Source organism: Martes martes, assembly GCF_963455335.1.
Source record: "Martes martes genome assembly, chromosome: 7".
Taxonomy (NCBI): domain Eukaryota; kingdom Metazoa; phylum Chordata; class Mammalia; order Carnivora; family Mustelidae; genus Martes; species Martes martes.
Genome location: NC_137894.1, coordinates 134691819 through 134832771, shown reverse-complemented (window position 1 = coordinate 134832771; position 140953 = coordinate 134691819). Strand labels below are relative to the sequence as shown.

At 50.8% G+C, this 140953-nt stretch overlaps 3 protein-coding genes across 6 annotated transcripts; 1 reads left to right on the top strand and 2 right to left on the bottom strand.

The window, feature by feature from the left end:
- Nucleotides 1-35778: 35778 nt before the first annotated feature.
- LOC308345837 (interferon alpha-inducible protein 27-like protein 2) lies at nt 35779-42894 on the bottom strand. Of its 3 annotated transcripts, none has more exons than XM_080808366.1 (5): nt 42774-42894; nt 38770-38862; nt 37110-37139; nt 36473-36634; nt 35779-36002 (listed from the first exon to the last, which is right to left on the bottom strand). In XM_080808366.1, the coding sequence occupies exons 2-5, from the start codon at nt 38798-38800 to the stop codon at nt 35926-35928; spliced, it is 300 nt and encodes a 99-aa protein (XP_080664492.1). In that variant the 5' UTR covers nt 38801-38862; nt 42774-42894; the 3' UTR covers nt 35779-35925. The 3 variants fall into 3 exon arrangements, with proteins under 3 accessions (XP_080664492.1, XP_080664491.1, XP_080664493.1); XM_080808365.1 differs by having other exon boundaries at nt 42746-42889; XM_080808367.1 differs by having other exon boundaries at nt 42594-42782.
- Nucleotides 42895-52970: 10076 nt separating this feature from the next.
- Nucleotides 52971-76243, top strand: DDX24 (DEAD-box helicase 24). Its single transcript, XM_080808273.1, has 9 exons — nt 52971-53064; nt 54257-54973; nt 64934-65446; nt 66489-66642; nt 66913-67428; nt 70009-70084; nt 72369-72557; nt 73882-74011; nt 75696-76243. The coding sequence occupies exons 2-9, from the start codon at nt 54262-54264 to the stop codon at nt 75971-75973; spliced, it is 2568 nt and encodes an 855-aa protein (XP_080664399.1). The 5' UTR covers nt 52971-53064; nt 54257-54261; the 3' UTR covers nt 75974-76243.
- A 1735-nt stretch (nt 76244-77978) lies between these two features.
- On the bottom strand, nt 77979-97695 carry OTUB2 (OTU deubiquitinase, ubiquitin aldehyde binding 2). Of its 2 annotated transcripts, XM_080808272.1 has the most exons (6): nt 97479-97695; nt 88410-88505; nt 86906-87024; nt 83113-83197; nt 82355-82549; nt 77979-81358 (listed from the first exon to the last, which is right to left on the bottom strand). In XM_080808272.1, exons 1-6 carry the CDS (start codon nt 97479-97481, stop codon nt 81152-81154), a joined length of 705 nt encoding a protein of 234 aa, XP_080664398.1. In that variant the 5' UTR covers nt 97482-97695; the 3' UTR covers nt 77979-81151. The 2 variants fall into 2 exon arrangements, with proteins under 2 accessions (XP_080664398.1, XP_080664397.1); XM_080808271.1 differs by lacking the exons at nt 88410-88505; nt 97479-97695 and having other exon boundaries at nt 78418-81358; nt 86906-88142.
- Nucleotides 97696-140953: the final 43258 nt, after the last annotated feature.

The window sequence follows — 140953 nt, the reverse complement described above, 5'->3', positions numbered from 1 at the left end:
TTATGAGAATGGGCGGAGAAGAGGCTACCATGTATAGCATGGAAGCACAGCGCACGATAAAGGGACAATGAGTGGTCGGCTTTTCAGCTTCTCATTCCATCCGAATCTGTAGTGCCTCTACGACCCTCTCCCCTGCCTGGCAGCCCCCTTCCATCGGCTTGTTCACCTCCAGCCAAATCCCACATCCAGGAAACCGATCCAATGTTAGGCAAGGACTGCTCAGGTGAGGACCCAGGCAGAGGGAGGAGAGAGTATGCTCACAGCAGGGGTGCTCACACCCAGTTCCAGCTCATCTGTTGTCATGACGACCTGTAGCTTACCAGCCTCTATGGGGTGCCACGGCTTCCTCCAGCATCTGGGGGCTCTGGCTGTGAACGGTCATTTCAGCAAGGCTCCAGGAGATGGGAGAACCCCGAGCCCACCCCATCCCGACCACCACATTGTCATTTCAGGATAAACTGAGGGCTTCTCCGGGGATGAGGACTTGGCCAAATCTCACTCCAAAGCCTCGGGACCTAACACAATGCCAGGCATACAGTAGGCACTCAACAAATAGTGGTTGAGTGAACAAATAAGTAAATGTGATATGGATCTGATTCTCTTAAAATTCTTTACCAAAAATGAGTTTCATTTAGGAGAGAAGCAAAATCAAAGGAGGACTTCGGGCATCTGCTGTTCGGGGTCTCCCCGCGTATTCCCTTTGGAAAAACTGCACTCCTGCCCCTCTCCGTGCCATCAATATGTAAACACGTAGCAGGTAGAACGCTCCAGCCCCTCAAAGTGTGGCAGTAGCATTGCCCCAACAAATTTGTTCCCAGGGGTGTGAGAATCAGCTGTAATATACAGCACCGTGGTTATTAATAGATCAAATTATATACGCCACGAAAATTCATCTTTCTGTAGCAGGGACTTGCTTCTCCCCAGCCATGAATTTTTCATGTCCATCAATTTCTGTCCTCCTCTCTCTTGAGGCCTCTTCTCTCTAGCGAAGGACAGAATTGATTAAACAAATCTGCTCGGTATTGCAGCTGATTAACAAAACTCATAGAAGAGAAAGAGATTAAAGCTCTTGGCTCAGAAGTTCTTTTTAAAAATCATCTGAGAGACCTGTATGTCTATTCTGTCTGCCATTCATAGACTATTGTGAGCTAATAGAGAATATGTACCTTGGTCTCTCTGCCCTTGACTCCTGGCACAGAGCTCCCAAAAGCCTCGTAAATTCCTAAGTGGTAAGAGCACAAGGAGCCTCTTTGGTCCTATGGAAGAAGCTCTGGGTGGGCTCCTGGAAAGCTCCTGGAGGGGAGCTGGTCCTCAGAAAGACCAAGATATGGTGAGAAGCAAGGGATTTTCGGCCCCACCCCTCCTTCTCCGAGAGGGAAAGATCGAAAAGGAGTTTACAATTGATCATGCCTAAGTAAGAAAACTTCCCTAAGATCCCAACGACGGGGGTTCAGAGAGCTTCCAGCTTGGTGAGCAGGTGGAGGTGTGGGAAGAGCACAGGTGGACGGAGCACGGAAGCTCCACGCCCCTGCCCATGTAGCTTGCTCTCCACATCTCTTCCACCTGCCTGTTCGTCTGCATCCTCCATCCCATGCCTTTACCAGAAACCCGCAAACGGAAGTAAACTATTTCCCTGAGTTCCGTGAATCTCTCTAGCAAATTAATTGAACCCAAAGAGGGGCTTGTGGGAACCTCTGATTTGTAGCTGACCCATCAGAATCACAGCGACATCCTGGACTGAACTTGCCATCTGATGTGAGGGGGCTGTCTCGTGGGCCTGAGCCCTTAACCTGCAGGATCTGGTGCTGCCTCCCGCCGGGTAGGCAGAATTTAACTCAGAATCGAGTTAAATTGTAGGATCCCCCCGCCCCAGCTGGTATCGTGGGGAGTTGCCTGATGGGAGGTGGGAGGGAAGCCCCTTGCCCCCCACCGTTGTAACTGGGTCCTAGACTAATTTCGATAATTGAGGTTTGGTTGATGAGATGCCTGTGCTTAAGATGGCATTCATTCATTCATTCATTCATTCATTCACCAAATGTTTATTGAGTACTTACTATGGGCCAGGCAGGGCCAGCTTCATGGGGCGGCAGCCTGGACAGTCTCCCAGGGAGGGTCCGGCACTCAGAAGGGCCCTCCACTCAAGGCTGGGTGCTCTCCTGTCACCTTCATGAAGTCCTTAACAACTTTATCTTCTTTTTTTAAAATATTTTATTTACTTATTTGACACAGAGAGAGAGCACAAGTAGGCAGAGTGGCAGGCAGAGGGAGAGCGAGAAACAGGCTCCCTGCTGAGTAGAGAGCCCAATTCAGGGCTCGATCCCAGGACTCTGGGATCATGACCTGAGCCGAAGGCAGACGCTTAACGACTGAGCCACCCAGGCACCCCAACAACTTATCTTCGAACTGGTGCTTCATAAACCCAGTCCAAAGGGACCCAGGGCACGCCCATGAGCAGAGCAGATTAGCCCAATATGTGTGTGAAGGCAATGTTTCATGGGTATCTGAGGCTGGGGTTCTGTGCTTGTTGGCCAGCACAATATTTTGTTTTGTTTTGTTATTTGCATTTCAAAGCCATGAAGGGAAGAAGGGCCAGCCAGTGGCTTCACAGCCTCACGGGTCCCCTCTTGGCATATACCTGGCCACCTTACACCTTTGTGACTGGGCTACATTTTTACCTTGGATTCATTCGTTGATTCCTTCAACACAGACTTGAAAGCTATCTAGGGTTCCTGTCCCGTGTGCTCAGCTCTGTTGTATAAAGAAAGCGACTCCTTTATTCAAGCCCAAGATGAAAAACTTGTTTGATGGAACAAGAACATGAATAAAGCGTCACTGTACTTGTCTAGCACCATGTTTGGAGCCAAGAGAAAAAAAGAGGGCACTAGGCAATGAACCCTCTGTCTGTATGAGCTTATGATCTAAGAGGAGAAAGAGGGCTGCCTGGGTGGCTCAGTTGCCTGAGTGTCTGCCTCCGGCTCAGGTCATGATCCCAGGGTCCTGGGATGGAGTCCCTCATCATCAGGCACCCTTGCTCAGCAGGGAGCCTGCTTCTCCCTCTCTCTCTGCCCCTCCCCCCACCCCTGCTCATGCTCTCTCTCTGGCTCACGCTCTCTCACAAATAAATAAACAAAAACTTTAAGAGGAGGAAGAAGATGTGCAAACTGTTAACAAGTACAGGTTCACATAATGACCCTGACAGTGCTTTAAAACCCAAACTGATTGTAATTACACAAGAGCTATTTCTCAGGCAAAACTGGGGAGTGTGGGGTGTGACTTAGATCCATGGGCAAATCAAATCTTTACCTTACTCATTCCTTCCCCTGACAAAGACAGGGAGGAGAGGGAATAAGACCCAAGGGAGGGACTTGCGGTTCTAGAAGATCTTGTCAGTCAATCTCCAGCCATCTAATGTAGTCCTTGAATTCTCTGGGTGGGAGGGGGCAGGAATGAAAGGCCCCCCCCCCCAGCTGAGAGAAAGGGAAGAGTGAGGACAGCCAAAACACAAGGCATGGGAGTAGAAAGACTTTTAAAGACGGTGATGTCCAACATTCAGTGTTGAGTTGTTGGCATTGCTGAGTTGTAAAAGTTCCTTCTCTGCCAATACATTTAAATCAGATCTGCCCCAGTGACCAAGGCATGGTGCCCCACGAGTGGGGCTTCTTCACCATGAAGAATGACATTCATTTTCACATCTCCCCGTGTGCCTGGCACTTGGCAAAAAAATTGATGAGTATTTATTATAAGAGAGAACAAATAGACACGTTTAATGAATGGACACAAATGAGAGCGGGAATAATGTTCCCCCAGCACTCTGGATCTCCCAACCGGGTGCAAGCTGGAGACCCAGAGCGCACAAGGAAGGGCTTCCAGCTGCTGTGGGTTGGATGGGGAGGTGAAGCGAGCTTTGGTTCATTTATACTTGGAGACCCCACTATAAGCAGACGCTGTGGCCCTAAAGACTCAAAGCACCTTAGAAGGAAGCCTGAGTGAAATGGCTCACATTCAAGATGAAATGGATCCAGCTCGGGGCGCCTGGGTGGCTCAGTGGGTTAAGCCGCTGCCTTCGGCTCAGGTCATGATCTCAGGGTCCTGGGATCGAGTCCCGCATCGGGCTCTCTGCTCAGCGGGGAGCCTGCTTCCCTCTCTCCCTCTCTCTCTGCCTGCCTCTCTGTCTACTGTGATCTCTCTCTGTCAAATAAATAAATAAAAAATCTTAAAAAAAAAAAAAAAGAAATGGATCCAGCTGATATCAGATGCTTCTACACAGTTTCTCAGCAAGACTGTCCGAGGATCTCCAACGCTGTGCGCCGTGATCACATTTGCCTTGGCAAACAGAGTGAGGCAGACCGTTGCCACCTGTTTGCAACAATACTCACTAATGCTCATTCCTGACTCATGCTGGCTCACTGTTTCATAAGAGGGGGCAGCTCCGTTTCTCTCTCTGTGTCACCACAATAATTATTGAGAACAATAATTTGAACAATGGCAACTTATAATTCTCCAGTAACATGCAAAAGTACCATTGTTTACAGCAAAACAATCTCCCGAGTTTGGGTAATGGAAACCATTATGTGCGGCTTCAGTGTGCGGGGCAAGTGGGAACCTTGGCTGAGAATGGAACTGGACTCATTCACTCATTCATTCATTTATGCAATCATTCATTCATTCATTCAGCAACCCCAACAGATTACCAACGATGGGGCAGGCAGTGTGGCCCATGGCGTCTGGAATCTGGAGTCTGACTTTATTCCCTCCCACATCTTGGCCTACAGGTAGGGTGTGCCAGAACAATGATCATCTGATGGTCACAGACACCCAGGAACATTCTGGCCACCGTGTTTGAGGAGTCACACTATATATACAGGTCCAAGTTTCAGAAACCTCCTACCTTCCCCACCGACATGGCATGTGGGCTGATCTGGGTCTGAGTCCTAGTCCTGACCGAGGGGTATGAGACTTCTCCTTTCCCAGCCTCTAGTGCAGGAGGTAAAATGGAAATAAACCATGTCCTCGAAGATCGTTCGAGCAACAGAAAGTAGGAGGGATTGATGGATTTAGAAACTAAGGCAGGTCTTCAGAATAGATATTCTCTGCTACTCCAGGAAAATTGTTAAAACTCAAAGCATAGCACTCATTAAATGGTAAACATAAACAGATAAGATTAGATTCTCTTAAAACTAGCTCCAGACCCATGAAACCATTTCAGAAATACTACAGTCTTTCAAACTCTTTGTTAGGTGACTACGTTGCAATGGCTTCGAGAGAAGATATCAACAAACGCACAGAATGTCCATCTACATTCAGCAGTGACCACACAGCTACCGATACACAGGAACCCAGACACAAACAAGACCTACTTAACAGTTTCTAGTTTGTTGCTAAGAAACCCTGACTGCCTGGTATGGGTGTATGACCACTCTGCGTCTTGTGTCAACTCATTACGCCCACGTGATTGGAGTGAACTTCACATTGAAGAATGGAATGTGGCAATGACTTTTCATCACCTACACAGTGAGTCTACTGTTGTCTCAAGACCTGAGAAATCTTTTCCAGAACTAGCGAGAGAACAGAGAGGTCAAGGAAGAATTGAGGTCAGGTGGAGGAAGGACAAAAGATTCTTCACATGCCGATCCACAAAGGCCTACCCACCGGGTGGCAGCAGGTCATTGTTCTTTCCCTTTCCAATACCGGGCTGTCATGTTGGTCAAGCGTGGACACATGTGGCTGGACACCATTATGTCAGGAGAGCAGAAGGTGAGGGGACACATTCCCATAACTGTGGTCATGTCACCCTAAGCCACGCTCCTCTCCTGCTCATAGGAGAATGAAGCATGATGGGTACATGGCTGCATTTCTCCTCCCCCGCAGTGAGAGGGTCAAAGGTGATTGGTGTTTCCTCCTAGTAGCTCTGCCCCACTGTCCAGCCTGCCCCAGGTGACCGAGTTTCCATTAGCCTGTCAACGGCTGCAGTTTCCCAGAATTCCACAATCACCCCGAGCCCCGAAATACACGAGATGGTTTCTTTCTGAGCTTTCTAGAGGATAGTTCTTAAACCACTTCTCTTAGGAAAGCAAATGGGCTTAAGATAACTTAACATCGTTCATTCACTCCCTCCATTGGATTTAAATTCCCTTACCCCATGTCACTGGTCCACCAATTTTTTAAAAATATTGATCCAAGCAATGGCACACAGCACTGGCAAGAGCATGGGAGACAGGGAAGTAGCAAGGGACAATCCAGTATACGGAACAATGTGACCAATATAACACACGGGGTTGTGAGGTCCCAGAAAAGGAACCTATTCCTGTAGGGGATGGGTATGTGTGTGGCAGGGAGGGGGTCCTTGAAGAAGTGATGACAAAGGACTGAGATTGTGGCTTCCCCATCCCAAAGGAGACTTGGCCTCACTGGCCATCCAGCCCCCGCCCAACACAGAACCTCATTCTCAGCGGACATGGAAACACCATGGCCTCGGACCATCACCCACTCAGGCATCTCAGAGGCCCCCTCACCCTCTCAACCCCTGCTTCCACCCCTCTGTAGTCTGCTCATTTCCAGAGCCGTGCAGGAGGCTTGTTTATGCTCCTTTAACTTTGATTTAACAATCTGATTAAAAAAAACAAATGAAGGCCACTTCCAGGCTCTCACCATATCTCGGAAGAGGAGCTCTTCCACTGTGGGTCTAAGCAGAGCCTGGCACCCTGGGCCCATACCCTGGGATGGCATCATACCCTGAAGCTTCTCAGACCAAACCCTCCTTTTCCGCACCTGCTGGGGGTTCAGGTCAGTCAGGGGGCAGAGGCCAGGGTGCCGGCCACCAGCGCCCACCACGTCCATTGTCAAAGCCACAGGGCTCCTCTCACAGCTGTGTGGGCACACACAGCCTTGTAGGTTTTATGGGGAGGGGGGAGTAGATTTCCAGAAGAGCAATATAAGTGTCAGTTAAAATTCATTAAGTCAGAAAAAGGGAAAAACACCTACTTTATGTGTTAGCTATGTTTGGAATGACATATAGCCCTTTTTAAGCTATACCTGGGGCTAGAGGCAAAACACACGATGACTGGGTTTGGGAGTCACCTGCTAGTAACACCCAATTTATAGAGCTACAGGACCTGCACTCCTCAGAGTCCCATCTGCGGGGGTCAGCTGTGTAACCTGGATTTCAATCTTCTTTAAAGATTCACTGCTTCCTGGGCGCCTGGGTGGCTCAGTGGGTTGGCCTCTGCCTTTGGCTCAGGTCATGATCCCAGGGTCCTGGGATCGAGCCCCACATCAGGCTCTCTGCTCAGCAGGGAGCCTGATTCCTCCTCTCTCTGCCTGCCTCTCTGCCTACTTGTAATCTCTGTCTGTCAAATAAAATAAAATCTTCAAAAAAAAAAAATCACTGCTTCCATCCCCTTGCATTTCTGTTAAGAACTTGAGCCAGTGCCGACGGTGGGCTGCTGGAGGCCAGTCCACCATCTTGGCCGCCATAATTTTTACTGAGATCCCCTCCCTCCCTCCCAGCTGAGCCTCCTACTCTCACCAGGACTGTTGTCTCTGCTTGCGCTAGACACCACACCCATCCCTGCATCTGTGCACTTGGGTATGCTGTTCCCTCACCAAGATTGCTTTTCCCTTTGCTCCACTCATAGCAAGTCACCTTGCTCTTCCAAGTTCAATTTATGCCTGCTTTCCTCCTGCAAGCATCTCAGATGGCCTTAAGGCTCCTCCCCTCCTCAGCCTGGGTCCCCCCATTGTGTGTGCACACGGTCTGTTCCAGGCTTCTACTCCATGTGCTTTGTGTCTCTGTTAGGTGTGGAAGACAACATAGAGTAACACGAAGCTTAGAGGGTTTGAAATTGAGCCTTGGCTCTGCCACTATCAGCTGTGTGACCTTGGGCAAGTTACTTCACCTCTCAGGACCTCAGTTTCCTCATCTATTAAAAAAAAGGACAACAAGGTCTACTTTGCAGGATTGTGGCGATTACTTGAGATAATGGGCACTGACGGACCTGATAAACAGGGACCTTAAGGGTGGTGGCCGCCATTGATACGAATGACCTCCAAGGCCTCCCTCTTCAGGCCTTTCCCAAAGGACCCAATTAAAGAGAGTTGGCTGGGGCGCCTGGTTGGTTCCATCGGGGTTGAGGGTAGGACTCTTGGCTTTGGCTCAGGTCATGATCTCGGGGTTGTGACATTGAGTCCCCTGTCCGGCTCTGCCCTGAGTGTGGAGTCTACTTAAGACTCCCTCTCCCTCTGCCTCTGCCCCCCCACCGCTCACCCACACCCTCTCTAAAATAAATAAGTAAATCAAAAAAAAAAAAAAAAAGAGAGAGAGAGAGCGAGAGAGCTTGTTCCCTGCAGCAGAGACAGGAAGGCAGGGCTTCTTCCTCACCCCAATCCTGTCTGAACACGCAAACCCCTCCTCCCCACCCCCCTCCTGCGCACCCAGGAAATGCCACTCCGCATTGTTGGCTCCTCGCACAAATTGTGTATTTTGATCCAGGAGTGGTGTTTGCACACACGCATCGCCACCCCTCCCCCCGCCCCCCCCCACCATCCCCTTCGCGTCTCCCATAAACGCCATAAATGTGTCCTCTTCAAGCAACTCCACGTAGCAGGGACCTGCTCAGGTCCACTTGCCCCCTTGTCGCTTTAATCAAAAGTGGCTTAGAATGCCTCCTTATCCTCACCTGGTTTAGCCTTTACTTGCCCTTTGCTAGGGCAACAAGGATTAAATCAGTTACCCTGTGAAAAACCCTCAGGACAATTCTGTGCGCTGAGGATAGCCCCGCCCCTCACCCTCTCAGCAACTCCCGCCGTGTTCCTAGCTCCAAAATACAGCAGGGTCCCTTTATTAAAGTCTCCTGAAATCACCCAAATTGACTGTTTCTTTTCTTTTTTTTTTTTTTAAGATTTTATTTATTTAGGGACACAGAGAGAGAGACATCGAGAGAGGGAACACAAGCAGGGGGAGTGGGAGAGGGAGAAGCAGGCTTCCCACTGTGCAGGGAGCAGTCTCAATCCCAGGATCCCGGGACCACGACCCGAGCAGAAGGCAGACTCTTAGCCCACTGGGACACCCAGGCGTCCCTCAAATTCACTCTGCTTCTTGCCAGGCTCCTGACTGGGACATCTCCTTTGTAAGTATTAGATATAACTATGCGCGGTTCAGTCGAGTGTCATAGGTCAGTGTCCCTGAGGCTCTGTTAAATTTATTTTTTAAAAGACTATTTTAAATATATATATATATCTATTTTTAAGATCATTATTAGTGTGAACTTGAAAATTCATACTATTTTTTTAAAAATTTTTTAAAAGATTTTATTAGAGAGAGTGCAAATGCACCCACGCACAAGCGGGGGGCGGGGGAGAGGGTCAGAGGGAGAGGGAGAAGCAGACTCCCCGCTGAGCAGGGAGCCCCACGCAGGGCCTGATCCCAGGACCCTGAGATCATGACCTGAGCTGAAGGCAGACGCTTAACTGACTGAGCCACCCAGGAGGCCCCAAGAATTCATACTAACTTTAAATATTTGATCTTGAGGCTCCTGAGACTAGATCAGGGACCCCTGGGATTTGGTTCCTCAAGAATGCCATGTGATGCCCAGATGCAACAGCCCCAGATGAGGGAGGCTGGGGGATGCTGAACAGGCCATTCTAGGAAGGCTGTGGCCTTCATGGCAGGGGCAGAGTCCCACAGGCGGGCCTTCAGGAAAGAGTAGCTTCTGTCCCCTCCTCAGAGCCACAGAGTCCCCCAGAGATCAGAGAGCCACCCTGGTCATTTGCCCTGGGCACCGAGGGAATACCAGCACACACCAAGGGTCACTCCGCACGTAGCTCTGGAAAACAGATCCAGGGGGTGCTGGAGGGAGCCCCCCACTTGGTTTGTTTCAAGAAAACATAAAGAAACGAGACAGTTCTTGAACTTCATGGTTGTTGCTGTGACTATAACCATCACCCCTCTTATTTTGTAGGAGAGGCTGGAGACAAGGGCCATCCAGAACAAAGGTCCTAGTTCCCTGATCCCTCACAGTTAGATGTGAGCAGAGTTTTGAGGTCCTGCCCTTAAGGAAAGGGACACGATCACAGGAGCAGACTGTCCCTGAGTTCTGCTCTGTGCCATCTCGGGGGCCATGCTCCTTCTTTCCCTAGGGTGGTGCCCTCCTCTGCACCATCCGAGTCAGCTCCCCACTTATGTCTGCCTTCCAGGCGTAGTCGGGGGTTCTGGAAGGGGGAGGGAAGGGAGAGGAGGCAGCGAGTTCATTGGAGTGGTGGATCTGTTCTGTATCTTGCTTATGGTGAGGGTTATGCCAACCTATATGAGTGTTAAAAGTCACAGAACTCTACACCAAAAAGGAGAAAAAGTTAATGTTATAGCATAATTTAAGGAATGGAATTGTCTCTATGTATATGTGTGGTGCACACACACACACACACACACACACACACACACACACAGTGTTTAGTGCTGTGCTTGATGCATAGAAAGTGCTACAACAGGGCTCCCAGCCTGTGGTCCACAGATCCTGTGGGTCCGTGAGGAGACAGAACCTGGTGCAAGAAGATAGATCAGCTACTTTGCTCAGCACAAGCCTCAGGGCTGTTGCAGACTTTTCTTTCTCATAGCGACTTTCTCGGTGGCGTGACGGGCGTGTTGGCTTACACTCTGGTACAAGCTCCTTCTGCGGAAGCAGACAGGGGCTCTAAGTAGCATCACTCTAGAACGAGGTTCCGAGCATGTTATTTATATGGAAGCATCGCAACAACGGTCACCCATGGCAGAGACCATGGCCTTGACCTCTGAGTGGCCAGCACCACACACAGGACTGGCTGGCGGACGGGAGATGTCATGTCTGGTTTCTCAGCAAAGAAACAGAGGAAAGGGAGGAATGGCCTGAGCACACAGCTCATCCACTCCTCAGACCAGACCAATGGCGATGGCGTTTACAGAGGGGCAGGCAAATAAATGACACATTGTGATTCGAGGTACGCTGAAATGGCAGCTGAACAGCGGAGGAGAAAGGAGATCAAAGGGGATGACAACCGGTCGAACCAGTGTCTTTCCCTGATGCCAGAGATCTTGCCTTTCTCTAGGTGCACCCTGTGAATGAGCCCTTCTCTCCAAGACCGCGCAGGCTGCTCCCCACTGCCCCCCCCCGCCCCATTTTGAATCCGGAGCCCTTTCTCCTCCTTTAGAAAGTCAGATGAAAGCTGGTCCATGAAAAGGCAAAGAGACGAAGCAAGAGGAGAAACTGGAGGTCATGGTCAGGAAACCAGCACGCTGGCCCCAGCGCTGCCCTCAAGAAGCCAGGTGCCCTCAGGCAGTTGTCCCTGTCTAGGGGCCTCTGTTTCCCCACCTGCACAGTGGCCGGGCTGGGCTCTCTGCCTCTCTGGCCTCCTACCCGACATGCTCAGATTCACTGGACCCGAAATCATCGCTCACAGATTGGACCCTTTTCAACCTTCTTGCCCAGGACCTGCAACTCTGAGAATGTAGGTCCTTTGCCAAAGGCCAGCAAGCTTTGGCCAAAGAGGAAAGTGCAAGGGTCTGTTGACAGGAAATGCAGAAGTTGGATGCCTGGCTTCAACCTCCTCTCCCTTCTCGAGTTCTCTCTCTGCAACCACCCCACCCCCCAGCCCAGCACTGCCTGCCACTCCCCAGCAAGGCAATCCATCATCTCTGCCATCGCTAGACCGTCTGGCAGACTGCAGCAGAATGTATATTATTTCCGTGTATAATTTATACGGCCCACTTCCAAGGCCAAGGACAGCCCACAAAGCACACCCGATCTCGCACAGGGAAACCGGGAGCTCTGCCCTCTGAGATGCGCGCGCGTGCTCTCCACCGACGGCCACTCACCTCTCCTCTGAAAGCTTTCATTTTACTGGGGCACCTCAGTAGGCCAGGAACAATGCAACCTCAGAATAATAGGACAGTCCCCTCAGTTTCAAGGCTGCTCTCAGAGGCAGGGGCGTGGGTGACATCAAACACATCGGTGGTTTAAAGTAGCTACAGAGCCGTGAGCCTGGCAGGCGAGAGCCCATGGCTGCAGGCCATCGCGTCATCCCGTCCTCCTAGTCCAGCAGCGTAAACCAGGCATCGAGTTGCTGATCAGAAAACTGGGTTCCGATTCCTTGACGTTACCCAGGCGGCTCCCAGCACAGTCCTGCCCGCTCCGCGATCCTTAGCCTCTAGCACTAGGGCCTGCCTTGCCGGCCCTTCTGGGTGACGGCCAGGAACAGGAGGAGTCACACATGCAGGAGACCTTTGTAAAACACCGGACTCTGGCTCGGCAAAGTGCGGTCCGAGGACCAGCACCATCCGGAAGCTTGATAGAAACCCACGCCCCTCTCCAGACCTGAATCTGATCTCCTCACGTGGGCAGGAACACCACCCTGCTGCCGTAGGAGAATGTGGAGCGAAGAGGGGAGCACGCGGAGGGCGGGAGGGCGGGGAGAACTTTCCAGGTGCGGTGACAAGAAAGAAAGGAGCCAGGGAGGGATTTGGAGGAGAACTGGAGAAGGAGATAAAAGATGGAGAAGAGCAGGAAAGAGCTGGGTTGCGACCTTCTGCCTGCCCTCTGTCACTTCCACCGTCTTCTCCCCCTGCCGCCAAAGCCTTTTGACGTGAACTCCCTAGGGAGCTGTTGACCAAAGGCAGCTGAGGAGTGGGTAGCCCTCGCTTGACTTGCAGATAACCAAAGGGGACAACCTATACCAACAGAAAGAGATGTTCCAAGGCTCGGGGCTATGAGGGTCTCCCGTTCCTCCACGAGGGTTGGGGGGTGTTCAGCCTGCTTCTAGACCACAGAGCACCCCACGCATGGGTCCTAGAGACCCAAGACGGGCGTCAGCAAATGAATGGGAGAAGCACAAAGCAGGCCCATCCTCCAAGTTGCGAAGAGGACAGATGAGGTCTTGCTGGCTGTCTCTGAGGCATGGCCGGCTCACTTAATGGAGATAGTCTTATGGCACCAGATTTTCTATTAAGCAAGCTTCCTGATATAACTTGAAGGTGAGAGTACTTGACCTATGTTTCAAAATTTTCCAGCAACGCTGGGAAATGGACAGCAATCACACACAACAAACTTCCATTCAAGCAATAACCCAGGGAGAGGCATGATAATCGCCCAAATGTAAGTGCTCCATTTCGTGGGTTTCAAAATATCTCTTTCCAGGGCTGCGGCCAGCATTAAATGAGATAATGTGTGGTCCGCTCTTGGCACAGGCTTCCTGTGAGTCCTTCCCTGGCGGTCTTGCAGAGGAATCAAAAGCTTCGCTCAGGCCCAGAGGCCTCGTCCTTGGCCTCAGCCCTGGCCGCTGCGCGCTAATGGCCCTACTAATGGATGTTTCGGGTCCGTAGGGATGGGGCCCCAGACCTGAATCTTAAAACCCCCACGTCATGCTGGTGGAGGTTTTTCGGTTTTTGTTATTTTTCAGAACGAGCTCTTCTGTCTTTCTCGAGTACCACAGGCAGATCGGCCCCCTATGCTCCCAGCGGCCAACAGCAGTCCCTTGAGGAAATCAAGTTCAAGTCCTTGCAGACACAGTTTTAAATTCTCCTGGGGGCACATTCAAAACCCAGGGAACGTACACGGCAACACACGGGATCGTACTGAGCACTGACCAGGTGTGGATTGAATTACTGGCCCCGATTCTCCCCCCCACCCCCGCCCCGTATCCACACCCTCGCAGTGGCCTCGTTTTGGGCAGGGTAATTCCATACTCCTTGATTTGGGCCTTGACCACGTGACTTGCTTCGGCCACTGGAAGGCACAGAAGCACCAGCAGTCCAGATGCAAGCACGGGTCTCCTGGGGCCTCACGTGTTTCTGCCATTCCCCCTACAAAGAACTTCCTTTGGGGAGCCGCCGCCCCATCAGAATGGACTGCAGAAGGGACACATGTGGACCAGGGCTGCCCCCGCTAACCCAGGGGCCATGAGTGAAAAAGCAAAGCTGCTGCTGTCACCACGTGAAGCAGTCACCCAGTCCAGCCAAGCCTGAATTAACAGAAGTGCCCCAGCCTGCCTACAGAGCCACAAGGAGGGAAAAAAGATTGCTGTTTTAAGCCCCCATGGTCATGGACAGCTTATTCTGCAGCATTCTGGAGGTTACAGCAAACCAATCCAGCATGTGAGAGAATCAAAAAACTGGAATGGGAGGAAAAGAAATAGGGAGGGAGAAATGGAGACCAGGACCAAGAGAAGAGGTGAGAAATCCTTCTACCGTGTTCATTCTTTGCAGCTAAAGATTGGCGTGGCCCGTGGGGTGTGCGCAGCTACAGGTGCCCGTAATGAGAACGTACTCTGGGGTCATGCAGCCCGGTCGGAGCGGCTGCTCATAAAGGTCAGACAGAGCCCAAAAGGAGTGGAGTCTCAGGGATGCAGGAAAGGAGCCACAGAGCTGGGAGCACTCAGGACCTGAACGGCGCGGGAGGGGACAGAAGATCAGGGATCAGAAGCTACACCGTACAGAGACCCCGGCTCAGCTTCGGAAGGCTGGACAGGGCCAAAGCAGAAAGGGAGAGTCAGACCTGAGCCCATCTCCTACGGCAGGAACAAGACAGGTGCCGGCTTTTAGGAGGCAGGACTTTGAGAGAGCAGGAAGAAGTCAAATAAAGAGAGTGGATTAGGGGCGCCTGGGTGGCTCAGTGGGTTAAAGCCTCTGCCTTCAGCTCAAGTCATGATCCCAGGGTCCTGGGATCGAGCCCCGCGTTGGGCTCTCAGCTCAGCGGGGAGCCTGCTTCCCCCTCTCTCTCTGCCTGCCTCTCTGCCTACTTGATCTCTCTCTGTCAAAAAAAAAAAAAAAAAAATCTTAAAAAAAAAAAAGAGAGTGGATTAGCCAGGCTTTTCCAGGGAGACAGAACACACAGGAGACATCTGTAAATAGACACAGGAGGAAATGTATGATAGGAAATGGCTCACATGACTATGGAGACCAGAAGGTCCCCGGATCTACGGTCTACAAGCTGGAGACCCAGGACGTGGTATGATTTAGTCTGATTCCAAAGTCCCGAGACCCAGGACCACCGACGTCCAGGGGCATAAGAAGGTGAAGGTCTCAGCTTTGCTCTATTCAAGCCCTCAGCAGACTGTGTGATGCCACCCACACAGGCGAGAGCCCCCTTCTCTCCTCCTTCTACCAACTTAAAACCCAATCTCTCCCAGAGACGCCTTCACAGACACACCCAGAAAGAGTGCTTTACCAGCTCCCTGGGCATCTCTTAGCCCAGTCAAGTTGATACATAACCTTGAGCATCGCACAGTAACCCCTAGGGGTTGCATTAGGGAACCTTATGGTATTGGGGTATTGGGGGTATTTAACCATGGAATCTGTGACTATAACCTCATTTGGTAAAAACAAAAAACACAAAACCACCTCCCCAGTAGTTGAGTTAAGGATCTCAGTGAGATCATCCTGAACAATCCTGGTGGTCCTAAATGCAACAGTGAGTGTCCTTGTAGAAGACAGAGCAGAGCAAATAAACACGCGGGGAAGATGAACGCGGACAGCAGTGATGCAGCCGCCAGCCGGGAACGCCTGGAGCCCCCAGAAGCTGGAGGAAGAAGGACGGTCCTTCCCTGGAGCCTCTAGAGCGAGCGTGGCCCTGCCAACGCCACAATTTCAGGCCTTTAGCTTCTGGGACTATAAGAAAATAGATTTCTTCTTTTTTCAATTTAAATTCAATCAAACCATATAGTGCATTATTAGTTTCAGAGGTGGAGGTCAGGGGTTCATCAGTTGCTTATAACACGCCACGCTCATTCCGTCATGTGCCCTCCTTCATGCCCATCACCCAATTACCCCTGCTCCCCACTTTCCTCCCCTCCAGCAACCCTCAGTCTGTTTCCTATGGTTAAGAGTCTTTTCCGGTTTATCTCCCTCTCTGCTTTCGTCTTATTTCATTTTGTCCTCCCTTCCCCTATGATCCTCTGTTTTGTTTCTTAAACTCCATCTAGGAGTAAAATCATAAAGAGAGTGACCCTACAGCCCAGCAATTGCACTAGTAGGTATTTACTCAAAGGACACAAACATAGTGATCCGAAGGGGGACCTGCACCCCAATGTTTACAGCAACAATGTCCACAATAGCCAACCTATGGAAAGAATCCCGACGTCCATCCACAGATGAATGGATAAAGAAGATGTGGTGGATATATACAATGGAATACTACGCAGCCATCAGAAAAATGAAATCTTGCCATTTGCAACGACATGGATGGAACTAGATGGAACTATTATGCTGAGTGAAATAAGTCAATCAGAAAACAGATTTCTTTTTAAAGCCGGGCAGTTTGTAGCCACTTGTAAAGGCAGCCCAAAGTAGACGAATCCATTATTCTCCCCTGAATCACACAGCACAAGATTGGCACTGAGGGCACCCTTGGTGCTTGAGTACAGGAAAGACAGCTCATCCCAAGGGGTGGCCTTGTTTCTTGTGTACAACAGAGCACTGGGGGACACCTCCCCCAAGTCATAACTAGTTTCGGGTGCCTGGTTTCAGGTAAGGGTTGACCTGGCAGAAAGGGATTTCAGACTTTTTTGCGGAGGCGTGGTCTTACCGTGCAAGTGCCGGGTATCAGGTAACAAAACTTTGAAAGACTTCTTTGAAGCACGGAGGTGAGTGGCTATCTAGTGAGATTACAGATACTTCAAAAGGAACCATTCTGACATTGTGCAAACGAGGACTCGTGGTCTTGCCATTCGCCTTCCTGTGACAGCATCTTTCATAGAGTGGAAGGGGGGAAATGGGGCTTCAGTGAAGATTGGGGGATTCAGCGTCCCCTTTCATCCAGCATGTATGGTATTTTTGCTCCATAGTTCAGGGAAAGGCTTTTGGTCAAGGCTCCATTCATGCCACTTTGGGGATAGGGTTTGACATGCAGAATATGTATATGAAGAGTTGCTGAGGAAATAAGTGAAGTCCGCTTTGGCACAGGCTTCCCTTCCCATAACTCCGTAATCCCCTTTGGCCACTGAAGGGGGGCCGGGCAGGGGGAGAGGGTCTCTCCTCCCAAGCAAGAGGAGATCACACTTGGTCCATCCTTCAGCTCTGTCTCATGGGAGAAGAAAGATGGAAGCCCCTAAAAAACAAACAAACAAACAAAAAACAAATCAAATGGGCAAAAGCCTAGAGCTATCCCGTGGCCAGGACCCAAATCCAGCCTATTTTGGGGTAAGCCCTCATTCTTCCTACAAATACATACCAATTTGCTGCCAAGGACCCAGACCTGCACCTATCAGGGGCTGTTACCCACCAAGCTTATAGATGATTTTGCATTTCCAGAATCTTGAATCGATCTCCCCAAAATAAACACTAATGTCTGATTATTAACTTAAAAAATGTAGCAGGATCATAACATGTACGGAAAACCCTCTAATTGTCCCCTACCTGACTGAGAGCAAGAGCCAAAGTCCTTCCAAGTGCCCACAAAGCCCCGAGTCACCACCCTGTGACACCCACACAGCCTACCCCCTCAAGCTTCCTCCACCCCTCTGACCTCATCTTCAGCCCTCATTCGCTCCATTAGTCAAAGTCACTTCCTTGGTGTTCTTCTAAACACCTCCTGCCCCAGGACCTTTGCACTTACTGCTCTCGCTGCCCAGCGCTTTTCCTTAAGGTGCTACATGGTTCCCTCTGCTTCTTCAATTCCTTTACATCTTTGTTCAAGTCCCACCTAAGCAGAGAAGCCTTTATTGACTGCTCTGTTTACATTCACTGTTCCCCTCACTCTCCCTCACCTTTCTTCATAGCTTTAACACCATCTGACATGTTGTATACTTATGGGTTTGGTGTTTCACATTCGTCACCTCTACGTGACAGTAAAAAAAAAATTTTTTTGTTGTTGTTTACTGCTCTTTCCCTGGTTTCTATAGCAGTATTATTTGATATGTAGACAAGGTCAATAGTGATTTGCTGAATGAAGACAGGAAGGAGTGATTGAATGAGTAGCATTAAGACATAAGGAAGCATACCCAATAAACTCGAGGAGCATCTCAGAGCCCAAAAGCTGGATGCGGCCAGACCTCAGGGGCTTCTAGAAAGGAGAACACAGGGAGAGCGCGCTCTCGCTCTCTCTCTCTCACACACAGACACACACACACACACACACAGGCCTCTTTCTGCACATTTGCTCTGTTTCCCCAGCTCTCTCTCTTACTCAACCCACGTGGAGATATCCAAGTAGAACTAAATAAACAGCTGCCCCATATTCCCCACGTTATTATAGACCCAATCCAGTTAGTGTCTCTGTGTTGCTCTCCTTCCAGGTTTCCAGGGAAACAACCCCGCGTGGTCCGGATCCGCCAGATGCCCACCCAGGTCCTCTGGCTGTGGTCCAGGAAGTGACGTCATGTTCACGAACACGGATCCCAGGAGCCCACCGGGTGATTGAGGAAGAAACAGCATTTCGTGGCCTGGCTGGGAGTTGAGGAGACATCCTAAAAAGAAGGTACTGGAAAACCTCTGTCAGTGGGAGATTTCTGCTCGCCCAGTACAAATGTTTGCTCCAATAAAGGGAGCTGCCTTTGCAGCCCGGTCCGCTTGAGACTCGTGACAAACCTGCTCCAGCCCTCAGAACAAATCTCCATCCGAAGGTGTGCTTCCCGGCCCACCTGCCGCCGGGCTTCAGTTCGACGCGCTGCCACAAGAGGGCGCTCCAAACCAAGGCCTCCGAAGTGACGGCTCTCCCCGAACCCCCTCCTCCGCAGTGACCTCCGCAGGCCCGACTGGGGTGGCTGCAGGTAGGGGAGTCAGGGGCGGACCCAGGATCTCAGAAATCCCCCACCTCACCTCAGCCCAGCGCTGCCACATCTCTTGAAGGATGACAGCTCCCAGGCAAATTCACTCACTTGATTATGGGTTGGATGATTGACTCACAACCCAATGTAATTCCCAGAAGACCTCAGGCAGGAGGCCACAGCCAGAGGCCATTCTAAGGTTGCAGGCAGGAAAAACGGGGAGAGAGCTCTGCATCAGAGACAGGAACGGGGGTTAGTGGTAGGAAACCACTGAGGGCTTTGATTTTTTTTTCCCCCCCACTTTGCTTATCTAGAACGTCTAAATGTTCTAATGACCATGTATTGCTTGCATGATTCACTTGTTCAATGTACATTATGGGTTCTTTGCGGGGCAGGGGGGAGTGCTATTCGGAATTCCGCTGTTTGGACATCGTGTGCAAGTCCATAAGTAGGGACAGATGTCTGCATTTCTCTTGAGTATACACCTAGGAGTGGAGTTGATGGATTGCTCGGAATCTATAGGTCAGTGTGTAATACACTGGCAACTTAAAATTCAGTCTTCTGACCCATGAGTATGGTTAATCTCTCCATTTCGGGGGAGGGGAGGTCCCCCTTAATTTCTCTGTGCAATATTTTCTGGTTTCGATATACGTGTCTTGAGAATCCTTTGATAACATGTCTTCCTAAGTGTTTTCTGGTTTCAATGCTATCATGTCATTTGAAACCGCTTTGATGTTACAAAGTGTCATTTTGACTTTTGTTGCTAACATTTATAAATACAACCGATCTGGCAATATTGTTAGTTTTAGCGGGGTTTTTTGTGGATTCCTTAGGACTTTCTACATAAACAATAATGTTGTACATGAAGAAAATTTTACTGATTCCCTTCCAATCTTCGTGCCTTTCTCCTCACACACCCCCACTTTCTTCCTTGTGCAGGGTAGGACCTCCAGCACAATACTGCGAAGTGGTGGAAATCCACATCCCTGCCTCCTCCCAGTCAAAAGGGGAATTCAAAATATAAATATGAAGAATTATATTTGTTGTTGATATGCTTCATGGAAAACTTTTGTAAGACTGTAGAAGTTACCTTTCATTCCTAAATTACTTAGAATTTTTAATTAAAGTCTTTCTATTCTTTTGTAGAAATAATTTATATATTCTGATTATCAATTGTTTGTTACTTATATGTATGGCAAATATTTTCTCCCACTGCATGGCTTGGGTTTTCTTTCTTTTCTCAGTGACTTTTGTTGAATAGAGCTTCTTAATTTTAATGTATTCGCATTAATAGGTGCCTGGGTGGCTCAGTGGGGCGTCTGACTCTTGATTTCAGCTCAGGTCATGATCTCAGGGTCATGAGATCGAGCCCTGCCTCAGGCTCCACGCTGAGCGTGGAGCATCCTGGGGTTTCTTTCTCTCCCTCTTCTTTGCCTCTCCCCACCCGTATGTGCGCAATCTCTCTCTTAAAAAAAAAAAAAAGTATTCAAATTAGTCACCTTTTCCCTTAATGATTAAATGCTTGCTTGTATTTGGTTTAAGCTTGCAGTCTTTATCTGCAATTTGGAGGAAATCGGTAAAGGCTCAGGGAAGACAGAGAAGGTAGCTGCTAGACATGTCAGTTTTAGGTTTTCTTGGGAAGCAACTTCAAAGAATAATAAAAGCTCTTTGTGGCTGGAGTTTTTAGTTAATATTCAATTTATTGAAAAACAAATTAAAAGCTAACATTCCTTAAGTGTTTAGGTTTAATTAAAAACTGAATGTTCTACTTATCAATCTACCAGGACTTCACAACTTAATCAAATTCCCCTAAATACTTTTAGGCTGTGTATATTTTAACATAACCAATTTTATTTCTAAGTGTGTGTGTGTCTGCGTATAAAGATAAACTAAGGCATATTAAAAATTTTAAGTGTTTATCTGAGCAAGAATTCATTCAAACTGGGCAACACCCAATCTAGAAGACAGAAAGGCAGTCTGGGGAGCTGTACAAAATGAGACTTTTATAGGCAGAGGGCAAGGGAACAAGGAAGTTATACCAGGCAAAGAAGAAGATCAGTTACCACAAAGTTACTTTGCTTTAGGAAATGCCATGGGTCTATCAAGCAGATGACTCAACTAGAGTTAACAGGCACTTCCTGACTGGTTTAAAAGTCCATTTCTGGGGGCACCTAGGTGGCTCAGTGGTTAAGCCTCTGCCTTCAGCTCAGGAAATGATCTCAGGGTCCTGGGATGGAGCCCCACATCGGGCTCTCCGCTCGGAGGGGAACCTGCTTCCCCCTCTCTCTGCCTGCCTCTCTGCCTACTTGTGATCTCTCTCTCTCTCTGTCAAATAAATAAATAATCTCTTAAAAAAAAAAAGAGTCCATTTCTGGGAAAACAAAACCGTAATTAAGTTAAATCTTAGTTGGGTATTTCAAGGCTTAGCATAAGTGACTCCATTTGGGGCCTGTTGTCTTGTTTTTTAGCATATATAGTCAATTTCCTTTTTAAAGAAACTTTGTTTCTAACAAGCAAAACCTCCAAGTGAACACTGGTGAATCATATAAAGCTAATAAAATAAGCTTATACAGTTTTTAACTTCCAGTATTCTTAAACAATACTTATTTTCAAAACTGGTTGAAAATATAATCTTTTTCAACTTTATAGTCATAAGATTAAATTCTTATTGAAGTATACCATTAAAATTATAATCATAATTCTAATGCTACATATACCAAGTTCTTATGCATAAGTTAAATCCTCAACTTGCACAGATTAGTCTTGAAACTAATGCCCAAAATAAGATTTTTGGTTTGCTTTATTTTATTTTTTCTTTAAATAATTATAAACATGCCTAAATCGCTAGGTTTTTTGTTACTGCCCAAAAGGATAGTTTTTAACAGGGTGGTACTGCCCCCTATGGGACATTTCAGAAATTTGATTTTTTTTTTTTAAGTGGTCCCAATGACAGTGGTATGTTACCAATATTTAGTACGTAGGGGCCAGAGATGCCTGACATCCTGAAATATGCAGGACCATCTCACACACTTGGAAGTTATCCTGTAGAAATTTATAAAGTCCCTTCACGTAAGCAAAAAACTCATAAGTATCTGCACCTAGAATGTCACCAAATTTTACAGGTAAGTATTTTTTGCATCATTTTAACATAGTTTGAATTTTCCAGTAATTGCAATTATCTTGTAAGTCAGGGAGAGAGACTCGCAAGCGGACTTTGCTGTAAGCACAGTCTGACAGGGGGCTCGATCTCATGGCTCCGAGATCACAACCAGAGCTGAAACGAAGAGTCGGTCCCTTTAACTGGTCGAGCCACCCAAGCACCCCTAAAAAGTTAATTTTAAAAAGTGAAACCCCAGAAAAACCTAAAGAAAAGGCAGGCGATGATGTATCTGATAGCTGACGGGAACAGCCTTTTTGGGGACACAAAGACAAAAGAAATAAAGTAAAACATTGGCAAATTTATGTAAGCATTAAAAAGTTTTTGTGTAAAAAAAAAGAGATGAACTGGAAACAAAATTCTGCAACATCTGTAAGAATGGATTACGAGAATTAATATATAATTCCTATACATCTGTAAGGGAAAAAAATGACACCTCGATGGAAAAAAAAAATCCAGAATGTGGGAAGATAATTCAGGACATAAGGATTGCATAAACCTAATAGACCCCAAAATAATTAGCCTCTGTTAACTTCAAAAATAAACTGCCGGATATTTTTACCAGCAAAAATTGCTTTATTCAGGAATAGCAGAAAATTACAATCCACAACACAGAACTTTGGAGAGAGCACAGGCAAATCTGGAGAACAAAGGAGAACTAAGCTCTCTTACAGAGGGAAGAGGGAGACTGGGAGGGCTGTTATAAAAACAAATCTTCTTTCTCCAGGAGTAGTAAGGTAGTAGCTAAAACAGTGTCCACTTGGAAAGTAGGTGCAACTGATGAAGAGTGGTAGGGCGTGAGTGCGCCCCCTCCTGGCCTCTCCACTCCATTTTAGTGAGGTTTCCTTTTATTTTCACACTTCATTAGTGGTAAAAAAGTATATATATATATATATATATATATATAAATTAAAAAGTCACTATTTTTCACCTTTCATCAGCAAAGATTTCTTTTCTTTTTCTATGACAAAGTTAACCGTTGGTAAGTGTTATGCCCCAATAACGGGTCCGTGATTAAAGGAGCGAGACTGATACAAAGCGAAGGTCAAGCAAAGCTTTATTTCGCGCCAAGCATCAAGAATCTAACCGAACGTTCGGGGCCGCACCTCTTGCAAGAGGGCGACCCTTCTCTGTTTCACAGTCTAGCTTTTAAGGGCAAAGGCGATGCGGTCGGGCCTGGCCACGCACAGGTGACCAATGAGATTGTAACACACAGGAAACTCCACAGTGATGCTAGGTGACCAATTGAATTATAATTTACCCTAGTAGACATTTGAATCAGCCTATTACACCTTGATTAGGATTGGCGCCAAAAGGGTTCCCAAAGGGTGGGGGCCCATACTCCTTGGTAGCTAGGGTGACAGTATGCAACCCCCTTACTGATCAGATGTCTCCACCTGGCCTGACCCACCTTTGTATCTGGGCTTTGTTACCTGGAGCTGGTTTCCGGGACTTGTTTTTAAGTGAATCCCCTGGGGGAAGGGGAGCAGGGTTAAACAATAAGGTTTTTGTTTAACCTCAATGAAAGCCTCTTGCTAAAATATAAAAATATAAAATAGGTCCTTACAGTAAGTAGTAGAAAAAAATAGATCTTCTCACACACTTTTGAGGGATGTATAGACTGATAACAGTGTTTTTGGAAAGTACCCTAACAATAAATATCAGTGCCATAAGAAATGCATATTTTCTGACCCAACAACTCCACCTCTAGGAACATATTATCAGAAAATATTTGTGTATGGTGACCTAAGCTCTTCATGCCAGGATAACTTATGCGAACAAAAATTCAAAAGAATTTTTGACTCCCCCAAAACTAGCCTCCTTTTGACCAGAAGCCTTACTAATCCCATAAACAGTCGATTCACAGGTATTTTGTGTTATATGTATTATACACACTGTATTCTTACAACAAAATAAGCTGGAGAAAAGAAAGTATTGTTAAAAAATCTTAAAATAGATTTACAGTGCTGTCCTATTAAAAAAAAATCCGCATGTAAGTGGATCCACGGAGTTCAAACCCATGTTTTTCAGCGGCCATCTGTATTCTTTTTTTTCTTCACATTTTGTTTTTTTGCTGGAAACAATTCTGTTGTTCGGATGCTCTAGGGCGCCTTTCTCTTTGATCTCGGATGGAGCCATCAAGCAAGACGCGAACCACCACAGGGCCGGAGAGCCGGCGGAGGGGTGGGGTCAGAGCTGAAGGGCCGCACCCGCTGAGACCCCCAGCAGGGGGTGGAGGGGTAGCGGCGGGTGGGCGGGACCGTCCGGGCTTCTGCCTGGGCTGACGGGCAGGGAAGGGCCCGCCCCCCGAGGGCTGGGCGGTGTCCCCATTGGCTCGCCCAGGGAAAAGCACCCGGTGGAGCTTGCACAGTGCTGAGCTGTGCGGGGAGGCGGAAGAAGTTTCAGAGATGCGTGAGTCTGCCTTCGCGGGGGCGGGGGTGGGGGTGGGGGTAGGCGTGGGGGTGGGGGGTGGCAGCCCTCCCGGTCCCCAACCCGGGCTGGGCCAGAGGGGTCGCTTCTATCCCTCACTCCCTCCACCTACTACTAACTAGCTGACTCGTACATTCATTCTCTCTCTCTCTCTCTCTCCCTCCCCCCTTTCCCTTTTCGGCCCCCAAGAACGGGCGGCGGGCGCTGTCGTGGGAGGAGGTGAGTTGCCCGGATCCTCTGGGTCCCCAGGGAGGGGACTTGGGAGATGGGGCGCTGCACCGGCTGGGAGGGCGGCCGCCGCCCCTCGGCTCCCGGGACTGCCCGGGTGAATCTCGGGGGCGGAGAGCCCGGCTCGCAGTACCCGCCGTTAAGGGGACACCTGATCCGGGACCTGGCTGCTGCCCTGGTCCTTCTGTCCAGCGAGCATGCAGAGATTGCCTTTGACCGGGCCGGGGGTGGGGGGCGGGGGGTGACGGCTGGAAACTGCAATGGTGTGTCTCAGCCCCGCACATTTACACACACGCGCGCGCGCAAGAGGCCCAGTGAGGGGCAGTGACGTCCCCGGTGTCGCACAGCAAGTCAGAGACCCAGACGGGGCCTGCCTGGGGTTCGTGTGACACCTGCGCACCTACCTGGCTCCATGTCCCCCACTTTCGCTTTGCCTTCGGACCCCCTCCGAGCGGCCTCCCGGATGCTCAGCGCAGACAAGCCCCCGACACCGCCAAGGGGTTCGGGAGGGACCCCTTCCCCCGGCCCACGCCCCGACCCAGCTCCTCTTGCCCGCAGTGCTGGCGGTGGCGGCCGTGCCCGCCGTGCTGGGCGCCGTGGGCTTCACCGGGGCCGGAATCGCCGCTTCTTCGCTAGCGGCCAAGATGATGTCCGCCGCCGCCGTCGCCAACGGGGGTGGTGTGGCCGCCGGCAGCCTGGTGGCGACGCTGCAGTCCGTGGGTTTGTTGGGGGACAGGTGGGGGGAGGGGCGGAGAGCATAGCCAGGAGGGGATTCAGCCCGGAGACTAAGCCTGAGGAGCCTGTCCTCTCCCTCCAGTGATGCGGTCCTCAGTGTTCCTGGTCCTTTGCCTCTCCCTGACTGTCCTCTTTCTGGCACCTTCTGCGTGGGGTTTGGTAGGAGTGGAGGGCTAAGGGAGCTCTGGGAGGGAGAAGAAGGGAAGGAGCCCAGGGCTCCTGGAGCCCTGCCCAGATCTGACACCTAGGGGGCCTAGGAAGGTCCCTTCCCCTCTGGGCCTCAGTGGCCTCCTGGGTAAGGTGAGGGGACCTGTCACTGTCCAGGTCTGTGGCTGACAGTCCTCTGCCTCTCACTTCCTCACTTCTCAGCCGCCTCCAGCATCCTCTGTCCAAAGTGGAGCCCTGGGGGTTTCAGAACCTAGAGCAGGGATCCAGGCTTCTGGGCCTCAGATCTGGAAGGGGGGGTGCGGGGTGCGGTTCCGGGCCTCTGGCCACTGCATGGTCCTGTGCTCACCCTCTGTCCCTTCCTCAGGGGCAGCTGGACTCTCCACGTCATCCAACATCCTCCTGGGCTCTGTTGGGTCAGCTTTTGGAGCCTGGCTTGCAGGTTCAAAAAAGGGACCTTCCTCTCCCCCAGCAGAAGAAGAGAAAGAGGCTGAAGAGAAAGAGCCAAAAGAAAATGAATCCCAAGTTGAACCTCCCACGCCCCCCATCGGGTCAGAGAAGCAGGAGAAATAAAATCATATGCAGACCCACCTCCCTGTCTTTGCTCCTTGCAGCTCTGGTGGAGGCAGTGGGGGGCAGGGGGAGGCTGGAGTTTTCTAAATCCCCAGCCCTCCCTACCTGCCTTGTGGTGGGGGCCGGGCTCAAGGGCAGGCTGACTGAGCACAGAATCAGTTGGCAGGAGGCTTTGGTTGGTCCTAGTCTGACGAGGGAGGGGCTGTATACACCCACGGCCTTTCCTGAGCCTTCTGGGCCTCAGTTTACTCCCTCGTTCAGCGATGGGGTCGACAAAGGTTCCCGTTGGGCATCCACGGTAAAGGGTAGCTAGGGTACACATGGAACCACTGACCGTGGGGCATTTTGCTTTTCCTGGTGCATGGACACTAGATGTCCTGAGACAAATCAGACACTGGCCTTTCCCTGCCTGACCTCAAGTCTGGTGGGTGGGGAGGCCAACAAGCAAACCAGCAGGACAGCATAGTATCATGAATGTCACAGTGAAGCTCTGGGCACTTCTGGTCAAGGAGACTGAGTCAGGGTTGGTCACTCCACTGTGTCTGGAAAAATCCTCCAGTTCCTACCCTGGCGATAAGTGCTCTTGGTGTCCCTTGTCCCCACTCACGTCCAAGTTGAGGGTTTACTTCCTGCCAGAGAGGTCTCATTCTCTGGAGTTGTTCTATGTTTGTTGTTTGGTTTTGGTTTTTAAGGATGAGATATCATCCTTAAAATTCTAAAATTCTGAAACTTCTGCTTACACCCCAGGGGATAGCCTTGAGGCCTCTGGGAGCACCCTCTGTATTTCGTAGACCTTTATGGACACAGAAAGAGCATCACTCCCAACCCATAATAAGAAAAATCCAGACAACCCACAAAAAGTGATTTAAAAAATGAATATAAAATAAAAATAAATACCCTTAAAAAATGAATATAAAATAAAAATAAATACCCTTTCATAAACCCGTAAGAGCTGAAAAGGCAGGCCTGCAGGGTTCTCCACTGAGAAAGACTGAGGCAGGTGGAAACCTGGAGAAAACCTCTCTTGCTGGGACCAGATAGGGAGGCGAGCTACAGCCGCACCTTCCTTCTCCCCTAGGGAACAGAGGCCTCACGCTGCTGGGGGAAGGGCAGTAAACCTTTAAGCCTCCCAGAGCGCAGATGAAGATCACTAGCTGGGGGAAAGAACGGAAAAACCTCTCCCCCAAGGTTGGGGTGCTAAACCTTCCTGGGCCCAAGGAGAACCCACCCACCACTGGGGGAGGGACAGGGCTGTTGAGAAAACCCCATCCCCTGGCCTGGGCCATGCTGCCTGCCCAGACTGAGGCTGGATGGGACCAGGGAGAATTCCACTGCCGCCCTCCCACCACCACCAGGCTAGTAAGTAACAAGCAACAGCCATCTACACTGTTGGGGGAGCAGGTATGTGGAGACCTTCCCCAAGATGCATCCACCAGACGGGAAGCCTAAAGCTGAGGCTAGAGCACAGAGAGACCAGTTTCCACCGGAAGCACAAGGTAAGGTTAGTTGGAAGCTGATGGATCATTGATGGGAGCCATAGCAACCCCAAGTCCAACCCCAGCTCAATCCCCAGTAAGACTGAGTTCCCAGGTACAGACCTGTTTCTTGACATAAATACTCTTCACTTCCTTGTCTCCATGGGGTTTGTGCAGCAGACCAATGGAGCCTTACCTTGCCCATTCTCCTCCCTCCCCCGCCCCACCCCAGCCCTCACTCTCCAACACCTGCTGCCTTTACGGCCAGCACCTGTGACCCACCCCCTCCCAGCCAACGGGACAGGCCAGAAGTGTTCAGGTGTTAGTTCCCACCCCCCAGAAGAGACCTTAGCCAATGATGGATTTTAACTGAGCATAAACACCCGTCAGGTGGAATGACTCAGACGCGCCTCCGTTGCCCACAGTGCCAACTTACTCCTGAATGGACCCTTTCTTGGCTGTGTCTCTCCCCACCTCATCTTTCATTCCCTGCGGGTGCCCCCTGGGGTCACCTCCCAAACCAACACCTTGGACTCAAGTCTTCATGTTGGAGCGTCAGTCCAAGACAACTTCCTGCCCTTTCCTCAGGCCCACTCAGGAGCCCACAGGGCTGAGCCCATGAGACAACTACAGCGCCATATTGGATTGTTTCTGAAACTTGGCTGTGTCTAGGCCTTATACTTCTAAGATAAGAGTGAGGCTCAGATAAGAGGCCCTAGGGTCTGTCTCACAGGAACACCCCCTGGTCCAGACCCCAGCCAGGTCCAGACCTGTGGTGGGCGTTCCAGCAGAAACCACAGCTCAGCTTTGAGGCTAGTTAAGGACTTTAGGGCAAATCCCTCAAACCAGTCCCTAGGTCTGCAATCCTCAGGAAAAAGCCTGGCACCATGCTGTCTGGGAAATGTTCCTTCTCAATGTCCTTTTCCTCTTGAAAAATCTCCATTATGAAAGATTCTCAGGAGAGTCTGGATGGGGCCACCCAAAGGTGGCTGAAACTGTTGAACCCTTCCATCTCCTGGCCCCCTACCCTGAACCTCTTCACCAGCTGGTTTATTATGAAAATCATTTTATCTCCCTGAATATAGGCCGGCTGTTCACGGAAGGAGCTGGGAGGGAGCTGGTGGGCAGGGAGCCAGGTCAAGGCTCCAAATCTGGAAACAACCCACAAAGCCGGCCATTCTCGGTCTGGGAGGAGGTGCCCTTCAACAGCAGCAGGAATTAGGGACTGAATTGATCTGAAGAATTCGGATCATTTCTTAACAGGTTCCTTCTTTTTTTTTTTTTTTTAGATTTTATTTATTTATTCGAGAAAGAGAGCGAGCAAGCAAGTGCAAGAGTCCGGGGGAGGGGGGCAGAGGGACAGGGAGAAGCAGACTGGCCTTTGAGGACCTGAGCCAGAGGCAGACCCTTCACGGACTGAGCCCCCCAGGTGCCTCTTACTAGGTTCTCGTAACAAGATCTATAAAACTGGGGCAGCAGCCATTGCCTTTCTTGGAATGCTGGGCAGATTCTATGGGATGAGGCACGGGTAATGTCTTGACCCTGGTAAGTGCGGTTTAAACGTTGCTTGCTTGGATCCCCCTGTTCTCGCTCTGTGCGTATTCGGGGTGCCTTTGTGGCATCTCCAAAGTTGCTGTGGGGGTGCAGGAGGGCGGTGGCAGGCCTCCGTTTCTCTCGTGCCTCTTCCAGTCCGCGAACAGGAGAAGAATGAGGCACAAACAAGTCAGCTGCAAGAGACTGGGAGCAGGGGACAACAGTCGAAAAGACGGCTGCCCCGAGCAACTGCACAGTCTCACTTTTATTAGATAGAAACAACAGCCAAGAGAGGAACTGATGAAGGTCAAACATGAGTCACATGTCTCGTGGGCAAATGAGGAGGAGGGTAAAGTTTATAGTTAATCAAGCACATTCAAACGAGAGAAAAAAGAAAAGAAAAAGAAAAAAGAGAGAGAGAGAGAGAGACAGGACAAAAAGGGAAGATAAAAGAGAAGGTTCAGCCCAAATGGGCCCCAGGGTAAGGTTTATGACGTATACTAACAAAAACAGACAAACAAAAAGACTGATAAAAGTATATGACGAGAGAAAAAAAAAAAATATATATATATATATAAGCAAAAAAAGTAAGAACCTCGTCAAAAAGAACCCCAAGTATAATATTTATATACTATCAGGACAAACATAATACACAGAGACACTGGCAGAAGAAAAAGATGGGAGCATGGTTATAGATTCTCAGTGTGGGCGAGGAAGGTTATTTTGATTCTTCCTAGATGTATCTTGATATCTTTGTTAAAGGACTCAACTTTCCTAAGATAAAGGGGGATTAAAAATTGGTTTACCTGGGGCGCCTGGGTGGCTCAGTGGGTTAAGCCGCTGCCTTTGGCTCAGGTCATGATCTCAGGGTCCTGGGATCGAGTTCTGCATCGGACTCTCTGCTCAGCAGAGAGCCTGCTCCCCTCTCCCTCTCTCTGCCTGCCTCTCTGCCTACTTGTGATCTCTCTCTGCCAAATAAATAAATAAAATCTTAAAAAAAAAAAAATGGTTTACCTAAAGGGGTAGCATTGATTGGAGAAAGGGGGTTACCTTGAAGTTTATATGAATATTAGAAAATAAAAATAAAAAAGGAATAAACTGAACTAAACTAAAATTTTTTTTTAAAATTTAAAAAATTAAAAAGCAAAAGAAAAATACATGTGTATGTATCAAAAATTTCAGGTTAGAAGTTTATTATGGGACTTCATGTACTGGACATCTCACTGTGATGGTAAATAGGTTAAAAAATTATCTATATAAAAAAAGAAAAAAAATGAACTAGAATAGTGGGAATGAGTTAAAAATAAAAGTTGTATCTATGAAGTAGTGGTGGTTGTTCTCTTGTAGTCTTTTTTTTTTTCTTTCCTGATTTGTTTTCTGGGGGAGGGGGCTGCCACGTGGGTTTTCAGTCAGTGATGTTCCCTGAGTTAAGTCCTCCAGCCCCCCTCAAGGGGGTGGGCTCTGAGGAAAACAGTTTTTTCAGGCTTTTGTTCTCTGGAGGTTTTTATGTTTGTCCACTTCTTTTCTCTCGCCTTCACAGCTTTTGATGGTTTTTGGAGGTTTAGAGGAAAGCAAGCTGCACGCCGACCTCCCTCTCAGAGAGAAGCCTCAGTCTGCTCCCCTGTGGGTGCTGCAGCCCCTCGGCTGCTGGCAGAGCAGGTTCTGAGTCGAGGTCCCTGGGGACGCAGGATCTCCTGCTTGTACGCAAAACCACGGCGGCGGCGGCTGTCTGGGCAGCTCCAGACCACCAGAGAGGTTCCAAGCAGTGATTGCACACTGAGGTTTTCCCGCGGGCCGGGGCTGGGACTGCCTGGTCTTTCCAGGTCTAAGGGTGCAGGGCACCTCTCCCAGGGCACGGCGCGGGTCCCAGAACACCAGGCTGGGCGTTCGTGCACCTCTCTCAGGGGAGGGTGAAGTGCTCGAGCATCTCCGGCAAGGTGCACTTTCGGCCGTCTGGTGTGGCTCCCAGCCCCTCACGGGAGCCGGACTCCACTCGTTCTCGGGCGCGCTGGCGGCTCAGGGACCAAGACCTGGTTTCTCCGCCGCATTCTCTGGCTCAGCGCCAGGGGAGGCTGTCCTGGGTCTGGGGACTTAAGCCCCTGTCCCTAGCCGCCCGGATTCCCACAATTTCCCCCCGCGATCCTTTGCTCTTTTGAGTGCTTTCAACCAGACTCCAAGTTAATGCGGGTCCCCAGACGCAGGGCACTCTCGTATTGGGGTATTATTTTCCCATCGGTCGCCTCTGGTGGCTCCCTCCCCCTTTTGTTTATCTTCCGATATCAGTCCGACCTTCCCACTCCACTTTACCTGCCCACTGGCGTCTTCTGCCCCCCCGTAGAGATCCAGACGTGTATAATTCTGATCTCAGGCTGATTTCATGGGTGATCGGAGTTCTTTGGTAGGGAATCAGCTCACTTTAGGGTACAGGTTGAAAAGGTGCCTCCTCCTACTTTCCCGCCATCTTGTCTCCCCTATCAATCAAGCACATTCAAAGGACTCATCTAACAACGGGCTCTTCTGGTTTCTGGAAGCAGGCGGCGTTCTGCCCTGGGCGGCCCGGTGTTCCCAGCGGTCCAGCTTCACGGTCGTATATCGTCCTTCTCCCCAAAGACCTGTTGCCAGTATATGTTTTTCTTAAGGCCATTCTTGGTAACTAGTAAAATCCTCCAGGGGTTATAGTTTAAGTGACACATTGTTCCGAGGGGCAGTTGCACTCTCGCCCAGACAGGGTGCTGACTGAACTCAGGGAACAGAGCATCCATCCTGGGCCAGCCACAGTCCCCTCGCCTCAGGACCCCTTTCTGTACCCACTGTTTTCCACACTCTCAGACCAGGCTTGTCCTTTCAGCGAGCACCCCTCCCCCATGTGTCAGAATGGGAACATTTCTTTTTTGGGGGCAGGTAAAATTCCTGAGAAGAATCCTCCCTGCTTTGTTCTGGCTGTTGCCACGTGGCTGCCAAGTGCTCCCGATGTCCGTGAAGATCGAGGGTTTGCACCCTTGTATGGGAACTCAGCATTTCTCATAGGAAGCCGCTGCACTTTGTCCCAGAGACCCAAAGCTTCCAAAAATAAAGTGCCAGTTGTCTGCTGGAGGGGACCCACGGGGATCTGCCTGGTTCTTAAAGAGACATCCGACAGACTTGTGCCGGGCCACCCCATGCCGCCTTCCAGGAGCGGAGCCCTTGGGGGTCTGCCTCTTTCTCCCCTTCTCTCCAGAGGGGAGAGCGGCCTCTTTCTCTCCTTCTCCAAAGACAACTTAAGATTCAGCTTTCTGGGGACTGCTCAGTGGAACCATGGGTCCGTGTGACCTCTGGCTCCCAAAGTTGTGTTCCTGTCATCTTCTTTTTTTTTCTCTTTGCCCATGTGATGCTAAGCCTCTTTAGTCCGTTACTGTTATTGTAGTGGTGTATAGAGAAGGACAGATAAATGCAGCCCTCTGTTGTACTGATTCCTCTGTTGCTTGCCATCAAGCAATAGAGGAATTCCCTACTGTGTTCATTAGAATACATCGTTGTTGGCTGCTTGCAGTGAAAGAGACCCTCTTGGTTTAAACAAGAGAAGTTTCTGTCTGTTGCTCCCTCAGATGAGTCTTGGCTGGGGGTGAGAGGGTAGTGGAGGGGTGGCTCTGCTCCTGGAGGCCCCGGGGCTCCCACAGTCTTGTTCTTCCTTCCTGAGCAGGGGGCCTGATGTCGGACTTGATCCCAGGACCCTGGGATCATGACCTTAGCCGAAGGCAAGCACTTAGCCATCTGAGGCACCCAGGGGCTCCGTTGTTCTGCTTCCCTTGACGGACTGCTCACATCTGCAGGTTCAAGACAGTCACTCCCCTGCCTGCAGCAGAACTCATGGGAAGGAGGCCAGGGGCCAGGGTGGGCCCACCGGTTCCCTGTCACTGTGTGCCCAGGGAATGGCATCCTTCAATCTGTTCATCTTTCACTGGCCAGAGCCCAGTCCAGTGAGCACACCGAGCTGCAAGTTATACTGGAAACGCAGTCCTTCCATGGGGAGCATCACCTACCCAAAAATCAGGGCTCTCTTCACGGGAGCCAGAAGGAAGGAGTAGACATTGAGCTGCTCCTAGCAGCCTCTACCCTGTTGATGAAGATGCCCAACTCGACAGGAAGCTGTCCTCGATCCCCATAGTAAGACTGTGTCTTCCAACGCCCTTCCCGGCAGCACGTGAGCCACCATGCACCACAACATGGGTAGCGGGGAGTGTGCTTGATTTCCCCCGGCGCTGGGAGCTCCTTTGGACAACCAGGGGCCCCGGGAATCCCACAGAGGCAGGACCCAGAGTTTGGAATTTCAGGAATTTCAGGAATCCTGGGGTCTGCCAGAGTATTTTCATTCAGCTCCCTCCAAACGCCCTGCAGGCTGGTTAAGGGAGAAGGGGTATCAAGTCTCATATTCATTTTCTAGTCCGGCAGAGCAAATGACCCCAAAGTCAGCAGCGTCAAAGAACACCCATTTATTATGTTACAGTGTAGGGCCGACGTCCAGGCAGGCTTCCCTGAGTTGTTTGTTCAGGGTTTTACAAGGCCAAAATCAAGTGTTCAGCCAGATGGGGCTCTCCTTCGGAGCCCGGGGGAAGAAATCTTCAAATCCCCCTCTTGCTTCAAATCTCTGGCTCCTCCTCTGTGATGAGCAGAGAACATTCTCTGCTTCTGAAGGGCTCCTATGATGCACTTAGACTCACCTGCAGAGTCTCCCTCTGTGTATAACTGAACATAATTACGGAAGCGGCATCTCACCACAGGACCCCCCCCCCCCCACTCCAAGGGCAGGACAGTGTCTGAGGGTCAGGGTCACTGGGCACCAGGCTTAGAAATCCACCTACTCCAGAGGCCAAACCTGACAGCAAAAGGGGAAGACGCAGGTCAGCATTAGCAACAAGCTCCCTGGGAACTTGAGTGGGACGAAGGAGGTCAGGGTACAGTGTCCAGAGCAAGGGGTGGTCTTGCGAGTGGTCTGCAGGGGCTCGGCAGGGAGTGAGGCTGACCTGGCCAACCTTCCAGATCCAAGGCAGACCCACGTGCCCTGGTGGAGGCCCGGACCTCCAGTGAAAGCAGGGACCTTTACCTTCAGCTGCAAGGAGAGCCTTCAGAAGTTCTAAAGAAGGCTTTGAAGTTGGAGGCATTTTTTTGGGAATGTGTGCATTCTAGGGGGAGGGGATTCACAGCCTTTATCAGATGTTCTGAGGCATCAAGGAAAGAAAAGAAAGAAAAAAAACCCCAAGTATTGAATTAATACCCAATATTATTAATATTAATAATACTGAATTAATTCCTTGGCTAAGTAGCAAGCATGCTTCAGTAACCCGACAAGGCACCACTGGAAGGCATGGCCGAGTCGCTCAACTTCCTTCAAGGTCCAGAGCACTACACTCCTAACTTTGGTTCTTGCTGGAAACCAAGATCTTGTCAGCCTGCTCACAGCACCTGGGACAGAGCATACAGGGGTGTAGGTTGCGATCGGGTCACTGTCACGTTGGAAACACTTGTCTCTCCATGACCCTCAGGATAGAACCCAAGTTTCTCTTCCCCAACACGCCTGCTGTGGTATGAATGTTTGTGTATCCCAAAATTCAGGTCGCAGTCCTACCCGCCAAAGATGGTGGTATCAGGAGGTGGGACCTTTGGGAGGTGCTGAGATCATAAGGATGGAGACTTCCTGGGTGGGATTAGTATCTTTACGAAGGAGGCCCGAGGGAGCTCGTGCCCTTCCATGATGTGAGGGCACAGCAAGAAGGGGGCCGTCTAGGGAACACCTTCTCACCAGCTTCTCACCAGCAGCCTAGGGTTGCCAGTGCCTTGCTCTCTGACTTTTCACCTTCTGGAACTGTGAGAAATAGATTTCTGTTATTTATAAATGACCCAGTTTATGGGATTTTTGTTAGAGCAGACTAAGACTTTCTGTGTCTTCTGCTGGGCCCCGCATCCCTGGGCTGGCCTCTGGCATGGCACTTCCCAGAGCAGATTGTCGATGGCTATCTACCTGTCAGGCCATCCTCCCCCACTCCCCACAGAAAGTCCAAGTTTGTAGCACCCAACCAGTGCCTGACCCACGGTGTGTGCTCAAAGAGTTGTGGAAAAGAGGAGCAGATCAGCACGTCAGCCAATTTTCTGGTGCTCCGAGTTGGAAGTCATCCTAGCAAAGAGAAGTTTCTAGAAGATCTTGTTCTGGGAGAAGGACATTTAGGGGTGAGTCACGGCCCTGAAGTTAGAAAGGTCAGAGCCTCCGGCAAAATAGATCTCCCTTCTAGCTGCTGAGGAGAAAGGCAAGGCTGGACGGTGGCCTTTGACTTGAGTCTGGAGCAATGACTCATGTGGGCCTGGGCCTTCAGAGCCAGGCCACTTAGGATAGAGCCATTAGACCTGCAGCTGGGAGGTGGTGGCTCCAAAGAGGATGTCCTTCCCCACTGGTTCCCCGCCTCCCCCAACCCCGTTCCAGACTGCCCAGGAACTGAGCCAAACACCCACCCATGGCTGAGAACTTTGAGGTCATTTAGACCAACTCCCCATGCCCAGAGGGACAAATGAAGGCCAGAGAGGAGGTGGCCTGCCCTGAGTCACACAGAGTCACAAGCAGGGTGGGGGCAGCCACCTGCCCCCACGTTTTGGCCCATCCCAGCCAAGTACACCCCTACACCACGTTGCTCTGACCACAGGACTGGAAAAGAGGAGTGATCCACCCTCCCCCACCCCCCTTCCTGCCGCCCCCCCCCCCCCAACTTCGAGCAGGAAGGAAGGGATTCAGGATGGGCGGCAACTACAATTTTTATTGCTTATTTTCCTCAGGGCACACTTGTCAGCCAAGGACTGGTCCCTCCCTGCATGGGAGGTGGGGGGCAGGGAGGGGTGGGGGAAGGCCACCCTCTTCTTTGCAGGCGGAGAGGAGGGAAACTCTTAGAAGCTCAGGTACGTGAGCACAGAGCCCAGGGAGCCCAGGATGATCTTGGATGACAGCGAGAGTCCAGCTGCTCCTGGGGGAGAAGGAGAGGGTGAGCAGAGTGGGAAGGAGCAGACCTGGGGCAGCTTGGCGGGACAAAACCGAGAGGTCAAAGACTCCAGGGCCCCTCAGGAAGGTCTGAGGCCCGAGGACCCCAGTCAGCACCCTCCCGTTTCCCAAAGCCCTCCAGATCTCTGCTGTGGGAGGGCAACTGCCCGCAGCCCGCTGGCGTGCACCCCCATGGAGAAGCCCAGAGCTGGGAGTCGTCCCTCTCCGGGGAAGAAGGCTGAGCCCAGGCGGGGCGGGGATCCCCGAGGCACCCAGTAACTGCAGCCTGAAGCCAGCACGTCCGGGCTGCGGGGCCTCCCTCCTGCACCTCCCGGGGAGAACCTGGAGGGTGCTGCTTAGGAGCAGGCACAGAGGGTCGGGGAGGCTGAGATCTGGGCCGGGTACTGAGGCGCTGGTCCTCCTCGCCCCTCACAGCAAGCCCCCAGGGACACTTACCCACCGACTGCAGTGTCGCCACCAGGCTGCCAGCGGCGATGCCACCCCCGTTGGCGATGGCGGCAGAGGACATCATCTTGGCCGCTAGCGAGGAGGCAGCGATTCCCGCCCCAGTGAAGCCAACGACGCCCAGCACGGTGGGCACGGACGCCACGGACACGACTGTCGGGTTGGGTTGGGTTGGGTTGGGTTGGGTTGGGTTGGGTTAATAAGTGGGCTCAGGGGAAGGGACCTGCACACACTCAATCAGGCTCAGGGGGCTTTGGGGGGCCCAGGCAAGAGGGTGAACTCTGAGCTCAGGAGAGACTATGGGCATGGCCCATTTTTCAGAGAGGAAACAGGAGCTCAGAAGAGTTCAGAGACACCCCCAAGGTCACAGGGTAAATGCCTGCAAAGAGGAGATGGGGCCCTTGCTGGGATTGCCTCCACTGTGGAGTTTCCATGACACCCATTGGTCCAGTCTCCTTGTTTCTTGTTTCCAGTTCCGGGCTTCCTGCCCATTTCCACCAGTCCACTTCCTCCCCACCATCTGCGCAAGTCTAGGGCAGACCTGGGCCTGGACAAGGATGATTGCTCCCCAAGACCCAGGCTCGGGGGGACAGATAAGGACTTGAACCCCTTCCCTACAAAGACTCACCTCCTCCTATCACAGCTGCCACAGTCTTGACTAGAAACCAAAAGAATATTCTGTGAGTTCTTGGCTCCCTGAGCCTCCCCCCTTGGCTCCCTGAGCCTACAGCCCACCTATGGGGAGGGCATTATCCATGTTGGAAGACAGGAAGGAATGACCCCATCTGACACCTGCCTACTGCATTCAGACAGGGGGATTTCTGGGAAAGGGGGCCCCTCAGTTCTGAGCTTGGCAAGGATTGCTGGGGAGTCGGATTCCAGACTCAAATGACTTGTCCCGGATGGATTTGCATGCTTTGACCTCAAGTTATCTGGAGACAGAGTTTGAGGTCCTCGTTCCAGAAAACCCAACGATCACACAGAGTCTGCTTTGTTTTCTCAATCTGTCTGCAGATTGGTCAGTGGGGGGCTGTTTGCGGGGAGAGCAAAAATGGATCTTTCTCTTTCTCTCTGCCGTCCAAGTCTGATTTGTTTAAAACAAACAAAACAAAACAAAAACAAACACACCCCTACAGAAGGTTGCCCTGCATCCCTTCTCGGGTGGATGAGGGATACTTGGCAGAGTGGTTTAGGGCTTGGTGGTGTTGGTCGAGGCGAAGGAACCGGATGCCTTGCTCTCTGAACAAGGATGTTAGTTCAGGGTCAATGTTTTCTTAGGGGGAGATTATATAACTTTCTCCTGTTGTCCCACAGATCTTTCCAGACAGCAATAAATCCTCACGGAGAAAGATGTGCTTCATTTTGCGCTGCCCAGCAAGTCAGGGCAAGCACTGCTGAGCACTTGAACTCTACTTGAGATGAGTCTAGGCCGGACCTGTTGCCCCCTTGTCTGAGAAACCCCCCAGAGGCAGCCAATCCGGACTCAGCATTGGCCCCCTGTGACCACAGCCTCTCAGAGCCCTAAGACCCTTTCGGCTTGCACCGGCCTGGCTCTCCAACATGTGGGTCCCTAGGGGGTGGGCAGAGGTCCTGGTCAGCTGCAGCCATAGGGGTCAGGCCTGCAAAAGCGTGCAGGAATGAATTCAGCCAGCTCCCCAGGAAGAGAGCCTTCTGGAGATAGGAAGGGAAATTAAAAGGTGAGAGTCAAACCCTTGCAGCTGGACATTACGGTTTGGCTGGAAGGGTGATGCCGGGCTGGCCGGCAGCTTGGCCTATCTGGGTCCCAATGTGCACAGAAGACCCATGGGAAAGGGGTGCCGTTCCCCTGCTAACCTGCTGCGGGGCTCCCCCAACTGTCATCCATGGGAGGGTGGCCTGGTCTCTCCAGGCTATTCAGAACCTACTCTGTCCTGAGGTCTCCTCCCTACACCAGATTCTCTGCATTTTGGTTCTACTTCCTGTCCTAGGTTTGGGAGTAACCCCACCTCCCTGCCCAAAGGCCCGGGGCCAAAAACAGTTCCCTCATTTGTAAATAGAGGACAATGGTTACATTCTAGGGTTGCTATGGCAATTAAAACAATTGATAAATGTTAAGTGTTTGGCAGAGTGACTAGGACGGCAGAGCATTGGATAAAATCTATCTGTCCTATTGTTTTAAGGAATGCTTATCATAAGCTTAGTCCTTTGTGTTACTGGTAAACAGGAAAGACTGCTGGCTGGGGACTTGTCACGTCTACGTATTGGGTGGGGGCCCGAGAAGCTGAACTCTGTCACCCTGGGCCAGTTACCTCCGACTTTGGAAAGAGTCAATGCTGCCATTCTGGAGGCTTTCAGTGTCCCCAGCAGGGATCCCACGGAAGCAGTAGCCTGGCTCAGGGCAACTGTGGATGACAGGGTAAGTCCAGAGAAAGAACAGAGGATGAGCGTACAGGGTCCGAGGTCAGCAGTGGTCAGAGGCCCCGCCCTCCCCTTCCGTACTATGCTGCTGTTTTGTGCTGGGGAAGAAGGACCCCAAGGGTGTCCACACCAGCAAAACGAAAGCGAAGTGGCATGTTTGCAACAATTGGAAGCCAGTATTAGACACTCACCTAGTGACCCTGACAATCTCAGGGTGGAAAAAGCAATACGGTGAGGTCAGCAGCACACAATTCGATACATACATGAAAACACATGCAAACAAAAAGCCAACACCCATTTTGCAAAAATACATATGAAAAACAGATACACATTAAGCATATTGGAAAGGCTGACTCTGAGGGAGGGAGGTATCGCAGGGGTGGTTGGGGGGATGTGGTTAAAAAGAAAACCACAGGCCCCACAATGGTGTCCCTTTAGTTAAGGCCCCAAGTGTAAATTGAGACTTAATACGTAACCTGACTGCACTTTCAGTCCCCCAGGAATATAACCCTTAACCAGTCAATGTGGGATTTCCCAGAGGCACTACAAAATTTACTGATGGGCCCCCCCCCCGCCGCCCGTTCCCCTTAGGAGGGTGACCTTGCCTACAAAAATGGTTTCTCTCCTAATAATTTCTTGTTTTGTCCTCTCTACCTTTTAAAAGCTTGAATCTTCTGTAGCCCTTGGGCGCTCCCCTCTCCTCGCTCATTGGGAAGCTGGCCAAATGCATGAGTTGACTACAAATAAAGTCAATTAGATCTTTAAAATGACCTTGGTTGGATTCTTCTACTCTAACGGAGGAAAAAGGGAAGATAAACAGCAAGAATGAACAGCTAAGACTGGAGAGGGAGCTCACACAAACTAATGAAGAAAACGGGCCCGGAATGAAGAATTTTGTTAAAATCAGGACATGTCAGTGAGAACCAAGGAGGTGAAGCTAGAAATAGACTCTGTCCCTCCCCATCGCCCTCCTTGCCCCCCACCCACCAGCCCCTCTGGGAGCGCTCACCCCCGGAAACCACCTCTGTGGCTTTGGCCATGCTTGCTGTCATTACTCTGGATCCCATTATCTTAGAAACCAGGGAAGAGGACAAGGTGGCCACCTGGACGAATTGCGTGGCGCAGAAATTGACGTGCACGTGTCAGGCTGAAAGGAGCTCAACACCTCCATTTTGCCTCAGTTTTCCTTTCTAATTGATTTGGTTCGTCTTACAGCTTATCTTGAACTTGGGCAGAAGCCTGGGTGGGCAAAACATCCCACAGTGGGAACCAAACTACCCCCAACCCCCCAGCAATAAAGACCCTACGATTGGGGCGCCTGGGTGGCTCAGTGGGTTAAGCCTCTGCCTTCAGCTCAAGTCATGGTCTCAGGGTCCTGGGATCGAGCCCCGCATTGGGCTCTCTGCTAGGCGGGGAGCGTGCTTCCCCCTCTCTCTCTCTGCCTGCCTCTCTGCCTGCTTGTGATCTCTCTGTGTCAAATAAATAAATAAATAAATAAAAATCTAAAACAAACGCACAAACAAAAACCCCCGCGACTGACCCCAAGGCCGTGACCTTCACTGCCCATCTGCAGTACTCAATGACTGTCCCACATTTTCCTTATATAAACCTGGCCGTGTTTTCAGCAGTTTGGAGACAGCTTTTGGGACACTAGCCCACTGTCTTCCCCATGTTGGCCTCAACTGAAATAAATCCCTTTCTTGTTCCACTCCTGCACGTGTGTGCGCGCTCTCTCTTTCTTTCTCTCTCTCTCTGCCTTTGGATTTTGTCAGCAGTTAGCCCTGTGCCCTGACTCCTGGTTACAGGACAGCAGCCCATGGAGCAAGTAGAGAGTTGCTCGGAGAAGCTGCGCAAAAATGAAGGCTTTCCTAAGCAGGAAAACGGAAGGTGAGGAATCCTCAGTAAAAGAAAAGAAAGGATTGTTTCAGGCCTGGACATCAGGGGGAAACAGGGTTTGTATCAGGCAGATGGCAAATGACCTCACTAGTGCTGAGCAGGGCACGTCGGGTGGACTTTCCAAATGTCACCTTCCTGGGACAGGTTGACGTTGTGCTGAAGTCTCGGTGTGCTGCGGTTGGGGGCAAATGGCTCCAGTGTGGGCTTCCTTCTTTTTGAACAGGATGGAGCTTTGGTGCGGGGAGGGGACCCCAGAAGGGAGGGGGGTCATGCCCACAACTTTGAAAAACTCTGAGGGGCTCCAGTGGGGACAGAGAGACCTCTCTGAACTTGTCAGGACCGCATGTCCGGAAAGGGTCCTGGGAACGGTGAAGGAAGGGTGGGGAGCGGACTTCATTTCTCCAAGCCGGCTGCTTCCTTCCTCCCAAAAAGCCCAGCGCCAACTTCTTAGCTATTTCTGGAACTTTCTTAAATTTCCACAGAGCAGTTTTTTTTAAAGATTTTATTCATTTATTTGAGAGAAAGTGAGCAAGAGAGCAAGAGCGAGAGCGAGCGAGAGAGAGAGAGGCAGAGAGCGAGTTCGAGGGGGGGCTGGTGGTCAGAGGGAGAAGCAGGCTCCCTGTTAAGCAGGGAAGCCTGACAAGGGACTGCATCCTGGAATTCCCACAGAGCAGTTTAAAAGGCACCAGAATTAGGAAATAAGAACCAGTTACGTTTTAAGGTATACTCTGTCGTCCAGTTGCTCTGGGTTCCTGTTCTCATGCCATCCCCTTGATGAGGGAAACAAAAGCAAGAGAAACGTAACTTCAATCTCCTTACAGCTTGGAGCTCACTGACAGATACCTGAAATGTGTACAACATGACATTCCTCAAGAAATTGTGCACTTTTTTTTTTTTAAGATTTTATCTATTTATTTGACAGACAGAGATCACAAGCAGGCAGAGAGGCAGGCAGAGAGAGAGGGAGGAGGAAGCAGGCTCCCCGCTGAGCAGAGAGCCCGATGCGGGGATCAATCCCAGGACCCTGAGATCATGACCCGAGCCCGAAGGCAGACGCTTTAACCCACTGAGCCACCCAGGTGCCCCGAAATTTGTGTATGTTTTATTAAAGACTAAAAGTAACCCGATCTTAACAGCAGTTGGCCCCTCAAGATCCTGAAAGCCTTGCTTTCAAATTCCTTAGAGACACTATCCCTAATCTTCACTAATTACAATATATATAATAACCAGTAGCTCCTCACTATCCCAGTGCAGCTCTTTCTGCCTACGGGTCCTGTTCCCGCGCTGTAATAAAAATACCTTTTAGCACAATCAAATGTCTCAAGAATTCTTTTTGACCGTTGGGCTCAATGATCCCACATCATCCCCACTTAAGACAGTGAGAACAAAGAGATGACTACCCCCATTTTAAAGATTTTATGTATTTATCTGACAGAGAGAGAAATCACTAGTAGGCGGAGAGGCAGGCAGAGAGAGGGGGGGAAGCAGGCTCCCCCCCGAGCAGAGAGCTCGATGCGGGGCTCGATCCCAGGACCCTGAGATCATGACCTGAGCCAAAGGCAGAGGCTTAACCCACTGAGCCACCCAGGCGCCCCGACTATCCCCATTTTATAGATGAGGAAACCCCTCTGGCACAGAAAGCGTAAGTGACACATCCCAAGTCCAGCTGCCTCTAAAGCCTGGGCTTGGAATGATTCCAATTTGATCCTCCTGACACTTATCTTTTCCCCTGGCCTCACCCACTGCCACCCAGGCTTGAACAAGTTTCACCGTCCCAGAGTCCCGAGGCCAAACGGCAGGTGCAGGCTAGAGTCCTTACCTTTCCTCCCGACTGAACTGATGAGGAACAAAAGAGCTTTCTGGGAGTGGATTCCCGTGGCCTTCCCTTGCCTGCACTGAGCCTACCACCCACTAGAGCTGGAGGCCTCAAGAAGGAGCCCCCTCTGCCCAGCCCACCCCTCCCTGTCTTACCCAGAAGCAGATCCTCTGTGTAACCGACCTGAGGTCTGAGCTTGGCTGTGTTTTCCAGATCAGACTGTGGGCTTTTATGGCAATTTCCTCTTTGACTCCCTCTTGGAGCACAACCAATGAGATAGGTTTTGTTTATACCGGGAATTGGAAACCGAAACTGGAAACTGAAACAAGAAATGGTTTGGGTTTGGGAGCTGGCCAACTAATAGAAATCGACCTGGTGGGGGTGGGGGCTGGATGTGGAGAACAAGATGGAGTCACTCATGTCAAGTGGGGTTGTAAGCAGCCAGGGGTGTTGCCTCTCTAAGACCAGACATCACTGAAAACCAGCACAGGCTGAGGACACACCCAGAACTGAGAACCAGCAGAGCCACAGGTCTGCCAAGGTCCAAGACTGATTAAATCCCTTGGAAAGGGGAGGATTTTTGTAGCAAACTGGCAGACTTTTTAGATGCCCATCCTTTCGAGTCTGATCACATCGGAAAAGAATGTGTGTGTGTGTGTGTGTGTGTGTGTGTGTGTGTGTGTGTGTGATTGTATGTGCACGTTCGTGTATGCAAGCTGTGTCATGAGTCTCAACATCCTAACAACATTTGGGGTGGGGGAGTTCACCAGGATTCTTCAGGGGTGTTGAACGGGAACTGAGGCTTCTAGTCACTTCTAGATGGAAGGACACATGGTTGACATGTCGGCATGGTTTTTATCCAACAATTCTGCAAAATTTCAGCAGTAAATTCAACTTCTCCTAAAACTTCTCCCACTGTCTCCTCCCAGCTGACTCTCAGATGGCCACTTATTATTTCATCAAGAAGTTAGATGCGTCAGAAGAGAATTTTCTTCCCCATGTCAGTTCCACCGACCCCCAGCATCTGTATCCGTATACTCTGGTTATACTTCCGGTTGCTACAGATTTCGTCCCTTCTTGCCTACTCAGAAAGATCAAACGTTGCTCTTACAACTATCCACTCTCTCTCCTGAGTTCTCTAAATAAAGGGGGAGTGAGAAAGAAACAAGAGGCCCCCAGTGGAGTCATTTGCCCCTATGACACCGAACTGAAACTTAACTGCAGGGATGTGACTGACCTTTAAGCAGTCAATCTAGAATTTCCTGAAGACGCACCTTGCCTCCCTGTCTTCCAAAGGAAGGTGACCTGGTCTGACACAATCTTTTGCTTTATTTCACTAATGACTTCCTTGTCGTGCCCGTTTCTGCCTGTAAAAGTCTCCCATTTCCTATACAGGGCCTCAGAGCCCCTTTCTGCTAGCTAGATGGGATGCTACCCTATTCAGGAATATTTGAATAAAACCAACTAGATCTTCAAATTTTCTCGGTTAGGTTTTTTGTGTGTGTGTGTGTGAGATTTTATTTATTTATTTGAGGGGGCGGGGATCAGAAAGGGAGAGGGAGAGAGAGAGAGAGAGAGAAACAAGACTTGTCGCTGAGCAGGGAGCCTGCTGTGGGGCTTGATCCCAGGACTCTGGGATCATGACCTGAGCTGAAGTCAGATGCTTCACTGAAGGAGCCACCCAGGTGCCCTTCCATCCTGGTTTTGTTTTTTAACACTGGACTGCTTCCTGCTCAAACAAAGGAGGAAGGAGGAAGCTGTAGGAGTCACATGGGTGTTACCATCTTTTCTTTTAAGTACCTACATTGTCTTTTATTTTTCGGAGTTTTTAAATTTTATTTTAGAGGGAGAGAGCGTGCAGGAGGGGGAGATGCAGGGAGGGGCAGAAGGAGAGAGAGAATCTCAAGCAGGTTCCATGTCCAGTGCAGAGCCTGACATGGGGCTCAATCCCAGGACCCCGAGATCACGACCTGAGCTAAAATCAAGAGTCAGATGCTTAACTGACTGAGCCAGCCAAGGTGCCCCAATTTTTTCATTAACTTTTTGCAACACATCTTTCAGTAAGGCTATTTTGGAATTTCGAAGCCTTTTGGAGGGTTTGTACACCCATTAAAACAGGTATAGCATTCTGTTTATTTAATTTGGGGACTTTAAGTGCCCCTCTTAAATGATCTTATCTAATTGGAACATTTCTCATGATGATCATTATAATTGCCCCCAAGGGCTAGCAGCAGTTTGCTAGGACCCTACCTGAAAGTGAGGTACAACCCACATTTCAGTCTGGCCGTATTTTGGGGCCCCAACCTGATGATTACCAAGCTAAGTTCTCAGGGCACAAAACAAGCGTAGTAGGACTTGGCCATCTTTGTAGATATTTATAGCTTACAGGAGTCTCGTTCTTGGACACAGAATAAGCAGGTGTGTCAGAAAGTGGGACATTTGACTCCTTAACGTTTAAGAATCCTCTTGGCCAAGGCTTTGGGTTTTGAGGGCTAAAAGGGATGTGCCACTGGGTTGGGGTTGTGCAGTGTTTCATAGCGTACCTAGCTTCATAGCACTTTTCTTGAGGCTGGTGGGTGATAGAGCGTCAATTTAACCTGTTCCATGATCAGATTATCCTAACATTAGGAGTCTTTGAGTTTGGGGGCAATTGCTCTAATAGCTCTTAAGTTCTTGACCCGTGACCACCAATTTCTGTGGTGTTTTGGCTTTGGAGATCCCTGTTAACAATAACCTTTACCTACATAACACAAGACAAATATATGCATCTCAACACACCAACGGTACCCAAGAAATGTCACTGCGACTGGCCAAGAGAAGGCCGTGCACACCAGCAATTCTCAATGTGGGCTAACCCAGCCGACTAGTAAAAGGAGACTGCAGGCTGGAACGGCTGTGAACTAAACCAAGGGTTAGGGATTCAGGTTCTGCATAGAACGGCAGGCCAGCCGAAGCCGACCTACTAAACCCAGCACTGGAGAACCAGTTCGATGGGGAGCTCAGTGCAAAGAGAGCAGAGCTCAGAACCGAAAGGAACTTAACCCTAGTCCTCTACGGCACATGCACTGGGGGTGAACAGCATGACCTCTGAGCAGTAGCCTGGGTTGGAATCCTTACTAGTTGTGACCTTGGGCAAGTTCATTAATCTAGAGGTGCCTTAGTCTGGTGACACAGAGGCACCAAAAAAAATTTTTTTAAGGGATTTTTATTTTTATTTTTTTAAAGATTTTATTTATTTATTTGACAGAGAGAGAGAGAGAGAGCGCGCGAGAGAGCGAGCTAGAGAGGGAACAAGCAGGGGAAGTAGGAGAGAGAGAAACTGGCTTCCCACTGAGCAGGGAGCCCAATGCACGGCTCGATTCCAGGACTGTGGGATCATGACCTGAGCCGAAGGCAGACACTTAAGGACTGAGCCGCCCAGGGGCCTCTAAAAAATGATTTTTAAAAAGAAATAATACTAGCAGGGGTAGCTCCCAAGGAGAGAATTACACATAGCCAGTAAATATTTGAAAAGATGGTCCATCTCACTAACAGTAAAATAATTTTTTAAAGGAGATAACTGTGAGTGAGTGTGGGTATTTCCTGCGTCCATTAGTCAGGGTTTGACCATGGGTAACAGAAGTCACTCGGGCTAACTTAAGCAGAATGAATTTTAACACAGGGAATCGGGTGCCTTCAAAATTGTTCCAAGACTGGAGGAGGAGGTTCTAGGTTGAATTTCCAGGAAGGACACACTCCTCAGAACAACACTGAAGTCCTAGACCGCCAAGGGTGCAGCAACCGCTGCCATGATCAAGAAACTGGGGTATCGGGTGCCTGGGTGGCTCAGTGGTTTAAGCCGCTGCCTTCGGCTCAGGTCATGATCTCAGGGTCCTGGGATCGAGTCCCGCATCGGGCTCTCTGCTCGGCAGGGAGCCTGCTTCCCTCTCACTCTCTCTGCCTGCCTCTCTGCCTACTTGTGATCTCTCTCTGTCAAGTAAATAAATAAAATCTTTAAAAAAAAAAAAAAAAGAAACTGGGGTATCTAGGGGTGCCTGGGTGGCTCAGTTGGTAAGCGTTTGCCTTCTGCTCAGGTCATGATCCTGGGGCTCTTGGATCGAGTCCCGTGTCAGGCTCCCTGCTCATGGGGAGCCTGCTTCTCCCTCTCCTCCCTGCTCAGGCTCTCTCATGCTCGCTCTCTCTCAAATAAATAAAATCTTAAAAACAAAATAAAGCGAAACAAAACTGTAGTATCAGAAAGCCACTGTCCACCTGTTGGCTCTGGGACCAAAGTGCCTCTGATGTCATGTATGCCAGAATAAAGCTGCATCTTGATAAGGACAGGACCCTGGAACTCTCTGCTGCACCAAAACCAAAGCAAAAACCACGGAAGCAGAAACACGTAGTAAAAGCCTCCATTCTATTTGGCTCAGAAATTTTGTTTTCTGGAATTTTTTTTTTTTTTAAAGATTTTATTTATTTATTTGACAGATAGAGATCACAAGTAGGCAGAGAGGCAGGCAGAGAGAGAGGAGGAAGCAGGCTCCCTGCTGAGCAGAGAGCCCGATGTGGGGCTCGATCCCAGGACCCTGGGATCATGACCGGAGCTGAAGGCAGAGGCTTTAACCCACTGAGCCACCCAGGTGCCCCTGGAATTTTTTTTTTTAAAGAATTTATTTACTTATTTGGCAGAAAGAGATCACAAGTAGACAGAGAGAGAGAGAGGAGGAAGCAGGCTCCCCGCCGAGTAGAGAGCCCGATGCGGGCCTTGATCCCAGGAACCTGAGATCATGACCTGAGCCGAAGGCAGAGGCTTAACCCACTGAGCCACCCAGGTGCCCCTGGAATTTTTTTTAAGAAAAGAATCACGGGGCACCTGGGTGGCTCAATGGGTTAAAGCCTCTGCCTTCAGCTCAGGTCATGATCTCAGGGTCCTGGGATCGAGCCCCACATGGGCCTCTCTGCTCAGCAGGGAGCCTTTTTCCCCCTCTGTCCCTGCCTACTTGTGATCTCTCTCTCTCTCTCTCTCTCTGTCAAATAAATAAAATTTAAGAAAAGAATCAGACACGCACCCAAAAATGTCAGCACATAATGTTTACCATGGTGTTACTGATGACAGCAAATGTTTGAAATAACAGGAAATCAAGTAAATAAAATGTTGTACCTCCACATTCTAGGCACCCTCAGTTTGTTTCCTATGGTTGAGATTCTCTTATGGTTTGTTTCCCTCTCTGATTTTGTCTTATTTTATTTTTCCCTCCCTTCCCCTATGATTCTCCGTTTTGTTTCTTAAAGTCCACATAAGAGTGAGATCATATAATTGTCTTTCTCAGATTGACTTATTTCACTTAGTATAATACGCTCTAGTTCCATCCACGTTGTTGAAAATAGCAAAGTTTCGGTTTTTTGAATGCTGAGTAATATTCCATTGTGTGTATACGTGTGTGCATGTGTGTGTGTATACATACATATATATATATATCATGTCTTTTTTATCCATTCAACTGTCAGTGCACATCTGGTCTCTTTCCATAGTTTGGCTATTGTGGACATTGCTGCTATAAACATTCAGGTTCACGTGCCCCATCGGATCACTACACTTGTATCTTTAGGGTAAATGCCCAGTAGTGAGATTGCTGGGTTGTAGGGTAGCTCTATTTTTGACTTTTTGAGGAACCTCCATTCTGTTTTCCAGAGTGGCTGCACCAGCTCGCATTCCCACCAACAGTGTAGGAGGTTCCCCTTTCTCTACATCTTGGCCAACACCTGTCATTTCTTGACTTGTTAATTTTAGCCAATCTGACCGGTGTGAGGTGGTATCTCACTGTGGTTTTGAATTGTATTTCCCTGATGCCCAGTGAGGTGGAGTATTTGGAAACAGTGTCTGTACTGCTGCTACACTCCTGACATCAGACGTGTGGGTTTTTCCATACCAAACACTGCTCTATTTCTCTGTGGGCAGCAACTCAGTGTCCTGCAATTTAACTTTATTCTGGTACTAACTGCAGTAACCGCACAGGTTAAGGGCTCAGGCTCCTAAGACTGCCTCCCTTAGATGCTAATCCTAAGAAATGGGTCCCAGGTTACCCACAAGTTCTGTCCATCTTGGCTACACATTGGGGGTTCCCATGACCCCCTCCTTGGCTTGGACAACTGGCTAGAAAGGCTCACAGAACTTGGGAAAATTATTGATTTGACTATTACTGATTAGTTATAAAAGCTATTAAAGAGTACAAAAGAACAGTAGGATGAAAAGTTATACAGGGTGAGGCCCTGAGCACGGGAACTTCTTTCTGTCCCATGGTTTGGGTGTGCCAATGGATGGATGTGTTTGTTTGTTTGTTTGTTTTAAGATTTTATTTATTTATTTGAGAGAAAGCACAAGTGGGGTGAAGGGCAGAAGGAGAAGCAGACTCGCTGCTGAGCAGGGTGCCTGATGTGGGACTCGATCCCAGGACTCCAGGATCATGACCTGAGCCAAAGGCAGTCGCCCGACTGACTGAGCCACCCAGGCGCCCAGGAAGGATGTATTCTTGTTTACTAACCCGGAAGTCCTGAGAACCCCACATTTTAGGGACTTTACAGAGGCTTCCTCATGTCAGGATGATCAACTCAGTCTTCTGTCCTTTTCCCCTCCCTGGAGGGTGGGGCTTAACATTCCAAGCGTCTGGTGATGTGCCCCCACTGAGAGTCCCACTAAGAATCAACCCATTACAACAAAAGATGTTCCTGTCACCCAGGAAATTCCAACGGATTTAGGAGATCTGTGTAAGATACTCCAAATACTCACCCTCTAACCACGAGTTCCTTCCAAATCTCCAGAAACCACTAATACGTTCTTCATCCTGTGATTTTGTCCTTTCATGTCCTACATGGCCTGTAGACAAGGGCTTTCTTCACTCAAAATAATACCCTTTAAATCTATCCAAGTTGTTTGTGCTACTAGTTCATTCCTTTCTTTTGTTGAATAGATGTACCACAGGTATTCCCCCCGGGTTTATTGAGATATAATTAGCATACAACTTTTTGTAAGCTTAAGGTGTACAACATAATGCCTTAATATATGTATATATTACAAAGTGATTACCACATACCACAGTTTAACCATCCACCTACCATAGGACATTTTGGTTGTTTCCAGTTTGGGGATGTAACAAAAAAAGCTGCTATGAACTAGGAACAGATGCCATAGGACAAAGTCAGTCCTTGTCATCACTTCCGGTGCCAGGTTCAACTACACAAATAGGCAGAGGGTATCAACCCTCAGGCTAAGGTCAACGGCTTTCTCATTCATTCATTCAACAAACACTTATGACTCACTACATCACCCAGACACTGACTAGGCATGTTAGGGAATACCCAGATAAATCTGAGGGCAATTCTTTGAGGAACTTGTAATCTAGGAGAACTAAGACAAGAAAGTAAATCTCCCAATATAATGCAGAGCAGAAAGTACTATACTCCATAGAGGACACTCTGGGAATCCTGCAGAAGGAAATGCTTGCTGAAATAAATTATTTTATTATTTTATTTTTTTTTAAATTTATTTATTTGTTAGAGAGAGAGCGAGCGAGCACAGGCAGACAGAGTGGTAGGCAGAGGCAGAGGGAGAAGCAGGCTCCCCGCCGAGCAAGGAGCCCGATGTGGGACTCGATCCCAGGACGCCGAGATCATGACCCGAGCCGAAGGCAGCTGCTTAACCAACTGAGCCACCCAGGCGTCCCTGAAATAAATTATTTTAAGTCCAAATTATACTTTATTTAACCTCAGTCACAAGTTGTAAGCAATGTTCTGCAAGGAAATTCTCTCTCAGCCTCTTCAATTTTGATCCTTTTAGACTTAGAACTAGATATTAAGCTAAGTGTCATGTAACTGGTTTGGAGACAATTTCCTTGTCAGGTCTAACACTCTCTAAGAAACCTGCTTTGGAAAACAAGGAAACTGTGCTCTTACTGTTTTCTTTTCCATCTTTGTGTCTCCACTAAAACTGACTCAGAAAGAATGCCATTTTAAAATTTCATCTGTAAGAGCGTCTGGGTGGCTCAGTGAGTTAAACCTCTGCCTTAGGCTCAGGTCATGATCTCACGGTCCCCTGGGATTGAGTCCCTCAGCAGGGAGCCTGCTTCCCCTTCCCCTCACCCGCCTGCCTCTCTGCCTACTTGTGATCTCTCTGTCAAATAAATAAATAAAATCTTAAAAAAAAATCTTTAAAAAATAAAATAAAATAAAATTTCATCTGTAATAACCAGGGGGAAAACACCCCTCCCACCATGTTGTGAAGAAAAAAAAGAATAGTGAATAAACAAAAACACCATCTAATCTGATGTCAAAATTTCCATCTCACTTGCAAATTTGTAACTTCTCCCTTTTCCCAGTTTAGGTCTGATCCCGGCTCTGAAACACAGAGCTGGGAAGAGGGGATGTAATCCACTCTTTACCTCTCTTTCGTCTACTTCCTCTCCATATGACTGCTTTCAATTACACAAAGCTATAAGAGATAAAGGGGCGAGAAGCTATTTTTTTAAAAGATTTTCTTAAATTTATTTATTTGTTAGAGAGCGAGCGTGCACAGGCAGACAGAGTGGTAGGCAGAGGCAGAGGGAGAAGCAGGCTCCCCGCTGAGCAAGAAGCCCAATGTGGGACTCGATCCCAGGACACTGGGCTCATGACCTGAGCCGAAGGCAGCCGCCTAACCAACTGAGCCACCCAGGCGCTGCGAGAAGCTATTTTTAACTTAGCTGGTGCTGTCTGCAAATCTTTCTTGGCTGTCCAACAGAGTTGTCTCCACCGACATGGGGGATGTCCAAACAAAAGCTATTCTTTTCTCTCCTAGAATGCTGTGGTGATTAACTTTATGCGCCCACTGTGCCTGGAAATTTGGTCAAACGTTATTCTAGACGTTTCTGTGAAGGTTTTTGTGGGATGAGATGAACATTTAAATCTGTGGATTCTGAATAAAGCTGATTACCTTCCACAGTATGGGAGGACCCATTGAACCAGTTGAAGGCTTTAATAAAACAAAGGCTGACATCCTCTGAGCAAGAGAGGATTCCACCAGCTGACTGCCTTTGGACGCCTCCCTGAGTCTTCAGCCTGCTGGCCTACCTCATCCAAGTTTGGATATGTCAAGCCTCCACAATCATTGTGAACCAATTTCTTTTTTTTTTTTTTTTTTTTAAGATTTTATTTATTTATTTGACAGAGACCACAAGTAGGCAGAGAGGCAGGCAGAGAGAGAGGAAGGAAAGCAGGTTCTCTGGTGAGCAGAGAGCCCGATGCGGGGCTCGATCCCAGGACCCTGGGATCATGACCTGAGCTGAAGGCAGAGGCTTTAACCCACTGAGCCACCCAGGTGCCCCTGTGAGCCAATTTCTTAAGACAAATTTCTCTCTCTGTATATACATATCCTGTTGTCTCTGTTTCTCTGGAGAATCCTAACTAATACAGATGCTTTTGCCAGTTTTTCAGAGACCTCCACTGAGAATCTCCACCATGCCCCATTTTGACCCTAAGTACCACTGCCAGGGGTCCTTTTTCTAGTAGGTTTCTGCTGAGGACCCTTTTGCCACCAAACAGCCCTGTTAGGCAATGTACTGTTGGGACTAATGCTGCAATCCTCCAAGGTCTATATAGGCCAGAGGGGACAGAAACCCTGTTCTTCCACGTAGGGACGTGCAGCCCTTCCTCCTCACTCTACCATCCGGACAGCTTCAGTGTCTGGTCATCAGACTTCTTCAGACACTACTTGGGCACAGGTTTTATGCACCCAGGCCCTTGGGGACACACTGGCAAGTTCTGTCCCATGTTGGCTCCAAAGCAGGGTGGGGAGGCTCACTTGACCTAAACTTTAGGAATGACTTTAGGACTTCTCAAGGTCACCAGCCAGACAACATATGGGAAAGGTTTCCCAGGTGGTGTGGTGACGCCCACCTTGAAAAGGTGACTGTCTACTGTAAAAGTGATTTCTCTGCATATAACAAAGGAACCAGTTCAGTTTGGCAATGAAAACATGAGCTTTGGAGTCAGGCGGATCTAGCCTGACCTATCAGTGAGCCATAGGTGAGGCATGAGAAAACCAGAGAAAACAGCACCTCTGATACTGGCTGGTTGGGTTGTAAATTAGATTCTACAACGTTCGCAAGGTTCCCAGGCACCCAGCAGGTACTTCATTCGCGGACGGCCACTGAACTCAAACCAGACCAAGAACAGAAAGAAACGCGTTCCGACGCACTAGCGTGCACTGAGCGGGAATGCTGCACCGCGGGTTCACCAGCTCCACCGGGTCCCTAAGCCCGGGAGGAGTACCGCCAGCAGCCGCAGCGAATCACGCGGCGGCGTCTAGATGGGGGCGGGACTTCCTATCTCAGGGCGCGCGCGTGCGTGAGTGCGAGCCCCGCCCCGGAACTGCGGTGGACGCTGCAGCTGAGAGACTTCGGAGGAGGTGTGCGCGGCGGTTGGCCGGCGTGTGAGGGAGCCGTGACGGCGTCTCCACGCGGTGAGTACCGGAGCCGGAGCGGGGCTGGGGCCGGCCCCCGGGGCTCGCGTGGTGTGCCTGTCCAGAACATGGGCCTCAGTTGTCGGGTCCAGAGAGGACGACCGGGGCCCCTGCTGTGGGCGTCCAGGCCCGGTGGCGTCGGCCTCTCAGCGTCGAGCGCCCGTTGGGCCCGAGACGAGGCGCGCCTGCGGGCCTCTAGCCCCCGGTGCCTGACCACCCGCGCCGCGGTGGAAGCGGGTGGTTTGCGGTCTTGGTGGAGCCGGGGCCGGGGGTGAAGCCTCTTTGCGCGCTGACGTGCAGAGCCGGTGAGGCGCCATGCCCAGCGGGTTCTGAAGTGCGTCACCTTTTCGCGTCGGTGTAACGACCCCCTGAGACAGATACCTCATCATCCCCATTTACAGGCGAGGAGACGGGGGTTCACAGGCTCAGACGTCCGCCACGGACCCGGAGCCGGTCCGCATTTAACAACCACGTTTTACTTTTGGGCTTCTCTCCAGGACTTGTTATTTTCCTTGGTCTTTCTGGAAAGAGAGACCGTGGATGGAGTGCCACTCAAACGTCTCTGTTGAAATGTGTGTTAAATCGCTCAAAATGCAACGAAAAAGCTGGATGGGTCAAGGCCAGAACGGGGAAATAGGCATTTGCCTTCTTGGGTCAAGGCTTGAGTCCTTGCAATAAAGCTGGTCCCCTAACCCCTACCCCCAAACCAAAAAGAAAAAACAACAGCAACAACACCTCCTCGCATTCTTAATTCGGCCTTCAAAATGACTTGGGTATGGCAGGCTTCATGCTCCGTGCTTTACATAATTTTATTTCTTTGCATAAAACATTTTGTGCCTTAGATATTATTGGGACCCTCTCCCTTATTTAAAAGATGAGAGCACTGAGGTTCGGGTGGGGGGGATTAAACACCACTGTCCAGTGACACCCAAGCAGTAAGTATTGGGTCTGGAATCCCAACTAGATCTAGCTCATGTGTCTGTGCCCTTCCATGTCCGTCGTACCCTCTGTTCCAGGCCAAGTGGTGTACTCTGTTGGTATATTTCTTCTCTTTGATCTTCAGGGTCTTTGTGTCCTCACTTCTTTGCAGGGCCGGATACTCTGTAGGCTGCTTAGAAAATATTTGTTGCCTCAGACCCCTGTGCTCTTCAGTTGCCAACCTAATGGAACGCTTCTCTCCTTTTCTTTTCAGCAACCATGAAGTTGAAGGAGACAAAATCAAGGCCAAAGGCACCAAGCTTTGGCAAATTTCAGACAAAGGGAATCAAAGTTGTGGGAAAATGGAAGCAGGTGGAGATTGACCCAAATATGTTTGCAGATGGACAGATGGATGACTTGGTGTGCTTTGAGGAACTGACAGATTACCAGTTGGTCTCCCCTGCCAAGAATTCCTCCAGCCTCTTCTCAAAGGAGGAGCCCAAGAAGAGAAAGGCACAAAGTGTTTCAGGAAAGGAAGAAGGAGAGTCCAGCTCCTCAAAGAAAAAGATGAAGTTCAAGAAGAATAAAGACATGGAAACTGAAGGAGTCAGTGCCCAGGAAGAGTTCGAAGTCAAAGATGCTGAACCAGAGCCTCAGGGAGATGGCACAGTTTGTCCTGATCCACAGGTAGAGGAGATGGTATCAGAAAGCTCAGCCCAGACTGTTCCAAAAAAGAAAAAAAAGAAAGGGAAAAAAAAATTGGAGCCTTCCCAGGGTACTACTCCAAAAGTACCCAAGAAAGCAAAGACATGGGTGCCTGAAATGCATGACCAGAAGGCAGATGTAACAGCGTGGAAGGATCTATTTGTACCCAAGCCAGTTCTCCGAGCACTCAGCTTTCTAGGCTTCTCAGCACCCACGCCAATTCAAGCTCTCACCTTGGCACCTGCCATCCGTGACAAACTGGACATCCTTGGGGCTGCTGAGACAGGTAAGGGCGTCCTTAGCTGGCCAGGGTAAGATTGCTTTTGGGTTGACCTTGTGGCTGCTAACGGGTTGGATGGCTTGGGAAGAGGGGAATTTGGGAACCAAACCACAAATGCATTGTTGAATGTTAAGAAGTCATCCAGCTCTGAGTTGAGATCTGCTACTTTATGATTGGTACCCTGGACATGTCACTTTATCTCACTGAAACCTGTAGGTGCTGTTATAAAATGAAGATAACACCAGTGCCTACTACTTTTTTCCCCCTTCTTTATGGGTTAAATGTAAATGCTACAGTAAAGTTTACACAGTACATTGCAAGTGATTTGCAAATGGTAGTTTTTTCCTGTTCTAGAGCCTTCCTAAATGACTCAGAGGGGTAAAGTAGGACTAAGATTAGCCCTCTAAAGAGGTACATCTTCACTAATTCTCAAGAGTTGTCCAAAGATAAAAGGGCTGCTTTGGGAATTGTTGAGTTTATCATTATTGGAAGGATTTGAGTGTGTGGTAGATAACCATTAGGTGGATTTTGTAGGAAGATGTTGGTATGAGGTGACTCTTGGGACTAGGCATTATTTAAAGTTCTCTCATTCCCTGGGCCATCTTAAGACTTTGTGAAGCAATGACAGGTTGACTTGACCTCAGTAGTTTAAGTTACTGATTGGAGGGAGGAGCTTGTACTGCCTGGTACTAAAATCCAACTAGACCAGCAGTAACCGATAGAAATATGTATATAATGTGAGCCACGTAGGGATTTTAAATTTTCTAGGAGCCATATTTTAAAAAGGTAAAAAGAAGAGGTAAAAGTTAATTTTAATGCTGTATTTAATCAATTTATAAAAATTTCAATAATTGATTAAAATTATTGAGATATTTTGCATTCTTATTTTTATACTAAGTTTTCAAAATCTGACATGTATTTTGAATTTGCTGCACGTCAGTTTAGAGTAACCACATTTGAAGTGCTTGATAGCCATCCATACATGGCTAGTGACTGTCAGATTGTATGAGATAGAAGTAGACGATCTAGGCACTTTGTGCCTTGGGTTTCTGGAAAGGGTGATCAGGAAAATACGGGTGAGGTCCTGTAGAAGAATCATGTGGATGGAAGAGTAAGGAAGCCTCAGGGGAGTGAAAGTAATAATAGTAATTTAGAACATTTTCTTCGCATTTAAAAGCTGTCACGCACTGTATTAAGTACATCATATTGATGAACTCGGTCCTCAAAATCACCCTGAAATAGGTTGCATTATTATTATCATCTTACTCATGAGGAAACACAGCCTCACAAACGACAGTATCCCTAAAACAGCAGCTGGAAAGTGGTAGTGCCTGGATTCTAGACTAGGTCTGTGTGCTATTAAGCATTCTGCTACATTGCTTTGGTTTGTGCAGAGGCCTGGAAGTGGGTTTCTGGAAACAGAGCCAAGGTTGTATGAGCCACTGTGGCTAGAGCCTGACATTTGGATTCATACCACTGCTCCTTTCAGGCTATCCCCGTGGAATGCTGTGAATCTGCAGGTCCAAGACTCTCAAAGACTTTTGGGGCTGTGAACAAACTGCCACCCCCCATACAGATAATGAATATGTCCATTAGCCCCCAAAGATGCTTTGGGCCCCTTTTGAAATCTCTCCTGGGTCCCGCTCCTTGTTCATCCCCAAGGGAACCTCTGATATGCTTTCTATTACTTTGGATTAATTTTCATTTTCCAGCATTTTATATAACGGAATCATACACTAGGTAGGTACTTTTGAGAAGGGTTGGGTGTTTGGCTCTTTCACTCAGCATGCTTTGAGATTCAGCCATGTTACTGCAAGTACCAATAGTTCATTCCTTTTTAGTGATAGTTAATATTCCAGTGTATGGATATAATACAGTTTGTTTATTCATCTGTTGATGGATATTTTTGTTCTTTATAGTTTTTGGCTATACAAATAAAACTGTTTATAGGGGCACCTGCTGGGTCTGTTCAATAAGCCTCTAACTCTTGATTTTAGCTCAGGTCATAATCTCTGTGTCCTGAGATTTATCCTCATGTCAGGCTCTGCACTCAGCATGGAGTCTGCTTAAGATTCTCTCTCCCAGGAACCTGGGTGGCTCAGTGGGTTAAAGCCTCTGCCTTCGGCTCAGGTCATGATCCCCGGGTCCTGGGATCGAGTCCCACATCTGGTTCTCTGCTCAGCGGGGAGCCTGCTTCCTCCTCTCTCTCTCTGCCTGCCTCTCTGTCTACTTGTGATCTCTGTCTGTCAAATAAATAAATAAAATCTTAAAAAAAAAAAGATAGGTGAGGTCCTCGAGAATAAAAGGATTATGTCTTATAAAAAGAAAAAAAAAAAGATTCTCTCTCCCTTGGGGCACCTGGGTGGCTCAGTTGGTTGAGGATCTGCCTTTGGCTCAAGTCATGATCCTGGGGTTCTGGGATCGAGCCCCGCATCGGGCTCCCTGCTTAGCAGAGAGCCTGCTTCTCCTGCTCCCTCTGCTGCTCCCCCTGCTTGTTCTCCATCTCTGTCAAATAAATAAATAAAATACTAAAAAAAAAAAAAAAATTCTCTCTCCCTTTCCTTCTCCCACCCCCGTGCGTACACACACTGTTGCCCAGGAGCTCTTTGTCTCTTTCTCCCTCCCTGTCTCCACCCTTTTTCCCTCCCACCCTCTCTCCCTCCCAAATAAATAAGTAGATAAAATTTAAAAACAAAAGCTACTGTAAATATTGCTGTGTTAGTCTTTGTACTGGTATATGCTTCAGTTTCTGTTGGGTAAATACCTGTGGAATAGCTAAGTCTTAAAGTAGATGTAATTTTTTAGGAGTTTCCTAAAGTGATTATAGCATTTTACATACCCACCCAGTTAGAGTTTGAATGGGTCTCTGTCCCTGCCGATACTTGCTATGTTCAGTCTTCATTTTAATTAATTAATTAATTAATTTTTTATTTTTTATTTTTTTATTCATTTATTTGACAGACCGAGATCCCAAGTAGGCAGAGAGGCAGGGGAGGGGGTGGGGAGGGTGGGGAGGGAAGCAGGCTCCCCGCTGAGCAGAGAGCCTGATGCTGGGCTCCATCCCAGGACCCTTGGGATCATGACCCGAGCCGAAGACAGAGGCTTAATCCACTGAGCCGCCCAGGCACCCGATATTGCAGCTTTAGAATAAATTTTAAATCAGGTAGAGTAAGTCCTCTTTGTTCTTTTTAAAAGTTATTTTGGCTATTCTAGGTCCTTTATGTTTCCATTTGCATTTTAAAATCAACTTGTCAGTTTCTACAAAAAGCCAGATGGTATTTGGATTGAGACTGCATTGATTATAAAGCAAACTGAGGACGAATGACATCTGGGTAATACAGAATCTTCCCATAATTGTAGTATATCTCCATTTTTTTAGGCCTTTAATTTTTTTAGCAGTGTTTTGTAGTTTATACTGTATACACATTTGTTATTAGATTTATCCTTAAATATTTCATATTTTTGATGCTACTGTAAATGGCAACTTAAATTTTTCTATTTCAGATTGTTGCTAAATAAAAATAAATAGAAATATGAAGACTTGTATATTGACTTTGTGGCCTGCAACTTGGTACCATCAAGTCATTTTTTTTATTTGTTTGTTTCAAGATTTTTATTCATTTATTTTAGAGAGAGAGAGAGAGTGCGAACAGGGGGAGGGGCAGAGGGAGAGAGAGAATTCCAGGCCCGCTCTCCACTGAGCCTAGAGCCCAACACAGGTCTTGATCTCACAGCCCTGAAATCATGACCCACACCAAAATCGAGAGTCAGATGCTTAACTGACTCCCCCACCCCCCCCCACACTCCCATGAAGTAGTTTCTTAAAGATTATATCAGGTTTTATATAGTTATCGTCCAGTCTAGATGCTTTTTGTTTATTTTTATCTTTTTTTTTAAGATTTTTATTTATTTATTTGACAGACAGAGATCACAAGTAGGCAGAGAGGCAGGCAGAGAGAGAGGAGGAAGCAGGCTCCCTGCTGAGCAGAGAGCCCAATGCGGGGGCTCGATCCCAGGACCCCGGGATCATGACCTGAGCCGAAAGCAGAGGCTTTAACCCACTGAGCCACCCAGGCGCCCCTGTTTATTTTTATCTTATTGCAATAAAACCTCCAATACAATTTTGAATTGAAGTAGTAGAGTGGACACCATTATTTTGTTCCTGATCTTTGGGGGACAGTACTCTGTTTTTCATCATTAAGTATGATGTTAGGTCTAGGTTTTTCATAGATCGCCCTTTATCAGTTTGAGGAGATTCTCTTCAGTTCCTAGTTTGCTGAATATTTTTATCAGGAACGGTGGTTTCTGAAATGCTTTTTATGCATTTATTAAGGTTTTTCATTTAGTCTGTTGATAATGGTCAATTACACTGATTCTGAAATGCTAAGCTAAATTTACATTCCTGGGATAAACCAAATTTGGTTACAGTGCTATTATTCCATTTATATATTGGATTTGATTTATTAAAGTTTTGATAATTTTTGAATTTCTGTTCATGGGATAGTGGTTTGTAGTTTTCTAGTAATGTCTTTGGTTTTTGGAATCAGAGTAATGCAGGCCTTGGAATGACTTTGAAGTATTCTCTTCAGTTTTCTGAAAGAGTTTGTATAGAATTGGTTTTTTTTTTTCTTCCTTAAATATTTGGTAGACTTCATCTGTGCTTGGATGCACTTTACTTTGTAGGGTGGGTTTTAACTTACAGATTTAATTGCTTCAATGTATTAGAAGTATTTGTGTCACTTATTTTTTCTTGAGTGATAGGTTTCTTTGCAGTTCCGTAAGTTTTCGTTCCATGTGCTTTGAAGCTGTTATATTTAGGTATATAAATGTTTAGGACTGTTACCTTCTCTAAATGAATTTATTCCTTTCATTATGAAATGGCCTTCTTTATCCCCAAAGTATTCTTTTTTCTAAAATCTTCTGAATCTGATATTAATGTATCTTTTCTAGCTTTATTTTGATTAATATTAGCATGGTATGTTTTGCATACTTATATTTTTTTAAGATTATTTTTAAGTAATTTCTACACCCAGCGTGGGGCTCAAATTTAGAACCCTGAGATCAAAAGTCACATGCTCTATCAACTGAGCCAGCCAGATGCCCCTCATACTTGTACTTTTAACCTATTCATGTCATTGCATTTTAGGTGGGTTTCTTGGAGCTTCTTAGTTGGTGAACCCAGCCTTGTGCTGGGAGGGTGGTATACCCCCAGTTCCACAGGGACAGAAGCCCTCGGAACCCTTCCAAACCTTGTCTTATGTACCTCTTCATCTGGCTTTTTATCTTTATCCTTTATCATATACTTTACTTTAAACAGACTTGTAAGGGGAAAAAATGGCATTCTTGTAGAGAGCATGTGTTGGGTCTTGCTGTTTAATCATTGTGACAGTCTGTCTTTTATTTGTTGAGGTCATATACATTTAATGTGGTTATTGATAATGGTTAAGTTGTAATTTGTTATTTTGCTATTTGCTATACTTTTTCTCCTTTTAACTTCTTTTAGACTGATTATTTTTTGTGAAGGCATTTTATATCCTTTATTGATCTTATTAGCTGTAACTGTTGTGTTCTTTTAGTGGTTGCTTTTGGGTTCATAGTATATATCTTTAATATGATATAGTCTATCTTCGAGTAATAATATACTATTTTTATATAGTACAAGAATCTTACAAGACTGTATTTTCTTTTCTCCTTTACATTGTGCTTTTTGTTTTACACTTTATATGTGTTAGAAATCCAAAATACACATTTGACAAAGTACAGCATCCTCTCTTGATTAAAACTCTTAATAGTTTAGGGATGGGGGCACATACCTCAATATCATAAAAGCCATCTATGAAAAACCCACAGCGAATATCATCCTCAGTGGGAAAAAACTGAGAGCTTTTCCCCTGAGGTCAGGAACACCACAGGGATGTCCACTGACACCACTGCTCTTCATCATAGTACCAGAAGTCCTAGGCTCAGCAATCAGACAAAAAGAAATAAAAGGCATCCAAATCAGCAAAGAAGAAGAAGTCAAGCTCTCACTCTTTGCAGGTGATACTATACTTTATGTGGAAAACCCAAAGACTCTGCCCCAAAACTGCTAGAACTCATACAGGAATTCAGTGAAGTGTCAGGATATAAAATCAGTGCACAGAAAACAGTTGCATTTCTATACACCAACAGCAAGACAGAAGAAAGAGAAATTAAGGAGTCGATCCCATTTACATTTGCACCCAAAACCATAAGATACCTAGGAATAAATCTAACCAGAGGCAAAGAATCTGTACTCAGAAAACTATAGAATACTCATGAAAGAAATGGAGGAAGATACAAAAAATGGAAAAACATTCCGTGCTCATGGTTTGGATGAACAAATATTGTGAAAATCTACAACAAATATTGTGAAAATCTAGAGCAATCTACACATTTAATGCAATCCCTATCAAAATACCATCAGCTTTTTTCACAGAAATGGAACAAATAATCCTAAAATTTGTGTGGAACTGGAAAAGACCCTGAATAGCCAGAGGAATGTTGAAAAAGAAAAGCAAAGCTGGTGGCATCACAATTTCGGACTTCAAGCTCCATTACAAAGCTGTAATCATCAAGACAGTATGGCACTGGCACAAAAACAGACACCTAGATCAGTGGAACAGAATAGAGAGCCCAGAAATGGACCCTCAACTCTATGGTCAGCTAATCTTTGACAAAGCAGGAAAGAATGTCCAGTGGAAAAAAGACAGTCTCTTCAACAAATTGTGTTGGGAAACTTGGACAGCCACATGCGGAAGAATGAAACTGGACCATATCCTTATAGCGCATACAGAAATAGACTCAAAATGGACAAAAGACCTCAGTGAGACAGGAATCCATCAAAATCCTTGAGGAGAATACAAGCAGCAACCTCTTCTGCTTCAGTGACAGCAACTTCTTCCTAGGCACATCGCCAAAGGCAAGGGAAGCAAGGGCAAAATGAACTATTGGGACTTCATCAAGATAAAAAACTTGCACAGCAAAGGAAACAGAAAACCAAAAGACAACCGACAGAATGGGAGAAGATATTAGCAAGTGACATATCAGATGAAGGGCTAGTATCCAAAATCTGTAAAGAACTTATGATAATCAATACCCAAAAAACAAATAATCCAATCAAGAAATGGGCAGAATGGGACACCTGGGTGGCTCAGTCATTAAGTATCTGCCTTCAGCTCAGGTCACGATCCCAGGGTCCTGGAATTGAGGCCCTCATCAGGCTCCCTGCTCAGTGGGAGGCCTGCTTCTCCCTCTCCCACTCCCCCTGCTTGGGCTCCCCCTCTCACTCTCTCTGTCCAATAAAAAAAATCTTTTTTTTTTTTTTTTAAAGATTTTATTTATTTATTTGACAGAGATCACAATAGGCAGAGAGGCAGACAGAGAGAGATGGAGAAGCAGGCTCCCTGCCGAGCAGAGAGCCCGACGCGGGACTCGATCCCAGGACCCTGGGATCATGACCCGAGCCGAAGGTAGAGGCTTTAACCCACTGAGCCACCCAGGTGCCCCCCAAAAAAAAATCTTTTTTAAAAAAGTGAGCAGAATACATGAACAGACATTTCTGCAAAGACGACATCCATATGGCCAACAGACACTTGAAAAAGTACTCAACGTCACTCAGCATCAGGGAAATACAAATCAAAGCCACAGTGAGATACCACCTCACAGCAGTCAGAATGGCTAAAATCAAGAAGTCAGGAAACAACAGATGTTGGTGGGGATGTGGAGAAAGGGGAACCCTCCTACACTGTTGGGAATGCACACTTGGGCAGCCACTCTGGAAAACAGTATGGAGGTTCCTCAAAAAGTTGAAAACAGAGCTACCCTATGACCCAGCAATTGCACTACTGGGTATTTACCCAAAGATAGGAAGTGGTCCAAAGGGGCATCTGCACCCCAGTGTTTATAGCAGCAATGTCCACAATAACCAAACTCTGGAAAGAGCCTAGATGTCCATCAACAGATGAATGGATAAAGAAGACGTGGTGTATATATTCAGTGGACTATGACGCAGCCATCAAAAAAACAGGTATCTTGCCATTTGCAATGATGTGGATGGAACTAGAGGGTGTTACGCTAAGCAAAGTAAGTCAGTCAAAGACGGTTACCATATGACCTCACTAATATGTGGAATTTGAGAAGGCAGAGGATCATAGGGGAAGAGAGGAAAAAATGAAGCAAGTTGAAACCAGAGAGGGAGACAAACGACAAGAGACTCAACCTCAGGAAATAAACTGAGGGTTGCTGGAGGGGAGGTGGGCAGGAAGGATAAAGAGGCTGGGTGATGGACATTGGAGAGGGTATGTGCTATGGTGATTGCTGTGAATTTTTAAGACTGATGAATCACAGAGCTGTACCCCTGAAACAAATAATACATTGTATGTTAATAATAAATTTTAAAAAATCCAAAATACATTTTTATGTTTAATAATTTTTAGTTTAAACTTAAATAATATGTTTAAGAAAAATCTTTCATATTTACCCATGTTACCATGACTGTTTCTGGTAGTCTTTATTTGTGCAGATCAGAATTTCATCCGGTAGCATCTTTTGCATGGAAGACTTCCTTTAGTACTTCTTGTAGTTCAGGTTTGCTGATGGATAAATTATTCAGCTTTTGGGTGCCTAAATGTCTTTATTTTGCATTTGTTTTGAAAGGAATTTTTGCTAAGTAGACAGTTCTAGGTTGTCTCTCTTTTTTTTCTTCAGGTCTTCAAAAGAAGATGTAACACTGTCTTCTAGCTTTGATGGTTTTTTTTTTTTTTTTTTTTTTTTTTTTTTTAGAGGTTTTGTTTTTTGTTTTTAAAGATTTTATTTATTATTTGAGAGTGAGAAAGAGAGCATGAGAGGAGAGAAGTCAACGGGAAAGCAGACTCCCTTTCAAGCAGGGAGCCCGATGTGGGACTCGATCCCGGGAATCCAGGATCTTGACCTGAGCCGAAGGCAGTCGCTTAACCAACTGAGCCACCCAGGCGCCCCTGATGGTTTTTGATAAAAAGTACTGTTTTATCTAAAGTGTTAAGGGTCTGTTTTGCTCTCTTTTTTTCTTATGCTTACTTTTTTGTGGGTTTTTTTTTTAACTGAAATCTCATTTTCCTTTGAAGATTATTTGTGAGAATTCTTTTTCTTAATAGGTTAAAAAAAAAGTTTTTATTTGAGAGAGAGCAAGAGATCAAATTGGGGAAGAAGCAGGGGGAGAGGGAGAAAGAAGATCCCTTGAGCAGACCCTGTGCTGACTTGGGGCTCAAGCCCATGAACCAGGCCAAAACCAAGAGTCAAGATGCTTGACAGACTGAGCCACCCAGGTGCCCTTTGTGAGAATTCTTCGAGGCCTAAGATAAAGGTTTCTTCCTCCAAAGATCACTTACTTGCTTTTGTTGAAGACGTAATTTTGGAACTACTATAAATTCTCGACTTGAACTGTTTTATTTGTTTGTATTAACTGCCCAGAAGATGTGAATTTGGACTTCATATACATTCAACGATCAGTTTGAAAATGTTTAAGCATAGATAAAATTGTGCTAATGTTAAGTTTTCTCAAAAACTAAGAAAATTATCCTCTACTCCCATCTTCTCTACCTAAGGTCTTAGGAAATTAGAGATTTTCATTCCCTATACCCTAATGTGGTAGTGTATGTTACAGCAACGACAAAACACACAAAACTTGTCTATTTCTAGAGTTTCAGTGCTTGGATTTTGTGTGTAGTTCATATTGGTGACATCAGGCCTCAGTGCTTTGTCTGCTAGACTTTTTCTCAGGCTCTTAATTATAGATACCCGCTGTTTGCAGTGCTGTTGGGAAGCCTGTGCTGAGTGTAGGAGCTTTGGGTTGTTTGGGGTAGCACTTGGCTATCAGGGTCCCTTATTCTGGGTAAAGAAAGAAGCCCAAACAAAAAGTATGTGTATTTATTGATTCACACTGTTTTTGTTTTTTGTTTTACTTCTAAGGAAGTGGAAAAACTCTTGCCTTTGCCATTCCAATGATCCATGCGGTGCTCCAGTGGCAGATGAAGAAGAAGCCTACTCCAGCTCCAAGTGACACAGGAGCGGCACCTGGTGAGACTAGAACCGAGGCGACAACTGAGTCTGGAGTTCCGCCTGATGAGATTGGAGTGGAGGGCGAAGTCCTGCCCAGTGAAGCTGGAGTGAAGGCTACAGCACCACCCAGCAAGGTCAGGTCTGGAGCTGCTGTCTCTGACGAGGTGCTGCCCTTCTGTGATGATGATGCTGGTGAAGGACCTTCTTCTCTGATCAGGGAGAAGGCCATCCCCAAACAGGATGAAGACAAAGAGGAAAAGCTTGATGAAGGGGAGACTGGAAGGTTGAAGCAAGAGTTGGGTGGCAAAGTTGCCACCTGTAAAGCACAACCAAAGCGCCCTCTGCTTGGGCTGGTTCTGACTCCCACTAGGGAGCTCGCTGTCCAGGTCAAGCAGCACATTGATGCTGTGGCCAAGTTTACAGGTGAGGTTTAATTCCATTTAATAAATACTTCTGAGAGGATCCTAGAACCTGGGGTGGCAAAGGTGAACAAGCTATGGCTCCTGCCCTCTAGGGGAAATACCTCTCACCTGCCAGAGAATTAAGCCTTACAGAAAATTATTTGAGTTAACACTTTCTCAGTTCTCCCAAGGATGGCGCGTAGCTGATGCCACTTGAGTTGCATAGGAAGTTAGTCTATTGGATATGGTGGATGCTTAAGGCAGGGGTTGGCAAAGTACCTCTTTTTGTAAATAAAGTGCAGCCTCACCCATTTGTTAACATAGTGTCTGTGGCTGCTTTTGCACTACCAAGGTAGAATGAAGTGAAGTTAGTAGTTGTGACGGATTGAGCTCACAAGGCCAAAATGCTTACTATTGACCTTTAAGAAAGAGTGTGCCAACCTCTGCCTTGGGGTACTAGAACTTACTCTCTCAGGGAATTTCTTTCGGGAAGGGCTGCACAGTGAGAATTTTATCTTTATAATAAAAGCAACAGTTACTTACCAAGCTCCTGCTGTGTACCAGGCACTTTGCTAAGCACTTTGCTGACATGATCCTGTGTTTTCTTTCCACATTGGATACCTCCGGTGGAGAACAGAACAGACGGTAGGCATTACAGGAGGTTCATCTTAATTCTCATTGAAGCGGATGGGCAGGGCTTTCTAGGGAGGTGTGTCACAACTGCAGAGTGAGCTCATTCCCAGCACTGTGGTGCAGTATTGCGTAGTTTTCCTGGAACTTTGGGTAAACATGCCTGGGTTCAAATCCAGCTCTTCTGTTGTTAATAAAGGGGAGGGAGTAAGAAGAAATGAGGTTGGGGAAGTAGGCAAGGCCCAGATGTAGGAGTAGCATGGAGAATCAGGCTAGGCCCACTTTTTTAGCCTTCCACTCTCCCCCACCCCCACAAAGGGAAGCTGTCCTGGTGATTGATTGCCTTTGCCAGTCTGGGGGCGCCTGTCCTTGTCGTGGCAGAAAATACATAGCCAGACTGGATAACAGGGTCTTTTATATTTTGTGTATCATAGGAATTAAAACTGCTATTTTGGTTGGCGGAATGTCAGCGCAGAAACAGCAGAGGATGCTAAACCGCCAGCCAGAGATTGTGGTTGCCACTCCGGGTCGGCTGTGGGAGCTAATTAAAGAAAAGCACCCTCATTTGAGCAACCTTAGGCAGCTCAGGTAAGTGAGAGTACCTCCCCTTTCCCTTTCACTCCCTTTTCTGTTGTGGGCCTGAGGTAGCACGGTAGCGTACGCACTACCTTCTCCCTGTCACTAAGTGCCATGGTGTGGTACCAGCTGGACTTTGGCCTCTAGAAAACTGGGCATGAGGGGATGGAGTCCCTGGTGGTGGTGATGTGTGTATGTCTGTGTGTGTTGGGGGTGGAGCTGGTAGTTGAGTGTGCTGTGGAAATGACTCCTCAGGTTATGTGGGTCTCTCTGGATCTGCAGGTGCCTGGTGGTCGATGAGGCTGATCGGATGGTTGAGAAAGGCCACTTTGCTGAGCTCTCTCAGCTGCTGGAGATGCTCAGTGACTCCCAGTACAACCCAAAGAGACAGACGCTTATTTTTTCTGCCACACTGACCCTGGTACATCAAGCTCCTGCTCGAATCCTTCATAAGAAGCATGCAAAGAAAATTGACAAAACTGCCAAACTTGACCTCCTCGTGCAGAAGATTGGCATGAGGGGCAAGCCCAAAGTCATTGACCTGACCAGAAATGAGGCCACAGTGGAGTCACTGACAGAGACCAAGATTCATTGTGAGACAGATGAGAAAGACTTATATCTGTATTACTTCCTGATGCAGTATCCAGGCCGCACCTTAGTGTTTGCCAACAGTATCTCCTGCATCAAACGCCTCTCTGGGCTCCTCAAAGTCCTGGATATCATGCCACTGACCCTACATGCCTGCATGCACCAGAAGCAGAGGCTCAGAAACCTGGAGCAGTTTGCCCGTCTGGAAGAGTAAGTCAGGCCTGTCCCCAGAGCCCAGTTTCTAGTCATTAGATCAAGATTGCCAGGATGGGGAGATGATGGGAAGCTGCCTTCTGACATGGAGGCCTTATCAGTAGATGGTAGCCCTTTTTTGCACATCATGAAGCAGGCTTACTCTTATGTGATGCATTTGGTTGCTGATAATGCCCAACAGAAACTCTCTTAATAATGAGTAATGGTGACAATAATACATGTTGTTGTGGAACACGTAACAATAGAGTAAGTATCATGTTGACATTTTAGATATGTTACCACATTCATTCAGTTCTAACATCTTTGAGAAGAAACAGAATAGATTTTTTTTTTTTTTAAAGATTTTATTTATTTATTTGACAGACGGAGATCACAAGTAGGCAGAGAAGCAGGCAGAGAGAGAGGAGGAGGAGGAAGCAGGCTCCCTGCTGAGCAGAGAGCCCAATGCGGGGCTTGATCCCAGGACTCTGGGATCATGACCTGAGCTGAAGGCAGAGGCTTCAACCCACTGAGCCACCCAGACGCCCCCAGAATAGATTTATTGTTAAGAACACAGACTGGAACTAGACTGCTTGAGATTAAGACCTTGGCTGTGCCACTTCTAGCTGGCCAAATTACATCAGTGTGTTGCATTTTTCTCATAATTAGTGTAATAGAATGATAGTAGAAGCTAATTGAGAGGGTTAGTTAGGAAGATTAAGGGAATTTATACATATAAAGCATTTAGAACAAATTTTTAGCCCACAGTAGGTACTTGCTAAATGTTTTAATACCATGTAGCATATGTTGTCATTATTCTCATTTTATAGATTCATAAGAGTAAGATCTAGAAAAGCTAATCAGCTTGCCCAAGATTTCTCAGCCTGAAAATGACAGAGCGCCCTCGGCCTCAGACCGATCAGATCCAGAGCTCATGCTTTGTCCTACTGTGCTGCCACTGTGCATCTCCTTTTCGGCGTAGTGATGCTCACCAGTGTGCATATTGTCAGGTTAGGGACTGGAAAAATTGAGGTCAAATCTAGATTGACTTTTGCCCTGTGTTTTTTCAGGTTACAGAGTGATTAATTTCTAGAACAGATGTCTGGTTTATCTCCCTTGGAATATTGCTAGGTAGAAGTTAGTGGTTTATATGGTGTCTAAGTGGCAGTGTTTGTCTGATTGAATGGGGGACCCCAAATGTGGGGCAACAATCCAGTAGAAGCCAAGGCACTGGCATTGAAAGAATTCACCTGAGGCAGAACAAAGGAGATGGTAGTTTATTAAATATACCACAAGGGAGTGGGCAAGCAGGACAGCAGAGGAGAGACTTTCTGCAGTGAGGCAGTGGATGGGGCTCTTTCTAAAGGGGGAAGATGAGGACGTATGGCCATGTACGGAGTTCTCCCTTTTTTGGTAACTGCCTAGTTGTAAGTAGCCTATTGGTCAGTTAGGGCCTCTGGGTATTTTGAGGTTGGTCCCCTGATGGGCCTCTCTGTATTCAGCCAGGTGGTAGCTGTGGACCCTTTCTTTCTACATTCCATTCCTCAAGTCTGTTTGCCTGCAAATGGCCTCTAATTTTATTCAGTCAGGAGATGGGAAACTATGGCCCATGGGCTAAATCAAGTAGTTTTATTGGAAGACAGCAAGACCCATTTATGTATTGTCTGTGGCTACTTTTGCAGTAGCAGAGTTGAGTAGTTTCAACAGAAACTTACCACCTGCAAAGCCCAAAATAATTTATGGTCTGGCCCTTTATAGAAAAAGTTACTGCTTTTGACTTAGAGCAGTAGTTGAATATTTTATAAACTTGAATTTGCATCATTCTTCAGCCCTACCTCAGAACTACAGGGAGCAGGGATTCTGAAGAGCCCAGAATCTCAAGTTTTTAAGACACAGATCAGGTGCTTTTGACTTTCCTTGAACTACACATACATTAAGAAACTACTGAATGTTTACTGGAAACCAGGAACTGTTGTAGGTAATAGAAGAGTGAGTAATGCAAAGTCCTTGCTGTTACAGGGTTTATGTTCCAGTGGAGGGAGATCATAAATTGAAAAGCAAGTAATGTAGTTTGTCAAGTGGTGCTGAGTGCTGAGGAGGAAAATTGTGCAGGGAGTTGTGCACAAGCGGGGTCAGGGAGGTTTCCCTGAGAGACAGGGGTTACAGCTGAGTGTGGACAAAGCAAGGAAGCATGAATGTCTGAGGAAGACTTTGTAGGGCCTGTGGTGTAGGGCAAGTGCAGAAGCTTAGAGGCCAGAGCACGTTTGACAAATTGGGAAGAAAGCGAGGATGTCTGTGTGACTGGAGGGAAGTGAGTGGGAGGGTGATAGAAAATGAGGTCACTGACGTAGGATATGTATGGCCTCATTTAATTTACTGGAGGTGGTCTTTTATTATTGGCAGAGGGTGGCTGGTTGATTTTGGGCAGTGAGACCCAGCTTTGGATCCTGGCTCCACAAGTGAATAGCCACGTTTGTGCCTTGGGAAGTTAATCTCTCTGAGCCTCAGTTGCTTCATCTGGCATACTCAAGAGGTGGTAAGAATCTGATTAATGATAGCTATTAGTTATTATTAATGAGCTTTGTCTCTCTACCACAGTTGTGTCCTCCTGGCAACAGATGTCGCAGCTCGGGGCCTGGATATTCCTAAAGTCCAGCATGTCATCCATTACCAGGTAGGGGCATTAGGGAATTTGTTGCATCGAATGGGGGGTTTTTCAAGCAAATGTTTGGGTAGGGAGGAGTGGGAGGGAGAAGAATTATTAGTCCCAAGGCCTCATGCCGCAGAGTACCACTGGCATCTGGTGACTGACTGGCTGCTGCCACATTTGGAACATTCATGAGATTTATTCTCAGAAAACCTCTTAGCACTTCTGATTATCACTTAGCTCCTCTGTCTTTGATTTGGAAAAACTAATGGATGTTGCAGGTTGGAGTCTTATTTTCTTCCATGGAATGGGCATCGTAGCATGTAAACTGGTTGCCATGGTGTAGAGAAGTAGAAGAGTGTGGTGGTTAGGACCTGCCTGGGCTTAAATCCCAGCTGTGTAACCTTGAGCAAGCTGTTTAGTCTCTTTCTGCCTCAGTGTTTTTGTTAAATGGAAGTTATCACTGTATCTACTTTGTTAAGTTTTTATTAAGGTAGAGTAAGTTATTTCTGAAGAGTTTAGAAAGAGCCAGGGCATATCCTGAGCACTTACTAAATGTGAGCTGCCGTTGATACTGACATTAATATTAGTGCGTGCCCCTGATAAGTTCTAGCGTAGAGTAGTGCTTAGGAGCTTAGGCTTCGGAGCCACCCTCGCAGAGTTCAGATGCTTGTGGTCTGCTTCAGAGTTATTTGTTAGCTTTGGGCCCGTTACTTATTATCTCTGGTTTCAGTGTCATTGTAAACTGGGAGTGATGATGCTGCCTAACCCTTGGGGTTACTGTGAGAATTAAATGAGCTCCTGCTGATGAAACCCCTAGCACAGTGTTAAATATTCAGTAAGGTATAGTTATTCTGATGTTATTATTTCATCTTTCTAATCTCTCATGCTTTAAAAATTCTTTCAGGGTGTAAGGGCGCCTGGGCAGCTCAGTCAGTTGGGCGTCCAATTCTTGGTTTTGGCTCAGGTCATGATTTTTTGGGTCATGAGATCAAGCCCAGTGTGGGGCCCTGAGCTCAGTGGGGAGTCTGCTTGAGGATTCTCTCCTTCTGCCCCACCCCCCAAGCACTCTTCTGTCTCTCCAATAAATAAATCTTCAAAAAAATCTTCCAGGGTACCAGTTCAGTTAGCAAATCTTTCTTCCTCCTCTTTTTGGGGAAGAGGCTGGCCCAGTCGTCCTCCACATGAACAAAATACAGTCTTAGCCCCTGAGAAGTATCAGACCAACTAAAGGAGATGAGATGACCACAGCCATCATTTAAGGCAGAAGATATTAGAAAGTTGCAAAATATAATGGGAGAGAGTGGTAACTTCTAGTTTGGGAAGTTGGAAAGGGCTTTCTAAAAGATGCTTTGCATTTAAGGATGGGGAGGATCTGGGCATGTAGAGGTGGGAGGGAAGGAGGAGAGAATGTGGAAGTGGGCAATAGGCTGCAGTGGGGGATTATGTGGGGAGAAGAAAGTGAAAAATGGCCAAGAGACCGCATTTCTAGCACCATTATGAACAGTTAAGTACTTTAGAGCTGCATTGGAAGTGGTCATGTTAACCTGGGCTCAGTTGAAAAGATTGTTCTTGATAAGTGGCATGTGCCCCGGGTGCAGGGGAGGGAGGGATTGTCAGCACCCGTGCCACACCTGTGGATAATATATCCAGTATCTCTTAGAGTAGAAGCAGTGGAGCCTAGGGGTTAGCGTGGTCTTTGCAGCTGGACTGCTTCAGGTCAGATCTTGGCTCCACTATTTAGTCCCTCAACCTAGGGGGAGTTGCTTAACATCTCTTGTATGTCAGTTTCCTTGTCAATAATGTGGATAATCATGAAAGCACTTCGTGTTACTATTTGGGAGGAGTAAGTGGGATAATACACGCGGAGTGCTTGGAATTGCCTGGCCCATTGTAATCGCTCAGTAAGTGTTGGTTATAATTACCATGTTCAATCTTCCATGTAGAGTTAATGAAGAATCAGTGGAGTTTCTTTAGTTAGAGTGGGAATTACAGTCAGAGCTTTGACTCATGAAGATTGGAGTGGCAGCTTTGGGCTGGGTCAAGCAGAATGGGAAAGACTAGAGATGAAATAAGTGATTGTCACTGTTCTGTTGAACAGTGTTCTTCGGACACCTGAAACTAGGGCAGGGGGCACGGGAGGGCAGATGCTGCACAGTGAATGGGCTGAAGAATTAGGACTAAAGGAAAAGGGCTGGATCTGTCCACAGTGTTAGAGAGGTTTCTAGCTGCCCGACTCAGGGAAGCTCGTTCTGAGGGGAAGAATACTGTTGGGTGATAACGTGCGTTGACGTTCTGGTTCCTCTGGCAGGTCCCTCGCACCTCGGAGATCTATGTCCACCGAAGTGGTCGAACGGCTCGTGCCACCAATGAAGGCCTCAGCCTGATGCTGATTGGGCCTGAGGATGTGATCAACTTTAAGAAGATTTATAAAACTCTCAAGAAAGATGAGGACATCCCACTGTTTCCTGTGCAGACAAAGTACATGGACGCAGTCAAGGTAAAAAGAAAAGTTAAAAATCTAGTACTAATGAGGGAAGGGATCATGCTGTGCCTTCAGACCCTACTGTGAGGCTCTGGCAGTAGGACCCTTGGAAATTAAGGGTTCTGCCAACAGCTAAATAGGGAGATTTGTTTAAAAAAAAAAAAGTGGTTGGGGAGGGAGAAAAAAAGGGAGGGGAATGGGGGCACTGTAGGTGATAGAAGGGAGAAAGGTGAGTGGTTAAAAACATGAGGAATTTCCTTCTTGAGCCCTTTCTTCACTGCCTACCCCTGGAGCCTCCACTACCATCTCCCTCCACTGGACAAGGACAGTTAGTGTGGCTGCCTGGACATCAGTGGTTGTAGGGAAGTAAGGTCAGCTTGTCTGCTGAGGCAGATACTAAAGCTTTGTCACATCCCTGAAGCAAATGGCAGTAATTGTACCTTTGGGGTTTTGTCTTAACTCAGCAAGCATTCAGTGGAGTAGTTGCTGCCAACTATGGGCCACCATGTGTCAGGTACCAAAGCCAGGTGGGTTTTCCTCCAGAGAGGTCCACTGGCTTGTGAGGGAGGCTGAGCCCATGCTGAATTTCAGGTACAAACAGAGCACCATGGGACTGGTGGGGATTATGCTTATATTGGTAGGAGGCGAGGTTTCCTCCAAGCCTCCTGCATATGGAGAGGTGGAAAGGGGATAGAATTCCGGGAAATGAGGGCGCAAAAGCATGGAACAGGTCAAGGACTCCTGGCTCCTCTGACTTGAAAGGAGTATTAGGAAAATATCATATTAGGAATATTAATATCATATTAGGAAAATATGATGAGAGATGAGCTTGGAAGGATGGAGAGGACAGAGAATTCCCGTTAGTAAGGAGTGTTGGGAGGTACTCTTCGCTTGTCATGGCTCCTTTCCCCACACTACAGTATCTCATCCATTTTACCCGTGTTTCCGTTCATTGCGGTCTGACCCCAGCACCCTTGAGCAGGAGAGTTGAAATGTTTTTCGCAAGGACAACATGGAAGGAGAAGGAAGGTGGTTCTGTGAGTTTGGTCCCTGTGATCAGTCACAGTGTGGCTCTAACTTGGGGCTGTTGGGGTGTGTCAGGGTCCCAGCTCGGCTATGGTAGCTATCTGTGGTGTCTAGGGAAAAGAGTTCTCTTTGGACACCTGTAGATTGGCAGTCCAACCAAGGTGGGCTTCCCACAGGTGGGGCTCTCAGGTTTGTCATTTGGAAAGCTGGCTCTTGTGATTCCGTTTGTATATGCTCATGTAATGACTACTCTCTCTGCTTTTATTCAGAGGCCTGAGCGCTGTCAAATGAACACTCTATTCCCTTCCCCCAGGAACGAATCCATTTAGCTCGACAGATTGAGAAGGCCGAGTATCGGAACTTCCAGGCTTGTCTGCACAACTCTTGGATTGAACAGGCAGCAGCTGCCCTTGAGATTGAGCTGGAAGAAGAGATGTATAAGGGTGAGTGGGCTGGATTCCGGGACTTGAAGAATACATTCAGCATTTTTCATTTGTTTTTTCCTTCAACTTTTATCCTATTGGAACTTCGCCACTACCATAGGTCCTGTTAAAATCAGCAAGATGCCTTTTCCTTTGCGACAGGCCTTACTCTCAGATGAGCCTACCATCTTTGACCTTCGTTCCCTCTGTCTTATTTGTCAGGAGCCTTCAGCTGCTTCCCTCATGTGGAAAGGTAGTGACATCAGGGGTAGGCTGTGCGGCCAGTGCTGGTCCATTCCCTTAACTGGCTGTGTGACCAGGTCAAGCTCCTTAATCTCGCTTTTATACCTAAGCTGTCATATATAAGATGCAGGTCATAATGTTCCTGCCTCATGGGGTTATTGCAAAAGATGGCTTGAATTGATGTATATAAAGTGCCTTAATCGGTACCTGGCAAGTGGAGGGATTTGATACATTTTAAGTTGTTATTTATGATCATTATTGTTTCTTTTTCTTTTTTTTTTTTTTTAAAGATTTTATTTATTTATTTGACAGACAGAGATCACAAGTAGGCAGAGAGGCAGGCAGAGAGAGAGGAGGAAGCAGGCTCCCTGCTGAGCAGAGAGCCCGATGCGGGGCTCGATCCCAGAACCCTGGGATCATGACCTGAGCCGAAGGCAGAGGCTTTAACCCACTGAGCCACCCAGGTGCCCCTGATCATTATTGTTTCTACTACACAAGTCATCATCTCATCTGACTACCATGGTCTCACGACATGAACAGAGCAGGAATTATCATTCTTTTACATATGGAAACTAGAGGTTCATGGAAGAGAAGCTGTTTGTGCAGGGAAATAGCTCCATTACCAGGCCTTTCCTGAGGCCCGACTCTGAACCTGGCCAAGAGCCTAGGGATTCAGGGATCAATCTCTGTGGTCCCTGCTCGAGGAAGGCTCTTGAATCTAAAAAGTGGTGGAACCAGATCTTGAACTGATACCAGAGTAGATCCGGTATTCTTTCCATCCCGCAGGTGGGCAGCCCACCTGAGGTGTTGGCATCTCAGTGCCAAAGCCAACAAATTCAGAAGCTGACAAGCTGTCTGCTCAGTATGGAAGCTGGGAACCAGACCAGTGGGCGTGGTGACAATGAGCTGTTCCCCCTGATAGCTCAGGCTTGGGGCTTGAGCTCCACTTCCTGAGGACCAGCTGGCTTGGGGCCCTTTGGCTGTGCCCACCTCTATAGGTGCAGTCACAGTGGTGGTGGGGAGGTGTAGGAGAGCTGGGCTGCCAGATGGTGTTCACAGTCTCCTGGGGTCTTTGTACCTGTCGAGTCACCATACCCCAACTAGCAAGTAGCAGTTCGGTGGGTCATAGGAAGAAAACCGATCTTCCAGTCAGGAGCCTTGGATTCTAATCTGTTTGACAGTTAGTTAGCTAGCTCTGTGACCATCAGCAAGTGCCCTCGAGTAAAATGGGAGGTCGTTCCTGTGTTAGAGGCTTTTTTTTTGAGGAATGAAGGATATAATGGCCCTGAGTGTCCCTCCCCAACTATGTTAGAAGTTAGCCAATACTAGCTTCTCTAGAGAACTTTTGAACCTTGATTCCTCAAGAGGTCCAGAACATTTTCCATCGCAAGTATCCATCAAGGGAAACAAAAAGTTTCTACAAATTATAGCGAATATGGTCTGTTCTGTATTGTGTCTTAAGGAAGAAAAACTGACCAACAAGAAGAGCGCAGGAGACAAAAGCAGATGAAGGTCCTGAAGAAGGAGCTGCGCCATTTACTCTCCCAGCCCTTGTTCAAAGAGGACCTGAAAACGAAGTATCCAACTCAGTCTGGCAAACTGCCCACGCTCATGGCTACCCCAAGAAATGGTGAGTCTGCTTTGAGCTGCCTCGCCAAACAGAAGAAGAAGAAGAAGAAGAAGCCGCTGCCAAAAGAGCAGCAGCAGGAACAACCTCAGCCAAGTACAAGTGCAGATTAGCTGCCCTCCAGGTCAGTCTGTTAGTGACTGCACATTGTTTCTGTTCTCTGGTTTTGTGGATAATCTTCCCGCTTTGCCTTTCACTCCACTGCCAATCCCGGTTACAAAAATCCTCTTCCATACCAGCCCCCGTTGCGAGAGAGACCTCATGCACATTTGTGTTTTGGAGAAAGAATTCTATGCAGCAGCTTACATCTTTCTGCATTCCAGTGTGTATAGGCTTCTTGTATGTTCAGCTTGTTTTTGTTAATTAAAAGTAGTCAGAACCAGTGTGTTATCCAGAGTTTTTAGCCAGAATATAGCTGTCCTAATCCTCTGGTGGCAGGTTGCATTTGGGGTTGCACATGGGGCACATCTCATCCCATTGGATAGTGGGGATGCAGCACTGGGTCTTCTTTGCTTGTGTTCTGCTTTTCTCCACTGCACTCCACCCCACTAAAAGCCCTTTAGCTTTCTGCCACTCACATTCTCTTGTCTGAGCCATGCTCTGGGGTGGGCAGGAAAGAGGATGCCGTCCTTGGATTCCGAGAAAACACCGGCTTCCTTAACATCAGAGCCGTTTGTGGGGAGAGTCTGGCATTGTGAGGCACTTGGGATCTGGTGGTAGCCAGTTTCTGCGGCCTTGTCTCCCCTCCCCTCCTCTGTGTCCTGAAGTGGTTGTTGTCCTCAGTCCCATGTGCTCTTTCTCTCGTCCTGAGCCTTTATACAAGCTTTCCCCCCGCCTGCTTGCCTTTTTCCCCATCCTTAAGCACAGCTACGTATTCCCTAGGTCGCCGAGCCTCCAGGAGGGCATAGTGTCCATAGTAGTTGTGCTTACCCTTGCTGTAGCACTTGGCAGACTGTATTTGTCTGCTAAGCTCCTTGACAGCATAGGCTGCTTTATTAGCCCTTGCAGCCCTTGGGCTTAGGTCAGGGCATGATGTAAATATGTGCTGAGGGAATCAGTGAACTTTTGGTGTCCTGTCTGCCCCCTCCCCCAACCCAGATTGCTCTAGGTTAGTCTAGGTGAGTAGCCACAATTGCTGGAGAAGCATACATTTCTTCACAGCTAAGTCTAGATTTCTAAACACATGTCCCCTTGACTTCATGGTTGACAAGGTTGGCAGGATGGCAGTAGTGTCCCCTTAGCCCCTCTGGGTAACTACAGTAGGACAGTTGGACAGAGTCAGGTGTCCTTGAGTGCTGATCAAGTACCAAGCACTGTTAGGCATTTTCATCTAAAGTTTCATCATTTGGTTTCTAACAGGCCTCTGAGATACAAGTCCTAATACCTTTTTGTAGTTGAGAAAGTTGACACTGAGTGATTTAGACTTGGCTCAGATCACAGAGCGGCCAGGTGGCAGGCCTGCAATTAAAAACGTGGGTATTTCCTTGTGGGCATGTTCAGAAAACTGCTTCAGTCTTAAAAGGACAGCAGTGTTGTCAAGGAACGTCTCCCCAGGGTCACCAGTGACCCAGGGAGGAGAATGCAGTAGAAAACAATCCTAGTCTGTGAGATCATTTCTTTTTTTTTTTTTTTTTTTTTTTTTTTAAATTTTTTTTTTTTTTTTAATTTATTTATTTGTTAGAGAGAGAGCGAGCGAGCACAGGCAGACAGAGTGGTAGGCAGAGGCAGAGGGAGAAGTAGGCTCCCTGCGGAGCAAGGAGCCCGATGTGGGACTCGATCCCAGGACGCTGGGATCATGACCTGAGCCGAAGGCAGCTGCTTAACCAACTGAGCCACCCAGGCGTCCCAGTGTGAGATCATTTCTTGGGTGACAGCTGGTGGAGCTGCGGTGGTAGGGGACTCACCATTATCCAGATGATACAGTGGCAGTTTGAGCAGCCTTAAGGAACCTTAGCAGTACCTGAGTCATGAGAGGCCTGAGGCTACTGGTCCCAGGCCAGACAGACCCACTGATGTCTGTTGACATGCAGCCCTCATCCTTTAACAGGAGATGCTCTTATTTTTTTGCAGGGTAAATCCTATGTTAAGGAGAGCTAGTTTTTTTTTTTTTTTTTTTTAAGATTTTATTTATTCATTTGACAGAGATCACAAGTAGGCAGAGAGGCAGGCAGAGAGAGAGAGCGGGAAGCAGGCTCCCTGCTGAGCAGAAAGCCCGATGCAGGGCTCGATGCCAGGACCCTGGGATCATGACCTGAGCCGAAGGCAGAGGCTTTAACCCACTGAGCCACCCAGGCGCCCCGTAGGAGAACTAGTTTTAAAGCTAAGGGTAGCATCCTAGGCAGTTCTGTTCTTTGACCTGCCGTTGTAAAGCTTTGGTGAGTCCTGTGGTTTCTTTGGCACCTCGAGCCCAAAGGCAGAAGTTCCTGAGTATCTGGATCTTCCACTAAATGAGAACCCGCTCTCTGCTAATCCACTCATACACATAAGCCCCATGGGAGAGTGGTGATCTTCAGTGCATGTCAGACACCAAATACTAAGAAACCAGGACAAAGGTTGTCATGGAAACCATTTTAATGCAGGAAAATGTTTCCACCAACTGCCAGGAGAAGCTGTAGGGCCTGCCCATCCCACTCCCCCTCCCCCCACCAGCTGCTCACTGAGCCACAGCTGCTGCCCCCATTTTGCGCAGTGTGAGAACGGTTCTTATACTTGTCTCATGGGTCCTGACACTTCCCTGTTGGGGAAGCGAGTTTCCCTGCCAAGGAAGTACCTGCCCGCATTGCAGCAAGTGTTCTGCTTCCCTGCTTGTAGAGCACTGGGTGTCTGGTCTCGCACATAATCTTGTTCTACTTTAACCAGTGATCCTATGCTGCGTAGGTACTGTCTCCATTTCACTGATGTGGGAATTAGGGCTCAGAGATGAAGTTCTTGGCCGAGAGCTTGTGGAAAGGGGAGATTCAAACCCAGGCGGGTCTGGCTCCAGAAGCCCTCTGTGCTTATAATAGGAATCCAGTCAAAAGCAAGGACAGTTTGTTCTTTTTGTTGCTAAACATTCCCATTTATAAAGTTCCCTTTGGAAAGAAAGTAATAAATGTGCAGTTATACAGACTCTCAAAGCAACTCTCCTGCCCCCTTTTGGTCTGGACAGAGAGGGGTTGGTGAGGTGGGTGCAGAACTGTCCAGGTTTGAATGCCAGCATAACTGGCTGCTGTAGACAAGCAAAGTAACCTCCCCAGATGGCTGGATTTGAACAAGTTCCTGAATTCTGTCACTCCCTTTTCAGCATCAGTGCTTGCCTCAGACCATCTGAGGATAGATGTAAGTGAGGGCAGAGAGCCATGGCTTGGATTGGACCAGTGGTTTTGTGGGAAAAGGGGGAAGCATATTGTAAGAACATGAGAATAATTTGCCTGTGGCATTCTGATTCGAAACTATAGGAACTCTTCTGGAAGAGGGTCCCGTGGGAGCACTGGTGGGCTTAGACCTGGAAGCACAGCATAGGAAGCCTGAGAGGGAATTTCTCCAGCCAGTCTGCCAAAGAGAAATCTCTACTTTTGCGAGCATGCCAAGAAGTGGCCGCTGCTGCTTATGCCAGGTGTGAGAGCCCAATTGGAGGCGCGGACCATCCCACAGACCCTCAGAGCAGTCACGGGCATTCAGCCTGGTGCCGTGTTCATACCCTTTGGTTTGAAAATTGGGGATCCTGATAGTCACAAGTCACATACATTTCCCCCATTCTTCCAGTGTGTTTGTTGCAGATCCTAGCATTCCTACCCAGAGCAGGGTGGGACATCACCAATTCAGAGATCAAGGTCAGGTTTACATTCCTGTGGAAAAGTGACATGATCACTTAGTGCGAACCCTTGGGTTTAAGTTCCAGCTAATGCAGTAGGGGAACCTGGGTCCCTGCCTGGCATTAAAGCACCCTAACATCTGTCTTCACAAAGGTAGAAGAATGATACAAATCTGCTGTTTGTATACAAGGCCTCAGCAGTCTGCTACCCAGTCCTTGTGTATGGTCTGGCTGGCAGCAGACATGCAGGGTGGATTCTTAGAAATCCCTGCAGAATGGAACCTGTGAGAAAACACCTTGGGGTTAGGGGAGTACCCCATGGGCAGTTCCACACTTGTACGGTTTCCATTTCCTCCCACAGAGGAAGAGCGCTTGCTAGCAGTACCCCAGATCAGCTGGGCTCTTCAAGGTCCTGGGGGCAGCAAGGTGACAAGGCTAGTTACTAAGGGGAATGTCCAGGGGGACAAACGAAGGAGGCTGCCAACCTGGGCTCTTGACTTCTAGGCAGTTTTCACAACAAATCTCCCTCATTGCCAGTTTCCTCAGCTTGTCTGTTCTTTCCCGCCTAACTTCCTGTCAGTCCACAACACCGAGCAGAAGGGGGAAAAGGGAAAGAAGCCAAGAAGCCACGGACAACCTTGCAAAACTTGTCTGCCCTGCCCAGCTGGAGTCTGTGGCTGCATGTACTGCTGTCTCCACCTGGAGGATTACCTAGATTCTACTTCCAGGCTGTTGGGGATGGCGAGACAGCTTCCTGGTCCCAGACCCCAGCCTTCCTTGAGCCTGTTCGGTGAGGCTAAGCTGCAGAATCCTGAAGGGTCTGGCCCTGAGAGGTAGAGAGGCGGGGGGGCCACAACAACTTGAGCTTCATGCTGAGGGCCCCTTTTTAAACTTTGGCATAAAAGTCCTTTTCTCCTTAGGTTAGGGTAAGAAAACACTCCCCTGGTGAATGTTTGGAACCATGCTGAAGCCCTCACATTGGCCAACTGGCCAACACTTCAGTCAGCCATCCACCGAAGTCCAGTCTAACAGCTGACTGGACTGGATTCTTTTCTGTAGAACTGGAAAGTCACTGAAGACAGCTGACCTTGAGCTTTTCCTCCCCATCAGAGAGGCACAGAAAGGAAACCAGAGGGCCCTGTTTTTTATACAACAACAGAATGTCAGTACTGGCAAGAACCTTCTCCAGATGAAGAAATGGGTCCAGAGAGGGGAGGTGACCTGCCCAGGGTCTCAGGGAGCTGGGAGCAGAGCCAGAGGTTCTGGCTTTGTAGCCCTGAGTTAGAAAGCATTTGATCCTCCATGAAAATAAATATTAACAGTACCACTAAGTTACCATAGTCCATAATGGGTAGTCCTCATTCCCAGTGACTTTGCCCAAATGGCTGTACATTTTCTAACTATAGTTTAAGTTGCTTAAAAAATTGAAAAGCCGGAATGTTCCATTTAGAATGCAGTCCCGTTAGGTGACAGGCTCCACTGCATGGCCTAAAATTAATCAACGTTTATCGGCTGCATAAAGGATGTTGTAGTGGGATGTTTTATAGAGCAGGTAAACGGAAGGGGTGGCAGCCTCGGGGAACACGTGGTGGTTCAGGGCCGTGTCCATCTCATCCACATACTCCACCTGCAGGGCGATGTTCAGTGCCTGAGACAGGGCTGTGATCTGGATGTGGTCACACTCCATGGCCATGGGCTCCACTTCCTGCAAAGGCCAAAATGAAAAAACAAACCCAGATTAGGAAGGGGGCCTGGCAGAGGACAAATGAGAAGTCCAGCCCTGGCTTTCATGGCCCTGGGGCTAAGCATCTATGCTGGGAGATAATCTTCACAATAGCTCATCAGGTAGGTACTGTCTAGTTTCTAGAGGAAACTGAGGAAGAGCAGCCAGAAACCCAATAGAACTGCAAGGCTTGAATCTAGATCGTTTAGATTTCAGACTTAAGTGGTATGTGAGAAGAGAACACTACTTTCAAGAATCGGGGTGGAGGTAGACAAGAATTTTTGAGCTTGGGCTTGGTAATGCACAGAACCAAAGAATTCCAGCAGACGAGGACGGTCACAGAGGGCTAGGCGAGTGAGTGAGTCCGAATGCTGAAGAGGCCACAGAGAGGCAGAGATGGTGGCAGGCTGGCAAGTTTGTCCCACCTAACAGGGGCGGCCGCCACTCCATTCCTGCTCATTGCGGCCATGCAGGATAAGGCCCTGGGAGCTGGATCCCGAGAGAAATCCAGAGTCAAGAAAGCTGCCCAGGGTTAAGTGTTGGCAGCTCCGTTTCAGATAAATACCCTCCATCATAAACAAAACACATCTTAAGACAAATGCGACTCGGCGGCTGCTATTCTCCAATTCTGTAAACAGGGCAGTCCAAGGCCTTCAGTTCTCAGATGGGAAATCAGGCCTGGATGGGGGAAGTACTTGCCCAGAGCCACACGTTCAGGCATTCTAATAGGATCTGTTTCTGGCTTGCTAATCTTGTTCTTCCAATTACAAATGCAGATGCGACATGAAGTCCCCTGGCTAGGGATGATGGCACTCAAGTCTCCTGAGCGGGGAGAGGGGCCTTCAGGGCACTTCTCCATGGCCCACACACTGACTGCCCTGTCCTCCCCAGTGTGTACAATCGCAGGAGCTGGGTATTACACAGCAGGTCCCAGGGCTGGGGACCGAGTCCCCAGAGCTTGAGACCCTGAGGACCTACATGAGTACAGAAGTCCTTGATGTCCATCTCCTCATCAATGAAGTGTCGGAAGAATTCCGCGCGGTTCTTGATGAAGGCGGAGGTGAGCAGGCGCAGAAACTGCACGATTTGGTCCGAGGCGCTCTGGTCGTTGAACACCTTCAGCAGGCTGGACACTGAGCCGTCCTTCTCTACCAGCTCTACCACACTGTAAAACTGGACCCCGCCGGGCTGTCAGCTGGGAGGCACAGGCAAGACCGACCCTCCCCCACGGGACTCTCTGCATAGGACCCTCCTCCTCAATGTGTATTTCCATTTTTAAATCCTCAAATTGAGTTACCAAAGTCAGTCAGTCTAGGACCAAAGCTAAGTAGAGGGTTGGAAATGCCCTGCAGTGTGTACCTTTAGCACAGAGTCCTGTCTAGGGGACAGCAGTTGGGTCTCCTCCTGTCACTGTGGTGATTGAGATTCTTATTTATAATCCTCCAACCCCACCCCCTTCCCTAAGGGGATAGGGAGTAGGGTGGAGAGGGAATGGATGAAGGAGGCGGTGGGGGGGATGTTTCCGGCCTGAGAGCTACTGCCCCAAAGGAGGTACTTCCTCCCTATGGGAGGGCGGGGCCCTGGGTTCCCTGTCCCAATACGCAGGAAGCAGGAGGACAGGGACACACAACTGTAGAGCCATGAGCTGTGGGGGGCTCCAGCCACTGCCCATTCCTCTCTGCTCTGCCAGCATAGAAGCACCTGGACCCTCAGCCATCCTGCCCAGGTTAACTTACAGCATTAAAGAAGTTTCGGAACTTGTGCTCCTCAAACCCAGCAGCCAGAAGGTCATTTGGGGTCTGCAGGACACGTTCTTTGAACCTAAAGGGGGTAGACGGATGGCTTATGGGGAAGTGATGATGGAACACTGCTGTGACAATGTCCTCCCACTCTCACCCAATGCTCCCGACACCTGAGGAGGGTGTGTCACTAACGGGGACTGCCTTCTCCCTTTCAGAGCACTTCCACACCACAGTCTGGATAACACACTGAGTTCTGTCCTCCCCAGCGTATACAGTACCCATTTCACAGATTAGGAGATTGAGAGAGTCACTACCCACTCCCAGACATGTTGCTTCTAGCTTCCAAAGCTTCCTGAACTCTGTCTCTCCTTCCTGTCCCCATAGTTCTTGCCATATGACCACCATCTCTGGCCAGGGCCATGCCCAACCTTCCCGTGCTCCCAATCCCTTCACAGGGACCTCCGGAGTGACCTAGCACAGCCTTTTCCCTCAGGACACAGCTCCTCAGCACAAATGTCCAAGGGAGGACCCCAGCCTAGCTCCCCAACCTCCTCTCCCTTCTCAACTTCCCTCCCACCCTAGGGCCATTCGCCATTTGCACTGCATTTCCTAGCACCCTGTTCCATCAACCAGCGGCCTATACTTACTTACTCACAAGAGCTAATTTAATTATTGGGTTTTCAAGATTTTTTCAGCAAGGTTTTAAAGATAGACATTACTTAAAGTATACTATAACACAAAGATAAATAATCAAAACTCAGTTTCCTAATTATCTCTGCCCTTGAGGTGCTGTTTGTCTGTTGTGTGTGGTGGTGGAGATAGGACTGGGCTGTGGGATGTGTTTATCTCTTGTTCCCTGCTCAGTGACCCCATGGTGGTAGCCTGAAAACCAGTCACGAAAGGAGTATTTATACCACAGAAAGGGTTAACACCACCAGTCAGGCCTCCCTGCCCCACAGCTGTGAAAGCTTTGTCGGCACTGGCCACCCTTTAAACCTGGTCCAGTGGCCCTTGCCCTGTCAGTACTGGCTTATCCCTCTCTGCTCCCTGGCAGGCCCCTCACAGTGCCGCCCCCTTCCGAGACCAGTCCTGGCACTTGGGGGCATGGTGAGGAGCCCTAGCAGCCCCTGGCCCCAGGACACGTTTAGCAGCAGACATGAGGTACAGAACAAGCGACTGGTCCTTGGAGGGATGGGAACAGCCCATGCTAGAGGAACCAAGCAGGAGGCTCTGGGGGGGCCAGCTGGCACTGGCTGTAGTGCAGTCTATCCCCTGGGAAGGGAGGCTGGCCTCCCAATGGGACAGGAAGGGGGTTTTCACAAGGGACTAAAGGCCTGAGGGGGAGGCTCAGTTGTCTTGTTGCAGGGGAGGGGGCAGAGAGGAGAGGTGTGGCATGTGTGGAGCGCAAACATCTAAACCAGGAGGGGGAGGTCTGTGCTGTCCAGAGTGGGTGGGGGACCCCTGTGCTGGCAGTTGGCAGCCCTGCTGTTCAGCTGCCCTTGGGCTTCAGTCCCCCCCTTACCCTCCCTGAACCCCAGCTGCATTCCCACATTGATTGCTCACCTGACTGCTGACCCCTGTAGCGAGGACTGATGAGTGCCACACAGGCCCAGCCAAGACCAGGCCAGGACTCCCACCCAGCAAGATGAGTGCGGGGAAGGAGGACGGCACTGGGACTTGGGTGAGGCTCTCTCTGCAGCACCACCAGCTTCACTGTGACCTTCGGCAAGGCTTGTAACCTTCCCAGGGCTCTCTGTACTCAACTGTAAAATGGGGTACCACTACCCTGAACATCTCACTGCCCAGTGGACACTCCTGCGGGAAGGCTCGCAGACATTCTGGACTCAGCATCACCAAAACGGAGCTCCCAATCTTCCCAGCCCCCCTCTGCAACAAGTGGCTTTTCCATCTTGAGAACACTTTGGCAACACACTTAGCAGTCATCCTGGACTCCTCTCAGCTCGCGCACCCCACCTAACCATTAGCAAGTCCTGTTGACTACAGGAATCTGGAATCCAGCCCATCCCCTCCACCTGCCCATGCCGCCACTATCCTCTCCCTTCTCCAAGCACATCCCCTGCTGTGCCCTCCCAGTCTGTCCTGTGGATAGTGGCCAGCAGGCCAGGTGACGCTCTGTTCAGACCCTTAGAGGATCCATCTCATTCAGGCTGAAATTCAGGGTCTTTACAGAGGCCCATGAGGCACTCCCCACTTACCTCCAACCCCTACTTAAAACTGCAACACCCCTACCCCCCGCCTCCATCCCAACAACTTGGCCACCTTCCCCATCTGGTTTTTTCCTACAACATTTCCTGCCATCTGACATCACATGCGGTCTGTTTTCTCCTGCTAGCATGCCTGCTCCAGAGGCAGGAAGTTTCTCTCTTGTTCTCTGCTGCATCCCCAGGGCCTACAGTGGGGTCTGTGTGTGGTGTCCTGCTAGGTGATGACTGCAGGGAGGGAGGGTGCCCTGGAAGGAGTGCAAGGGTGAAGCCCAGCATTCAGGGCTGGGCTTTGCGAGCAACACCCTGAGTATGCAAGATTACCCACGTTCCACAAATATGGAAACTGAGGCTTAGAGAGCTGTGGTTACTTGCTCAAAGTCACACAGCAAGTAAGGTAGAGTGAGGTCTGGCCTCAGAGCCCTGGACCTCAGCATGGCACAGCTCTGGGGACACAGTGGGGGAAAAAGGCCCTGCACTGGACTGCACTGTCTTGACCTTGCAGAGCTGGAGGGAGATGGAGGAGGAAAGTGACTTGAGATAGGGGACTCCATCAAAAGGGACTCAGTCTGTCCAAGAATGACTCATTCCAAATAAAGAACAGGTGGCCTAATTTCTGTCCCTTTTGAGGGAATCTGTATTTTGACCAGTAGATGATTGTCTTAACCTAGCCATTCTCAATCAGGGTTGACTTTTCCTCAACCAAAGAGGTTTCTGTTGGAGTCTGGAGACATTTTTGATGGTCATGGCTTGGGGAGGAAGGTGCTCTAGGGGCATCTAGCGGGTGGATGCGAGGGACACTACTAACCACTCTATACCGCCCAGGACCGCCCCACAACAAGAATGATCCAGCCCGAAATATCAGAGGAGTGCTGCTATTGAGAAAGCTGCCCTCACAAAGCTGGTCCGACACCAGGGTCCAAGGATCAAGCCTGAGTACTCTGACCTACGGCCACTCTGTGCCGTGTATGGTGGGGGAGTGGGGAGGGCTTCATCTGATGCTCTCAGGGCAGGGAGAGCGCCAAGATCAAGAAGTAGGTCTTCTAGCTCCTTGCTGTGTTCTGAGACCTGGCAACATCTCCTGGGAGTTGGGGAGAAACAGAAGCGTGCCCTAGACGGACTGAATTGGTACCACATTCAAAAGGTCCAAGCAGTTTGAGCAAATGGTGATGCAATAGAGGCCCTGACTTGAGCCTAGACACAAAGGTCTAAAGGGTCGCTCTTGGGAGCAGCCGCTGGACAGAGACCTTCCTCAGCATCAGGTCAGGACCCAAGGCCTGACTAGGTAGATACCCAGTTACCCACCTTTAAGAACAGGGGCAACTGAAATGAACTCAGAATAGGCAAAGCGTTGTTTTCCTCTTGGAGTGAGTCTTCAGAAAGGCAACCAGTGCAACCCACCTAGGTGAACTTAAGTCACTGGTTCCATCCCAGACCGCATGGCTGCCCCCACCCCGCCCCCACAGCAGCTCACTCTCCAGGTTTGGCAGGCCTGTGCCTAGGAAACCCCATCAGGGAGACCCAGGGCACCCAAGCCTGTCCAGCGGTCCCTTACATCTACTCACTTGAGGACCTCCCTGCTCTTCCCCAGCAGGGACTCCAGGTAGGAATAGCCCAAGGCCCGGTAGAAGCAGTTCCCATCCCCCTTGGTCTTACGGATCGCGGTGAACCTTTTGCTGAGTTCCTGTGGGGCAGAGAAGGAAATGTGGACGTCTGCACCACCATCACCCCTCGTGTCATGTCCTCTGGGGGCCAGGGCCCCTACCTCCCCCAGGTAGCACCTGCTGCCTCCTCTCAGAGCCTTCACAGTCTCCCAGCTATCCTCCATCACACACACGGAAAGCTGTGCTAAGCCGGTCCTTGTGGCAGGCACCAAGTGATGAACGGGTCATGGCCCACCCTCCGGCAGCCTACAGTCTGGGGAAGATGGACCGTTACACAACTATGACAGGACAGGGGAAGCACGGGGGTGCCTCGGAGCAGTGGCATCAGAAGTCTAGGAAGGCTTCCTGGAGGAGCAGCACTGAGAGGAGCAGAAGTGGTGTGCATGGCACAGGGGAGGCACGGCTAAGCCAAACCCTTGGGGGTGGGGTGGGTTGTAGCTGAGCAGTGAGCCAGGAGTTTGTAGAGTTTGTAGAAAAGGCCTCCTCAGACATAACGAAGCAGTCTGGCCAGCCCTTCAAACATGTCTCAAAAGGTGTGGCCCTCCCCAGGCCACCCACCTCCAGCTCTGCTCTGAGCTGCCAATTTCCCTCTGGAATGTCCTGGAGTCTCCTTGGGTGCCTCCTGGAGCTACAGGCAAGGTTTTGATAGCAAAGCACGGTCTTCAAGGCGTCGGGGAGCCCCTGCTCCCACCACAGCAGTGAGAAGGCTTGGAGTTGATGGGGCCCCTCAGCCCCGCAGGGAAGGTCCTGCTCCATGAGAACCTCATCTCATCTCCTGAGAGGGTTCCAGGGTACACGAGTCCCTGCGGCTGCAGGAGACAGTCCTCCCAGTGAGCAGAGAGAAGCAGAGGCATGCTGCCCCAGAGATGGACAGAGCCCAGGCTGCTGCCCCTGCCCTGGTTTTGTGAGCTGTGCTCCTGCACGCTTCTGGAAAACTCCCCTTCTGCAAAGCCCAACTGGAGTGGCCCTTCGCTGCTGAGATGCCCCAGCACTGTGGTTATGGATGCAGCTTATGAGATCTGGCTTCCTTGTCCGAATCCCACCTTCTCCACTGACTAGCTGGAGGACTGTGGGCCTGCCATTTAATATTTGTGCCTCCCTTTCTTCAGCTGTAAAATGTGGATAATAAAAGTACTGGCTTTGCAACATAATGTCTCAGTAAATAAAGCACTTAGGATAGTACCTAGCTTTTTAAAAAAATTAAAAATTGCTATATATATTGCAACTAAAAGATTTCTCACTGAGGCAAATGCCCAACATCAAAATATTCTGGGAGCCCTTGAATTTGCCCGGGAGCCTGGCCCCAAGACTAGGACATTCTGCTTTCAAAGTGGCACCTCGGACTCCAGTCCCAGCTCCAGCGCATTAGCTCTAAGATCCTCTCCCCTGCAAACCTCTGTCTCACCTGGATTTTCCTCTGGTAAATCCTGTTTTCAGGATGATCCCGAAGAATTGATAGAATGTCACATTTTTCTGATATTAGGTTGAAAGATGTTTCACTCTGAAAAAGAAGCAAAGCTGTGACAATTTCAAAGCCACTGATAGGCTTCCACCAAGTAGCTCCATAACATAGGGAATGGGACCTTGCCACAAAAGGCATGTTACCAGTTATCTTGGATGTCAGTTCCCTGGACAGGGAGTCACGGTCGGGTCCATCGTGTACGGGAGTCCCGTAACTTCTGAATGGATTCATTTTAGAGTAGAACCCCTTGACCTAGTGAGCCTTCATGCTGGAGTATGAGCTCTCCCCTTGTCACCTGTCCTTCCTGTCTCATTCATTCTTTCATTGGCCACCAATTCCTGAACATCCAGCCTGCACTAAGCACTGTGGGATAAGCTGGAAATAGAGGTTAGAACATCCGGCAGGTGTTCTATCTGTGGCACCACCTACCGGCGGAAGTCCATACTGCAGCCCAGCTGGAGTCTGGTCAGTTCCAACCCAGAGATCAGCTTCCTGGCCCAGAGGCAGGGCTGAGAAGAAATCCACAGGGAGCAGGTAATGGCAGGAGGCATCTCTGTTCTAATAGTCAATTCCCTGCAGCCTCCTCTCTGCCTCAAGCTGTTTCTGCCCAGACTCTGCCCAGAGAAGTGGCAGATGCACCCCTGCCTCCAACCCATCCCTAGACGTGCTCTGATTCCAGCATGAAAATAATGTACGAGGAATTGGTATTAAAGCCACAGGTCATTTACTTTAAGAGAAGTGGCCCCGGTGCCCGGTGTTCAAGGGGACAGTTACACAATACCGCACAAGTGACCAGAGTTGGCCAACCAGATCATGACAAGTATTCTGGGGAGCTGAGGGAAGGCTTTCGGTTTTGGATGAAAGGAACAGAGACAGCATGTCCTGTTCCTTCCTCCTCCTCCATGCCTTCAATGCAGATGCAGTGTCTACATTACAGCAGCCATCCTGTAACCATGAGGCTGAAAGCTAGTATGTGGGAAATGGATGATCTGCTGCTATCCTAAGTCCAAGATGTAGAGAATAACAGACACCATGATTGTACATCTATGATGTGCCAAGCTGGGACAGAGACATACATATCTCCATTATCTCATTTATTCCCCACTAGCAATTATACCCACTCTACTGACAAGGTCAGGTTCCTTGGACCAGGAAGTGATTTAATCCAGATCTGGCTCTAAAACCCATGGGAATTCTACCAAGCCAAACTGCTAAGGCAAAGAGAGTAGAGTCTAGCTCTTGAGGGAACAAAGCTGCTAGACCTTACAGGAACACTGTATACAGGGTAGACTAGGGCTTCTGCATCATCAGGCCAGGTCCCAACCTCCCGCCCCTGTGGTCCCAGCCGGGCAGACAGCCTAGCTCTCTACCCAGCTCAGTGCCTACAGCAGCGACCCCAGTCTGAAGACACTTGTCACAGAGGGAACAAAAGGTGATTTTCAGGTGATGTCTGGACATGTTAAAAGACAGGACATCTGGAGGAAAAGTTGTTCTCTTTTCAGTTTCCTTCAATCTTTCTAATCATGCCAAGGAGAAAGGCGGCTTCCAACATACCTTTAAATCCTTCCCACTCTGCTAGTGTCTTTTGGCCAGTGAGCAGGGACCTAAAAGTGTTCCGTTTTCTTTAAGCTCTACACCCAACATGGGACTTGAACTCACGACCCAGAGATCAAGAGTCACAGCTTTATTGACTAAGCCATCCAGGCTCCCCAAAGGGTTCCATTTTCATTTGCAGTACTTTTTAGATGTAAAACAAGTCAGCTTTGGGGGACACCCAGCTGGCTCAGTCAGTAGAGCTGCGACTCTTGATCTCTGGGTCAGGAGTTCAAGCCCCCCATTGGGCACAGAGCTTACTTCAAAACAAAACAAAACAAAAAAGCCTGTTTTATTGACTTGGTTGGCATTTTTATGAGATGTGAACATGTCTTGATCTATTCTAAATCATGGAATAGTTCCATTATTGGCATAACAACTGTTGCTGTGCGGTTCGTTTTGCACTCCTACTACTCTGTGCTAAAAAAGGGCCCTGTAAGTTTCAGAATAAAAAATCCACTTCTGCTGCTTTGAGGGAAAAGCAAGGTGACCCTCAGGTAGGTTTCAACACAGCCAGCGCGCCCGCCCTACAGCACCCTCTCCCTCACACTCTCGCTTCATTCCAGACTCCCATTACCCACCTCACTAACAAAAGGCTTGTTTCTATAGACCACAGACTTAAAACGTTGGCTCGGGTCTAAATGTGGATTAAAAGCAGTACCACTGGTATTTAGTGCTGCTTCTGCCTAGCCTGCCCCAAGCAAAACCCCAGCAGACAACAGGTGGGGGAACGTGTAGTTGGCTGTATTCAGTCGTTTCTGAGAGGATAGTGACAGAGGCCTGGAAAGGAGTAACTATGTAACGATAGATAATGAAGATGGTAGCAAAGCGCCATCAACAGTCAAAATGAGAATATAGCACTGGATCAGGGAAAGGGACACGCACTCTGGACCAGGAAAGCTGATCCAGGTTTTCCACTGGCCATAATATAAACTTGGCCTGTGGGGCAAATTTCCTTAGGCTATTGAATTTAAAGGAAAAATAGTAAATAGCAGTTTGGGGCACCTCTTGGCTGCTGAGGATGGAGCCCATCACACTCGGGGTTTGAGAGCCCCACTGTCAACACTGGCTTCCCCTTCGTCCCTGTTCCCATGCCCCCCTCACAGGTAGTTCCTGTGGCACATGTTTCACTAAGTACCTTTTTATTGAGGGAAAGTATAAAATATTCCCCCATAACCACTTCTAAGTGTGCAGTTCTGTGGCATTCTGTACACACATGGTTGTGCATCTGTCACCATCTTCCATCCCCAGAACTTTTTCACCCTCCCCACCTGACACTCCACCCATTAAACATGAACTCCCCATCCCCGCTGCCGCCATCCAACCGTCTCTGAATCTGTCTAGCCCAGGGACCTCATGTTAGTGGAATCCATTGGTCTTAAAACTACAGAGTTGTTTCATGTATGCACATGTCTTAAATGTGCACACGGATTATTCTAAAGATACTGTGGCCTTTTTATTTTGCTTCACCCAATACTATTTTATTTTTTATATTAACATATATGTATTATTTGCTTCAGGGATACAGGTCTGTGCGTCATAAGTCTTACACAATTCATAGCACTCAACCATAGCACATACCCTCCCCAATGACTATCACCCAGCCACCCCATCCCTCCCAGCCCCCTCCCCTCGAGGAACCCTCAGTTTGTTTCCTGAGATTAAGAGTCTCTATGGTTTGTCTCCCTCCCTGGTCCCATCTTATTTCATTTTTTCCCCCTCCCTTTCCCCCATGACCCCCGCCCCTCCCTGCCTCTCAAATTCCTCGTATCAGGGAGATCATATGATAATTGTCTTTCTCTGACTGACTTAGTTTGCTTAGCATAAGACCCTTTCCATAAGACCTCGAATAGCCAGAGGAATGTTGAAAAAGAAAACCAAAATTGGCAGCATCACAATTCCAGACTTCAAGCTCTATTACAAAGCTGTTACAAGACAGTATGGCACTGGCACAAAAACAGACACATAGACCAATGGAACAGAATAGAGAGCCCAGAAATGGACCCTCAATTCTATGGTCAACTAATCTTCGACAAAGCAGGAAAGAATGTCCAATGGAAAAAAGACAGTCTCTTCAACAAATGGTGTTGGGAAAATTGGACAGCTCCATCCAGAAGAATGAAACTGGACCATTTCCTTACAGCACACACAAAAACACACTCAATACTGTTTTAAGATCTGCGCCTCCTGACAAACGGTTCACTGGTCTGTTTCCGCCACCACAGGTGATGGAGCCTTGGGTTAGCTCTAGCGCCCCCCTGTGGACTCAGGTGGATTTATCGGGCTAGCGTGGAGCATGGGGTTTTCCAGAATGGCCCAAGTCTGAGGTCCCTGCCCACGACCCCTGCCCACGACCCCTGCCCCCCGACCCGCCACCACCTCCTCCCCAACAGCACTGCCCTCATCACAGCTCTGGGGAAAAACAAGAGTCTCAAATGCCACAGAGAACTTGGGCATAGCCTCAAAGTACTGGCCCGTATATCTGGCACAATGCTCTCTGGGTTTGACATTGGCTGACTCTTTAATTGGTATTATTTTATTATATTCTAATCGTGGCTGAAAATTTCCAGGATGTTATGTTGAAAGGACAGGCCTGGCAATGTCCTGTCAGACCTAATCAGGACACCTGAAAGGATCTTAGCCTTTAATTGCTGGTGTGCAAATACATGCTAATTAAGTCAGCAGAGGGCAAGTCGGCTTGGAAACAGCACTTAGCAGGTTAAGTCGAGGCCTGCATTTCAGAGTGAGAAAAGGACATTTCTGCCGTCACTGGCTCTTTCCTGGCAATCCTGGGACCCAGCCCCACGCACTGGCAAGTGGGCTCGGCATTCAGACCAGGTTTGAGTCCTCACTGGGAGCCTGGCCTCGGTCTCCCTGGCCTGGTTTCCTCCTGCAGCCTTAAAACCCCGGGTGGAAATCCAAGCACATACTGTGGCAAAGTGGATCCCAGCCCGAGACCACACCCCCTCCAAGCACAGGGAGAGTCAGGTTCCCCATTTTCCTCTGGTTTTCTCTCCAAAGCCTCTGCAGACCGAAAACCTTGCCACGCAACTCCAAGCACTGCTCCAGCAGCCTCAGACCAGCAAAAAGCCAGGCTCCTCCAGCCCTGCACCTGTAGCCCAATCCTCGCATCCAACCACTTTGGTTCAAAACCCTGAAAGCTTCTGGTGAAGAGGCCTCCAAGTGGGGACAGGGAGCGGCCCCCGCCGGGGTGATGGGGGAGTTCCGGTCCCACAGCTCTGCCTCCCTGCCCGAGGGAGCCCCATGTGCCCAGCTGTTCAAGGATCTCCAGGTACCCTTGGGAGATGATGGGATGGACTGACAGGACAAGGAGGGGCAGAGCCAAAAGGAGTGGGCTCTGGTAGCTCAGTCCAGCTGGCCCTGAAGGCCTGTCTCATGAGATGACATGTGACCCCAAGCAAGACCCCTGCCCTCCCATGAGTTCTCAGTCGGCTCCTTTCGGAATAGGTACAGCTCAAGGTCTGAATTCAGTCTCTCTGGGCTTTTATGAGAAGCAAAACAGTAGGACAATAAAGCTCCAAAAGATCAGGGTCGTTGGTCCCTTTAGTTCAAGGGTGTACCCCAAGTCCTTGGAACATTCCAGCAGCTGGTGCCCAGCAGGTATTCAGTGATCACTTGCTGAATGAAATGAAACCACCGTTGCTGGGCATTCACTATGGCAGGTGCTGTGGATTATCTCCTTTAAGCCTTGAAATATGTTTTACAAATGGACATGGAGGCACAGAGAGGTCAAGCCATCTCCCTGAGGTCACACAGTGAGGCAGTCTGGTAGGGACTCGGACCCTGCTCACCCAGCACATCAAAAGTATTCAACAAGGGGTGCCTGGGGGGGGGCTCAGCTGATAAAGCATGTGACTCCTGATCTCCGCTCAGGTCTTGATCTTGGAGTCGAAAGTCCAAGCCCCGCATCGGGCTCCATGTTGGGCTTGGGGTGTACTTAAAAAAAGAAAAAGCAAGTATTCAACAGACCTGGGTGCCTTCCTGCACCTTCTTATCCTCCAGGAACAGAACCCACTTGACCCTCATGTGTGCCCTCTTGTCATTTCCTGCCACCTCCTCAATGGTCAGGACTCACACTTCTGCCTACAGAGCCCCTCTCAACGTACCCTTTACTGCATCTGTGCACAGCCCCGAGCCCAGGCTCCGGGGTGCTGGTGGGCCCCAGTGGGCAATGCCAGCCCGCGGCCAGCCTGACTTGCCTCCGAGGCTGCTCCAGGGGCATGGCTGAGCGCAGGCTGAGTCAGCCTCATTAACCAGGCCCAGTAACCCCAGAAGCCACGACTCACCGCGTGGCCTGACCTCAAGCTACTGGCTCTTTCCCAGTAGAGGCCAGAGCTTCCAGGGGTCACGGGGACAGGGCTCAGAACCTGGCCAACCACCCCTCTCCTCTCAGAAGCTCTTTGTCACTTCCCAAGTCTCCCCAGGGCCCCAAGCCTGGTCTTGCTTGCCCGGGACTGGGGTCTCCCCGGGGGGGGAGGGGGGGGCTGGCCGCTGGAGCTGCAAGGACGCTCCCTTTGAATGGTCTGCATTAGGACAGGATGGAGGATGCAGGAAGGTATAGAGTAATCCATTTTTTTACTGATGAGTGATCACAGTGTTTGCAGGCAAAAGATCCAGGGAAGACCCAGTGTCCAGAACTGGCTTTCTGTTGTTGCTACAGCAATCGAGCAAATTCTGTGACTTAATAACATCACAGATTTGTTAGCCTGCATTTCTGGGGCCTCCGGGGGGAAAACCCATTTCCTTACCTTTTTCATTTTCTAGAAGCTACCTGCGTTCCTTGGTTCATGATCCCCCTCCTTCCACTGCTCCTCACGTGAACCCTCGAGTGAACCCTCCTGCCTCTGCCCCCAGCCCTGTTACAAGGACCTTTGTGATGACATCACAGGCCCTACCTGGGTGATCCAGGGCCCTGTCCCAGCTCAGTACCCGTAACTTCACCGCACCTGTGAGGGCCTTGTTGCCACGTGAGAGACCGTATTCACAGGTTCTGGGGATCAGGTGTGGAAATCCTCGGGGGGGGGGCTGTTACTCAGCCTGCACCCCCACGTGCCCCTTCTGTGCTGTTCGGCTAAGGAAACAGGAAAGACCCTGCATCTGGGTGCCCACTCCTCTTGGGTCACAATTATTGGCTAGCCTTGCAGAGACCGTGAACTCAGACCCCAGCCACTTTGACGCCTGGACTCACACATCTCCTAAAGGACTCTTCGATTTTCATCTCTGGCCCTGACCTCCCCCTGAAGCTCTGGCTTCAAAGAGCCAGGAGCCACCAGGATGTCTGACCAGCATCCCCGAGCTACTGTGCCCCAACTTCTCTCTCGCTCCACACCTGCCTCCCCTCCAGGGCTCTCAGCTCCCCAAAAGGCCCCCTCCATCCAGCCGGAGCTCACACCAAACCCGGCACCCCTCTTGCTCTCCTTTTTTCCCCGTTGGCTCTGCTCCTGGGTCAGGCCAGAGTTGCCACCATCTGCCTTCAGGAAGGCTGCAGCAGCACCGGCTTCTGCTCCTGGCTCCCTTCCCCACCATCCTCCAGGCTGCTGCACATGCAAGCCAGAGGAGGGCACAACTGTCCTCAATTTCCTCCTGGGGCTCCCCTCATGTAGGAAAGGACTCAGCCTTTTGATGACAACCTCCCAGGTCCTACAACGGCCAGCCTTGCTCCTCATGCTCCTAGGGATCCAGCCTCAGTGACCCTCTTTGTGTTCCTCCAACAAGACATGCCCATTTCTACCTCAGGGCCTTTGCATATGCTATTCCTGCTGCCCAGATGCTCTTCTTAAGACTCATGTGGCATCACCTCCTCAGAGAGGTCCTCCCTGAACGCCCTGTGTCATGTCACCCCTCCCCCACCACCTTGACTTGCTTTATTTCTTCAGTGCACCGGCTACCACGTAGGTTCGCTCGTTTCCTTGCAGTCTGTCTGTCCCTCCACTTGAATGTCAACAACACAAGGGCAGGGATTTTGTATGCCTGTCAAGACCAGATCCCCAGTACTTGGCACACGGTCATGCTCTAGAAATGCGGACTGAGTGGACGGGCGAACACATGCCTGAGCCTCCAGCCCTGCGTCCGCCACACTGCCAGAGAGATGACCCAGGTCAGCCACCTCGTCCTTGTCTGAAGTATGTTACGGTTCTTGCCCCCTCCCCGTCGGCAGCATCCTGAAGGGGTGACCATCTCCCTGTGCAGACACGGGAGGGAGGAGGCCAAGAAGAACCAGGCACCTGTGCCCACCGACTGCCGGGACTCTGTTGTCAGAGGAACAGCTGCAGCTAGTTACCTGGGCCAAGCGCCCCACGTGGGTCACCTTGCTGTCCTCACAGCGCCCATTGTACAGACGCACAAAATAGTGCTGGGTGAGGGGGAGCTGGGGCGGACTGGGGCGGAAGACCAACCAAAGCCTCTTGGCTTTCCAAGGGCTGGAGGAGGCATCTGAACTCAGCTGTGCGACCCCAAGCCACCATAAGGGCCCCCTCTACAGGTCCGCTGGAGCAGGGGGCTCAGGATTAAAGGATTTTAGGTCATCCTCACACCTAATCCCCTGCAGACTGCCTGACCCCTCCCCCCATACCCTGGAAAGTGGACTGATGTAACACAAGGAGCACTGGACTGGGAGTCCAGAGGCTTGGGTTCAAGTCCCAGATCCACCACAATCAGTCCCAGTCCCTTCCTTACCTGGGCCTCAGTTTCTCCACCTACCCAAGTTCCAGGTTTGGCCTGGCTTAGAGTGTCTCTGGGGCCATTTCTGCTCCAACAGGACTCTGAATCAGGGGTTCCTCTAGTCTTCGCTTTGCCTAGACCCCTAATTCACGTGCCTCACAACTTGAGGCAGCCTCTCCATGGGCGTCCTAATGCACACACCCTCTGTTGATGTGCGGAATGGAGAGGATGTCCCGCGACCACCGCTCCTGCACACGCTAAGTCACTTGTGGGGCTGGGGGAGAGGGGAGGTCTCCGATGGCCAAGGCCCTGAGTGGGTGGCGCCCCGAGCTGCCCACTGCGGGGCTACTTAACAAAGAGGACGACCCTTAGTCCTGGAGCCTCCCAGTTCCTGTTCCCGTCGAGGGCGCCTACCTTGCGCCGTCGGGGCTGCACCCTCCGGGACACCCGGGACGAGAGCTCCAGGGACGGGGGTCCTAGAGGCCAGGCTGGGTCCCCTTCGCTGGGCGTCCACGGGGGACGGCGGGGCCTTACAGGGCCTTGCCAGGAAGGACGGGGCCCCCCAGCATCCGTCCCGATTCACCCCTCCGAGGGGTCCGAACGCCGCGGGAGCCGCGCTGGGGACTGAGCCTGACGCTCGTCCCCCGTCCCGCGAGCGCACATGCGCCCCGGCGGCGAGCCCGCCCACCGCGCCCCCCTTCCAGGTCCTCCTCCCCCGCTTCCCCCCACGACACTGACCATAGTGACCGGAGCCGTCGGGCCAGGTCCCGCCCCAGCAAGGAGCGATCCGGTGCGGGAGGGCGCCACGGAAGCCACGGGCTGGCTCCGCCGTTGGGTCGGGCGGCGGGGGCCTCGAGGGCGTGGGGGCGAGCGGAGAATACACCCGACCGCTCCGCAAACCACAGGTTAGACCTCCACTGTGTCCCAGCAAGACACACGCCCCGCGATTGACGTCTGAAGTGGGCAATCAGAAGCCAGGACACAGGACGTCACAGAAAGTGGGTGGGACTTCACGTGCCTTCAGCCTATGCTTTAGGGTTCATTTGACAGGGTGCCGCCCCCTTTTAAAGACACAGAAAGCTTTTAACTGGCAAAGGAGTTAGCCCAACCCAGAAAGAAAAGGCTGATTGTAAAGGCTGATGGCCTTTTGACCAAAACTGCAAATTGAGGTCTTCTGAAAGATCAGTTGGCTCTCATTAATTCCTAAACAAGGCCACGTTTAAATATAGTTTGTTCAAGATCAGAGGACAGGTGCTTAGGGAGCACGTGCCCAATAACATTAAGTAAACTGTCTGCCCTTGTGTAGCTTCTAAATAATGTTTTACCCACTTCCAACTCATGAATCAGTAGGTTACCAGGCACCCAATTAATGGTTGTTGAATGAATGAATTTCCAGGATCGTTGATGCTGTGCCTCTGAAATCGTATGGCTATCTATGTATGGCACAGACGTGAGTCAGGTTTGGTGACTCAGCCTGCATACAAGCTCATTATTACTGAACATCAAACACGGGAATATGTATCATTCAAACATTCATTCACCAGCCCTCAACCCCTGGAGGAGATGCTGTGGTTGGGGGAGGGAGGGTTTCTGGGGAAGGGGGCGCCTTTGCCCCCTTCCAATCCAATGCCCATTGCGTGTGCCCATTTTACAGGTGTTAATACTTCCAGGTGCGTGTATGAAGCAATTGCCCATTCCCACACTCGCTGTCCCGCCCCAGGCATCAGGCTTGACTCTTGGACAAACATCTGTCTTTCGAGTGCGTATCATTTACTATGATGGGGAATTTGGGGGTTAATCGTGGCTCAAGGAGCAAGAACAACAAAGACTAATTTTTATTGAGTACTCACTGTGTACTGACCACTGTCCTCAACTCTCAACCTGTATTATCCTACTTAATGTTCTCACAACTAATTTATGGGGATAGGTCCTATTATTATCATCCCTATTATCCCTGTTTTACAGATGAGGAAACTGAGGCACAGGAATATTAAGGTACTTGCCCAAATTCGCCTAGCATGCAGTGGGATTCAATCCCAGGCAGCCTGACTCTGGCAGAGTCTAGAGCTGGTCCGGGGCCCAGTGTTCCCTGTGAACTCCAGCTCAGTGCTCTCTCTCTCTTTTTTTTTTTTTTTTTTTAAGATTTTAATTATTTATTTGAGAGAGAGAGACAGAGTGACAGAGAACGCAGAAGCACAGGTGGGGAGGAGAGGAAGAAGCAGACTGCCACTCACTGCTGTGTGGCCTCAGGTGACTTCCAGGCCCTCTCTGGGCCTCTGATTCCTCACTTATGGAGAGAGTTGGACAATCTGAGCAATTTCAAAAAGAAAAAAAAAAAAGAGAGAGAGAGAGATACTTTAAAAATATTTTTAGTAAATATTTTTAGTAAATGGGCCTTTTAAACAAGAAAATCTTACCCAGAATCTCAATGTATGTGTAATGCACTCTTTTCCTTAACTGCCGCTGGAAAGAGCGGGGAAAACTGTCATCTCTTTGGTCCTAACACTCAGTCTTCTTCCTGAGCTCTCTGAGGGCTGCTTGGAAGAGAAAAACAGTCCAGTTGGTTTTCAGGCTGGGTCTGAGTTGGAACTGTGAACAGTTCTCTTAGGGCCTGCCCCACGGCTGGATATAAACAAACATAATCTTGTTGGAATGGGCTCTCCTCTTCCCGCACTGCTATGACCTGGAGGCTGGCTGGGCTGTCTGGGTGGAGGGGTCTGGAGGAGGCTGCTACTGGGCCACAGGTTTGGAGACTAGGGTCTCAGCCTCCAGCAAAGGAGCTGGGCACATGGGCGCTGGACCCCCTCTCTCTCCCAGCATTTAGGGCTGGGCTCTGTGGCCCACGTGACTCACAGTTGAACTTTCCCAGGCTGGCCAGGCCCCGGGTGTGCTCCCAGGAGGACCCCACACCATTACATACAGTGCGGCCCCAGCACACCTTTCTCACTCCTTCACTCCCTCACTTTCCCACTTCCTTAAGTTATGAACTTAAGAGGATGGTTTCAAGTGCGAGAACCTTCCCCATGCTTCCCCATCTCACAGCCTTTGCTCCTCGGGCCGCCTGTTTCCCAGGCTCTGTGTGAAGCCCTCCCGGATGGCTGGGCTGGACATGAATTCCTCTGAATGTCCTCCACTCTGTCCATTGTCCTTCTACGGTGTGGATCCCTCGTGGCTATGACCTGGCAGGGGCAGGAGGATGTGATAATTATAGGTATGGGCAGTGGCATCAAGAATATTCGTGTTGTGATTCTCATGTAATAGCTCTTGGGCGAGCCACTCCTCCCTGCACCTCAGTTTCCTCGTCTGTTAAGTGGGAGTGTTTGTACCCATCTCGAAGGTCAGTTGCAAAGACTAAATGAGATGACCCTGAAAAGCCCTTGACACCGTCCTCAGTATCCAGTAAGTGCCCAATATATGTGGGCTTTGCACGGTACAAGGGCCTGAGTCTTGTTTATCCTTGTGTGACTAAGCCTGAAGGGGGCAAGATAAGAACGCTTCTTGGGGTTCAAAGTGCCTCACCTCTCTGCTCTCGCCGTCCTCCTGGCTGCTCCCCACTCCTTCATGCGGAGCCTGCCACTCTGAGCTGGAAAGCTGCTTGAGATACAAACCTGTGTGTCCTTCCCTGGGGAAGATCTTGAAGAATCAGAGCTGGAGATGGAGTTAGCCCCCCTCCCCTTCCCAACCCCGGCCTCCTGGGAGCCGCCCTGTCTCCCCCACCTCCCCTCCCCTAGCCCCCCCCCCCCGCTGGGGGCAGGGTGGAAGAAGAGCCTTTATTTTGCAGAAAAGATATTTCCGGGAAAAACAATGGAAGTTGGGAGATTTGAGAATGGGGAGGCAGGTCTGGCTGAACGGGGAGAACATGCTGGAATTGGGGGAAAGGGTGGAGGCTGGTGTCCCAGAACAGGGGCACTCCTCACTCTAGCATCACCTGCTGGGACCGCCCAAGGGAACACAGGATCCTGACCTCGCTGGCTGGCGAAGATCCCTTCTGTCCCTCCCTTCAAGGCGCTGTGTATATTAGGTCAACAGGACCAGAGGCCGTCCATCCAACACTCCCAAAGATTCACTGCAGGTCTGATGGGCGGATGCACGACCGGCTCAGATACGCACATCTGTGCACAAAACGGATAAAAACCACCGCCCTCACTCTGCCTCCATTGTCTTGGGGACATCACCACTAAACCCACTGCCCAGGACCACACTACCCCAAAAGGGTTGGCGGAGGATGGGGAGGGAGCCCCCCGCCCCCCGCCAAACAGTTGAGATTTAATTTTCCACCAGCCCCAGGAGAGGGGACACCCAGTGAGAGTTAACGTTACTGTGGGAAAGACGAAAGGACTGTGATCTTCCTTGTAACCTCAAAGTGGGCTCCAGGCTGCTCAGGCTTTCCAAGTGTGAGACAAGGCGATCTGGAAGAGAGAGAAATTTATCAGGCTAGGTTAGCCCACATCTCTGCTCACTTCTCAGATTAAACAGGACTCACAGCCCCAGGAGAGTGATAGATGGCCCAGGGCTCTAGCCGACTGCCCATCCGTGTGTTCCCCCACACGGGGGTCTGGGGTTTGAGAGCTAACATGTCTTCAGCTCGGAGAGCAAATGTTGGATCCCAGCAGCTCCCCGGGGCCAGGGGGCGAGTGCTATTTATTGGGCTTCCACGGGAGGAGAGAGCAGTGGGTGTGGTTTACAGAAAGCTGAGGCCCAGGGAGGGTAGGGGTCCTGGGCCTGGTGGGAGCTGCCAGTCCCGGCCCGGTCCTCGCCATGCTGATGTGGGGCAGAGAGCCCAGCTCCTGGACAGTGTGTCCCAGTTATGAGACTGGACTGAAGCCTCGTGGACAGATGCAGAGCCAGATGCCTGCCAGATGCCTGCCCAGATGCCTGACCCCAGGAATAATAAGCAGCTAAGAAATGTTCATTATTTCCAGTGAAGTTTTGGGGTGATTTCTTACACAGCCTCCGATGACTAAGACATGCCTCTCTTGCTCTCAGCCACAGTCTGCTCCTCTGTGAAATGGGGTTAATGATACTTGTATCTCTGGGTTGCTGTGTGGGTGACCCCTGTCGTTTCTTCAGGCTCCCCCTGGAGACACAGTAGGGGTTCCACCCTACCATCCTCAGTACTGCTGTAGTCAGACAAGATAATGTCTAATTGCAAATTCTGGCAAGTGCTAGGAAAAAAACAGACAGGGTGTGGTGGGAGCCCATAACTGAGGGTCCTGATCTCTTCTGGAGGGGAGGGAAGTCTTCTCAGAGGAGGTGAGTTTTGGGCTGAAGTCTCAAGGATGTGTTGGTGGAGGTTTGTCCTTCTCTTCCATTTGTCCTTCTGTTCCCTGACCCCAGCATTCGTCTCTTTCTCAGCACTTCATGATTCCGTCCTGCCGTGGATCACAGGGCACGACGACTGCTGTGTGCCTGCCTCAGGGCAGGTCCCAGAGCACAGGGACTAGGTGAGGACAGTGTGCTGAGATGGGGGCACATAGCACGTGCTGCTGTGGTCTCTGGGCCAGAGCCAGGCGTGCAGGGATGAGGAGGAAATGCGCAGAGCAGGGAAGTGTGCAGGGTCAGGGGAAGGCCACATGGGCACAACCTGGCAGCCGGCCGGGTGTGGAGTGGCAGGACGGAGGGTCTGGGGTGACGCCGAGATGTGCCCGCCCAGGGGAAGGAGCCATGGGGGAGTCAGCACGAGACAGTACAGCCTCAGTGAGCCCAAGCAGAGCTCAGGGCCTGAGAGAGTCCCGTGAATGGCATCTCCCAGAACATGAAGAATAGAAAAGCTCAGGGCTCTGTGATCCCTGGAAACTCTCTAGGCCTCTGGAGAGCCTGTGTTTACAGATAATGGAGCTCCCCTACTCAGGCCCCAGGGCCCCCCCGCCCCCAAGCTCCGCTAGGCAGAACGCAAAGTGCAGCAGAAACACAGAGCAGCTTTCCTGGATCATCTGTTGTCCTCAAAGATTTTGGCAGGGAGAAAACATGCTATTTTTTTTTTTTGGGGTACAAGAATAACATATTATGAAACATAAATGCGAATTAGCTTGTGTAAAATTTTCCAATGAAATACAAATGTGTAAAGATGTTCGGTTCCCCTCAGGCCTGAGCACCAGCCCTCCCGAAAAATCTGGGTTCACTCTCCTCGGCCGTTAGAGGCATTTAGGGGAAAGATCTAGAAACTTTATTCAGAAAAAGTGCCCTAGCACTGAGGTCAGCCAGACTTGGGTTCTGCCACCTGGGGGCTGTGTGACCTGGAACGAGTCACTGCGCCTCTCTGAGTTGAAGTATTCGTTTCTTAGAAAAACCCTGTCCCTCCCAGAAGAACTTGGAGCCCATGTTCCTCTCAGATTGGCTTTTCCACTCATGATTCTCGCCTTCTCACCACTTGCTGGAGGAGAATTAAAATGGGTGCATCTTCTAGGTGGCAGCATTTTGGCCAGAATAATTTCTTATATGAGATTACAGGAAAAAGGTAAAACCCAAGATGACAGGAATATGGGTGCACCCCTGTCCCCTACTGTGTCCTATCCAGGACTTGATAGTAAAATTCAACACAATAGGATAGTAAAAATCCTATAAAGGTCTTAGATCAACTTTCTGAAAACTTTTAAAATGATATGCTAATTCCTTTTTTTTTTTTAAGATTTTAGTTATTTATTTGACAGAGAGAAAGAAGGAGAAAGAGAGAACAAGCAGGGGGGACAGCAGAGGGAGAGGAAGCAGGCTCCCCACTGAGCAGCGAGCCCAGTGAGGGACTTGAACCCGGGACCCTGAGATCATGACCTGGACTGAAGGCAGGTAGATGTTTAACCAACTGAACCGTCTGGCCACCACAAACAATGTGCTATTCTATGTGAACGGGAACAAAACAATTGGAGAGCCCCTGACCTCCATGAGCCAATTTTCTAGAGAGTGTAGGAACTTATTTTTAGTCAAATCTTCCCAAACCCATCCTCTAGGTAATCTATCCAGCCGTTTGTGAATACATTAGTAACGGACAGGAATGTAAATATTAAATTTAAATACGCATGCTCATACACATGCACGCGCGCACGCGTGCACACACACACTCACACAGGGTTCGTCCCATTTTTCTATTCCCTTCCATCCCATCTATCCCAGTTCCATGTGTTAAGAGCCATGAGGTCCGAGAAGCTCGAACAAGAGCAAGGCTCTGCTGGGTCCCCAGAGATGGGCGCCATCCTGGGTCTGGGGATGCTGGCGGCCCCCGGGTCCCTTTCCCCCTCATTCCTTAGTAGTAACCCAGGGTGACTAGCTGCAGCATCCTTGTGATCTGTGATGCTGTGAAGAGTGGGGACAGGGAGCTCTTCCCCGCACAGTTCCCCTGGAGAGCTCCTAAGCTCTTGGCCAGTTTATTAGGGCTCCCCCGGGGAAGTAGTGGGCCCTGAGCAGAAGACACGATGACCCTGCGGGCCAAGAGGTAGCCAAGATTCCTCCGCCCCCTGCGGACCCCTCACCCCCTTAAAAGTTTCACTTAGAGATTCACTCCTTTGTTTAAGACATGCATTCATTCATCATTACACTGAGTCTAGAAGGAGACTGTGCCGGCCTGCACACTGGGGCTGGGGCAGGTGGTGAGGATGAAGCCCAGTCTGGTAGACCCAAAGCTAATATAATGCTATATGTCACATCTACCTTAATAAAAGGCACATAAAAACAAACATAGAAACAGAAAAAGATGAGCCTTTTCTCTTGAGAACGTCTCCTTCCAGTGGGGGAGTGTAAGCGTAAACGACTAAGCGACATCTATGAGCTGGCAGGTGAGATAGAGAAAATTCTACCAGCGGCTGGGAGGCCGGAGGTGGGCTCTGTTCTCTCTGCCTGCGGCAGGGACAGCTGGGGAGGCTTCCTGGAGGAGGTGAGGCTGGAAGTGGCAGGGGCGGGGCAGAAGGGACCTCCCGCAGAGCACACACTCAGACTGCAGTTTATCCCCCTTGCCCCGCCCTCCCCCAGGCATTGCTCCTCCCAGATCACAGCCTCTGTGCAGAGCCCCGGGACGGGACGCTGAAAGCGAGGAGCCATCTCGGAGTCACATCCTCACGAGGAGGATGCCAAGCTCCATTCAGAACAAACAAGACCAGCACTTCACTGTGCACAGGGATCCCCGGGGATCTTTCTCACAAGTCCCAGGGGATGCCCCGGTTGTAGGTCCTTGGAGCACACTTGGGGTGGCAGGGGTCTGCACACGCTCTCTCCATTCCCCCTGGAACTGTTAGAGATTGGAACATCGACTCCTGCTCTAGTTCTTGATTCTCGCTTATGTGTCCTTTAAGGAGACAGCTACGGGCCTTCTCCCCTGGGCTGTGCAGCCTCAGGCGAGCGTTTCACCTCTCTGAGCCTGTCCCCTCGTCTGGAAAGTGGGGACTGTCGCTCTCAGGGTTGGAAGGCAGACCACCCACAGCCAGCATCCAGCACATGTTAGCTTCTGTTCTTCATGTTCTTTTTGTTACCAAACCGTTTCCAGTTACAAGGACAGTTGTTCCATTTGGAGCCAATGGACTGGGGCTCCCAGCCCCACTCAACCACTAAGCGGCTGCGCGACCTTGGACCAGTCACATCCCCATGGAGCTGCAGCTTCCCTTTCTGGAATATGGGACCCAGAAACTGACACTTTCCAGCTCCTGACTTGTAGGAGGACGTGGGGAGGTACAGTGGCCTGTAAGCAGCATTCTGGTTCTGCATTGGCAGGTGCTCCCTGCGGGCAGACCATGGGAGCCCAGCTCTCCTGATTCACTCATGCACCTCTCCCATCCCTGGCTCTGCACCAAGCCTAGCCAGGCATGGAGGCTGAAGAACCACAGAGCGGCAGCTCCGGCCCTCGTGTGTCCCCTTCCATGGTGCTGGAGAGCAGCTGGGAACCCAGGGCTCCCACTGTCTGCACTCAGAATGCAGCGCCTCACACAGCACAGAGCAGTGCAGAGAACCCACGCAGCTGGTGGCCAGGGACAAGGGGACACCAAAGGGCATGGAGATGCCTCATAACAGCAGTGGGGTGCGTGCTGGGGCCAGGAACACAAGCTTTGAAGTAGCCCAGCTGTTCCCAGGCCAAGAGCAGGACTGGACAGGACATTGCTCCCTGGGTGGGGGGCTGGGAGTGAAGGCTGGAAGGTTCGGCGCCTTTGTAGCGGGGCCGGTGGCAAGATAGCTCCTTCCAGATGTTTCCTGCCATCCCCATCCGGCCAACTTCCTTACCTGGGGAATGGAACTCAGCATAAGACACCATATTTTAAGGCTAGAGACCGATGGGACTAATTCAGAGTCGAGCCAGAGTCCCTGAACTTGGAGGAAAGACGGTATTCAGGGAGCCAAGAACCCCGTCTTCAGTTTTGAAGATGGTCCTGTAGGTGGGTGAGTTGACAGCCAGCCTTTTTCTCAGGGACACCAAAGGGAGGATCAGTGAGATGCCAAGAAGAGTTAGTTTCCAAGTAGTCTATCCATTTTTTTCAATAAAGCTTTCTTTCTCTAGTTATAAAAGTGAAACATGGGGGCGCCTGGATGGCTCAGTCTGTTATGTGTCTGCCTTCGGTTGGGGTCCTGATCCTGGGGTCTTGGGATCAAGTCCTGCGTGGGGCGCCCTCCCCCTCTCTCTGTCAAATAAAAAAAGAAAATCTTAAAAGAAAAAAACATGAACCATGCTCGTTGCAGAAGCCACAGAAAATATACATACAAAAGCATAAAAAAGAAAATGAAAGATTAGAGTCCTGGGATCCAAAGCTAACCATGGTAAACATGGCAGAACAGAGCCCTTAGCCTCTTCTGACCATCCCAGCACTCCTTCGGAACACAGTTCATGCCCATCGGGTAGACTGGCGCCCCACACACTGGTGATGGTTGGGTTGCGGGGATCATGGAATTTGAAGGAGGTGCAGGCGTGTCCAGCAGCTGTTGCTATGATACTGTGTAACCCATGACTTTGGCTTCACTGGCTGACAATTACAAGCATTTATTTCTCATTCAGGGTTGGCTGAGGATTGAAGGGTTTGTGTGGAGCCAAACTGCGTGTTGGATCGGTGTCTGCTCCACGTGGCTCTCATCCCTCTGGAATCAAGGGGCTCCCAAAGGTATAGTCTCTCCTTGGCAGAGCTCACTGGTGATAAGTCCCATTGGGGGTGAGGGTTGGTGGGGGGGGGGGAGATCATGTTTTCAGCTTCTGATTATGTCATGATGCACTAATAGCCTAGGGGCCAAAACAAGTCACATGGCCAACCTCGAATCAAGAGATGGAGAGGAGTCCTCGGGGCACCATGAGCCTCTGGCAAGCCCGTGGAAGTAGACTCCGCCGCAGGGGAGGGGACACCGGGGACCCCGGACTCGAACTCTTGCACTGGGTGGATATTAACGCCCCCTCCTCCCCCTCCCGAGGGCCATGACGCTCCCGCTCAGAAGCACTAGTTTAGTACATATCCTTCCACTCTTTTATACGGAGAACTTTAACCAAATTTGGCTTGGATTCTATTTTTTTAGATCCCTATAGAATTTTTTTTACCGAATGGGCTTAGATTCTATTTTTTAAATCCCTCCTTTTTTTCACTGAACTTTATATCCTATATTCATCCTTATACTATGTTTGAAAACATGTAACAATGGCTGCAGAATTATAAAATCATGACGTTCGGGCATTATTGGCTGAACTCTTCCTCTGAGATACTGAGGTTGTGTGCAGTTCGGTTACTTCAAGTAACGACGCGGTGGACATCTTGGTCTAAACACTCCGCGGGCCCCTGAAACTGGCGTTTCTGGGTTTTGCCCGCCCAGCATCAGGTCCCACCTCCCGGTGATCACAGTGGCCTGGTGTCCCTTCGGGGGAGCCACATGTCCCCTTCTTTTAGCCCATGTAGTTTATAACGCATCAGCACCAGCTCCAGAGGAAGGAATCTAGTCATAAATGATGTGCCACTTCACTTAAACTCAAAAATTTGACCCAGGCCTGGCCAATCAGAGGATGGATCTCCCCCCAGTTACAGAGATTAGTTGAGGATTGGAAGCATCGCCCAAGCCTGGCCAATCAGGAATTTGTTTATAGAGAGGCACCTGACCCAAGAAGAGCCACTCAGAGTGAACCCTGGGACTTGCCCTGGGACTGACTGTGAAGGGGCGTCCTCTCGTTCTTCCTCTGACCTCCACTTTGGAGAATGTGGAGCCGAGGTTGTTTACCTGGAACCGGAGGATGAAGCCAAGAGGTAGAACAGAGCCCAGAAACAGAATTCTGTCGACTTTGCGCCCCTGATCAAGCTGTGCCTGAAGCTAGAGTCCTTGGCCTTTCAGTTTTATAAGCCAGTGCATTCTCTTTTTGGCTTAAGTGAAGTTGAGTTGGGCTCTCTGTCAATTTTGAACCAAATAGCTCTGTTTTTTTTTAGATTAAATTTCTTGGCTTGGAATTATGGAGCCAAAGGACATAAACATTTTTTTAAGCCCCTTGAGACCTCCAGACGAATTGCTTTCCAGAAAGTTTTTGCAAACAGTGTAAAGGTTTAGACATTAGCCTATCTTATAAGCATTAGCGTATTAGCTTAATTTTTTCTTATGGGCAGAAATTATGTGATTTAATCTTATTTTTAGTAAGGTGAAAAATGTTTCTTTTTTTTTTTTTTTAAGATTTATTTGACAGAGATCACAAGTAGGCAGAGAGGCAGGCAGAGAGAGAGGGGGAAGCAGGCTCTCCGCTGAGCAGAGAGCCTGATGTGGGGCTCAATCCCAGGACCCTGGGATCATGACCCGAGCGGAAGGCAGAGGCTTAACCCACTGAGCCACCCAGGCGCCCCAATGTTTCATGTTTATAGGCCATTTTTATTTTGTGATTTTCTGAATATGAACAATTGTCTTTTTTTTACTTTGTGAGCGCTCTTTAAATATCAAAATCATTGATCCTTTTCCAGATGTAGCACTATTTCCCCCCAGTATATTGTCTTCAGATATTTTGATGTGTTCCAAGGTAGATGCATTTTTAATTTTTTAAAAGATTTTATTTATTTATTTGACAGAGATCACAAGTAGGCAGAGAGGCAGGCAGAGGCGGGGGTGGGGGCAGGCTCCCCGCTGAGCAGAGAGTCCGATGCGGGGCTCCATCCCAGGACTCCGAGATCATAACCTGGACTGAAGGCAGAGGCTCAACCCACTGAGCCACCCAGGTGCCCCACATTTTTAATTTTTATGCAGTCAGTTTATTTTCAGGTTTCCCTTCTGTGGCTTTCGTGCTTCCCGACTGAAGAGCAGGTCAAGACAGACCAGATTTTCTTCTGTTTTTTTTTTTGCATTTACACACCCAGTATTTCTTACCCTGACGTGGGAGAGCCCTCTCATTGGACCTGCCCCAGTTCTTACGAAGAACGCAGATTCCTGGGCCCCCCACCCAGGATCAGCATCTCTGAAAACAGGCTCTATGTATCTCCATGGTTAGCAAGTGTCATAGTGGTTTTAAGGAGCATGGAAGTGGGAAAGCAACCACCCAAAGGAACTGGGATGTCCTACTGTGTTTGGTCTAAAAAGAGGATATAATTTTATTTTCCCATCAAACAGCCAATTTCTTCAGCACCAGCCACTTGCCAATAACACAACTTTCCCAGGACAGTCTGTAGGAAGAATTTTCTCACACTGAGAATTACTTAAAGCTGAAGTCCGTTGGCAGGTAATGAGCTCACGGTCTCACAGAGTGTCCAAGCCCTGGGCCACCTGGTGTCTTGGGGTCTCAGGGTCTAAACGGGCAGTCAAATGAAGTGACATTTCATAAGGTACTCAAACCCCTGCTTTTTTCTCCAAATGCACTTGGAGGCCTCTTTGCAGCTAATACGGGACCCAAGAAAAAGCACTTCAAATGTACAAGGTTGGGGCTGAGACAGCTGTTGGACATAAAAGCCCAGAAAGCACGAACCTCAGTGTTGCGGGACATGCCTGCAGCAGCACCGCTGAGCCCAGCGCCCCTTCTGTTGATTTCGTGACCCAAGGCCCTCACGGGGAAGGCCGGGAGCTCCTAAAATATCGGGGTGCCTGTTGCAAATGCGGACTGATGCCCACGCCTCTGCCACCCCAGGCGTCTGTTCTGATCGTCCTCCTCCCTGAGGAGTGTGATAGAACATCTGGAGCAGTGTGATAGAACATCTGGAGCAGACCTACAAATGCACGACTGGTGTCCAGCATGCAGATGGCAGGGGACAGGCGGACAAGAGCCCCCCTTCCCCCGCGGGCCCTCACAGGCAAAGCCAGGAAGCCAGAGAACCATGCCCTGGGCATAGAAGGGTGTATGTCCAGTCCCTCCCGGGAGGTTAGACAGGGTGGGGACTGTCACGTAGCTCCGTCATGCCGACGGGACACTGAAGTCCAGCCAGGGGACTTCTGCTCAAGGAGGAGCAGAGCCAGCCTAGGCATTGAGAATTCGCCATTATTCTAAAGCAGCGGTTCCCAAAGTGTGGCCCTGGGCCCTGCAGCATCTGCCTCTGTTGGGGACATATTAGAGACGCAAATTCTAAGGCTTCTAAGACCCCGGATTGTGCCATCAGAAGCTCCGGGCGGCCACACTCTGTTTTCACGAGTCTTCCTGATGGTGGTTCGAATCTGAGAATCATTGAGCTGGCGTGTGTCCGCATCACAGGGAGAGTGATGGGTCACTTTAGATCTCTCTGGAAAGCCAATGTCGTGGCAAGGAGGAGAACTGAGAAACATTAAGAATGCGAGAGGTTCCTTGCAAGGGACGGAATGAGTCCTCCCACCCCAGATTCACATGGTAAAATCCTAACCCCCAGTGTGTTAGGAGGGGAGGCCTCGGGGAGGGGAGGAGGTCACGAGGGCAGAGCCTCCACGAGCGGGATTAGTGCCCTAGTAAGAAGGAGCCCACAGAGCTGTGTCGCCCACCACGCGAGGGCACAAGGAGAAGACGGCCGTCTATGAACAGGAAGCAGACGCTCACCAGACTGTCGGTCTCCCTAAGTGTGGGAAATAAATGTCTGTTTAAGGTCCCAGTCCGGGCTCCTGGGGTAGCCACCCAGGAGGACTAGGACATCCCATGTGTGGCCTCCGGACCCAAGTCCAAACCTGGTAGCCCGGCCTGTGGACCCATGAGAGTCCTGCAGTCCACGTTCTCACCAGAACCGAAAGCTCCTCCCCTCGTGTTCCCTTCTGCTTCTGAGCCCTGCCATGACCTTGGCCTTCTCAAACCCGACTCAAGCCCGACCTGAGATGCCCTCTTTGCTCCAGAGGCCTGTGAGATCAGAACTCCAAAGCATGCTCCCTCCTCCTTTCCTCTTTGTTTAAGCTGCTTGTAGGGAACGACCAGGCTCAGTCTGAGGGTACGCAACTTCCTTCACTGATTCTGCAGCCAAATCCTCCTCCTGCTCCCACCTTCCCTCCCTCGGAGCCTCCTGTCCCCTCTCCTGTCCCCGCTGGAAAACAGCGACCCTCGGTGTTTGTTGACCACACAGCAGCATCTTTTCTGAAACTCTGAGAGTTAACTTGCGGACCACTTTTCACAGCTCGCCGGTTGCTCTTGGCCGACAACTTTTACCCAAACCGATAGACTGATGCAGACCTCCAGAGGTGAATTCTTTCCAGGGCTGTAGGGTTGCTAGGAGGATTCCACACCGTGACACAATAAAACCAAACCAGGGCCTTCCAGGTAGACCAAGCTGTCCCGGCCCTGGCCTAAGAATGTCAGACTGGGGAGGGGTCTCCCTTAGACACACTCTCACCCAATCTTGCAGGTGGCAAAGCAGCCTGGAGAGGGGCTTTGCCTGGCCAAGGTGTCTCTGGGAGCAGCATTCGTTGCAGGCAGTTCTGGGACCCTCGGGAAGGCAGGTCGTCTGACTCGGTATTCAGCTTCTGAGAACCAGTGACGAGATGCCCCCAAGAGACAAACCCAGTAGCCCCAGTCTGCTGTGCTCCCCGGTCTGCCATGCTCCCCAATCAGCTGCGGGCAAGGCGAGCTCCCATGCCCCTTACAGCCCTGGGTGGCTCTATAGGAGAATTTCTGTGATTCGGATGTTCCTAAAAGGCAGACATCTATCCCAAGTTCTTCTTAGACAAATCCGCTGCTGGCTGTGAGCATGCAGCCTCCAACCCGGGACCTCCCACCTGACTGCTGCTTGCAACCCAGGAACCCGCTTCTCTTTTCCCCAGTCCCAGCCTCCACGCCTGCTAATCCCCCAGGACGGGGAACAGTGCCTCCACTCCCAGACTGCCTCCCACCCCCTTGGCGGGAGCGCCGTGATGAGAAAAAGAGGCTGGACAGGAAGGAAGACGGTCTTGATGCTGGCGGGGCGTGCATGGCCGCTGGCTGGCTCAGCTCGAGCTGGAGTACTCCGAAGTCTGGGTGCCTGGAAGGGGAGTTCTGGGGACCGAATCTTGATCCCTTGGGCATTTCCTGAAGGAGCTGGGGTCTCTTCTGGAGTTCTTGAGACGGTCCCCTGACCAGCATACTCTGGGTTCCATGAGCAGTGAGATAAATTTCACTGTCTCCATTTTGTCCAACATAAATTCCTGGGAGGAAAAAGAAATTTCTCTCACCTTCCGGTGCTTTGGCACCCCCTTCCCAAGGACCAAAGCATCCTCGGAGGCTACCTACACTTCCATTAACTCTCACAACTGCCCTGCAAAGGAGGTGGTATCAGTGATTCTTGGCCAATGTGCAAACTGAGGCTCAGAGAGGTTAAGTGACTTGCCTGGAGCTGCACAGCCCAGGGCTGGCAAAGCTGGACGACAGAGTCCAAGTCCTGCTGTGGCTTCCTGATTGCAGTTGCTCACCTCTTTTCACTGCTTCCTCCGGGAAGCCCACCCTGTCTGCCCCAGGCTCCCTCTCTGAGAGGCATTCATTTCTTAAAGACCTTCCACCTCCAGCTCTTTACTCAGCACAATGCTGAGCACATGTGGGCGACTCAGTAGGTCTTGGTTGAGTGATTGTTGCAGGAGACCCCCGGCACCCCCTGACATCACCGTGTAATTTCTTCCTTTTTCTCGGGAGGAAGATGAAATTAACGCGGTGTGACTATTTAGACAAATGTGCCCTTATTGAAAACGAAACCATATCACAACGTGAATATGAATAACATGAGTTGTGCCCCAGGGGGATGCCAACAACGTGAATGGTGTCCCTGGAGCCGTGCCGCAGTGCCGCGGAGCAGCCCTGACGCTGTCTGAGAGCTCCTGAGAAGTCCTCGAGCAGAGGCAGGCTTTCCGGCTGTGGGCTGTTGCCACGGCAACCCCGGGGCAGGGACTTGCCCCTTTGGTGTTCCAGAGGAAAGGAGCTTCTTGTGTTTGAACGTGCCCCCTGAGCCTGCCCCAAGTAAGGAGAGCTAGCTGTGACCTAGAACGAGGCCAGTATTGAGGATGGCCCACAGCAGAGCGCGGAAAGGGTGAGTCCTGGCTGATCCAGGGAGTCTCGGGTCACACCATGCCTGAAGCCCACCCAGCCACGGAGCCTCGTGGTGATGCTTCGCGTGATCCAAACATGCCCCATTAGAAGAGTCAAACCACCTCAAAAAAAGAACAAAGTTGGAGGACTCCCATCTCCTCGTTTCAAAATGACAAATCATTACAAAGCTCCAGTAATCGAGACACTGTGGTACTGGCATAGCATAGACATCCAGACCAATGCAATAGAATTGAGGGTCCAGAAATTTACCTTCACGTTTGTAGGCAATTGATTTGTGACAAGGGAGAGGAGACAGGTCAAGGGGGGAAATATAGGGTTTTTTTTTTCCCAATAGACGGTATGGGGACTACGGAACATCTTTATGCAAAAGAATGAAATCGGAACCTATATCCCATACTGTATACACAAGTTAACTAAAAATGGACCATAAGCCTAAATATTAGAGCAAAAACTGTACATTTCTTATTAGAAGGCTTAGGTGTAAATCTTCGTGACTTGATAATAGTTTTTGCAATGTGATGTGCTGTCTAAAGACCAGTAGCCCAAGGGAAGAAAATAGCTCAGCTGGATTTCATCCGAATTAAAAGCTCTTGTTCTTCAAAGAACACTACCAAATGAAAAGACAACCCGCAGAAGGGGGGAAAATATTTGCAAACACATATATATCTGATAAGGGACTTCTACCTAGAATATATCTTAGAACGCAACAATTTAAAAAAACCCAAATAATCCAATTTGGAAATAGGCAACGGATCTGAGTAGATGTTTCTTCAAAGAAGAGATTTAAACAGCCAATAAGCGCGTGTAAGACACTCAGCGTCATCAGTCGTCAACGGCTCGTGAAGCGAAACCCCAGTGAGATACGACTTCACACCCCGTGGGATGGCTGAGTTACAAAAGACAGACCCTACCGGGTGTGGACAGGATGTGGAGGAAGTGGAACCCCCGCACGCTGATCGTGGGATCGTGGGATCTCGTAGCCACTCTGGAAAACAGTTTGGCAGTTTCCCAAAATGTTAAATATACAGTTACCATACGATTCAGCGATTCCGCTCCGAGGTATCTCGCTAAGATAACGGAACATACATGCCCGTGCTAAAACCTGTATGTGAATGCTCACAGCGGTGTTATTCACAACAGCCAAAAAACCCGGAAACAACCCAAAAGTCCATCAGTGGATTCACTGGTCCACACAGCGGTGTATTATCTAGCCCTAAAAAGGAATAAAGTATGGATTCATACTATGACGTGGATCGACCTTGAAATCATTATGCTAAGGGAAAGAAACCAGATGCAGAATGTATCTTTTTGGGGTGAAGAACTCTTCTGGACAGTAGTGTTGGTTGCCGGGGTCTGACCGAACTGAAAACCTGAAAGTGTATGCTTTAAGAGGGAAGATGTTATGGCACGAGAATTGTGTCCCAGTAAAGGTATTATTGAAAAGAAAGGGGCGTCTGGGTGGCTCAGTGGGTTAAAGCCTCTGCCTTTGGCTCAGGTCATGTTTTCAGGGTCCTGGGATCGAGCCCCACATCTGCTGAGCAGAGAGCCTGCTTCCCACCACCCCCCCGCCGCCTGCCTCTCTGCCTACTTGTGATCTCTGTCTGTCAAATAAATAAATAAAATCTTAAAAAAATAAGAAAAAAAAAAGAAAAAGAAAAGAAAAGAATGAAGACGTGCTCTGTGGTCAGTAGAAGCCAGTCTGCCGACACACTCTCTGTACTGCAGCATCGGCGTCTGGCGGGCGGGGGGCTGGTCCCGGGGAGGGGGGGGTCAGTGAAAAGGGGAAGCTCAGGGGACTTGACTCAGAGTCTGAGGCGTCCACTGAAGAGGCTCCCTTGGTCATTGAAATGTGTCCTCCCAGGGTGCCTGTGAGTGTGAATGTGTGACCACACCCATGGGCATCTCTGTGTCTGTGGGTGTGTCACATGTAACGTTAGGCATGTAGAGAGCACATGAACGTCCGTGTGACTCTGTGTGTGTGTGTGTGTGAGAGAGAGACGTGCCAGGGTGGTGCCACAAAGAAAGACCAGGCAGAGCTAGGAGTTCCTTTACAGCTGCCTCTGATCCTGCATCAAATGGGAGCTCGTTCCAAGTTTGTTGAGTGACTAACAGACACCCCAAGACACACTGCCCCAGGAGCCTGCATAGCCATGGATGGATGGGCTCACGGGGGCTAAACGTGAATGCACCATGTGCTGCGGCTCAGGAGGGGCTCAGGTTGGAGACCAGCCTGGGGTGGCAGGGAGGCCTCACCTGAATCAGGTCGAGCTTAGAGAAGAGGCCCATACTCTCGGGCGCGCGGTGGGCGGAGGGGGAGCGGTGCGCGGAGGGGGAGCACTGCCGGACCATGTTGTTGATGATCCTTTGCAGGTCGTTGAGCAGCTGGTTCTGCAAGAGGAGAAGGTGGAGGAGGACGAGGTTCTGGTCCTCTCCCAGCACCCCCGCCCCCCAGCTCACTCGGGCCGGAAAAGCCACCTTCTCAGCCTGCTCTGTGCCCCACTCCCAGAGGGCCCTGCTCGTGTCCCCCAACTCCAGGGCCCGAGCAACCTCCCCTGCCGTGAGGGACATTGAACCAACTTCCCAGAGGGTCCTCCTGGCTAGAGACCCCTGCGGGCCACACCAGGGGCAGGACCTGGGAAGGGTCATGAGGGAACATGGAGCCCCTCACTCTGGGCAGCCCCGGAGTCCTAGACTTAAGGTCTTCAGGGCTGTGGCCAGCGGTGGTGACCTTGCTTCCCATCTTAAAGAGAAAGATCCAGAAGGGGCTCGATAAACAGTAGCCAGTCCACTCCCTCTCTAACCCCCTTGGCTGAAGGTCAGCAACGTGTAGATCCCAACCCTCATGTCTTCCAAATTAGGATCCCCTGGGGACTGAGAAGGCCCTGCATTTGCTGGCCACACTCTGTCCAGGCCTTGGTCCTGGTGTCTTCCCAGCAGCCCCTGCAGCTGGGAGGTCACAGGCTCTGGTTTTAGTGAGGACCCAGGGGCTAGAGGTTAACCAGTCCCCATTCCAAAGGCCAGGAAGGAATAGCTCGAGGGCTTAAGCCCGGAAATCCTGGCCCCTGGTCGTGGACTTTGGCCATGACTTAACTCTTTCTGAACATTACTTATCTGTGAAATAGACACAGGTAAGAATCCGCCAACATTTAGGAGTGTCTGTCCCGGATGAGATCTGTCCTGGGTTAGGGGGCTAACTAAGCACTGCCTGGGATGACCATGGAGATGTAGGAATTACTGAAGATAGTGCCTAGTAACCACTCACTTAAATGCCACTGTTCTGTTATTAACCACAGGCATTACAGAAGGACTGGGCAAGCACCCAGCCTATGCCAAGCCCTGGGACTGGGCTGGGGATCCCAGCTCTGGTTCTTTTTTTTTTTTTTTTTTTTTTTTTTTAATTTTTTTTTTTTTTTAATTTATTTGTTAGAGAGAGAGAGCGAGTGAGAACAGGCAGACAGAGTGGTAGGCAGAGGCAGAGGGAGAAGCAGGCTCCCCGCCGAGCAAGGAGCCCGATGTGGGACTCGATCCCAGGACGCTGGGATCATGACCTGAGCCGAAGGCAGCTGCTTAACCAACTGAGCCACCCAGGCGTCCCCCAGCTCTGGTTCTTGTCAAGGGTGTGAGTGTGTGTGTGTGTGGGGGGGTGTGAGTGTGGGGGGTGTGAGTTTGTGAGGGGTGATGCTTACTGAGGAGACAGCAGTCCCCAGCCCTGCCCTCACCCCCATCCCGCAGATCAGACTCACATTATAGCTGCCCATGTCCTTCTGGGAGGTGACACGGTGTCCCAACCCCCACAGCTTCCACTCATGATGACATCGCTTCTGCAGCTGACACAGCCGAATCTTGAGGCTCTGTGATGGGAGAGGCGTGTCACCTGGTGCAGCAAACTCTGCTGGGGCGTCTGCCTTGGGCCTGGTCCAGAGGTTGCTCACAGTCCCGGCGGGGGGGGGGGGGGGGGAGGGGGGGAGGGGAGGGAGTTGGGGGGGGGCTGAGCCAGGGTGGGGGCGGCTGGAGGGGAAAGCTCTGGGCCTCCCAGCTGTTCAAGGTACCAGGAAAGGCCCGAAAAGGCATGTCCAGGCTGACTGAGGTTTGAATGTTGACTCATGGCCCCCAGAGTCCCTTTTCCTCCGGTAACCAGAGCCAAGAGTCTGTGCCCTTGCGGCCCCGGGCGCTGCTGGGAGGGCACGAGGAACAAGGCCGTGGACGGCCTCCCGTGGCCCAGCCTGCTCCTGCCGCATTGGCTGCACCCTGACGAGGCCCCGGGGGGCTTCAGTTCGGACCCAGGACCTGCAGGTGTCCTCACTTCTCCGCATCTTAATCTCCTCCCACGGAAAGCGGGAAGAAGAGTGCAACTGGGTCTGAGATGCGAAATTGAAGGTGGTGTAGGAACGCTCAGCGTATGCTTAAAATGAAGACAAATTAATTAAGATAAATAATATCTTAATCCAATGTTTTTAGAAAATCAAAGTTAATACAAAGTATCCACGATGGACAAAATATTAAAATTTTACATAAAGATGGGCTCCAATCAGAACCTGAATGCTCACCGGACTCATCTCCCCTTGTCTCAGCCCTAGGAATTAAAGCACTTCGCTCCAGGTGCCGGCGTGAGATTTAAATGAGATAAAGCAGGTAAACTGAGGCTAGCCCCGTCCTGCCCAATCCTAAAGGGTCTGGCTCTCCAGAGGGAAAAAGGTGCAAGATGGTGTAGGTTTTCAGTGCGGCCACTAGGGGGCAGAGACTCTCTGCAAACATCATACAATGGTCCATTGCAAGAATCAACCCACTCTCAGCCTTCCTATCCAGGTCCCCTTCCCCTCCCAGCCCCCAGGCCCCAGGAGGCAAATTCATCCAGCCAGACCTCTGCCTGGGCACTTTCTCCTGGCTGGAGGGCCTGGACCTCCTGGCCGAAGTTCTGTTTATTGTAAGATTAACCAAAAAGGAAAGAGAGGTGACTTCTTGGGGCACTTTGGCACTGTTCCCGTGTCTCCTAACAACCTATGAGCTAGGTTGCATCGCCATTTGACAGATGGAGAAGCTGAAGCTCAGAGAGGGGCCACCCTTGCCCAGGGTCATGCAGCTAGTCAGCGACTGACGTGTAATTGGAACCCAGTCTGCTTGAGTCTAGAATTCGTGTCTTTTCTCCCACCAAGAACACCTTTTGAGCATAAGCCAAGCTTCAGGAAAGACCCCGAGTCAGCCAGCACAAGGGGAGAGAAAGGGATCCAGGACAAGGCTCTGGACTGACAGCGCCACCCAGACCCTCCCAGCAGCCCACCGCTGCTCCGAGCCTTCCCCCGGAGGTGCAGAGGGAAGAGGGGGCTCCTCTGCCCCCAGTCCTATGGGCTAAGGGCAACAGATCAGGCTACAGATAGCCGTTACCGGGATAAGAGCCCTGTGGCTCTCCTCTAGAGACTCCAGCCTCTGGTGGAAGACCCGGCTCATCTTGGAGAAGGCTTCCAGATGCTTCTGGATGTCCTGGCTAATCATGAAGAGCTGCCCATAGTGCTCCACCATGGCCCCCACCAGGGCCTCGTCTGGCCCCTCTGGCTCCTCCCCTTCATTGTGGCCTAGGGAGACAATGCCGTGGTGGGATGAGCGGGTGCAGAGAGCCCAGCCCTCACCTGCCCCCTGTCGGGGTGATGCCACCAATGTGGGGGGGGGGACTTCTGCCGAGGCCCTGCAATTCCAGCGGCAGACCCACAGATGAGCGGAGCCAGAAGAGCCCGTGCGGGGCTTAGCCCAGGACAGCAGGACGGGTCCAGCAACTGGCCAACTCCCTCACCCACCGCCTGCCTGTTCAAGAGATGCATTAACATTTGAAAGGTCCCCTACCAGCCAAGAACTCAGATTCTGGAGCCCGGAGCCCCAGTGAGACAGGAGACAGTCCCCAAGGACCTGGAAGCTTCACCCCTCCTTGGCTCGGTGCTCAAAACTTTTTGGTGCTACTCAACCTTCCAGTCACAGCCCCTGCCAAGTTCTGGTGCTGCAGCACACTGGAACGCACCATCCCCAAGTTCACCCTGCAGGGCTGTGGCTCCAGCCTACGTTCATGCTGTTCCCTCTGCCTGCAATGCTGTTCCCCGTTGCTGAACTCACTGGAGCCCCACGAGAGGCCACCTCTTCCGTGAAGTCTTCCCTGACATCCAGGGCAGTTTGGGGGGCCTCTCATCACTCCACAGCATTCAGTGCAGCGGCCCTGAAGTCAGACCAGAGTCTGAGACCCAGCCCCACCACTTCCTTGGCTGGGCATTTTGGGCAAGTTCCTTAACCTCTCTGAGCCTAGATAACACAATTCTCAGAAGCTCACACAGAGGGGTAAAAAAGTTTTCTAAAGAGGTGAGCACAAAGTTAGTTAATAGTCATTAATAAATGGTGATAGTTAATAAATGCTAAGAATTATTCTTATTATTGATGATGTTGAGTTAATGATAAAAATATGTGTTTGATCACCTTCCCTTTCCTAACAAGCTTCTGGCACTGACAACAACAGGCTCTGGTACTAATCAGGATAAAACAAAACACAAAGGCCAATTCTGGTGTCTGTGTAATTTTAGCTGATAACAGCAAAACAAACAAACAACAAAAAAACACAAAACCAAAGATACACAAAATAATAACAATCCTAGCTAACATGGACTGGGTGTTAGCTGAATGCCGGGCACTGGGCTACAGGCTCATGAAGGATGAGTTCATCCGATCTGCATAATGGGTGCTGTTGCCTTGTACAGATCGAGAAACCAGGACCTTGGGGACACCGGGGGGGCTCAGTCAGTTAAGTGACTGCCTTCTGCTCAGGTCATGATCCCAAGGTCCTGGGATCGAGCCCTGCTCTGTGGGGAGCCAGCTTCTCCCTCTCCTGCTGCCCCCCTACTTGCACTCTATCCTTCTCTGTCAAATATATAACATCTTTAAAAAGAAAGGAAGGAAGGAAGGGAGGGAGGGAGGGAGGGAGGAAAAGACCAGGACCTCGAGAACTTCCGCCGGCCACACCAGTGGCTCTGGTGGCACTGGGGTTCACAGGGCAGGCTCGCTCGGCACCTGTCCCCTTTTATACCCCTGTGGCATTGGCTTTTGTGGGTCCTCCTTCTGCCAATGAGGTCAAGTCTCACACCGCGCCCCAGTTCCGAGGCTGGGAGGTGGCAGCTGAGACGAACAGGCATACATACCATTAAGGATTATCTCAAGGACCTTAATCAGATAGTCTTCAAAAAGCTTGTGCTTCTCCACCTCTCTCTTCAGCTTCCTCTGCCTGCAGAGACATTTCAGGGACAGCAAGACATGGTTTAGAGTCCCCAAGGTCATGACCTCTTGCAAGGCCATTCTGCGTGGATATCTGGCTCAGACACGCACTGGGCGGACCCGCCACCCCCACCCCCATCAGTGGGCCGCTGACTTAAGCCTCCCCACCCCATGTTCTGATGAGAAACTCTGCCACAAGCAGTTCAAAGAGCTGCCGTGGTCAGGCATAAGGAAGGAGCACCAGGGAGAGGGGAGTCCAGTCTTCCTGGTGTGGGGTGGGGGTCCTACAGAGCCTCCCTTAGAGGCCGGCCTGAGTCTCCCTGTCCCCCCAGCCATCAGCTGGTGACCTGGCCAGGTGCTTCTGCTCTGTGCTTGGCTAGCCCATCTGGAGCGACGGTAACGACAGCCCCTCCCGCCCAGGCTGGCCGGGACCATGGTGGGGCCCCCAGCACACAGCAATTGAGAGACTGGGGGCCCCAGCATCCCCAGAGGGGAGACAACCATATGCCGCTGCCCAGCCATGCTTGACTCTCAGGCGAGCCCCTGAGCGAGCTTAGTCTCCAGTCTGTCGCCTGCTCTGGGCCCAGCCAAGGTCAGTGGTCAAGGGCAGAGGCGGAGTGGGACCTGCCCCAGTCGGAGGCAGCACTTTCAGGGACTGCGGTGGGCTCTCTGAATGACTGATCGGGGACCCAGGGCAGGCCTCTCCGCCTCTCAGGCCTCACTTTCTCATCCATACGGTCCTGGAAAAGGCAGGGAAAAGCCATCTTTCCCTACAAATACCGTGTGGACCCTGCACACACTATGGGGCTAAACCTTAGTGGGGTCGGGAAGCCCTGACAGGATCTGATGGGAGGCTTGGAACTTTGCTCCACAAACTCGCTCTCAGCCACATCCTTTGCATCTGATTCAGACTTTTATGGGGCAGCCCGAAACTGATGGGCTGCCCCAGGGGGGAGGACCAGGGTCTCCCCATGAGGCGGGGGTGGGGGGCTGACAGCTTCACTGGTTGACTTGAGAGGGGCTGAACTGACAGGTGCAGGGGACGGCTCCCCACAGCCCTGCTTCCGGGTTGGGAGACTAAGCCTAGAGTGGGCCTGGGAGGGCCCAAGATCTGAGCCCCAAGGACCAGAGCCAAGCTCCCACCCCCTCCCCACTGCCGCCCCTCCTATTTCCAGGGATTGCTCCCCGCCTTGTCCCTTCCCTGCTGGGCCGTGCTGTTCGCTCAGCCCCAGCCACCTAGCCCAGTGAGGGCGCTACTGGGCATGGGGCCGGGGCCCAGTGGGGCATGACACCTCTCGTACTTTGCCTGGAGCTGGCCGAGTTCCTGCAACAGCTCCTGCAGGTCCCTGTCCTTGTCGCTGGCAGCGCTCGGGCCAGCCCCCTGGCTGGTGTCCACGGCCACCAGCATCGCCCCTCACCACTCTGGCCACACAGGAGGACGAGGGTCACGAGGGCTAGGTGGGAAGATTGGTCAGCACTCTCTCCCCCGACCTTCCCAATGGCCTCCCAGAAGCCAGTCACGTTCCCAGTTCGTGAAAAAGGAAACAGGCTCAGAAGGGGTCTGTGACCAGCTCAGGGACACACAGCGGGGCTGGATCTGAACTTGAGGCTCGTTGAACCCAACGTCTGGGGTCTTCCAACAGGTGCTGGAGAGAGTCCCAGGGTCGGGGCTGGGTCTGGCTCAGAAGACAGTGTGCATAAGGCGGGGACACCTTGGTGGCCTCTCCTATCCACCTGCCCTCCGCCCATTTATGCCTTCAGTGACATCACATATTCTGAGCGTGTGGAGAGCTCATCAAAGGAGAGTGGAGGCTGAGACAGACACTGAATGAGCTCATGGTCAGGCTGGGAAGGTGGCCTAGGTAACAGGTAGTTTCCACGAGGCCTTGCGAAGAGCTCCCAGACCATTTGCCTAGGTCTTGTTCCCAGTTATGGCCCAAAGAAGAAGAACGTCTCCCTAAGCCTGACATTCATTGGCCATCTGCTGGACCAGCCGCAGCACGGGGGTCGGAGCAGGGAGAGAAGGGGCAGGGCTGCGTGGTGGGCCTTTCCAGCCCTGAGCATGACTCTGGGGTACAAGCAGCGTGGGGAAGGAGGAGGGGGCCCAGCTGACTCCCTCAAGGCTCCAGGAGCTCCAAGCCCCGGCCACCGGGCCGTGACATCATAATGCTGGTCTCTGTCCATTGCAGGACGACCTGTGGGTAAAGAGCCACCTTCTCCGTGGCCTACCCCCGCCTCCCTGGTTCAGTTCCCAAAGACAAGGGGGAGAGGCATCGGTGACCCAGGGGGGACTCGAGCTACTTTTCATCCTTTCTTTCAGGCTGGTCATTCTTAAGACCCCTACTTGGTGGGCTCCCAGATCCCACTGGCTGAGCTGTCCCTGATACCTCCTTCTACCTGAGAGTGGGCGGCTAGAGCTTGTGCCCTTCCCCAGGGAGGGCACTCAGCAACCTGTAAAGGTTCAGCTCTGCCTGTGGCCCAGAACCACACCTGGCCCAGGGCAGGGCAGGCGGCAAGGGGAAGGAGGCCTCAGGTCCTCAACCTGGGACCTGCCCCTGCCTTATGGCTTGGCCCTGATACCTGCTATTGGAGTCTGTGGGCCTGTGGCCTTTGGGGGATCTGGGCCCGCTGCCCACCCCTGATGCCCCAACTAGCTGTCCAGGCCTTCCCCCAACAAAGCCCCCATTCGGTCAGAGCCAGGGCCTCCACAGAGGGCAGCCTGGGGAGTCACCGCGGGAGGATGGGGTGCACTGAGAAGAATGCTGGGGGACGGGAGGGAGCAGGGTGAGGACAAAGGCGGAGGGAGGAGCCCGGGGCCTGGGCAGGAGCGGAGACTAAGGCAGCGCCAGCGACCACAGCTGAAAGGGCGCTGGGCAGGGGCGGGGATAGGGACCCATGGGGGGGCACACACGTCAGCGGGCGACGGAGTCGATCCCTGCCGGCCCAGGAGTCCCTAAGCAGGTCTCCAGGGAGCGGTCTCTGTGGGCCCTCCACGGTCCTAGAACCTCTGGGACGTCTAAGTAGGTTCAGCGGAGGCATGAAGGTTCGGGCCCCGCGTTCGGCGTGGGGACAGCCGGTACCCACAGAGGTCTGCGGTCCAGGGTTGTCCAGAGTCCGAACCCGCCTGGGGAGGGGCAGGAGGGCTGGAGGAAGTCCTCCCAGGGCTGACAATGCCGGAGGTGGTCCCTGAGGGTAAGAAGTAGCCGGGAAGAGTCATCCCTGCGGAGAGACAGCTAGGAAAGCTCAGAGGCACGAAACAGCATCCGTGGCCTGTGGGAGCTACAGGCAGATGCTCAGAGGTGAAGGTTAGGGAGCGGGTAGTGAGGCTGCCACCGGGAGAAGCCATCCGCAGGTGTCAGTGTACGGGCCGGGCTCTCCCGTGCCTGCGACAGAAACTAACAGGCTTCTCTGGGCAACGACGGCCGCGGGGCAGGTACGAGGGAGGCCACAGAATCAGAAGAGCCGAAGACCCAGGCCCGTGGAGCCCAAGGGCCCAGGGCAGCCCTGGAGATCCAGGCAGCGGGAACCCACGCGAGTACCTCCCAAAACGAACCCGCCCCTGACCCTGGCCATCAGCGCCTTCTCACCCAAGAAGCAAGGGCCTTAGAGAAGGCACCCGATTGGCTGAGCCTCGTCATGTGCCCGCCCCTCAGCTTGACGGACAGTCACATCACAGGCGCTGCTTTGGCGGCTGGAAGTTTCCCAGAGCAAATCCCGGGCCCTTTGGCTGGAGGCTGGGAAGTGGGTGCCGAGCGGGTGCGCAGCACTTGGAGGCCCAGGGAGGCCCCGGGGAGTCTGGGCTCAGCTGAAGGAGTGGCCTGGTCAGGTCGGCATTTTGGAGCGTGCCCTTGGGCTCAGAGTGGGGGTGAGTATTGTCAGGACACTTCTAAGTGCTTTCTATGCAGGGCCCAATGTCATGCAGCCTGCCATGAGGCCAAGCGGTTCTTCCCCAGTGGGGAAACTGAGGCCCAGAGAGAAACTTGCCTGAGGCTTTGCTGTTGGGAAACTGCTGAGCTGAGCTGTTAATCTAGAAAGTCTGGGAAGGTGGGTTGCTGGGGCTTGGATGCTGATCCAGTGGGGATCCCACAAGCGGGCACATAGGGTGAGGGGGGCTGCTCCCAGAGAGACCCCATTAGTGCCTCTGTCAAGGACAGATGCCTGCGTCCCACCCCCCACCCACTGTCCCCCAGCCCTAAGCAGGCGCAGGAGCCACCTGGTCAGACCTCCTCTCTCTCTGGGCTCAAAAACCCTAGGACCACATCTCCATCTCGTTTTGGCCCTAAACCACTGGACAGTATGGCCACAGGCAGAGGGTTGTGGGGTTGGTGGAACAATTTACTTCCCAGTAAGGATTTTATTTTTGGCCTCAAGGGTCCCACACCCACCCCAGGCTGGGAGACAAACTGTGGCAGTTCTGGAAATACATCTCCCTACCAGGCCTTAAAGAGCGACTCTGCAATTACCAAGGACTGACTGTGATCATCTCCTGCTGCCTGGTGCTTTACCTGGAGTCTCTCATTTACTTCTCGAGAAGTTCCTCCAAGTTCGTGGAAGCATGGCTCCATTTTGCAGATGAGATCACTGAGTGTCTACGGGGCAAAGGAATTTGCCAAGGCACCTGGCTAATCTCTGGTAGCAGGATTGGCTCCGTAATTCATGGAGCCTAGTGCGACCTGAAAGTGGGGTGCTCCTGATTTTAAAAATTAAGAATTTCAAGACAGCAGTGGGAACACAAAACCGGTAATGGGCTCTTCTGAGCCCGGGCCCAGGGCCTAGCTGCTCTGCAGGGATTTGAACCTAGAGATTCCAGAATCTGTTAACTCTACCCCCGTCCCTTCCAAACTCTACACCTTATCCTGTCTCAGAGCCTCTGCTGGGCTCTGACTCTTCCTCTTCTCCTCCCCACCCCTACCCTCACCCAGCAAACTTCAGACCCCGCCCCCCACCCCCGCTTCCTTGATGAGGGGAAAAATTGGAGGCTGCGAGGAGCTTTAGACCAGATAAGAAGATCCAGGTGGAGAAAGGCTGGGGGATGCAGCTGGTGAGGGGCCAGGTCTCAGACCCCCCCAGATTTCCTCTCTCCCCTGGGCTGTCCGGGAGGTAAATCCAAGACAAGCCTGTCTGTTCCAGACAATTGAGAACCTTGAAACCTGGGGGTACACTTCAAGGGCAGAGCCACAATTAAATGGCAATAGAGCCCCATGTTTTTAAGCCTTAACAAGGACTCCTGGGGCTGGAATTTGACACCGGGGCTTTCATCTCCCAGTGCAGCCAAACGGATAGCCAGATCAGGCCTCTGGCCCAGAGTTCCAACCCTGCCTGGCCTGCAACCCCAAATGTCCCCAAGGGGGACAAGACCAGCCCTCGGCCAGGCGTAGGTGATGCTTCGGATGCAGAGTGAGGCTGTGCGGCCAAGCAGGGGTACCGCCTGTGTGACCTTAGGAAAAGTGCATAACCTCTCTGAGCCTCTGGTTTAAATGGGACATGCAGGGGCGTCTGGGTGGCTCAGTCGGTTGAGCATCTGACTCTTGATTTCAGCTCAGGTCATGATCTCAGGATCCTGAGTTCGAGCCTCCCATCGGGTTCCACACTCAGCATGGAATCTGCTTGAGATTCTCTCCCACCATCTCTCTCTGCCCTGCTTCCTAACCTTGTGTCATGCACTCACTCTCTCTCTCTCTCTCAAAATAAATACAAACTTTTTAAAAAGGTAAATAAGGAGGCCCCTGGGTGGCTCAGTTGGTTGAGCGTCTGCCTTTGGCTCAGGTCATGATTCCAGGGTCCTGGGATCAGGCCCCGCATCAGGCTCTCGGCTCAGCGGGAAGTCTGCTTCTCCCTCTCCCACTCCCCCTGCTTGTGTTCCCTCTCTCTCTGTCTCTCTCTGTCAAATAAATAAATAAAATCTTTAAAGAATAAAAAAGGTTAAGTAAATGTAAAGTGGAGATCATTACCGTACCTATTATGAAATGATATAATCCCCATAGAATGCTTAACCTTATCTATTTTTTATTTAAAAAAATCTCTGTGTGTGTGGGAGCATGCGTACAGAAGAAAGTCTATGTGGGCCTGATTTTAGGGGCAAGAGGTGAGGGGAAACTTTTCTGTCACCGTAACTCTGAGGACAGCGAGTAGCCCAGAGCCTGGCACATAATAGGTGTTCAGTCAGCCTTCGTTTTGATTCCTGTCCCTCCCTCCTCACTCCCTTCAGGTTACAGTGGTGGGGACCCCCTAGCCCAGGCCCCTGGCTAAGAGCCTTGCTTCTGGGGTTGGCTGGCGGAAGTGACTTCAGGGAAGGGGTGAAGTGTGAGTGAAGCCTGGGTGTGGCTGTAAGCAGGGGTGGGGGTGGGGGGTGGGGCTGTGGGTGGAGGTGGGTGCAAGGAAGACAGGCATGACCTATTAATTCTGCCGGGATTTTGCCAAGACCCCGCACTGCTTAGCATCCCATGCCCTCACGGAGATGGGATCTCAGAACTCTGTTCCTATCCCCTGCCTCCCGGCCAAGGTACTGAGGAGGCAAAGAGCCAGAGAATCCCAGGGCCCGGAAAGCAGGCGATGACTGCCCCTCTTCTGAGGCCCCCAGCCTGGCTTCTGCCCTCCTCCTTGCCCGACACCAGGGCGCGGTCCAGGTCCCCGAGCGGGGGAATTACCCCAGCAGGTCCTCAGACGCTCTGAGACCATCTCTGGGGCAGCTCTCTGAAGGGTGGGCCCTCCTAGCAGGGAGCACTGAGACACTGGCCGTGACCCCAGGGTACCCACAGACCCGGACTCAGATTACACCTCTCCCACGTTCCAGGAGCACCACTGGCCATGCCATCTCCCCGCCGTGAGCTTCCGTAAAGAGGGTCCGGTCAACGAGGCTTATTGGTTCTGCCTCCAAAATCACTCAAATCCATGAACTGGCTCACCCCGGTCCAAACCCTTCTCTCTCCAACGTGGACCAACACAACGGCCTTCCTGGCTGGCCATCGTGCTGCTCGGTCCCCAACAGGCCATTCTCCCCCCAGCAGGGGGCTCTCCTTCAAAAGGAAACTTTACCTCCCTACTTCTCTGCCCAAAACCAGTGCTATGCAGGTAAAAGTTGGATGGTGGGCTGCCCTGGGGGGCAAAGCCAGGATTTGTGGTGCTTGCCAATTTCCATGGCGTGACTACTCCCACTGTGGCCGATTTCAAGCTACTAATAGTTTATGGTCCCTGTTTACAAGAGTCCTGAAATTTAACAGGTGGTTTTCATGAGCAGCCGTTAGTGGCTGCAGCACCTGCTGTTTTAAACTCCTCCAGGGGCTCCTGGGTGGCCCAGGTGGTTAAGAGTCTGGCTCTTGGGTTTGGCTCCGGTCATGATCTCAAGGTTGTGGGATCAAGCCCCGAGCTGGGTCCCATGCTCAGCGCAGAGTCTTTACGTTTCTCCTTCTCCCTCTGCCCCTCTCCCCATGAGCTCTCTCTCTCAAATAAATAAATACATCTTTTTAAAAAAAATCCTTCAATAATGACAAATGAAGTTCCAACTCTGGCTGGTCAGGTTCTAAATGGTCCACAGTGGCCATTCCTTCCACATTGGTCTTAGTCTTCCCCTGATCCACCCCAGGGCCTTTGCACCTGTGGCTCCCTCTGCCCAGAGCACTGTTCTCCTAGCTCTTCATGGTGCTTTCTCCTCCTCGCCTTTCAGGTCTAGCTCAGGTGCCACCATCTCAGAGTGACCTTCCCTGACCGTGTCGAACAACCCTGGCCTCCCCTCACTATCGCTGAGTTCTATTTTAGTGCTCATTGCTCAGGATCGTCTTCCTGGAGTGTGATCTCCATGAGGGCCAGGACTGGTATGAGAGTGTCCCCACTGGAGTGTCAGCATCTAGAAGAATAGTACTGAATACCCAGCAGGCGCTCAGGAGACGTATGGGCACAGGCAGAGCTCTGGAGATACACAGCTCAGCGTGTGAGTCACACCTCCCCACTAACCATCTGCAGAGCCCTCAAGGAGTCAATTAATGTCCTCAAGCCTTGGTTTCCTCATCTGCAAATGGGGACAGCTGTGCCTATGTGACGCAGCTACTAGGATCTAAAGACGCCTGAGCATAAGGCACTCAGTACAGGGTCTGTTATTAGCAGAGCCTCAAAATGAGTGGTCTTTTCACTTGCATATATCCAACGACAGGCAGCTCATGCCCTCTCAAAGTAGCCTTGTTCACCTCTGGGCCACTCTGACTGCTAGAATATCTGCCCTTCCTTACGCAAGGGGCAGATGTGTCTCCTGTAGTGTTCTTCCTTTGTTCCTGGTTCAACGCCCCAGGCTCTGGCTCTCACAAACACGTGATTAACATGGGAGCACAGATTGATGGTGCCTGTTTTGGTGCGGTAGGGACACTGAAGGCAGGCGTGATGTCCCTTGGCAGTCCTGCTCCACGCATGAGTTGTCTGGCCTTGGGCGAGTCCCTTAACTTCATTGAACCTCAGTTTTTTCCTCTGTAAAATGGGTTTAATAATAGTACCTCCCTCATAAATACCATGGGAACTAAATTAGCTGGTAAACACATAGACTTAGCACCTGGCACATAGGAAGTGCTCAAAAATCAGCCACTCCTATTCCTACTACTCTGTCCAGTGTCCAGCCCACAGCCTCCGGGTCCACAGCCATTTCTAACGAAGGCCAGACCCTCTTCTTGAATGCTCTCCAGCCAAGCTGGAAAAAGGGGTTTGGCTCCGGTCATGATCTCAAGCCAAGCTGGAAAAAGGAATAGAGTCTATTTGGTTCACCCACCTAAAGCCATCAGACCCCTAGCCATCAGAGCTGACCCACGGACAAGACTCAGCACTTTCCACAGTCCCCCCAGGGGCTTATCTGACCCTGAGCGGTCACTCTCTTTGCTGAGCTCAGAGGAGGTCAAGGCCCTAAGTCTCTGGGACACGAGCTGCCTTGGAATGGGGAGACTGAATGTCCCCATCCCCAGCTAGGGTGGCTTCTGCCAGCTCCCTGGGTGGCCTGGACCCAGCCCTTTTTTAGTATCTTTTTTTAAGGGAGTCTCAATGGTGCTGGATGAACATGGTGAAGTCCAAGCAGGGGTAGCGGCCAGAGGGGAGGAAGACGAGAACCATGCCGCATCCTGAAAGCATGGGGATGGCGGCGGGGGGTGGGTGCCCAGTGGGAGAGGAGACCAGATCCTGCTCGGACCCCACAGCCCGGGGCTGGGTCTGTGACTATGATGAGCAGACCCACCTGTGATTTTTGCGGCTGTAGCTAAGGCTTTGATCAGTGAACCCGAGACAGGGAGGACCCCCAGGGGGCCTGATCTAATGGTAGGAGCCCTGGAAAACTTCTCTGTCCGGTAGAGGAAGAGGGATCCCGAGGGATTTGCCATGGGACAGAGATTCGAGGTGAGGGAGGTTCTCACAGGCTGAGACGGAGGGGTCAGGGAGCAAAGATCGGGGAGCCCAGAACAGTCCTGGCTGATAGGCGACGAGCAGATGAGGACCTCCCGGGCACGAAGAGCGAGGTCAGAGCGAGACGGCCTTGAGACCACCACGAGACCTTCCGATTCTAGGCTCCCAAAGCCAGGAGAGCGTTTCTAGATGAAGTCCCGAGGGCTTCCTAGGAGGGCCGTCCGTGAACCCCGCTGAGCGTGCTGGAGGCACCAGAGGCTTCTGCACGCACAGGCGCGCCATACTGTGAGCAGCGTTTTCCCTGGGTGGGGCGTAGGGGTGTGGGACTGGGCAGCTGGTCCCCAGGCCCTGAGAGGCCTTCCCAGTATGGGGCGTCCTTGGGCATCACCGAATGCAGTCTGTAATTCTCGGAAAGCCTGCGCCTCCAGGTCCCGAGACTGACCCGGGAACAGCATGGCTGGGCCTCCGCCAAGGTCAAGACAGGACCAGCTGGCCCTTTCTGAGGACGGACAGTCTGACTCAGTGCCTCTGGCCAGAGGATGGGGCTTGGACTTAGGGTGGGGGCCGTTTACCCCTGTGCTCATTCAGACATCCTCTGTCCTCGGTTGGTCACCACCTCTCCCACGGGCTTCTGTCCTTCACAGTTTCAGTTTACAAAATCTCTTTTGCAGGAAGATCTCATGGAGTTGCAGACCCACGGGGTCCCATACTCAGGAATGCTGAGTCTCGGGCTCTGACGTGGCTGCCTTGAAAGTCTCGATGATCTCTGAACAAGGGGCTTGCATTTTCATTTTGTACCAGGCCCTGCAAAATTCGGAGGCATCCCACTATCTCCCCTCGCCTGAACCTCAGCCCAGGGGCAGCAAGCACACCCATCTTACGGGTGCAACCTGTGTGCGCCTCCGGCGTCTGGAGCTCGCTGGAACGCACGCCCTCCCAGGAGCAGGCAAGGCACTGGGGAGAGGTTCTGCTGCCAGGAACAGAATTTGCCCTCCAAGGATGGATTGGGAGGATGCTCTGCTTTTCTGATCCCCTCCCCCGTTTTCCTGAAAAATAGCCCAGAGCAGTAAGTGCCTGCCTGTGTGCCCTGGAGGGCCGGGCTGCCTGTGTCCTCAACTGTATCCTCAGGGCCCAGCATGTTTAAGGTCCTACTCAGTGGGCACCTAGTGAGTGTCATTAAGTGACCAGAGGATGGACTGGACCTAGAAGAGATGATATACTTGCCCAAGGCCTTGAGCCAGGAAGCGGCTGAGCTGGGTTCCAGAGTGGGTCAGTGGACTCCCAGTCCAGTGCTCAGCTCTCGGCCACACAGCCTCCAGACTCTCTGCCCCCGCTTCTGGAAGCCATCGGACTGGAGTGTAGGGGATGGACATGGCTGCCAGGTGGGAGCTGACCCTTGCCTGTCCCTTCAAGGGGCCATATGAAAGGAAATCGAGTGTCCCTTACAAACTTGCTGCATACAGCCGACATTGTGGGTGCCCTGCTTGGGTCCCCAACCCTGACTACCCAGTGCCCGCCTTCAGCCCTCCACTTGCTAGCACCTGCGTGTCTCGCTCAAGCATCATTTGCCACGTTAGAAGCTAGAAGTGCCAGGGAGTCCCCAGCCCTCAAACACGGACTGATGGGAGGAGCAGACACACACCCCGCTCTGGCTCCTGGACCAGGACGATTCTGAGGCTCCGATCCCACACTGGCTCCCAGAGTCCCCCAGCAGCTGCTGCTGCCCACAGTGCCGACCAGCCCGAAAATATGCCCTTTGCTGAATTTCCTCTTCTGTCTCATGTCCGCACCCCTCTGCCATGTTCTGTGTGCTACCTCCCCACATACGGGGTAAACTCAAATTCTAGTCTTCTCCTGGGGGCCCCAAACGAAGAACACAGCCTCGTTTCTTTGGGGCTACTTTCTCCTGGGGCCTCCTCGCAAACCCTCCTAGGTGCTGTCAGTTGTGTCATTTCCGGGGGCAAGGAAGTGGGGCCGAGGCCACTGGCCACCACGGAGATGGTTTCCCCTTCTTCCTGGGAGCAGAGCCAGAAAACGTTCCCCAGCCTGGCTGAAGCTACTAGTGGCCGGGGACCACGAGCTGGCCGATGTAACAGGAGAAGTGTCTAGCCTTCCCAGGCCGGCCCGACAGAACGTTCTCTGTGTCCTCTTTCACACTCTCTCTCTGCTCGCCCCTCTGTGCACATGAACGTGGCGGCCCGGGATGGCACACGCGACGGTAGAGACACGCCACAGACACCCACAGACGCAGCCTGGGTCCCCGCGTCACCTCAGGGCGGACAACTGTGAGCCGATGAAGACTAGCAGCTGCCTGTAGATTTTCAAGAGCAGGAAACACACTGTTGTGTTGAGCCCTTGTAAATTTTGGGATTTGTTACGACAAAACTATTTCCTAAGTCAGAGGACGACAGGCTGGGCCTCGGGCGGCGGGCAGACCTCAGTGTAGTCCCGGGCCTGTCGCTCACTGTGTGAGCGCCACGAGCTGTCCTTAACTGAATCTCACTGCGGGCTGCCCTCTAGGAATCACTGTCCCATGTTACGGATGAGGAAGCCGAGGCCCAGAACCCCATGGCTAGGGAGTGAGAGAAAGGGCATTCGATCTGACTCCACACCCAGTTTAAAGTTCACAGGAGGACGCCAGATCTTTTGAATGCCCTCTCTCTCTCCACATGTCCTTGTCCTGGTTGCCAGACCTGGCGGGGCTCTGCTGTGGCCTCAGAGGTGCTGAGAATGGGGCCATGTCACTGCCAATGGCCAGGACGTGCTCATGAGAGCAAGGACCCGGATGCCTCTGTGTGCGTTCCTGGGGACATTTTAGGGGCTGATGCCAACAAGTGGGGAGATGTCTGGGTCAATCTCATTTTTAGGCTACATTCTGGTCCCCAGGGAAGCCTCCTGCTGTCCCATCTTGAGAAAGAAGCAGCCCCTAGTGCTGTCTGTGCATGGGAACGTGTAAGGGGTTCAAACCCACCTGTTCTGGAAACATTCTATGACCCATGGGACACGTTAGTATCTATCAAGGGCCCTGCGGCTAGGACTGTCAGGTATGGAAAGAAAAAGACAGGATATACAGTTGGGTATGAATTTCAGATCAACAGCAAGGAATTGTTGAGTGTAAGTATGTCCCATGCCATACTGAGGATATACTTATACCGAAAGTACTTGTTGCTTATCTGAAATTCAAAAGGAACCGGGCATCCTATATGTTATCTGACGACTCCAACTGCAAAACACCGCAGGCACACGCTTCAGGTAAATAAAGAGAAGCAATGAACTGGTAGAGGTGTGGGCAGGGTCAAGGGTGCCGAGACGGAGCAGGGCATCCGGAGTCCAGCCGGACAGGTGCTGCGGCCACGGCGGACTCTGTCCGGGTCAGAACCCGGGTGCCAAGCAGGGGAGGAGCTGGAGAAAGAAACACCCTGCCCCCACCTTGCCCTGGTCCCGCCCACCCGGCCTCCCATTGGCTGGACTCAGTCAAAAGCCAGAGGGCCATTCTGGGGCAAAGCTCTGCGCAGAGAAGGGCTGGGAGCACCTGACAGCAAAGGAGGGGGGCAGCTCAGTCTAGAAAAGGAAACCCGGGTTTCTTAATCTCCCTCGGGCGCTGTCCCCTTGATCATGAGTACCGAGGACACTCCTTGCAAAGATGGGTAGGGACAGGGACGGAGTCGCAGATACCCCTCAGGGCCCCCCAATCCTCCGGTAAGAGGCTCTGTTAGGAGTCCAGGCGCAGAGCAGAGGCCGAGCGCTGGAACCTGATGTCCACGGGGTCTCTCACCTGCGTGGCATTGCCGTGATCGGCTCCAAGCTCCTCAGGTCCCCGGGACCCTTGCGTCCAAACCTTCCCCTAAGATTTCTTCTGTTCCTGGGACCTGTGCTCTCTGGCCATCCAAGCCCCCTGCTATCTCCACCCAGACCAGACCCTGCCCCCAGCGCACTGGCCGCTGTCTTCAGCAGCCACTGTCCAGCAGCCCAGCTGGCCTCCCTGGGAAGTGCAGGCAGGCGGGCAGTCACCTGCGCAGGGCTGGCCCTCCACACCACCTGCTCCCTCTGCCCTCCTCCCTGGGCCCCCACTCTTCACTCTGTCCTGCAGAGGTCCTCCCCCTCCTCTGAAGGCCCCGAATGAGGTGGGAGTCACATCCACCCCACACTTTCATCCAAGTATTTCCCAACACAGACACCTGGCTCCCTCCTCCCTTCCCCCCTCCCCCATCTCTCTCCCTCTCTCCCTCCCTCCTTCCTCAGCCTCCACCCCCAGCCCTGGGACCTTGCGCTAGGCTGTAGAAATCAAAGAAAAGAGACTAATTCTGAACTGCTAAAAAACCTCCCTGTGCTGCTCTCGCCAAGGGAGGGCCTCCCGAGACGGCAACTGTCTACAAGCTAGGGGTGGGGATCCGCATAGACGTGGGGCTGGTCTTCCCAGCCTGCAGAACTCTGCAACCTGTGGCAACCACGCCTCTAAACCAGCGGACAGACGGTTGGCCGCAGGCTTTAAGGAATGGCTGGCAACTTGGGAACCCAGTTCACCGACTGAGAAGCAGAGCTCCCTGCCACCCTGGTGGGCTGACCTTGGGCTGATACATGAGCCAGTGAGAAAGGTCTGCCTTTCGTAGGCCAAAAACACCCCAAAACCAAACTCCAAACCACCACACCCCCTTTTCTCTCCTCTACACCCCCATACAGTCCAAGCCCTTGACATGACTCAAGGCTCTCCCTATCCAACCCTGCCACCTGCTCAGGCCCACGTTTGCCCTCTGGCCACACCCATCACCTGTGGTTGCCAAGCTGGCCACCAGCTTCAGTGCTGTGGACCTTGGCTCCTGCTGTGCCCCCTGCCTGGGCTACCCAGCACCCACCTGTGCACCTACACACTCTTCCTCTGCCAAGACTCAGGGCAACCATAATCCCCTTTGCTGGAAGGCCTCCCCTACTCCCTCCTCCCTGCCCCACCCTTCCTCCCTGATCCATCCCTCCTCCCAACCCTCCTCCCTGCCTCCATTCCCCCTTCCATTGCTCCTCCCTGACCCCACCCCTCCTCCCTGACCCACCCCTCCTCCCTGATCCATCCCTCCTCCCACCCCTCCTCCCTGTCCCCACTCCCCCTTCCACGCCTCTTTCCTATCCCTCCTCCCACCCCTCCTCTCTGCCGCCCCCCATTCTGGTTTGAGGTTGTGACTCCCGACAGGTCGGGCTTGTACAACCCAGCAGCTGACACTGCTTCTGGCTCTTTGTAGGGCTCATGGCCTTTAATTTGTGCCTTGAGGTTGGAAATAGGAGTCACAGTTACTGAGCACTCGCCTCAGGCAGCCGCTGCCCTAGACTTTCTGGGTGCGTTACTCAGGTCAGCCCTATACCAGCCCCATGAAGAAGGTGCTAGTTGTGACTAGGTAAGAAGGGCCTGCTCCGAGCCGGGGAAATCAGGTGCCTCGTGTAGGAGACACTCAGCAGGAGCACGACCCACCGCACCCCTGCTCTGCAGAACCCGCCCAAGGGCCCAAGGGAATACGCATTCGAGTCCAAGAGGGTCCAAGGGCCTGAGCATGCAGACAGGTGGAGGGAGGGTGGGGCATCGAGTGAAAAGAGGGACCGAGGAAGGTGTGTGGGGCTGGTCACGGGGGTATCTCGGAGACCCCATCAAGACGACTAAGCAACAGGTATGATCCTGGGCCTGTGTAGATTCTCCCAGGATCTGCTTTCCCCCGGGGGGAGGCGGCAGCCCTCAACCGGATGGGCCCCGGACTGCCCGGACCATGAAGCCAGTCGCTGGGCACCGCAGCCCACTGAGGACTCTCTCCCAGGCCCCACCGCACAGCAGACACCTGCTCCTGTCAGGGCCAGCACTGCTGGTAAATATAGGCCAGGGGCCCCGGCGGGAAGGGCGAGGACTGAGGGGCCACAGAACAGGCCCTGCGCGGACAGAAAAGTCAGCACCCATCCCGGGAGCCCTGCGGCTGGCAGCAGCCCCACCCTGAGCAGAGCCCTGGCCGCTGTGGGCGGCGGTGGGGTGGGGGGGTGCTGGTGTTGTGCCCGGATCACACGCTTTCCAACAGCCAGGCCAGGAGCTATGACAGTGCAGTTTGGAGCCCATGCTGGCCGGCATCAGCGGCCCCAGGAAAACTGGAAAGTGAAGGACAAAGGGAATGCACAGAGAGAGGAAGGAATTTTAAAGATCTGAACCCCGTACTAACTGAGTGGATTTGGAAATGTACCTTAAAGTCTCCGAGCCTCCATCTGCTTAGTAAGATGGGGAGGTCACCCCCCCTCCCCAGGGTGTGAGACACATCCCACCCTCCTTCCCAGTGTCCACTCAAGCCAGGGTTCCCTGAGGCCTGGCGGGCTGGGGGGAGGGGGTGCAGGGGGAACCAGCCTCCCCTGGGTCACGTGCAACACGGCAAGCGTGCATGGGTGTGAGAGTGTCTTCGCACACAAAGATCAGCGGCAAGCACATTAACTAAGTTGTGGCCAATAGCCATTATTTGGAAATTATATAGGATGACAGGTTGGAGCCCAGGGTTCAGGGACTCTTCCAAAATCATTCTTATCCCATTTTTTATTTCTGTTTTGAAAATACATAGGGTAGGCTCGATTGGAATTCCAGCTGACAAGTAGGAATCCTGATCTCAGAGGACAAAGATACGTGCGTGCGCCGACCCGTAGCTGCTCATTCCCGTTTTACAGACACTCAGAGTTCTCAGAATAGCCCAGAATAGCCCATTCACCAACTGGAGCGCCAACCGGTGGGTTAAACGCACCTCTTCTCTTCACTTAAAGAGTGTGAGCTCTGTGCGTGTGGTGTGCCCGTGCATGCCCACGTCTGAGTGCACCAGCCGCCAGCAGGAGCCTGGCCCGGCAGAGCTGAGACCCACCTGGGGGCCCCCCTTTCCCCCTTTCCCCTTCACAATGACCACCAAGGTTCTTCCTTTTTCTTTGCTCAAACTGTGACTGCGTTTCCCTCCGCCAGTGACCTTCAGGGCTGGTTTACGAGCCCCGTTCAAGCAGCCATTCCTATAACAGTCAAAGACATTTGAAATCCAGACTCCTGGGCCCCATTGATGGCAGCTTTTCCTGAAGTCCGAAGCCACCCCAGGAGCGAAGGGGAGACCCCTGCGCCTTCCCTCAGGCTCATCAGCTCAGGGCAGACCTCATTTTCTTCTCCCATGGCAAGCCAGGCTTCTCCCCCACAGCACTGCGGTCATCTGGGCTGTTAATTCCAACAGTTAACTCTGTGCTAATTCTATCCTGGGGGGGTGGTTTTCTGCCTTGTAGTGTGTTTGTTTGTGTGTTTATCCTTTGTAGGATGTTTAGAACATCCCCGGCCTCTAGCCACTAGATGCCAGGAGCAACGCCTCTTCAGTTGTGGCTACCAAACATGTCTCCAGGAATTGTCAAATGTCCACTGGGAGGAAATTGTCCCAGTGAAGTAGTTTTTTTTCTCTGCCAACCCCCATCTCCTCTGTCTCTACAAGAAGTTTAAGCTAATAACCACTACTAACATTTACAAGTCTTTATTCTAAGGAAGATACGGATGTTTTCTTATGAGATCTGGGTACTGTCGTTCTTCTTTCATTTTATATACCAGGAAGCCAAAGCTCAGCGAGGTTAAGGAGGTGGTCCAAGGTCACACAGCGAGCAAGTGGCAGGGCTGGCGGATGACGTCAGAGTCTGGATCCTTGGCCACTGGGCTCCGCAGGGAGATCCGGGACAGTCACCTCCCAAGTGGTCCTGTGCTGGGAGTGGCCCCAGCTTGACCTCTTGGAGTGGGAACAATGAGGCACAATGACATTGACCCCCAAACTGCCCGTGAAGCCTCCTGCCACTCACTAGGGCTTGCCGTCTATTGTAAACCTCATCCTCCCCACCCAAGCATCTCTGGGATTCACCAGGGGGTAGCAGGCATCTTGAATGCGCTCATGAGGAGGTCCAGCCCTGCTTTCTGGGCTCGTCCTCCTCTGCTGTGGTGGGCTTCCTGCCCATCTGCCCAACAGGGGGAAGGTAGGCTCCTCAGCACCCTTGGACTATCCATCACTAAGGGCGCACTGTTAGCCTGGGAGGGAGCCGCGGAGAAGGCGGGAGTGGGTTTCTGGAAACCAAGGCCTCCACAGAGACGGGCCAGCTCCTCCTGCTCTCCGGCTCTGGCTCCCTGGCCTCCGAGGAAGGCTGCTGGATCCTACAAGCTCCCGTTCCCGCATTCTTTGCTCTTCGGCTCTTGCAGTTCTGTGTGGGACAGAGGCTGGTGGGCAGATGTGTCACCGTCACCAAGGACAAGCAAGTCCCAGGCGGGCCCCGGGGCCTCCACCTATAATAGTGGGGTGGTGACTCTCCTGTCAGGGACAGCCATGCCGCAGGACCCCCGGTCCACCCGCCGGACCCATCACACCCAGGACCCAGGCCGTCCTCATCAGAGCAACCCCAGGACCCTCCCCAGAGCGGCGGTGCTGGCTGATACCTCTGCGAGGTCACATCACTGGCCACTTCGGATGCCCCAGGAGCAGGGCCGGGGTGAAAGTTAAGCCTGGGAGCGGTGCACTGGCCTGAGGTGCCAAATCTGAGACAGCTGCGTGTCTGGAGTGAGCTCTGCCTCCAGACCAGCGGGCCCAGGGCCTGCGTTCGAGAGGCACCTGCTTTCCCCCGTTCACAGCAATTCCAGAGCCAATGGGCCCACGACTGCCCCGGCTCCAGCCAGATGGGGAGGGGCGAGCCCAGAGCTGCTCCGTCCCCATGGCCCTACCAGCGTCCAACCCAGGCCACGGCTCCTCCCTGGGAAGGAGGCTGGGTGTGAGGGTTTGCATGCAAGGGTCCTTTCTCTCCTGCCAAAGGATAGTAGGAAGCTCCTGACCCCACCATGGACGCATCGATGTTCCTAGAAAACCCGTTCCCAACAAATTAACTTGGGTTGAACTTTGTTTCTGAGTCCCCAGGGGTGACTCAGGCACAGTGAGATCAGGCCCTCCTGGAGGGGGCCAAGGGACCTGACCCACGGATAGGGCCAGCAGCCTCCAGGCCAGGATGGGTCAGCCTCAGGCCCACCCGATGCCTGAGCTCACCCGACCCGTGGGAGACGCCCTTCCCTCCTCCACAACCCCCTGCGGGTGGCAGGTGCAAAGAAAGAAAACCCGAGGATGAGCATCCCCTGAGTCAGGCTCTCTGAGACCTGGGATCTTATCAAACCCCCTACGAGCCGTTGGACGGAGGGTGGTCAGTCCCATTTTTCTCCAAAGATGAAACAGATTCGGCGAGGTGCGGGGCTGTGGCCAGGGCCCAGCGGTAAGGGAGGAACAGGCGGGGATTATCGGACCCCGGTGGCCGTGCGGGAATCGGGATGGTGTGGCGCTCCCTGGGATTGCACGTGGGCGGTGTCTCCCAAAAAAGACGATATCGTCTGCACAGAGCAGGCCAAGCATGTCCCAGCCATGTCCCTGCCAGGCCCAGGACACCCTCCTGGGGCGAGACAGCCACCGGCGGGAGTCAGAACTCTCACACAGATGGTCCTGGACTCCAGGGTTTCTGCTGGAGATGGGCCTTTCCCCAGGGCTCTGAGAGCCAGGAGCGGTGCCAGGTGGCCTCTCTGCGCCTCTGGGCAGGGGTTGCTCAGCGCTGCCCGCCGAGGATGGTCGGTGGGATGTATGAGGGGTTTAGAGCAGGGAGCCATGAGGCCGGCTGAGCCCAGGGCCCTGCCATGTCTTTTTGTCCTGTGGCTCTGTCCAGGCTGCTCTTGTCTGGGGTCAGTTATGGCTCAGGAAGGCCCCAGCTGGCTCCAAGAGCCCCACGTCCCAGGATTGGGCTTCTACTTCAGATCTGCTCATTTGGGTGGTAACCCTTGTAAGATCCCACCATTCCTCCCCTCACATGCACGTGGGGCATTGGAGAGAACAGAGCGGAACCAGGTGGCCTCTTGCCAGTCCCTAGGGCTCCTTCTCCCAGTAGGTGTCGTCCACACATGTAGGCTGTTGGCAGGGCATGAGGCTGGCCTGCGTCTTTCTCCCATCTGAGGGCTGAGCGCGGTGCCCCCACTCTGCTCTCTAGAAATGGGAAAGATCGGCTGTCTTTTCTGCCTTGGCCCCCTGAGCTGGGAGGTTGAGGGGGTCCGTTGTTCCAGAAGAAAGCGTTGTTGGCCGCACAGCAGAGAACATAGTGCCCACTTTAAAGAAAGGAAGAGAAGGGGCGCCTGGGGAGCTGTCGGTTAAGCGTCTGCGTTTGGCTCAGGTCATGATCCCAGGGTCGCGGGATCGAGCCCTGCGTCGGGCTCCCTGCTCGATGGGGGGCCTGCTTCTCCCTCTCGCTCTGCCTGCTGCTTTTCCTGCTTGTGCTCTCGCTCTACTTCTCTGTGAAATAAATACATAAAATCTTAAAAAAAAAAAAAAAAGGAAGAGAGGCTGGGATTTGTCTCTGCTTCTCCTTGATCCCTGCTTTCCCTTTCCATAGATGCACCTTCCTCCCTCCCAGAACTCAGCCTTCGTGGGCACCCCCTCCTCCCCCTGCTGTCTGTGCTCTGTCTACCCCCCTCCCCCATCCAGGAGGCTGTCCAGGGTGAGGACTGGACTCTTGTCTGTGCTTCATCTCTTGAAACCAAAATAAACTAATATCAAGAGGCAGCCAGGGCTGGGGGCCAGGATGCCAAGGCCACAGGGGTGCTTATTTTGGTGGCTGACATTCCATGGCTGGGTCAGAGCCGTCCCTGGACTTGGCACTGACCCACATCTCAGCTCCCTCCTCCCTGCTTAGCTGGTGCTTCCTCTCCCCGCTCTCTCTTTCCCTCATTCTTGGAAGAGGTGTCATTGTCATAGGAAAATATGCAGGTGTCGGCATCCTCTCCGGGCCCTGATGGGTGTAGGGCTCTATGAACTGCCTCCCCATCACACGCGCACGCACACACACACACACACACACACACACACACCCCTCTATTTATGGGAATTCAAATTAAAGTAAAAGAGGAGGGAAGCCTGAAATTGATAGGCTAGGGGTGTGTGTGTGTGTGTGTGTGTGTGTGTGGCCAAGAATCAGGCCGAGGCTGGCAGGCAGGGCTGCAGCCTTCCCCCATTCAGACCTAGAAGTTGTGTGGCTTGAATGTTAGCACAGACATTCAACACGTAGTGAGCCCTTACTACGTGCCAGGCACTGTTATAGGCACCGGCAGCCAGCAGTGAACAGAAGCACTATTTTAGATGGGAGAGGTAGGCAATAAACCAATGACATAAATCTGTAATAAGAAAGAGGGGTATAAGTGATATAGAGAAAAAGA

Bases quoted from the DNA above. Each gene is read 5' to 3' on its own strand.
- LOC308345837 (XM_080808366.1), bottom strand. From the start codon at position 38,800: ATGGCAGCATTGACTCTTTCCAAAGTCGGAG. The intron at 37,140-38,769 runs GTAACTGGCCCA...TTTGGTTTCTAG, and splicing joins GACTCTTTCCAAAGTCGGAG to TCAAGACTGTGGCAGCTGTG. The intron at 36,635-37,109 runs GTGAGTCTTTGT...CCAACCCGACAG, and splicing joins GGCAGCTGTGATAGGAGGAG to TCGTGTCCGTGGCGTCCGTG.
- DDX24 (XM_080808273.1), top strand. From the start codon at position 54,262: ATGAAGTTGAAGGAGACAAAATCAAGGCCAAAGGCACCAAGCTTTGGC. The intron at 54,974-64,933 runs GTAAGGGCGTCC...TTTACTTCTAAG, and splicing joins CCTTGGGGCTGCTGAGACAG to GAAGTGGAAAAACTCTTGCC. The intron at 67,429-70,008 runs GTAAGTCAGGCC...TCTCTACCACAG, and splicing joins CAGTTTGCCCGTCTGGAAGA to TTGTGTCCTCCTGGCAACAG.
- OTUB2 (XM_080808271.1), bottom strand. From the start codon at position 87,168: ATGGAGGATAGCTGGGAGACTGTGAAGGCTCTGAGAGGAGGCAGCAGG. The intron at 83,198-86,905 runs GTGAGTAGATGT...TACCCCCTTTAG, and splicing joins AAGAGCAGGGAGGTCCTCAA to GTTCAAAGAACGTGTCCTGC. The intron at 82,550-83,112 runs GTAAGTTAACCT...GGCGGGGTCCAG, and splicing joins TCCGAAACTTCTTTAATGCT to TTTTACAGTGTGGTAGAGCT.